This window comes from Saimiri boliviensis, chromosome 7, assembly GCF_048565385.1.
Source record: "Saimiri boliviensis isolate mSaiBol1 chromosome 7, mSaiBol1.pri, whole genome shotgun sequence".
Taxonomy (NCBI): domain Eukaryota; kingdom Metazoa; phylum Chordata; class Mammalia; order Primates; family Cebidae; genus Saimiri; species Saimiri boliviensis.
This window is the reverse complement of record NC_133455.1, coordinates 103,415,486-103,559,664: the sequence shown is the minus strand read 5'-3', so window position 1 is coordinate 103,559,664 and position 144,179 is coordinate 103,415,486.

Here is a 144,179-nt window from a genome sequence, read left to right as displayed (position 1 = left end):
CAATGTGTGTTTTCAACCTGCAGAGTTAAACTGATGGGTGTTTGCAGCAGTTCAGAAACCCTTTCTTTGGAGAATGTAGAAACAGTCATTTCCCAATCTAGAGACGCATATAAGAGTTAGCAGTAAGAATGCGTTTAAAACACAGAAGACCCGCTTCCTACAAACTGATCTTCTGTGTATTGGTTCCTTTTAGGAAGTTGCATCTATGTTTACATTCAGCGAGGTAGAAACACGTTTCTTCTAAAAGCTGCGTTTATACATTCCAGAGTGCATGGGAGAACAGGCTGTAAAGAGAAATACCTTGCTCTAAAACCAAAACGGAGCTCTCTAACAGAATTGTTATGAATGTGTGTATTCAACTTCCAGAGTTAAACTGATGTGTGTTTGCAGCAGTTCAGAAACCCTTTCTTTGGAGAATGTAGAAGCAGTAATTTCCAGATCTAGAGACGCATGTAAGAGTTAGCAGTAAGAATGCGTTTAAAACACAGAAGACCCGCTTCCTACAAACTGATCTTCTGTGTGTTGGTTCCCTTTAGGAAGTTGCATCTATGTTTAGATTCACCAAGGTAGAAACACGTTTCTTCTAAAAGCTGCGTTTGCACATTCCAGAGTGGAAAAGAGAACAGGCTGTAAAGAGAAATATCTTGCTCTAAAACCAAAAAGGAGCTATCTAGCAGAATGGTTATGAGTGTGTGTTTTCAACTTCCAGAGTTCGACAGATGTGTGTTTGCAGCTGTTTAGAAACCCTTTCTTTGGAGAATGTAGAAACAATCATTTCCAGACCTAGAGACTCATATAAGAGTTAGCAGTATGAATGCGTTTAAAACACAGAAAACCCGCTTCCTACAAACTGATCTTCTGTGTGTTGGTTCCCTTTAGGAAGTTGCATCTATGTTTAGATTCACCAAGGTAGAAACACGTTTCTTCTAAAAGCTGCGTTTGGACATTCCAGAGTGGAAAACAGAACAGGCTGTAAAGAGAAATATCTTGCTCTAAAACCAAAACGGAGCTATCTAGCAGAATGATTGTCAATGTGTGTTTTCAACTTCCAGAGTTAAACTGATGTGTGTTTGCAGCAGTTCAGAAACCCTTTCTTTGGAGAATGTAGAAACAGTCATTTCCAGATCTAGAGACGCATATAAGAGTTAGTAGTAAGAATGCGTTTAAAACACAAAAAACCCGCTTCCTACAAACTGATTTTCTGTGTGATGGTACCTTTTAGGAAGTTGCACCTAAGTTTAGATTCAGAGAGTTAGAAACACGTTTCTTCTAAAAGCTGCGTTTGGACATTCCAGACTGGATAGGAGAACACAATGTAAAGAGAAATACCTTGCTCTAAAACCAAAACGGAGCTATCTAGCAGAATGGTTGGCAATGTGCATATTCAACTTCCAGAGTTAAACTGATGTGTGTTTGCTGCAGTTCAGAAACCCTTTCTTTGGAGAATGTAGAAACAGTCATTTCCAGATCTAGAGATGCATATAAGAGTTAGCAGTAAGAATGCGTTTAAAACACAGAAGACCCGCTTCCTACAAACTGATATTATGTGTGTTGGTTCCCTTTAGGAAGTTGCATCTATGTTTAGATTCACCAAGGTAGAAACACGTTTCTTCTAAAAGCTGCGTTTGGACATTCCAGAGTGGAAAAGAGAACAAGCTGTAAAGAGAAATATCTTGCTCTAAAACCAAAACGGAGCTATCTAGCAGAATGGTTGGCAATGTGTGTTTTCAACTTCCAGAGTTAAACTGATGTGTGTTTGCAGCAGTTCAGAAACCCTTTCTTTGGAGAATGTAGAAACAGTCATTTCCAGATCCAGAGACGCATATAAGAGTTAGCAGTAAGAATGCGTTTAAAACACAGAAGACCCGCTTCCTACAAACTGATATTATGTGTGTTGGTTCCCTTTAGGAAGTTGCACCTATGTTTAGATTCACCAAGGTAGAAAAACGTTTCTTCTAAAAGCTGCGTTTGGACATTCCAGAATGGAAAAGAGAACAAGATGTAAAGAGAAATATCTTGCTCTAAAACCAAAACGGAGCTATCTAGCAGAATGGTTGGCAATGTGTCTTTTCAACTTCCAGACATAAACTGATGTGTGTTTGCAGCAGTTCAGAAACCCTTTCTTTGGAGAATGTAGAAACAGTCATTTCCAGATCTAGAGACGCATATAAGAGTTAGCAGTAAGAATGCGTTTAAAACACAGAAGACCCGCTTCCTACAAACTGATATTATGTGTGTTGGTTCCCTTTAGGAAGTTGCACCTATGTTTAGATTCACCAAGGTAGAAACACGTTTCTTCTAAAAGCTGCGTTTGGACATTCCAGAATGGAAAAGAGAACAAGATGTAAAGAGAAATATCTTGCTCTAAAACCAAAACGGAGCTATCTAGCAGAATGGTTGGCAATGTGTGTTTTCAACTTCCAGACATAAACTGATGTGTGTTTGCAGCAGTTCAGAAACCCTTTCTTTGGAGAATGTAGAAACAGTCATTTCCAGCCCTAGAGACGCATATAAGTGTTAGCAGTAAGAATGCGTTTAAAACACAAAAAACCCGCTTCCTACAAACTGATCCTCTGTGTATTGGTTCCTTTTAGGAAGTTGCATCTATGTTTACATTCAGCGAGTTAGAAACACGTTTCTTCTAAAAGCTGCGTTTGGACATTCCAGAGTGGATGGGAGAACATTATGTAAAGAGAAATACCTTGCTCTAAAACCAAAACGGAGCTATCTAGCAGAATGGTTGTCAATGTGCATATTCAACTTCCAGAGTTAAACTGATGTGTGTTTGCAGCAGTTCAGAAACCCTTTCTTTGGAGAATGTAGAAACAGTCATTTCCAGATCTAGAGATGCATATAAGAGTTAGCAGTAAGAATGCGTTTAAAACACAGAAGACCCGCTTCCTACAAACTGATATTATGTGTGTTGGTTCCCTTTAGGAAGTTGCATCTATGTTTAGATTCACCAAGGTAGAAACACGTTTCTTCTAAAAGCTGCGTTTGGACATTCCAGAGTGGAAGGGAGAACAGGGTGTAAAGAGAAATATCTTGCTCTAAAACCAAAACGGAGCTATCTAGCAGAATGATTGTCAATGTGTGTTTTCAACTTCCAGAGTTAAACTGATGTGTGTCTGCAGCAGTTCAGAAACCCTTTCTTTGGAGAATGTAGAACCTGTCATTTCCAGATCGAGAGACGCATAAAAGAGTTAGTAGTAAGAATGCGTTTAAAACACAAAAAACCCGCTTCCTACAAACTGATTTTCTGTGTGATGGTACCTTTTAGGAAGTTGCACCTAAGTTTAGATTCAGCGAGTTAGAAACACTTTTCTTCTAAAAGCTGCGTTTGGAAATTCCAGACTGGATGGGAGAACAGGCTGAAAAGAGAAATACCTTGCTCTAAAACCAAAACGGAGCTATCTAGCAGAATGGTTGTCAATGTGCACATTCAACTTCCAGAGTTAAACTGATGTGTGTTTGCAGCAGTTCAGAAACCCTTTCTTTGGAGAATGTAGAAACAGTCATTTCCAGATCTAGAGACGCATATAAGAGTTAGCAGTAAGAATGCATTTAAAACACAGAAGACCCGCTTCCTACAAACTGATATTATGTGTGTTGGTTCCCTTTAGGAAGTTGCATCTATGTTTAGATTCACCAAGGTAGAAACACGTTTCTTCTAAAAGCTGCGTTTGGACATTCCAGAGTGGAAAAGAGAACAAGCTGTAAAGAGAAATATCTTGCTCTAAAACCAAAACGGAGCTATCTAGCAGAATGGTTGGCAATGTGTGTTTTCAACTTCCAGAGTTAAACTGATGTGTGTTTGCAGCAGTTCAGAAACCCTTTCTTTGGAGAATGTAGAAACAGTGATTTCCAGCCCTAGAGACGCATATAAGTGTTAGCAGTAAGAATGCGTTTAAAACACAAAAAACCCGCTTTCTACAAACTGATCTTCTGTGTGTTGGTTCCTTTAGGTAGAGGCATCTATGTTTAGATTCACCAAGGTAGAAACACGTTTCTTCTAAAAGCTGCGTTTGGACATTCCAGAGTGGAAGGGAGAACAGGGTGTAAAGAGAAATATCTTGCTCTAAAACCAAAACGGAGCAATCTAGCAGAATGATTGTCAATGTGTGTTTTCAACTTCCAGAGTTAAACTGATGTGTGTTTGCAGCAGTTCAGAAACCCTTTCTTTGGAGAATGTAGAAACAGTCATTTCCAGCCCTAGAGACGCATATAAGAGTTAGCAGTAAGAATGCGTTTAAAACACAAAAAACCCGCTTCCTACAAACTGATCTTCTGTGTATTGGTTCCTTTTAGGAAGTTGCATCTATGTTTACATTCAGCGAGGTAGAAACACGTTTCTTCTAACAGCTGCGTTTTTACATTCCAGAGTGCATGGGAGAACAGGCTCTAAAGGGAAATATCTTGCTCTAAAACCAAAACGGAGCTATCTAGCAGAATGATTGTCAATGTGTGTTTTCAACTTCCAGAGTTAAACTGATGTGTGTTTGCAGCAGTTCAGAAACCCTTTCTTTGGAGAATGTGGAAACAGTCATTTCCAGATCTAGAGACGCATAAAAGAGTTAGTAGTAAGAATGCGTTTAAAACACAAAAAACCCACTTCCTACAAACTGATTTTCTGTGTGTTGGTACCTTTTAGGAAGTTTCAACTATGTTTAGATTCAGCGAGTTAGAAACACGTTTCTTCTAAAAGCTGCGTTTGGACATTCCAGACTGGATGGGAGAAGAGGCTGTAAAGAGAAATACCTTGCTCTAAAACCAAAACGGAGCTATCTAGCAGAATGGTTGTAAATGTGCGTATTCAACTTCCAGAGTTAAACTGATGTGTGTTTGCAGCAGTTCAGAAACCCTTTCTTTGGAGAATGTAGAAACAGTCATTTCCAGATCTAGAGACGCATATAAGAGTTAGCAGTAAGAATGCGTTTAAAACACAGAAGACCCGCTTCCTTCAAACTGATATTATCTGTGTTGGTTCCCTTTGGGAAGTTGCATCTATGTTTAGATTCACCAAGGTAGAAACACGTTTCTTCTAAAAGCTGCGTTTGGACATTCCAGAGTGGATGGGAAAACAGGCTGTAAAGAAAAATACCTTGCTCTAAAACCAAAACGGAGCTATCTGGGAGAATGATTGTCAATGTGTTTATTCAACTTCCAGAGTTAAACTAATTTTTGTTTGCAGCAGTTCAGAAACCCTTTCTTTGGAGAATGTAGAAACAGTCATTTCCAGATCTAGAGACGCATATAAGAGTTAGCAGTAAGAATGCGTTTAAAACACAGAAGACCTGCTTCCTACACACTGATCTTCTGTGTGTTGGTTCCTTTTAGGATGTTGCATCTATGTTTAGATTCAGCGAGTTAGAAACAGGTTTCTTCTAAAAGCTGCGTTTGGACATTCCAGAGTGTATGGGAGAACAGGCTGTAAAGAGAAATATCTAGCTCTAAAACCAAAATGGAGCTATCTAGCAGAATGGTTGTCAATGTGTGTTTTCAACTTCCAGAGTTAAACTGATGTGTGTTGGCAGCAGTTCAGAAACCCTTTCTTTGGAGAATGTAGAAGCAGTCATTTCGAGCCCTAGAGACGCATATAAGTGTTAGCAGTAAGAATGCGTTTAAAACACAAAAAACCCGCTTCCTACAAACTGATCTTCTGTGTGTTGTTTCCTTTTTGGAAGATGCATCTATGTTTACATTCAGCGAGGTAGAAACACGTTTCTTCTTAAAGCTGCGTTTGGACATTCCAGAGTTTATGGGAGAACAGGCTCTAAAGGGAAATATCTTGCTCTAAAACCAAAACGGAGCTATCTAGCAGATTGATTGTCAATGTGTGTTTTCAACCTGCAGAGTTAAACTGATGGGTGTTTGCAGCAGTTCAGAAACCCTTTCTTTGGAGAATGTAGAAACAGTCATTTCCCAATCTAGAGACGCATATAAGAGTTAGCAGTAAGAATGCGTTTAAAACACAGAAGACCCGCTTCCTACAAACTGATCTTCTGTGTATTGGTTCCTTTTAGGAAGTTGCATCTATGTTTACATTCAGCGAGGTAGAAACACGTTTCTTCTAAAAGCTGCGTTTATACATTCCAGAGTGCATGGGAGAACAGGCTGTAAAGAGAAATACCTTGCTCTAAAACCAAAACGGAGCTCTCTAACAGAATGGTTGTGAATGTGTGTATTCAACTTCCAGAGTTAAACTGATATGTGTTTGCAGCAGTTCAGAAACCCTTTCTTTGGAGAATGTAGAAGCAGTAATTTCCAGATCTAGAGACGCATGTAAGAGTTAGCAGTAAGAATGCGTTTAAAACACAGAAGACCCGCTTCCTACAAACTGATCTTCTGTGTGTTGGTTCCCTTTAGGAAGTTGCATCTATGTTTAGATTCACCAAGGTAGAAACACGTTTCTTCTAAAAGCTGCGTTTGCACATTCCAGAGTGGAAAAGAGAACAGGCTGTAAAGAGAAATATCTTGCTCTAAAACCAAAAAGGAGCTATCTAGCAGAATGGTTGTGAGTGTGTGTTTTCAACTTCCAGAGTTCAACAGATGTGTGTTTGCAGCAGTTTAGAAACCCTTTCTTTGGAGAATGTAGAAACAATCATTTCCAGACCTAGAGACTCATATAAGAGTTAGCAGTAGGAATGAGTTTAAAACACAGAAAACCCGCTTCCTACGAACTGATCTTCTGTGTGTTGGTTCCCTTTAGGAAGTTGCATCTATGTTTAGATTCACCAAGATAGAAACAGGTTTCTTCTAAAAGCTGCGTTTGGACATTCCAGAGTGGAAAACAGAACAGGCTGTAAAGAGAAATATCTTGCTCTAAAACCAAAACGGAGCTATCAAGCAGAATGGTTGTCAATGTGTGTTTTCAACTTCTAGAGTTAAACTGATGTGTGTTTGCAGCAGTTTAGAAACCCTCTCTTTGGGGAATGTAGAAACAGTCATTTCCAGATCTAGAGACGCATAGAAGAGTTAGCATTAAGAATGCGTTTAAAACACAGAAAACCCGCTTCCTACAAACAGATTTTCTGTGTGTTGGTACATTTTAGGAAGTTGCATCTATGTTTAGATTCAGCGAGGTAGAAACACGTTTCTTCTAAAAGCTCCGTTTGGACGTTCCAGACTGGATGGGAGAACAGGCTGTAAAGAGATATTACTTGCTCTAAAACCAAAACGGAGCTATCTAGCAGAATGGTTGTCAATGTGCATATTCAACTTCCAGAGGTAAACTGACGTGTGTTGCAGCAGTTCAGAAACCCTTTCTTTGGAGAATGTAGAAACAGTCATTTCCAGATCTAGAGACGCATAGAAGAGTTAGCATTAAGAATGCGTTTAAAACACAGAAAACCCGCTTCCTACAAACAGATTTTCTGTGTGTTGGTACCTTTTAGGAAGTTGCATCTATGTTTACATTCAGCGAGGTAGAAACACGTTTCTTCTAAAAGCTGCGTTTGGACATTCCAGACTGGATGGGAGAACAGGCTGTAAAGAGAAATACCTTGCTCTAAAACCAAAACGGAGCTATCTAGCAGAATGGTTGTCAATGTGCATATTCAACTTCCAGAGGTAAACTGACGTGTGTTTGCAGCAGTTCAGAAACCCTTTCTTTGGAGAATGTAGAAACAGTCATTTCCAGATCTAGAGACGCATATAAGAGTTAGCAGTAAGAATGCGTTTAAAACACAGAAGACCCGCTTCCTACAAACTGATCTTCTGTGTGTTGGTTCCCTTTAGGAACTTGCATCTATGTTTAGATTCACCAAGGTAGAAACACGTTTTTTCTAAAAGCTGCGTTTGGACATTCCAGAGTGGAAAAGAGAACAAGCTGTAAAGAGAAATATCTTTCTCTAAAACCAACACGGAGCTATCTAGCAGGATGATTGGCAATGTGTGTTTTCAACTTCCAGAGTTCAACAGATGTTTGTTTGCAGCAGTTCAGAAACCCTTTCTTTGGAAAATGTAGAAACAGTGATTTCCATCCCTAGAGACGCATATAAGTGTTAGCAGTAAGAATGCGTTTAAAACACAAAAAACCCGCTTCCTACAAACTGATCTTCTGTGAATTGGTTTTTTTTAGGATGTTGCATCTGTGTTTACATTCAGAGATTTAGAAATATTTTTCTTCTAAAAGTTGCGTTTGGACATTCCAGAGTGGATTGGAGAACAGGCTGTAAAGAGAAATACCTTGCTCTAAAACCAAAACGGTGCGATCTAGCAGAGTCGTTGTCAATGTTTGTATTCAACTTCCAGAGTTAAACTGATGTGTGTTTGCAGCAGTTCAGAAACCCTTTCTTTGGAGAATGTAGAAACAGTCATTTCCCGATCTAGAGATGCATATAAGAGTTAGCAGTAAGAATGCGTTTAAAACACAGAAGACCCGCTTCCTACAAACTGATTTTCTGTGTGTTGGTTCCCTTTAGGAAGTTGCATCTATGTTTAGATTCAGCGAGGTAGAAACACGTTTCTTCTAAAAGCTGCGTTTGGACATTCCAGAGTGGAAAACAGAATAAGCTGTAAAGAGAAATATCTTGCTCTAAAACCAAAACGGAGCTATCTAGCAGAATGGTTGGCAATGTGTGTTTTAAACTTCCAGAGTTAAACTGATGTGTGTTTGCAGCAGTTCAGAAACCCTTTCTTTGGAGAATGTAGAAACAGTGGTTTCCAGCCCTAGAGACGCATATAAGTGTTAGCAGTAAGAATGCGTTTAAAACACAAAAAACCCGCTTCCTACAAACTGATCTTCTGTGTGTTGGTTCCATTAGGTAGATGCATCTATGTTTAGATTCACCAAGGTAGAAACACGTTTCTCCTAAAAGCTGCGTTTGGACATTCCAGAGTGGAAGGGAGAACAGGGTGTAAAGAAAAATATCTTGCTCTAAAACCAAAACGGAGCTATCTAGCAGAATGATTGTCAATGTGTGTTTTCAACTTCCAGAGATAAACTGATGTGTGTTTGCAGCAGTTCAGAAACCCTTTCTTTGGAGAATGTAGAAACAGTCATTTCTAGCCCTAGAGACCCATATAAGTGTTAGCAGTAAGAATGCGTTTAAAACACAAAAAACCCGCTTCCTACAAACTGATCTTCTGTGTATTGGTTCCTTTTAGGAAGTTGCATCTATGTTTATATTCAGCGAGGTAGAAACACGTTTCTTCTAAAAGCTGCGTTTATACATTCCAGAGTGCATGGGAGAACAGGCTGTAAAGAGAAATACCTTGCTCTAAAACCAAAACGGAGCTCTCTAACAGAATTGTTATGAATGTGTGTATTCAACTTCCAGAGTTAAACTGATGTGTGTTTGCAGCAGTTCAGAAACCCTTTCTTTGGAGAATGTAGAAGCAGTAATTTCCAGATCTAGAGACGCATGTAAGAGTTAGCAGTAAGAATGCGTTTAAAACACAGAAGACACGCTTCCTACAAACTGATCTTCTGTGTGTTGGTTCCCTTTAGGAAGTTGCATCTATGTTTAGATTCACCAAGGTAGAAACACGTTTCTTCTAAAAGCTGCGTTTGGACATTCCAGAGTGGAAGGGAGAACAGGGTGTAAAGAGAAATATCTTGCTCTAAAACCAAAACGGAGCTATCTAGCAGAATGATTGTCAATGTGTGTTTTCAACTTCCAGAGTTAAACTGATGTGTGTCTGCAGCAGTTCAGAAACCCTTTCTTTGGAGAATGTAGAACCTGTCATTTCCAGATCGAGAGACGCATAAAAGAGTTAGTAGTAAGAATGCGTTTAAAACACAAAAAACCCGCTTCCTACAAACTGATTTTCTGTGTGATGGTACCTTTTAGGAAGTTGCACCTAAGTTTAGATTCAGCGAGTTAGAAACACTTTTCTTCTAAAAGCTGCGTTTGGAAATTCCAGACTGGATGGGAGAACAGGCTGAAAAGAGAAATACCTTGCTCTAAAACCAAAACGGAGCTATCTAGCAGAATGGTTGTCAATGTGCACATTCAACTTCCAGAGTTAAACTGATGTGTGTTTGCAGCAGTTCAGAAACCCTTTCTTTGGAGAATGTAGAAACAGTCATTTCCAGATCTAGAGACGCATATAAGAGTTAGCAGTAAGAATGCATTTAAAACACAGAAGACCCGCTTCCTACAAACTGATATTATGTGTGTTGGTTCCCTTTAGGAAGTTGCATCTATGTTTAGATTCACCAAGGTAGAAACACGTTTCTTCTAAAAGCTGCGTTTGGACATTCCAGAGTGGAAAAGAGAACAAGCTGTAAAGAGAAATATCTTGCTCTAAAACCAAAACGGAGCTATCTAGCAGAATGGTTGGCAATGTGTGTTTTCAACTTCCAGAGTTAAACTGATGTGTGTTTGCAGCAGTTCAGAAACCCTTTCTTTGGAGAATGTAGAAACAGTGATTTCCAGCCCTAGAGACGCATATAAGTGTTAGCAGTAAGAATGCGTTTAAAACACAAAAAACCCGCTTTCTACAAACTGATCTTCTGTGTGTTGGTTCCTTTAGGTAGAGGCATCTATGTTTAGATTCACCAAGGTAGAAACACGTTTCTTCTAAAAGCTGCGTTTGGACATTCCAGAGTGGAAGGGAGAACAGGGTGTAAAGAGAAATATCTTGCTCTAAAACCAAAACGGAGCAATCTAGCAGAATGATTGTCAATGTGTGTTTTCAACTTCCAGAGTTAAACTGATGTGTGTTTGCAGCAGTTCAGAAACCCTTTCTTTGGAGAATGTAGAAACAGTCATTTCCAGCCCTAGAGACGCATATAAGAGTTAGCAGTAAGAATGCGTTTAAAACACAAAAAACCCGCTTCCTACAAACTGATCTTCTGTGTATTGGTTCCTTTTAGGAAGTTGCATCTATGTTTACATTCAGCGAGGTAGAAACACGTTTCTTCTAACAGCTGCGTTTTTACATTCCAGAGTGCATGGGAGAACAGGCTCTAAAGGGAAATATCTTGCTCTAAAACCAAAACGGAGCTATCTAGCAGAATGATTGTCAATGTGTGTTTTCAACTTCCAGAGTTAAACTGATGTGTGTTTGCAGCAGTTCAGAAACCCTTTCTTTGGAGAATGTGGAAACAGTCATTTCCAGATCTAGAGACGCATAAAAGAGTTAGTAGTAAGAATGCGTTTAAAACACAAAAAACCCACTTCCTACAAACTGATTTTCTGTGTGTTGGTACCTTTTAGGAAGTTTCAACTATGTTTAGATTCAGCGAGTTAGAAACACGTTTCTTCTAAAAGCTGCGTTTGGACATTCCAGACTGGATGGGAGAAGAGGCTGTAAAGAGAAATACCTTGCTCTAAAACCAAAACGGAGCTATCTAGCAGAATGGTTGTAAATGTGCGTATTCAACTTCCAGAGTTAAACTGATGTGTGTTTGCAGCAGTTCAGAAACCCTTTCTTTGGAGAATGTAGAAACAGTCATTTCCAGATCTAGAGACGCATATAAGAGTTAGCAGTAAGAATGCGTTTAAAACACAGAAGACCCGCTTCCTTCAAACTGATATTATCTGTGTTGGTTCCCTTTGGGAAGTTGCATCTATGTTTAGATTCACCAAGGTAGAAACACGTTTCTTCTAAAAGCTGCGTTTGGACATTCCAGAGTGGATGGGAAAACAGGCTGTAAAGAAAAATACCTTGCTCTAAAACCAAAACGGAGCTATCTGGGAGAATGATTGTCAATGTGTTTATTCAACTTCCAGAGTTAAACTAATTTTTGTTTGCAGCAGTTCAGAAACCCTTTCTTTGGAGAATGTAGAAACAGTCATTTCCAGATCTAGAGACGCATATAAGAGTTAGCAGTAAGAATGCGTTTAAAACACAGAAGACCTGCTTCCTACACACTGATCTTCTGTGTGTTGGTTCCTTTTAGGATGTTGCATCTATGTTTAGATTCAGCGAGTTAGAAACAGGTTTCTTCTAAAAGCTGCGTTTGGACATTCCAGAGTGTATGGGAGAACAGGCTGTAAAGAGAAATATCTAGCTCTAAAACCAAAATGGAGCTATCTAGCAGAATGGTTGTCAATGTGTGTTTTCAACTTCCAGAGTTAAACTGATGTGTGTTGGCAGCAGTTCAGAAACCCTTTCTTTGGAGAATGTAGAAGCAGTCATTTCGAGCCCTAGAGACGCATATAAGTGTTAGCAGTAAGAATGCGTTTAAAACACAAAAAACCCGCTTCCTACAAACTGATCTTCTGTGTGTTGTTTCCTTTTTGGAAGATGCATCTATGTTTACATTCAGCGAGGTAGAAACACGTTTCTTCTTAAAGCTGCGTTTGGACATTCCAGAGTTTATGGGAGAACAGGCTCTAAAGGGAAATATCTTGCTCTAAAACCAAAACGGAGCTATCTAGCAGATTGATTGTCAATGTGTGTTTTCAACCTGCAGAGTTAAACTGATGGGTGTTTGCAGCAGTTCAGAAACCCTTTCTTTGGAGAATGTAGAAACAGTCATTTCCCAATCTAGAGACGCATATAAGAGTTAGCAGTAAGAATGCGTTTAAAACACAGAAGACCCGCTTCCTACAAACTGATCTTCTGTGTATTGGTTCCTTTTAGGAAGTTGCATCTATGTTTACATTCAGCGAGGTAGAAACACGTTTCTTCTAAAAGCTGCGTTTATACATTCCAGAGTGCATGGGAGAACAGGCTGTAAAGAGAAATACCTTGCTCTAAAACCAAAACGGAGCTCTCTAACAGAATGGTTGTGAATGTGTGTATTCAACTTCCAGAGTTAAACTGATATGTGTTTGCAGCAGTTCAGAAACCCTTTCTTTGGAGAATGTAGAAGCAGTAATTTCCAGATCTAGAGACGCATGTAAGAGTTAGCAGTAAGAATGCGTTTAAAACACAGAAGACCCGCTTCCTACAAACTGATCTTCTGTGTGTTGGTTCCCTTTAGGAAGTTGCATCTATGTTTAGATTCACCAAGGTAGAAACACGTTTCTTCTAAAAGCTGCGTTTGCACATTCCAGAGTGGAAAAGAGAACAGGCTGTAAAGAGAAATATCTTGCTCTAAAACCAAAAAGGAGCTATCTAGCAGAATGGTTGTGAGTGTGTGTTTTCAACTTCCAGAGTTCAACAGATGTGTGTTTGCAGCAGTTTAGAAACCCTTTCTTTGGAGAATGTAGAAACAATCATTTCCAGACCTAGAGACTCATATAAGAGTTAGCAGTAGGAATGAGTTTAAAACACAGAAAACCCGCTTCCTACGAACTGATCTTCTGTGTGTTGGTTCCCTTTAGGAAGTTGCATCTATGTTTAGATTCACCAAGATAGAAACAGGTTTCTTCTAAAAGCTGCGTTTGGACATTCCAGAGTGGAAAACAGAACAGGCTGTAAAGAGAAATATCTTGCTCTAAAACCAAAACGGAGCTATCAAGCAGAATGGTTGTCAATGTGTGTTTTCAACTTCTAGAGTTAAACTGATGTGTGTTTGCAGCAGTTTAGAAACCCTCTCTTTGGGGAATGTAGAAACAGTCATTTCCAGATCTAGAGACGCATAGAAGAGTTAGCATTAAGAATGCGTTTAAAACACAGAAAACCCGCTTCCTACAAACAGATTTTCTGTGTGTTGGTACATTTTAGGAAGTTGCATCTATGTTTAGATTCAGCGAGGTAGAAACACGTTTCTTCTAAAAGCTCCGTTTGGACGTTCCAGACTGGATGGGAGAACAGGCTGTAAAGAGATATTACTTGCTCTAAAACCAAAACGGAGCTATCTAGCAGAATGGTTGTCAATGTGCATATTCAACTTCCAGAGGTAAACTGACGTGTGTTGCAGCAGTTCAGAAACCCTTTCTTTGGAGAATGTAGAAACAGTCATTTCCAGATCTAGAGACGCATAGAAGAGTTAGCATTAAGAATGCGTTTAAAACACAGAAAACCCGCTTCCTACAAACAGATTTTCTGTGTGTTGGTACCTTTTAGGAAGTTGCATCTATGTTTACATTCAGCGAGGTAGAAACACGTTTCTTCTAAAAGCTGCGTTTGGACATTCCAGACTGGATGGGAGAACAGGCTGTAAAGAGAAATACCTTGCTCTAAAACCAAAACGGAGCTATCTAGCAGAATGGTTGTCAATGTGCATATTCAACTTCCAGAGGTAAACTGACGTGTGTTTGCAGCAGTTCAGAAACCCTTTCTTTGGAGAATGTAGAAACAGTCATTTCCAGATCTAGAGACGCATATAAGAGTTAGCAGTAAGAATGCGTTTAAAACACAGAAGACCCGCTTCCTACAAACTGATCTTCTGTGTGTTGGTTCCCTTTAGGAACTTGCATCTATGTTTAGATTCACCAAGGTAGAAACACGTTTTTTCTAAAAGCTGCGTTTGGACATTCCAGAGTGGAAAAGAGAACAAGCTGTAAAGAGAAATATCTTTCTCTAAAACCAACACGGAGCTATCTAGCAGGATGATTGGCAATGTGTGTTTTCAACTTCCAGAGTTCAACAGATGTTTGTTTGCAGCAGTTCAGAAACCCTTTCTTTGGAAAATGTAGAAACAGTGATTTCCATCCCTAGAGACGCATATAAGTGTTAGCAGTAAGAATGCGTTTAAAACACAAAAAACCCGCTTCCTACAAACTGATCTTCTGTGAATTGGTTTTTTTTAGGATGTTGCATCTGTGTTTACATTCAGAGATTTAGAAATATTTTTCTTCTAAAAGTTGCGTTTGGACATTCCAGAGTGGATTGGAGAACAGGCTGTAAAGAGAAATACCTTGCTCTAAAACCAAAACGGTGCGATCTAGCAGAGTCGTTGTCAATGTTTGTATTCAACTTCCAGAGTTAAACTGATGTGTGTTTGCAGCAGTTCAGAAACCCTTTCTTTGGAGAATGTAGAAACAGTCATTTCCCGATCTAGAGATGCATATAAGAGTTAGCAGTAAGAATGCGTTTAAAACACAGAAGACCCGCTTCCTACAAACTGATTTTCTGTGTGTTGGTTCCCTTTAGGAAGTTGCATCTATGTTTAGATTCAGCGAGGTAGAAACACGTTTCTTCTAAAAGCTGCGTTTGGACATTCCAGAGTGGAAAACAGAATAAGCTGTAAAGAGAAATATCTTGCTCTAAAACCAAAACGGAGCTATCTAGCAGAATGGTTGGCAATGTGTGTTTTAAACTTCCAGAGTTAAACTGATGTGTGTTTGCAGCAGTTCAGAAACCCTTTCTTTGGAGAATGTAGAAACAGTGGTTTCCAGCCCTAGAGACGCATATAAGTGTTAGCAGTAAGAATGCGTTTAAAACACAAAAAACCCGCTTCCTACAAACTGATCTTCTGTGTGTTGGTTCCATTAGGTAGATGCATCTATGTTTAGATTCACCAAGGTAGAAACACGTTTCTCCTAAAAGCTGCGTTTGGACATTCCAGAGTGGAAGGGAGAACAGGGTGTAAAGAAAAATATCTTGCTCTAAAACCAAAACGGAGCTATCTAGCAGAATGATTGTCAATGTGTGTTTTCAACTTCCAGAGATAAACTGATGTGTGTTTGCAGCAGTTCAGAAACCCTTTCTTTGGAGAATGTAGAAACAGTCATTTCTAGCCCTAGAGACCCATATAAGTGTTAGCAGTAAGAATGCGTTTAAAACACAAAAAACCCGCTTCCTACAAACTGATCTTCTGTGTATTGGTTCCTTTTAGGAAGTTGCATCTATGTTTATATTCAGCGAGGTAGAAACACGTTTCTTCTAAAAGCTGCGTTTATACATTCCAGAGTGCATGGGAGAACAGGCTGTAAAGAGAAATACCTTGCTCTAAAACCAAAAAGGAGCTCTCTAACAGAATTGTTATGAATGTGTGTATTCAACTTCCAGAGTTAAACTGATGTGTGTTTGCAGCAGTTCAGAAACCCTTTCTTTGGAGAATGTAGAAGCAGTAATTTCCAGATCTAGAGACGCATGTAAGAGTTAGCAGTAAGAATGCGTTTAAAACACAGAAGACACGCTTCCTACAAACTGATCTTCTGTGTGTTGGTTCCCTTTAGGAAGTTGCATCTATGTTTAGATTCACCAAGGTAGAAACACGTTTCTTCTAAAAGCTGCGTTTGCACATTCCAGAGTGGAAAAGAGAACAGGCTGTAAAGAGAAATATCTTGCTCTAAAACCAAAAAGGAGCTATCTAGCAGAATGGTTATGAGTGTGTGTTTTCAACTTCCAGAGTTCGACAGATGTGTGTTTGCAGCTGTTTAGAAACCCTTTCTTTGGAGAATGTAGAAACAATCATTTCCAGACCTAGAGACTCATATAAGAGTTAGCAGTATGAATGCGTTTAAAACACAGAAAACCCGCTTCCTACAAACTGATCTTCTGTGTGTTGGTTCCCTTTAGGAAGTTGCATCTATGTTTAGATTCACCAAGGTAGAAACACGTTTCTTCTAAAAGCTGCGTTTGGACATTCCAGAGTGGAAAACAGAACAGGCTGTAAAGAGAAATATCTTGCTCTAAAACCAAAACGGAGCTATCTAGCAGAATGATTGTCAATGTGTGTTTTCAACTTCCAGAGTTAAACTGATGTGTGTTTGCAGCAGTTCAGAAACCCTTTCTTTGGAGAATGTAGAAACAGTCATTTCCAGATCTAGAGACGCATATAAGAGTTAGTAGTAAGAATGCGTTTAAAACACAAAAAACCCGCTTCCTACAAACTGATTTTCTGTGTGATGGTACCTTTTAGGAAGTTGCACCTAAGTTTAGATTCAGCGAGTTAGAAACACGTTTCTTCTAAAAGCTGCGTTTGGACATTCCAGACTGGATAGGAGAACACGGTGTAAAGATAAATACCTTGCTCTAAAACCAAAACGGAGCTATCTAGCAGAATGGTTGGCAATGTGCGTATTCAACTTCCAGAGTTAAACTGATGTGTGTTTGCAGCAGTTCAGAAACCCTTTCTTTGGAGAATGTAGAAACAGTCATTTCCAGATCTAGAGATGCATATAAGAGTTAGCAGTAAGAATGCGTTTAAAACACAGAAGACCCGCTTCCTACAAACTGATATTATGTGTGTTGGTTCCCTTTAGGAAGTTGCATCTATGTTTAGATTCACCAAGGTAGAAACACGTTTCTTCTAAAAGTTGCGTTTGGACATTCCAGAGTGGAAAAGAGAACAAGCTGTAAAGAGAAATATCTTGCTCTAAAACCAAAACGGAGCTATCTAGCAGAATGGTTGGCAATGTGTGTTTTCAACTTCCAGAGTTAAACTGATGTGTGTTTGCAGCAGTTCAGAAACCCTTTCTTTGGAGAATGTAGAAACAGTCATTTCCAGATCTAGAGACGCATATAAGAGTTAGCAGTAAGAATGCGTTTAAAACACAGAAGACCCGCTTCCTACAAACTGATATTATGTGTGTTGGTTCCCTTTATGAAGTTGCACCTATGTTTAGATTCACCAAGGTAGAAACACGTTTCTTCTAAAAGCTGCGTTTGGACATTCCAGAATGGAAAAGAGAACAAGATGTAAAGAGAAATATCTTGCTCTAAAACCAAAACGGAGCTATCTAGCAGAATGGTTGGCAATGTGTGTTTTCAACTTCCAGACATAAACTGATGTGTGTTTGCAGCAGTTCAGAAACCCTTTCTTTGGAGAATGTAGAAACAGTCATTTCCAGATCTAGAGACGCATATAAGAGTTAGCAGTAAGAATGCGTTTAAAACACAGAAGACCCGCTTCCTACAAACTGATATTATGTGTGTTGGTTCCCTTTAGGAAGTTGCACCTATGTTTAGATTCACCAAGGTAGAAACACGTTTCTTCAAAAAGCTGCGTTTGGACATTCCAGAATGGAAAAGAGAACAAGATGTAAAGAGAAATATCTTGCTCTAAAACCAAAACGGAGCTATCTAGCAGAATGGTTGGCAATGTGTGTTTTCAACTTCCGGACATAAACTGATGTGTGTTTGCAGCAGTTCAGAAACCCTTTCTTTGGAGAATGTAGAAACAGTCATTTCCAGCCCTAGAGACGAATATAAGTGTTAGCAGTAAGAATGCGTTTAAAACACAAAAAACCCGCTTCCTACAAACTGATCCTCTGTGTATTGGTTCCTTTTAGGAAGTTGCATCTATGTTTACATTCAGCGAGTTAGAAACACGTTTCTTCTAAAAGCTGCGTTTGGACATTCCAGACTGGATGGGAGAACATTATGTAAAGAGAAATACCTTGCTCTAAAACCAAAACGGAGCTATCTAGCAGAATGGTTGTCAATGTGCATATTCAACTTCCAGAGATAAACTGATGTGTGTTTGCAGCAGTTCAGAAACCCTTTCTTTGGAGAATGTAGAAACAGTCATTTCCAGATCTAGAGACGCATATAAGAGTTAGCAGTAAGAATGCGTTTAAAACACAGAAGACCCGCTTCCTACAAACTGATCTTCTGTGTGTTGGTTCCCTTTAGGAAGTTGCATCTATGTTTAGATTCACCAAGGTAGAAACACGTTTCTTCTAAAAGCTGCGTTTGCACATTCCAGAGTGGAAAAGAGAACAGGCTGTAAAGAGAAATATCTTGCTCTAAAACCAAAAAGGAGCTATCTAGCAGAATGGTTGTGAGTGTGTGTTTTCAACTTCCAGAGTTCAACAGATGTGTGTTTGCAGCAGTTTAGAAACCCTTTCTTTGGAGAATGTAGAAACAATCATTTCCAGACCTAGAGACTCATATAAGAGTTAGCAGTAGGAATGCGTTTAAAACACAGAAAACCCGCTTCCTACAAACTGATCTTCTGTGTGTTGGTTCCCTTTATGAAGTTGCATCTATGTTTAGATTCACCAAGGTAGAAACACGTTTCATCTACAAGCTGCGTTTGGACATTCCAGAGTGGAAAAGAGAACAGGCTGTAAAGAGAAATATCTTGCTCTAAAACCAAAACGGAGCTATCTAGCAGAATGGTTGTCAATGTGTGCTTTCAACTTCTAGAGTTACACTGATGTGTGTTTGCAGCAGTTTAGAAACCCTCTCTTTGCGGAATGTAGAAACAGTCATTTCCATCTCTAGAGACGCATATAAGTGTTAGCAGTAAGAATGCGTTTAAAACACAAAAAACCCGCTTCCTACAAACTGATCTTCTGTGAATTGGTTCCTTTTAGGGTGTTGCATCTGTGTTTACATTCAGAGATTTAGAAACACTTTTCTTCTAAAAGTTGCGTTTGGACATTCCAGAGTGGATTGGAGAACAGGCTGTAAAGAGAAATACCTTGCTCTAAAACCAAAACGGTGCTATCTAGCAGAGTCGTTGTCAATGTTTGTATTCAACTTCCAGAGTTAAACTGATGTGTGTTTGCAGCAGTTCAGAAACCCTTTCTTTGGAGAATGTAGAAACAGTCATTTCCCGATCTAGAGACGCATATAAGAGTTAGCAGTAAGAATGCGTTTAAAACACAGAAGACCCGCTTCCTACAAACTTATTTTCTGTGTGTTGGTTCCCTTTAGGAAGTTGCATCTATGTTTAGATTCACCAAGGTAGAAACACGTTTCTTCTAAGAGCTGCGTTTGGACATTCCAGAGTGGAAGGGAGAACAGGGTGTAAAGAGAAATATCTTGCTCTAAAACCAAAACGGAGCTATCTAGCAGAATGATTGTCAATGTGTTTTTTCAACTTCCAGAGTTAAACTGATGAGTGTCTGCAGCAGTTCAGAAACCCTTTCTTTGGAGAATGTAGAAACAGTCATTTCCAGCCCTAGAGACGCAAATAAGTGTTAGCAGTAAGAATGCGTTTAAAACACAGAAAACCCGCTTCCTACAAACTGATCTTCTGTGTATTGGTTCCTTTTAGGAAGTTGCATCTATGTTTAGATTCAGCGAGGTAGAAACACGTTTCTTCTAAAAGCTGCGTTTGGACATTCCAGAGTGGAAAACAGAATAAGCTGTAAAGAGAAATATCTTGCTCTAAAACCAAAACGGAGCTATCTAGCAGAATGGTTGGCAATGTGTGTTTTCAACTTCCAGAGTTAAACTGATGTGTGTTTGCAGCAGTTCAGAAACCCTTTCTTTGGAGAATGTAGAAACAGTGGTTTCCAGCCCTAGAGACGCATATAAGTGTTAGCAGTAAGAATGCGTTTAAAACACAAAAAACCCGCTTCCTACAAACTGATCTTCTGTGTGTTGGTTCCATTAGGTAGATGCATCTATGTTTAGATTCACCAAGGTAGAAACACGTTTCTCCTAAAAGCTGCGTTTGGACATTCCAGAGTGGAAGGGAGAACAGGGTGTAAAGAAAAATATCTTGCTCTAAAACCAAAACGGAGCTATCTAGCAGAATGATTGTCAATGTGTGTTTTCAACTTCCAGAGATAAACTGATGTGTGTTTGCAGCAGTTCAGAAACCCTTTCTTTGGAGAATGTAGAAACAGTCATTTCTAGCCCTAGAGACCCATATAAGTGTTAGCAGTAAGAATGCGTTTAAAACACAAAAAACCCGCTTCCTACAAACTGATCTTCTGTGTATTGGTTCCTTTTAGGAAGTTGCATCTATGTTTATATTCAGCGAGGTAGAAACACGTTTCTTCTAAAAGCTGCGTTTATACATTCCAGAGTGCATGGGAGAACAGGCTGTAAAGAGAAATACCTTGCTCTAAAACCAAAACGGAGCTCTCTAACAGAATTGTTATGAATGTGTGTATTCAACTTCCAGAGTTAAACTGATGTGTGTTTGCAGCAGTTCAGAAACCCTTTCTTTGGAGAATGTAGAAGCAGTAATTTCCAGATCTAGAGACCCATATAAGAGTTAGCAGTAAGAATGAGTTTAAAACACAGAAGACACGCTTCCTACAAACTGATCTTCTGTGTGTTGGTTCCCTTTAGGAAGTTGCATCTTTGTTTAGATTCACCAAGGTAGAAACACGTTTCTTCTAAAAGCTGCGTTTGCACATTCCAGAGTGGAAAAGAGAACAGGCTGTAAAGAGAAATATCTTGCTCTAAAACCAAAAAGGAGCTATCTAGCAGAATGGTTGTGAGTGTGTGTTTTCAACTTCCAGAGTTCAACAGATGTGTGTTTGCAGCAGTTTAGAAACCCTTTCTTTGGAGAATGTAGAAACAATCATTTCCAGACCTAGAGACTCATATAAGAGTTAGCAGTAGGAATGAGTTTAAAACACAGAAAACCCGCTTCCTACAAACTGATCTTCTGTGTGTTGGTTCCCTTTAGGAAGTTGCATCTATGTTTAGATTCACCAAGGTAGAAACACGTTTCATCTAAAAGCTGCGTTTGGACATTCCAGAGTGGAAAAGAGAACAGGCTGTAAAGAGAAATATCTTGCTCTAAAACCAAAACGGAGCTATCTAGCAGAATGGTTGTCAATGTGTGATTTCAACTTCCAGAGTTAAACTGATGTGTGTTTGCAGCAGTTTAGAAACCCTCTCTTTGCGGAATGTAGAAACAGTCATTTCCAGCCCTAGAGACGCATATAAGTGTTAGCAGTAAGAATGCGTTTAAAACACAAAAAACCCGCTTCCTACAAACTGATCTTCTGTGAATTGGTTTTTTTTAGGATGTTGCATCTGTGTTTACATTCAGAGATTTAGAAACATTTTTCTTCTAAAAGTTGCGTTTGGACATTCCAGAGTGGATTAGAGAACAGGCTGTAAAGAGAAATACCTTGCTCTAAAACCAAAACGGAGCTATCTAGCAGAATGGTTGTCAATGTGTGTTTTCAAATTCCAGAGTTAAACTGATGTGTGTTTGCAGCAGTTCAGAAACCCTTTCTTTGGAGAATGTAGAAACAGTCATTTCCCGATCTAGAGACGCATATAAGAGTTAGCAGTAAGAATGCGTTTAAAACACAGAAGACCCGCTTCCCACAAACTGATTTTCTGTGTGTTGGTTCCCTTTAGGAAGTTGCATCTATGTTTAGATTCACCAAGGTAGAAACACGTTTCTTCTAAAAGCTGCGTTTGGACATTCCAGAGTGGAAAACAGAACAGGCTGCAAAGAGAAATATCTTGCTCTAAAACCAAAACGGAGCTATCTAGCAGAATGATTGTCAATGTGCGTTTTCAACTTCCAGAGTTAAACTGATGTGTGTTTGCAGCAGTTCAGAAACCCTTTCTTTGGAGAATGTAGAAACAGTCATTTCCAGATCTAGAGACGCATATAAGAGTTAGTAGTAAGAATGCGTTTAAAACACAAAAAACCCGCTTCCTACAAACTGATTTTCTGTGTGATGGTACCTTTTAGGAAGTTGCACCTAAGTTTAGATTCAGCGAGTTAGAAACACGTTTCTTCTAAAAGCTGCGTTTGGACATTCCAGACTGGATAGGAGAACACGGTGTAAAGAGAAATACCTTGCTCTAAAACCAAAACGGAGCTATCTAGCAGAATGGTTGGCAATGTGCATATTCAACTTCCAGAGTTAAACTGATGTGTGTTTGCAGCAGTTCAGAAACCCTTTCTTTGGAGAATGTAGAAACAGTCATTTCCAGATCTAGAGATGCATATAAGAGTTAGCAGTAAGAATGCGTTTAAAACACAGAAGACCCGCTTCCTACAAACTGATATTATGTGTGTTGGTTCCCTTTAGGAAGTTGCATCTATGTTTAGATTCACCAAGGTAGAAACACGTTTCTTCTAAAAGCTGCGTTCGGACATTCCAGAGTGGAAAAGAGAACAAGCTGTAAAGAGAAATATCTTGCTCTAAAACCAAAACGGAGCTATCTAGCAGAATGGTTGTCAATGTGTGTTTTCAACTTCCAGAGTTAAACTGATGTGTGTTTGCAGCAGTTCAGAAACCCTTTCTTTGGAGAATGTAGAAACAGTCATTTCCAGATCTAGAGACGCATATAAGAGTTAGCAGTAAGAATGCGTTTAAAACACAGAAGACCCGCTTCCTACAAACTGATATTATGTGTGTTGGTTCCCTTTAGGAAGTTGCACCTATGTTTAGATTCACCAAGGTAGAAACACGTTTCTTCTAAAAGCTGCGTTTGGACATTCCAGAATGGAAAAGAGAACAAGATGTAAAGAGAAATATCTTGCTCTAAAACCAAAACGGAGCTATCTAGCAGAATGGTTGGCAATGTGTGTTTTCAACTTCCAGACATAAACTGATGTGTGTTTGCAGCAGTTCAGAAACCCTTTCTTTGGAGAATGTAGAAACAGTCATTTCCAGATCTAGAGACGCATATAAGAGTTAGCAGTAAGAATGCGTTTAAAACACAGAAGACCCGCTTCCTACAAACTGATATTATGTGTGTTGGTTCCCTTTAGGAAGTTGCACCTATGTTTAGATTCACCAAGGTAGAAACACGTTTCTTCTAAAAGCTGCGTTTGGACATTCCAGAATGGAAAAGAGAACAAGATGTAAAGAGAAATATCTTGCTCTAAAACCAAAACGGAGCTATCTAGCAGAATGGTTGGCAATGTGTGTTTTCAACTTCCAGACATAAACTGATGTGTGTTTGCAGCAGTTCAGAAACCCTTTCTTTGGAGAATGTAGAAACAGTCATTTCCAGCCCTAGAGACGCATATAAGTGTTAGCAGTAAGAATGCGTTTAAAACACAAAAAACCCGCTTCCTACAAACTGATCCTCTGTGTATTGGTTCCTTTTAGGAAGTTGCATCTATGTTTACATTCAGCGAGTTAGAAACACGTTTCTTCTAAAAGCTGCGTTTGGACATTCCAGAGTGGATGGGAGAACATTATGTAAAGAGAAATACCTTGCTCTAAAACCAAAACGGAGCTATCTAGCAGAATGGTTGTCAATGTGCATATTCAACTTCCAGAGTTAAACTGATGTGTGTTTGCAGCAGTTCAGAAACCCTTTCTTTGGAGAATGTAGAAACAGTCATTTCCAGATCTAGAGATGCATATAAGAGTTAGCAGTAAGAATGCGTTTAAAACACAGAAGACCCGCTTCCTACAAACTGATATTATGTGTGTTGGTTCCCTTTAGGAAGTTGCATCTATGTTTAGATTCACCAAGGTAGAAACACGTTTCTTCTAAAAGCTGCGTTTGGACATTCCAGAGTGGAAGGGAGAACAGGGTGTAAAGAGAAATATCTTGCTCTAAAACCAAAACGGAGCTATCTAGCAGAATGATGGTCAATGTGTGTTTTCAACTTCCAGAGTTAAACTGATGTGTGTCTGCAGCAGTTCAGAAACCCTTTCTTTGGAGAATGTAGAACCTGTCATTTCCAGATCGAGAGACGCATAAAAGAGTTAGTAGTAAGAATGCGTTTAAAACACAAAAAACCCGCTTCCTACAAACTGATTTTCTGTGATGGTACCTTTTAGGAAGTTGCACCTAAGTTTAGATTCAGCGAGTTAGAAACACTTTTCTTCTAAAAGCTGCGTTTGGAAATTCCAGACTGGATGGGAGAACAGGCTGAAAAGAGAAATACCTTGCTCTAAAACCAAAACGGAGCTATCTAGCAGAATGGTTGTCAATGTGCGTATTCAACTTCCAGAGTTAAACTGATGTGTGTTTGCAGCAGTTCAGAAACCCTTTCTTTGGAGAATGTAGAAACAGTCATTTCCAGATCTAGAGACGCATATAAGAGTTAGCAGTAAGAATGCATTTAAAACACAGAAGACCCGCTTCCTACAAACTGATATTATGTGTGTTGGTTCCCTTTAGGAAGTTGCATCTATGTTTAGATTCACCAAGGTAGAAACACGTTTCTTCTAAAAGCTGCGTTTGGACATTCCAGAGTGGAAAAGAGAACAAGCTGTAAAGAGAAATATCTTGCTCTAAAACCAAAACGGAGCTATCTAGCAGAATGGTTGGCAATGTGTGTTTTCAACTTCCAGAGTTAAACTGATGTGTGTTTGCAGCAGTTCAGAAACCCTTTCTTTGGAGAATGTAGAAACAGTGATTTCCAGCCCTAGAGACGCATATAAGTGTTAGCAGTAAGAATGCGTTTAAAACACAAAAAACCCGCTTTCTACAAACTGATCTTCTGTGTGTTGGTTCCTTTAGGTAGAGGCATCTATGTTTAGATTCACCAAGGTAGAAACACGTTTCTTCTAAAAGCTGCGTTTGGACATTCCAGAGTGGATGGGAGAACAGGGTGTAAAGAGAAATATCTTGCTCTAAAACCAAAACGGAGCAATCTAGCAGAATGATTGTCAATGTGTGTTTTCAACTTCCAGAGTTAAACTGATGTGTGTTTGCAGCAGTTCAGAAACCCTTTCTTTGGAGAATGTAGAAACAGTCATTTCCAGCCCTAGAGACGCATATAAGAGTTAGCAGTAAGAATGCGTTTAAAACACAAAAAACCCGCTTCCTACAAACTGATCTTCTGTGTATTGGTTCCTTTTAGGAAGTTGCATCTATGTTTACATTCAGCGAGGTAGAAACACGTTTCTTCTAACAGCTGCGTTTATACATTCCAGAGTGCATGGGAGAACAGGCTCTAAAGGGAAATATCTTGCTCTAAAACCAAAACGGAGCTATCTAGCAGAATGATTGTCAATGTGTGTTTTCAACTTCCAGAGTTAAACTGATGTGTGTTTGCAGCAGTTCAGAAACCCTTTCTTTGGAGAATGTGGAAACAGTCATTTCCAGATCTAGAGACGCATAAAAGAGTTAGTAGTAAGAATGCGTTTAAAACACAAAAAACCCACTTCCTACAAACTGATTTTCTGTGTGTTGGTACCTTTTAGGAAGTTTCAACTATGTTTAGATTCAGCGAGTTAGAAACACGTTTCTTCTAAAAGCTGCGTTTGGACATTCCAGACTGGATGGGAGAAGAGGCTGTAAAGAGAAATACCTTGCTCTAAAACCAAAACGGAGCTATCTAGCAGAATGGTTGTAAATGTGCGTATTCAACTTCCAGAGTTAAACTGATGTGTGTTTGCAGCAGTTCAGAAACCCTTTCTTTGGAGAATGTAGAAACAGTCATTTCCAGATCTAGAGACGCATATAAGAGTTAGCAGTAAGAATGCGTTTAAAACACAGAAGACCCGCTTCCTTCAAACTGATATTATCTGTGTTGGTTCCCTTTGGGAAGTTGCATCTATGTTTAGATTCACCAAGGTAGAAACACGTTTCTTCTAAAAGCTGCGTTTGGACATTCCAGAGTGGATGGGAAAACAGGCTGTAAAGAAAAATACCTTGCTCTAAAACCAAAACGGAGCTATCTGGGAGAATGATTGTCAATGTGTTTATTCAACTTCCAGAGTTAAACTAATGTTTGTTTGCAGCAGTTCAGAAACCCTTTCTTTGGAGAATGTAGAAACAGTCATTTCCAGATCTAGAGACGCATATAAGAGTTAGCAGTAAGAATGCGTTTAAAACACAGAAGACCTGCTTCCTACACACTGATCTTCTGTGTGTTGGTTCCTTTTAGGATGTTGCATCTATGTTTAGATTCAGCGAGTTAGAAACAGGTTTCTTCTAAAAGCTGCGTTTGGACATTCCAGAGTGTATGGGAGAACAGGCTGTAAAGAGAAATATCTAGCTCTAAAACCAAAATGGAGCTATCTAGCAGAATGGTTGTCAATGTGTGTTTTCAACTTCCAGAGGTAAACTGATGTGTGTTGGCAGCAGTTCAGAAACCCTTTCTTTGGAGAATGTAGAAGCAGTCATTTCGAGCCCTAGAGACGCATATAAGTGTTAGCAGTAAGAATGCGTTTAAAACACAAAAAACCCGCTTCCTACAAACTGATCTTCTGTGTGTTGTTTCCTTTTTGGAAGATGCATCTATGTTTACATTCAGCGAGGTAGAAACACGTTTCTTCTTAAAGCTGCGTTTGGACATTCCAGAGTTTATGGGAGAACAGGCTCTAAAGGGAAATATCTTGCTCTAAAACCAAAACGGAGCTATCTAGCAGATTGATTGTCAATGTGTGTTTTCAACCTGCAGAGTTAAACTGATGGGTGTTTGCAGCAGTTCAGAAACCCTTTCTTTGGAGAATGTAGAAACAGTCATTTCCCAATCTAGAGACGCATATAAGAGTTAGCAGTAAGAATGCGTTTAAAACACAGAAGACCCGCTTCCTACAAACTGATCTTCTGTGTATTGGTTCCTTTTAGGAAGTTGCATCTATGTTTACATTCAGCGAGGTAGAAACACGTTTCTTCTAAAAGCTGCGTTTATACATTCCAGAGTGCATGGGAGAACAGGCTGTAAAGAGAAATACCTTGCTCTAAAACCAAAACGGAGCTCTCTAACAGAATTGTTATGAATGTGTGTATTCAACTTCCAGAGTTAAACTGATGTGTGTTTGCAGCAGTTCAGAAACCCTTTCTTTGGAGAATGTAGAAGCAGTAATTTCCAGATCTAGAGACGCATGTAAGAGTTAGCAGTAAGAATGCGTTTAAAACACAGAAGACACGCTTCCTACAAACTGATCTTCTGTGTGTTGGTTCCCTTTAGGAAGTTGCATCTATGTTTAGATTCACCAAGGTAGAAACACGTTTCTTCTAAAAGCTGCGTTTGCACATTCCAGAGTGGAAAAGAGAACAGGCTGTAAAGAGAAATATCTTGCTCTAAAACCAAAAAGGAGCTATCTAGCAGAATGGTTATGAGTGTGTGTTTTCAACTTCCAGAGTTCGACAGATGTGTGTTTGCAGCTGTTTAGAAACCCTTTCTTTGGAGAATGTAGAAACAATCATTTCCAGACCTAGAGACTCATATAAGAGTTAGCAGTATGAATGCGTTTAAAACACAGAAAACCCGCTTCCTACAAACTGATCTTCTGTGTGTTGGTTCCCTTTAGGAAGTTGTATCTATGTTTAGATTCACCAAGGTAGAAACACGTTTCTTCTAAAAGCTGCGTTTGGACATTCCAGAGTGGAAAACAGAACAGGCTGTAAAGAGAAATATCTTGCTCTAAAACCAAAACGGAGCTATCTAGCAGAATGATTGTCAATGTGTGTTTTCAACTTCCAGAGTTAAACTGATGTGTGTTTGCAGCAGTTCAGAAACCCTTTCTTTGGAGAATGTAGAAACAGTCATTTCCAGATCTAGAGACGCATATAAGAGTTAGTAGTAAGAATGCGTTTAAAACACAAAAAACCCGCTTCCTACAAACTGATTTTCTGTGTGATGGTACCTTTTAGGAAGTTGCACCTAAGTTTAGATTCAGAGAGTTAGAAACACGTTTCTTCTAAAAGCTGCGTTTGGACATTCCAGACTGGATAGGAGAACACAATGTAAAGAGAAATACCTTGCTCTAAAACCAAAACGGAGCTATCTAGCAGAATGGTTGGCAATGTGCATATTCAACTTCCAGAGTTAAACTGATGTGTGTTTGCAGCAGTTCAGAAACCCTTTCTTTGGAGAATGTAGAAACAGTCATTTCCAGATCTAGAGATGCATATAAGAGTTAGCAGTAAGAATGCGTTTAAAACACAGAAGACCCGCTTCCTACAAACTGATATTATGTGTGTTGGTTCCCTTTAGGAAGTTGCATCTATGTTTAGATTCACCAAGGTAGAAACACGTTTCTTCTAAAAGCTGCGTTCGGACATTCCAGAGTGGAAAAGAGAACAAGCTGTAAAGAGAAATATCTTGCTCTAAAACCAAAACGGAGCTATCTAGCAGAATGGTTGGCAATGTGTGTTTTCAACTTCCAGAGTTAAACTGATGTGTGTTTGCAGCAGTTCAGAAACCCTTTCTTTGGAGAATGTAGAAACAGTCATTTCCAGATCTAGAGACGCATATAAGAGTTAGCAGTAAGAATGCGTTTAAAACACAGAAGACCCGCTTCCTACAAACTGATATTATGTGTGTTGGTTCCCTTTAGGAAGTTGCACCTATGTTTAGATTCACCAAGGTAGAAAAACGTTTCTTCTAAAAGCTGCGTTTGGACATTCCAGAATGGAAAAGAGAACAAGATGTAAAGAGAAATATCTTGCTCTAAAACCAAAACGGAGCTATCTAGCAGAATGGTTGGCAATGTGTGTTTTCAACTTCCAGACATAAACTGATGTGTGTTTGCAGCAGTTCAGAAACCCTTTCTTTGGAGAATGTAGAAACAGTCATTTCCAGATCTAGAGACGCATATAAGAGTTAGCAGTAAGAATGCGTTTAAAACACAGAAGACCTGCTTCCTACAAACTGATATTATGTGTGTTGGTTCCCTTTAGGAAGTTGCACCTATGTTTAGATTCACCAAGGTAGAAACACGTTTCTTCTAAAAGCTGCGTTTGGACATTCCAGAATGGAAAAGAGAACAAGATGTAAAGAGAAATATCTTGCTCTAAAACCAAAACGGAGCTATCTAGCAGAATGGTTGGCAATGTGTGTTTTCAACTTCCAGACATAAACTGATGTGTGTTTGCAGCAGTTCAGAAACCCTTTCTTTGGAGAATGTAGAAACCGTCATTTCCAGCCCTAGAGACGCATATAAGTGTTAGCAGTAAGAATGCGTTTAAAACACAAAAAACCCGCTTCCTACAAACTGATCCTCTGTGTATTGGTTCCTTTTAGGAAGTTGCATCTATGTTTACATTCAGCGAGTTAGAAACACGTTTCTTCTAAAAGCTGCGTTTGGACATTCCAGACTGGATGGGAGAACATTATGTAAAGAGAAATACCTTGCTCTAAAACCAAAACGGAGCTATCTAGCAGAATGGTTGTCAATGTGCATATTCAACTTCCAGAGTTAAACTGATGTGTGTTTGCAGCAGTTCAGAAACCCTTTCTTTGGAGAATGTAGAAACAGTCATTTCCAGATCTAGAGATGCATATAAGAGTTAGCAGTAAGAATGCGTTTAAAACACAGAAGACCCGCTTCCTACAAACTGATCTTCTGTGTATTGGTTCCTTTTAGGAAGTTGCATCTATGTTTACATTCAGCGAGGTAGAAACACGTTTCTTCTAACAGCTGCGTTTATACATTCCAGAGTGCATGGGAGAACAGGCTCTAAAGGGAAATATCTTGCTCTAAAACCAAAACGGAGCTATCTAGCAGAATGATTGTCAATGTGTGTTTTCAACTTCCAGAGTTAAACTGATGTGTGTTTGCAGCAGTTCAGAAACCCTTTCTTTGGAGAATGTGGAAACAGTCATTTCCAGATCTAGAGACGCATAAAAGAGTTAGTAGTAAGAATGCGTTTAAAACACAAAAAACCCACTTCCTACAAACTGATTTTCTGTGTGTTGGTACCTTTTAGGAAGTTTCAACTATGTTTAGATTCAGCGAGTTAGAAACACGTTTCTTCTAAAAGCTGCGTTTGGACATTCCAGACTGGATGGGAGAAGAGGCTGTAAAGAGAAATACCTTGCTCTAAAACCAAAACGGAGCTATCTAGCAGAATGGTTGTAAATGTGCGTATTCAACTTCCAGAGTTAAACTGATGTGTGTTTGCAGCAGTTCAGAAACCCTTTCTTTGGAGAATGTAGAAACAGTCATTTCCAGATCTAGAGACGCATATAAGAGTTAGCAGTAAGAATGCGTTTAAAACACAGAAGACCCGCTTCCTTCAAACTGATATTATCTGTGTTGGTTCCCTTTGGGAAGTTGCATCTATGTTTAGATTCACCAAGGTAGAAACACGTTTCTTCTAAAAGCTGCGTTTGGACATTCCAGAGTGGATGGGAAAACAGGCTGTAAAGAAAAATACCTTGCTCTAAAACCAAAACGGAGCTATCTGGGAGAATGATTGTCAATGTGTTTATTCAACTTCCAGAGTTAAACTAATGTTTGTTTGCAGCAGTTCAGAAACCCTTTCTTTGGAGAATGTAGAAACAGTCATTTCCAGATCTAGAGACGCATATAAGAGTTAGCAGTAAGAATGCGTTTAAAACACAGAAGACCTGCTTCCTACACACTGATCTCCTGTGTGTTGGTTCCTTTTAGGATGTTGCATCTATGTTTAGATTCAGCGAGTTAGAAACAGGTTTCTTCTAAAAGCTGCGTTTGGACATTCCAGAGTGTATGGGAGAACAGGCTGTAAAGAGAAATATCTAGCTCTAAAACCAAAATGGAGCTATCTAGCAGAATGGTTGTCAATGTGTGTTTTCAACTTCCAGAGGTAAACTGATGTGTGTTGGCAGCAGTTCAGAAACCCTTTCTTTGGAGAATGTAGAAGCAGTCATTTCGAGCCCTAGAGACGCATATAAGTGTTAGCAGTAAGAATGCGTTTAAAACACAAAAAACCCGCTTCCTACAAACTGATCTTCTGTGTGTTGTTTCCTTTTTGGAAGATGCATCTATGTTTACATTCAGCGAGGTAGAAACACGTTTCTTCTTAAAGCTGCGTTTGGACATTCCAGAGTTTATGGGAGAACAGGCTCTAAAGGGAAATATCTTGCTCTAAAACCAAAACGGAGCTATCTAGCAGATTGATTGTCAATGTGTGTTTTCAACCTGCAGAGTTAAACTGATGGGTGTTTGCAGCAGTTCAGAAACCCTTTCTTTGGAGAATGTAGAAACAGTCATTTCCCAATCTAGAGACGCATATAAGAGTTAGCAGTAAGAATGCGTTTAAAACACAGAAGACCCGCTTCCTACAAACTGATCTTCTGTGTATTGGTTCCTTTTAGGAAGTTGCATCTATGTTTACATTCAGCGAGGTAGAAACACGTTTCTTCTAAAAGCTGCGTTTATACATTCCAGAGTGCATGGGAGAACAGGCTGTAAAGAGAAATACCTTGCTCTAAAACCAAAACGGAGCTCTCTAACAGAATTGTTATGAATGTGTGTATTCAACTTCCAGAGTTAAACTGATGTGTGTTTGCAGCAGTTCAGAAACCCTTTCTTTGGAGAATGTAGAAGCAGTAATTTCCAGATCTAGAGACGCATGTAAGAGTTAGCAGTAAGAATGCGTTTAAAACACAGAAGACCCGCTTCCTACAAACTGATCTTCTGTGTGTTGGTTCCCTTTAGGAAGTTGCATCTATGTTTAGATTCACCAAGGTAGAAACACGTTTCTTCTAAAAGCTGCGTTTGCACATTCCAGAGTGGAAAAGAGAACAGGCTGTAAAGAGAAATATCTTGCTCTAAAACCAAAAAGGAGCTATCTAGCAGAATGGTTATGAGTGTGTGTTTTCAACTTCCAGAGTTCGACAGATGTGTGTTTGCAGCTGTTTAGAAACCCTTTCTTTGGAGAATGTAGAAACAATCATTTCCAGACCTAGAGACTCATATAAGAGTTAGCAGTATGAATGCGTTTAAAACACAGAAAACCCGCTTCCTACAAACTGATCTTCTGTGTGTTGGTTCCCTTTAGGAAGTTGCATCTATGTTTAGATTCACCAAGGTAGAAACACGTTTCTTCTAAAAGCTGCGTTTGGACATTCCAGAGTGGAAAACAGAACAGGCTGTAAAGAGAAATATCTTGCTCTAAAACCAAAACGGAGCTATCTAGCAGAATGATTGTCAATGTGTGTTTTCAACTTCCAGAGTTAAACTGATGTGTGTTTGCAGCAGTTCAGAAACCCTTTCTTTGGAGAATGTAGAAACAGTCATTTCCAGATCTAGAGACGCATATAAGAGTTAGTAGTAAGAATGCGTTTAAAACACAAAAAACCCGCTTCCTACAAACTGATTTTCTGTGTGATGGTACCTTTTAGGAAGTTGCACCTAAGTTTAGATTCAGAGAGTTAGAAACACGTTTCTTCTAAAAGCTGCGTTTGGACATTCCAGACTGGATAGGAGAACACAATGTAAAGAGAAATACCTTGCTCTAAAACCAAAACGAAGCTATCTAGCAGAATGGTTGGCAATGTGCATATTCAACTTCCAGAGTTAAACTGATGTGTGTTTGCAGCAGTTCAGAAACCCTTTCTTTGGAGAATGTAGAAACAGTCATTTCCAGATCTAGAGATGCATATAAGAGTTAGCAGTAAGAATGCGTTTAAAACACAGAAGACCCGCTTCCTACAAACTGATATTATGTGTGTTGGTTCCCTTTAGGAAGTTGCATCTATGTTTAGATTCACCAAGGTAGAAACACGTTTCTTCTAAAAGCTGCGTTTGGACATTCCAGAGTGGAAAAGAGAACAAGCTGTAAAGAGAAATATCTTGCTCTAAAACCAAAACGGAGCTATCTAGCAGAATGGTTGGCAATGTGTGTTTTCAACTTCCAGAGTTAAACTGATGTGTGTTTGCAGCAGTTCAGAAACCCTTTCTTTGGAGAATGTAGAAACAGTCATTTCCAGATCCAGAGACGCATATAAGAGTTAGCAGTAAGAATGCGTTTAAAACACAGAAGACCCGCTTCCTACAAACTGATATTATGTGTGTTGGTTCCCTTTAGGAAGTTGCACCTATGTTTAGATTCACCAAGGTAGAAAAACGTTTCTTCTAAAAGCTGCGTTTGGACATTCCAGAATGGAAAAGAGAACAAGATGTAAAGAGAAATATCTTGCTCTAAAACCAAAACGGAGCTATCTAGCAGAATGGTTGGCAATGTGTGTTTTCAACTTCCAGACATAAACTGATGTGTGTTTGCAGCAGTTCAGAAACCCTTTCTTTGGAGAATGTAGAAACAGTCATTTCCAGATCTAGAGACGCATATAAGAGTTAGCAGTAAGAATGCGTTTAAAACACAGAAGACCCGCTTCCTACAAACTGATATTATGTGTGTTGGTTCCCTTTAGGAAGTTGCACCTATGTTTAGATTCACCAAGGTAGAAACACGTTTCTTCTAAAAGCTGCGTTTGGACATTCCAGAATGGAAAAGAGAACAAGATGTAAAGAGAAATATCTTGCTCTAAAACCAAAACGGAGCTATCTAGCAGAATGGTTGGCAATGTGTGTTTTCAACTTCCAGACATAAACTGATGTGTGTTTGCAGCAGTTCAGAAACCCTTTCTTTGGAGAATGTAGAAACAGTCATTTCCAGCCCTAGAGACGCATATAAGTGTTAGCAGTAAGAATGCGTTTAAAACACAAAAAACCCGCTTCCTACAAACTGATCCTCTGTGTATTGGTTCCTTTTAGGAAGTTGCATCTATGTTTACATTCAGCGAGTTAGAAACACGTTTCTTCTAAAAGCTGCGTTTGGACATTCCAGAGTGGAAGGGAGAACAGGGTGTAAAGAGAAATATCTTGCTCTAAAACCAAAACGGAGCTATCTAGCAGAATGATTGTCAATGTGTGTTTTCAACTTCCAGAGTTAAACTGATGTGTGTCTGCAGCAGTTCAGAAACCCTTTCTTTGGAGAATGTAGAACCTGTCATTTCCAGATCGAGAGACGCATAAAAGAGTTAGTAGTAAGAATGCGTTTAAAACACAAAAAACCCGCTTCCTACAAACTGATTTTCTGTGTGATGGTACCTTTTAGGAAGTTGCACCTAAGTTTAGATTCAGCGAGTTAGAAACACTTTTCTTCTAAAAGCTGCGTTTGGAAATTCCAGACTGGATGGGAGAACAGGCTGAAAAGAGAAATACCTTGCTCTAAAACCAAAACGGAGCTATCTAGCAGAATGGTTGTCAATGTGCACATTCAACTTCCAGAGTTAAACTGATGTGTGTTTGCAGCAGTTCAGAAACCCTTTCTTTGGAGAATGTAGAAACAGTCATTTCCAGATCTAGAGACGCATATAAGAGTTAGCAGTAAGAATGCATTTAAAACACAGAAGACCCGCTTCCTACAAACTGATATTATGTGTGTTGGTTCCCTTTAGGAAGTTGCATCTATGTTTAGATTCACCAAGGTAGAAACACGTTTCTTCTAAAAGCTGCGTTTGGACATTCCAGAGTGGAAAAGAGAACAAGCTGTAAAGAGAAATATCTTGCTCTAAAACCAAAACGGAGCTATCTAGCAGAATGGTTGGCAATGTGTGTTTTCAACTTCCAGAGTTAAACTGATGTGTGTTTGCAGCAGTTCAGAAACCCTTTCTTTGGAGAATGTAGAAACAGTGATTTCCAGCCCTAGAGACGCATATAAGTGTTAGCAGTAAGAATGCGTTTAAAACACAAAAAACCCGCTTTCTACAAACTGATCTTCTGTGTGTTGGTTCCTTTAGGTAGAGGCATCTATGTTTAGATTCACCAAGGTAGAAACACGTTTCTTCTAAAAGCTGCGTTTGGACATTCCAGAGTGGAAGGGAGAACAGGGTGTAAAGAGAAATATCTTGCTCTAAAACCAAAACGGAGCAATCTAGCAGAATGATTGTCAATGTGTGTTTTCAACTTCCAGAGTTAAACTGATGTGTGTTTGCAGCAGTTCAGAAACCCTTTCTTTGGAGAATGTAGAAACAGTCATTTCCAGATCTAGAGACGCATATAAGAGTTAGCAGTAAGAATGCGTTTAAAACACAAAAAACCCGCTTCCTACAAACTGATCTTCTGTGTATTGGTTCCTTTTAGGAAGTTGCATCTATGTTTACATTCAGCGAGGTAGAAACACGTTTCTTCTAACAGCTGCGTTTTTACATTCCAGAGTGCATGGGAGAACAGGCTCTAAAGGGAAATATCTTGCTCTAAAACCAAAACGGAGCTATCTAGCAGAATGATTGTCAATGTGTGTTTTCAACTTCCAGAGTTAAACTGATGTGTGTTTGCAGCAGTTCAGAAACCCTTTCTTTGGAGAATGTGGAAACAGTCATTTCCAGATCTAGAGACGCATAAAAGAGTTAGTAGTAAGAATGCGTTTAAAACACAAAAAACCCACTTCCTACAAACTGATTTTCTGTGTGTTGGTACCTTTTAGGAAGTTTCAACTATGTTTAGATTCAGCGAGTTAGAAACACGTTTCTTCTAAAAGCTGCGTTTGGACATTCCAGACTGGATGGGAGAAGAGGCTGTAAAGAGAAATACCTTGCTCTAAAACCAAAACGGAGCTATCTAGCAGAATGGTTGTAAATGTGCGTATTCAACTTCCAGAGTTAAACTGATGTGTGTTTGCAGCAGTTCAGAAACCCTTTCTTTGGAGAATGTAGAAACAGTCATTTCCAGATCTAGAGACGCATATAAGAGTTAGCAGTAAGAATGCGTTTAAAACACAGAAGACCCGCTTCCTTCAAACTGATATTATCTGTGTTGGTTCCCTTTGGGAAGTTGCATCTATGTTTAGATTCACCAAGGTAGAAACACGTTTCTTCTAAAAGCTGCGTTTGGACATTCCAGAGTGGATGGGAAAACAGGCTGTAAAGAAAAATACCTTGCTCTAAAACCAAAACGGAGCTATCTGGGAGAATGATTGTCAATGTGTTTATTCAACTTCCAGAGTTAAACTAATTTTTGTTTGCAGCAGTTCAGAAACCCTTTCTTTGGAGAATGTAGAAACAGTCATTTCCAGATCTAGAGACGCATATAAGAGTTAGCAGTAAGAATGCGTTTAAAACACAGAAGACCTGCTTCCTACACACTGATCTTCTGTGTGTTGGTTCCTTTTAGGATGTTGCATCTATGTTTAGATTCAGCGAGTTAGAAACAGGTTTCTTCTAAAAGCTGCGTTTGGACATTCCAGAGTGTATGGGAGAACAGGCTGTAAAGAGAAATATCTAGCTCTAAAACCAAAATGGAGCTATCTAGCAGAATGGTTGTCAATGTGTGTTTTCAACTTCCAGAGGTAAACTGATGTGTGTTGGCAGCAGTTCAGAAACCCTTTCTTTGGAGAATGTAGAAGCAGTCATTTCGAGCCCTAGAGACGCATATAAGTGTTAGCAGTAAGAATGCGTTTAAAACACAAAAAACCCGCTTCCTACAAACTGATCTTCTGTGTGTTGTTTCCTTTTTGGAAGATGCATCTATGTTTACATTCAGCGAGGTAGAAACACGTTTCTTCTTAAAGCTGCGTTTGGACATTCCAGAGTTTATGGGAGAACAGGCTCTAAAGGGAAATATCTTGCTCTAAAACCAAAACGGAGCTATCTAGCAGATTGATTGTCAATGTGTGTTTTCAACCTGCAGAGTTAAACTGATGGGTGTTTGCAGCAGTTCAGAAACCCTTTCTTTGGAGAATGTAGAAACAGTCATTTCCCAATCTAGAGACGCATATAAGAGTTAGCAGTAAGAATGCGTTTAAAACACAGAAGACCCGCTTCCTACAAACTGATCTTCTGTGTATTGGTTCCTTTTAGGAAGTTGCATCTATGTTTACATTCAGCGAGGTAGAAACACGTTTCTTCTAAAAGCTGCGTTTATACATTCCAGAGTGCATGGGAGAACAGGCTGTAAAGAGAAATACCTTGCTCTAAAACCAAAACGGAGCTCTCTAACAGAATGGTTGTGAATGTGTGTATTCAACTTCCAGAGTTAAACTGATATGTGTTTGCAGCAGTTCAGAAACCCTTTCTTTGGAGAATGTAGAAGCAGTAATTTCCAGATCTAGAGACGCATGTAAGAGTTAGCAGTAAGAATGCGTTTAAAACACAGAAGACCCGCTTCCTACAAACTGATCTTCTGTGTGTTGGTTCCCTTTAGGAAGTTGCATCTATGTTTAGATTCACCAAGGTAGAAACACGTTTCTTCTAAAAGCTGCGTTTGCACATTCCAGAGTGGAAAAGAGAACAGGCTGTAAAGAGAAATATCTTGCTCTAAAACCAAAAAGGAGCTATCTAGCAGAATGGTTGTGAGTGTGTGTTTTCAACTTCCAGAGTTCAACAGATGTGTGTTTGCAGCAGTTTAGAAACCCTTTCTTTGGAGAATGTAGAAACAATCATTTCCAGACCTAGAGACTCATATAAGAGTTAGCAGTAGGAATGAGTTTAAAACACAGAAAACCCGCTTCCTACGAACTGATCTTCTGTGTGTTGGTTCCCTTTAGGAAGTTGCATCTATGTTTAGATTCACCAAGATAGAAACAGTTTTCTTCTAAAAGCTGCGTTTGGACATTCCAGAGTGGAAAACAGAACAGGCTGTAAAGAGAAATATCTTGCTCTAAAACCAAAACGGAGCTATCAAGCAGAATGGTTGTCAATGTGTGTTTTCAACTTCTAGAGTTAAACTGATGTGTGTTTGCAGCAGTTTAGAAACCGTCTCTTTGGGGAATGTAGAAACAGTCATTTCCAGATCTAGAGACGCATAGAAGAGTTAGCATTAAGAATGCGTTTAAAACACAGAAAACCCGCTTCCTACAAACAGATTTTCTGTGTGTTGGTACATTTTAGGAAGTTGCATCTATGTTTAGATTCAGCGAGGTAGAAACACGTTTCTTCTAAAAGCTCCGTTTGGACGTTCCAGACTGGATGGGAGAACAGGCTGTAAAGAGATATTACTTGCTCTAAAACCAAAACGGAGCTATCTAGCAGAATGGTTGTCAATGTGCATATTCAACTTCCAGAGGTAAACTGACGTGTGTTGCAGCAGTTCAGAAACCCTTTCTTTGGAGAATGTAGAAACAGTCATTTCCAGATCTAGAGACGCATAGAAGAGTTAGCATTAAGAATGCGTTTAAAACACAGAAAACCCGCTTCCTACAAACAGATTTTCTGTGTGTTGGTACCTTTTAGGAAGTTGCATCTATGTTTACATTCAGCGAGGTAGAAACACGTTTCTTCTAAAAGCTGCGTTTGGACATTCCAGACTGGATGGGAGAACAGGCTGTAAAGAGAAATACCTTGCTCTAAAACCAAAACGGAGCTATCTAGCAGAATGGTTGTCAATGTGCATATTCAACTTCCAGAGGTAAACTGACGTGTGTTTGCAGCAGTTCAGAAACCCTTTCTTTGGAGAATGTAGAAACAGTCATTTCCAGATCTAGAGACGCATATAAGAGTTAGCAGTAAGAATGCGTTTAAAACACAGAAGACCCGCTTCCTACAAACTGATCTTCTGTGTGTTGGTTCCCTTTAGGAACTTGCATCTATGTTTAGATTCACCAAGGTAGAAACACGTTTTTTCTAAAAGCTGCGTTTGGACATTCCAGAGTGGAAAAGAGAACAAGCTGTAAAGAGAAATATCTTTCTCTAAAACCAACACGGAGCTATCTAGCAGGATGATTGGCAATGTGTGTTTTCAACTTCCAGAGTTCAACAGATGTTTGTTTGCAGCAGTTCAGAAACCCTTTCTTTGGAAAATGTAGAAACAGTGATTTCCATCCCTAGAGACGCATATAAGTGTTAGCAGTAAGAATGCGTTTAAAACACAAAAAACCCGCTTCCTACAAACTGATCTTCTGTGAATTGGTTTTTTTTAGGATGTTGCATCTGTGTTTACATTCAGAGATTTAGAAATATTTTTCTTCTAAAAGTTGCGTTTGGACATTCCAGAGTGGATTGGAGAACAGGCTGTAAAGAGAAATACCTTGCTCTAAAACCAAAACGGTGCGATCTAGCAGAGTCGTTGTCAATGTTTGTATTCAACTTCCAGAGTTAAACTGATGTGTGTTTGCAGCAGTTCAGAAACCCTTTCTTTGGAGAATGTAGAAACAGTCATTTCCCGATCTAGAGATGCATATAAGAGTTAGCAGTAAGAATGCGTTTAAAACACAGAAGACCCGCTTCCTACAAACTGATTTTCTGTGTGTTGGTTCCCTTTAGGAAGTTGCATCTATGTTTAGATTCACCAAGGTAGAAACACGTTTCTTCTAAAAGCTGCGTTTGGACATTCCAGAGTGGAAGGGAGAACAGGGTGTAAAGAGAAATATCTTGCTCTAAAACCAAAACGGAGCTATCTAGCAGAATGATTGTCAATGTGTGTTTTCAACTTCCAGAGTTAAACTGATGTGTGTTTGGAGCAGTTCAGAAACCCTTTCTTTGGAGAATGTAGAAACAGTCATTTCCAGCCCTAGAGACGCATATAAGTGTTAGCAGTAAGAATGCGTTTAAAACACAGAAAACCCGCTTCCTACAAACTGATTTTCTGTGTGATGGTACCTTTTAGGAAGTTGCACCTAAGTTTAGATTCAGAGAGTTAGAAACACGTTTCTTCTAAAAGCTGCGTTTGGACATTCCAGACTGGATAGGAGAACACAATGTAAAGAGAAATACCTTGCTCTAAAACCAAAACGGAGCTATCTAGCAGAATGGTTGGCAATGTGCATATTCAACTTCCAGAGTTAAACTGATGTGTGTTTGCAGCAGTTCAGAAACCCTTTCTTTGGAGAATGTAGAAACAGTCATTTCCAGATCTAGAGATGCATATAAGAGTTAGCAGTAAGAATGCGTTTAAAACACAGAAGACCCGCTTCCTACAAACTGATATTATGTGTGTTGGTTCCCTTTAGGAAGTTGCATCTATGTTTAGATTCACCAAGGTAGAAACACGTTTCTTCTAAAAGCTGCGTTTGGACATTCCAGAGTGGAAAAGAGAACAAGCTGTAAAGAGAAATATCTTGCTCTAAAACCAAAACGGAGCTATCTAGCAGAATGGTTGGCAATGTGTGTTTTCAACTTCCAGAGTTAAACTGATGTGTGTTTGCAGCAGTTCAGAAACCCTGTCTTTGGAGAATGTAGAAACAGTCATTTCCAGATCCAGAGACGCATATAAGAGTTAGCAGTAAGAATGCGTTTAAAACACAGAAGACCCGCTTCCTACAAACTGATATTATGTGTGTTGGTTCCCTTTAGGAAGTTGCACCTATGTTTAGATTCACCAAGGTAGAAAAACGTTTCTTCTAAAAGCTGCGTTTGGACATTCCAGAATGGAAAAGAGAACAAGATGTAAAGAGAAATATCTTGCTCTAAAACCAAAACGGAGCTATCTAGCAGAATGGTTGGCAATGTGTGTTTTCAACTTCCAGACATAAACTGATGTGTGTTTGCAGCAGTTCAGAAACCCTTTCTTTGGAGAATGTAGAAACAGTCATTTCCAGATCTAGAGACGCATATAAGAGTTAGCAGTAAGAATGCGTTTAAAACACAGAAGACCCGCTTCCTACAAACTGATATTATGTGTGTTGGTTCCCTTTAGGAAGTTGCACCTATGTTTAGATTCACCAAGGTAGAAACACGTTTCTTCTAAAAGCTGCGTTTGGACATTCCAGAATGGAAAAGAGAACAAGATGTAAAGAGAAATATCTTGCTCTAAAACCAAAACGGAGCTATGTAGCAGAATGGTTGGCAATGTGTGTTTTCAACTTCCAGACATAAACTGATGTGTGTTTGCAGCAGTTCAGAAACCCTTTCTTTGGAGAATGTAGAAACAGTCATTTCCAGCCCTAGAGACGCATATAAGTGTTAGCAGTAAGAATGCGTTTAAAACACAAAAAACCCGCTTCCTACAAACTGATCCTCTGTGTATTGGTTCCTTTTAGGAAGTTGCATCTATGTTTACATTCAGCGAGTTAGAAACACGTTTCTTCTAAAAGCTGCGTTTGGACATTCCAGAGTGGATGGGAGAACATTATGTAAAGAGAAATACCTTGCTCTAAAACCAAAACGGAGCTATCTAGCAGAATGGTTGTCAATGTGCATATTCAACTTCCAGAGTTAAACTGATGTGTGTTTGCAGCAGTTCAGAAACCCTTTCTTTGGAGAATGTAGAAACAGTCATTTCCAGATCTAGAGATGCATATAAGAGTTAGCAGTAAGAATGCGTTTAAAACACAGAAGACCCGCTTCCTACAAACTGATATTATGTGTGTTGGTTCCCTTTAGGAAGTTGCATCTATGTTTAGATTCACCAAGGTAGAAACACGTTTCTTCTAAAAGCTGCGTTTGGACATTCCAGAGTGGAAGGGAGAACAGGGTGTAAAGAGAAATATCTTGCTCTAAAACCAAAACGGAGCTATCTAGCAGAATGATTGTCAATGTGTGTTTTCAACTTCCAGAGTTAAACTGATGTGTGTCTCCAGCAGTTCAGAAACCCTTTCTTTGGAGAATGTAGAACCTGTCATTTCCAGATCGAGAGACGCATAAAAGAGTTAGTAGTAAGAATGCGTTTAAAACACAAAAAACCCGCTTCCTACAAACTGATCTTCTGTGTATTGGTTCCTTTTAGGAAGTTGCATCTATGTTTACATTCAGCGAGGTAGAAACACGTTTCTTCTAACAGCTGCGTTTTTACATTCCAGAGTGCATGGGAGAACAGGCTCTAAAGGGAAATATCTTGCTCTAAAACCAAAACGGAGCTATCTAGCAGAATGATTGTCAATGTGTGTTTTCAACTTCCAGAGTTAAACTGATGTGTGTTTGCAGCAGTTCAGAAACCCTTTCTTTGGAGAATGTGGAAACAGTCATTTCCAGATCTAGAGACGCATAAAAGAGTTAGTAGTAAGAATGCGTTTAAAACACAAAAAACCCACTTCCTACAAACTGATTTTCTGTGTGTTGGTACCTTTTAGGAAGTTTCAACTATGTTTAGATTCAGCGAGTTAGAAACACGTTTCTTCTAAAAGCTGCGTTTGGACATTCCAGACTGGATGGGAGAAGAGGCTGTAAAGAGAAATACCTTGCTCTAAAACCAAAACGGAGCTATCTAGCAGAATGGTTGTAAATGTGCGTATTCAACTTCCAGAGTTAAACTGATGTGTGTTTGCAGCAGTTCAGAAACCCTTTCTTTGGAGAATGTAGAAACAGTCATTTCCAGATCTAGAGACGCATATAAGAGTTAGCAGTAAGAATGCGTTTAAAACACAGAAGACCCGCTTCCTTCAAACTGATATTATCTGTGTTGGTTCCCTTTGGGAAGTTGCATCTATGTTTAGATTCACCAAGGTAGAAACACGTTTCTTCTAAAAGCTGCGTTTGGACATTCCAGAGTGGATGGGAAAACAGGCTGTAAAGAAAAATACCTTGCTCTAAAACCAAAACGGAGCTATCTGGGAGAATGATTGTCAATGTGTTTATTCAACTTCCAGAGTTAAACTAATTTTTGTTTGCAGCAGTTCAGAAACCCTTTCTTTGGAGAATGTAGAAACAGTCATTTCCAGATCTAGAGACGCATATAAGAGTTAGCAGTAAGAATGCGTTTAAAACACAGAAGACCTGCTTCCTACACACTGATCTTCTGTGTGTTGGTTCCTTTTAGGATGTTGCATCTATGTTTAGATTCAGCGAGTTAGAAACAGGTTTCTTCTAAAAGCTGCGTTTGGACATTCCAGAGTGTATGGGAGAACAGGCTGTAAAGAGAAATATCTAGCTCTAAAACCAAAATGGAGCTATCTAGCAGAATGGTTGTCAATGTGTGTTTTCAACTTCCAGAGGTAAACTGATGTGTGTTGGCAGCAGTTCAGAAACCCTTTCTTTGGAGAATGTAGAAGCAGTCATTTCGAGCCCTAGAGACGCATATAAGTGTTAGCAGTAAGAATGCGTTTAAAACACAAAAAACCCGCTTCCTACAAACTGATCTTCTGTGTGTTGTTTCCTTTTTGGAAGATGCATCTATGTTTACATTCAGCGAGGTAGAAACACGTTTCTTCTTAAAGCTGCGTTTGGACATTCCAGAGTTTATGGGAGAACAGGCTCTAAAGGGAAATATCTTGCTCTAAAACCAAAACGGAGCTATCTAGCAGATTGATTGTCAATGTGTGTTTTCAACCTGCAGAGTTAAACTGATGGGTGTTTGCAGCAGTTCAGAAACCCTTTCTTTGGAGAATGTAGAAACAGTCATTTCCCAATCTAGAGACGCATATAAGAGTTAGCAGTAAGAATGCGTTTAAAACACAGAAGACCCGCTTCCTACAAACTGATCTTCTGTGTATTGGTTCCTTTTAGGAAGTTGCATCTATGTTTACATTCAGCGAGGTAGAAACACGTTTCTTCTAAAAGCTGCGTTTATACATTCCAGAGTGCATGGGAGAACAGGCTGTAAAGAGAAATACCTTGCTCTAAAACCAAAACGGAGCTCTCTAACAGAATGGTTGTGAATGTGTGTATTCAACTTCCAGAGTTAAACTGATATGTGTTTGCAGCAGTTCAGAAACCCTTTCTTTGGAGAATGTAGAAGCAGTAATTTCCAGATCTAGAGACGCATGTAAGAGTTAGCAGTAAGAATGCGTTTAAAACACAGAAGACCCGCTTCCTACAAACTGATCTTCTGTGTGTTGGTTCCCTTTAGGAAGTTGCATCTATGTTTAGATTCACCAAGGTAGAAACACGTTTCTTCTAAAAGCTGCGTTTGGACATTCCAGACTGGATGGGAGAAGAGGCTGTAAAGAGAAATACCTTGCTCTAAAACCAAAACGGAGCTATCTAGCAGAATGGTTGTAAATGTGCGTATTCAACTTCCAGAGTTAAACTGATGTGTGTTTGCAGCAGTTCAGAAACCCTTTCTTTGGAGAATGTAGAAACAGTCATTTCCAGATCTAGAGACGCATATAAGAGTTAGCAGTAAGAATGCGTTTAAAACACAGAAGACCCGCTTCCTTCAAACTGATATTATCTGTGTTGGTTCCCTTTGGGAAGTTGCATCTATGTTTAGATTCACCAAGGTAGAAACACGTTTCTTCTAAAAGCTGCATTTGGACATTCCAGAGTGGATGGGAAAACAGGCTGTAAAGAAAAATACCTTGCTCTAAAACCAAAACGGAGCTATCTGGGAGAATGATTGTCAATGTGTTTATTCAACTTCCAGAGTTAAACTAATGTTTGTTTGCAGCAGTTCAGAAACCCTTTCTTTGGAGAATGTAGAAACAGTCATTTCCAGATCTAGAGACGCATATAAGAGTTAGCAGTAAGAATGCGTTTAAAACACAGAAGACCTGCTTCCTACACACTGATCTTCTGTGTGTTGGTTCCTTTTAGGATGTTGCATCTATGTTTAGATTCAGCGAGTTAGAAACAGGTTTCTTCTAAAAGCTGCGTTTGGACATTCCAGAGTGTATGGGAGAACAGGCTGTAAAGAGAAATATCTAGCTCTAAAACCAAAATGGAGCTATCTAGCAGAATGGTTGTCAATGTGTGTTTTCAACTTCCAGAGGTAAACTGATGTGTGTTGGCAGCAGTTCAGAAACCCTTTCTTTGGAGAATGTAGAAGCAGTCATTTCGAGCCCTAGAGACGCATATAAGTGTTAGCAGTAAGAATGCGTTTAAAACACAAAAAACCCGCTTCCTACAAACTGATCTTCTGTGTGTTGTTTCCTTTTTGGAAGATGCATCTATGTTTACATTCAGCGAGGTAGAAACACGTTTCTTCTTAAAGCTGCGTTTGGACATTCCAGAGTTTATGGGAGAACAGGCTCTAAAGGGAAATATCTTGCTCTAAAACCAAAACGGAGCTATCTAGCAGATTGATTGTCAATGTGTGTTTTCAACCTGCAGAGTTAAACTGATGGGTGTTTGCAGCAGTTCAGAAACCCTTTCTTTGGAGAATGTAGAAACAGTCATTTCCCAATCTAGAGACGCATATAAGAGTTAGCAGTAAGAATGCGTTTAAAACACAGAAGACCCGCTTCCTACAAACTGATCTTCTGTGTATTGGTTCCTTTTAGGAAGTTGCATCTATGTTTACATTCAGCGAGGTAGAAACACGTTTCTTCTAAAAGCTGCGTTTATACATTCCAGAGTGCATGGGAGAACAGGCTGTAAAGAGAAATACCTTGCTCTAAAACCAAAACGGAGCTCTCTAACAGAATTGTTATGAATGTGTGTATTCAACTTCCAGAGTTAAACTGATGTGTGTTTGCAGCAGTTCAGAAACCCTTTCTTTGGAGAATGTAGAAGCAGTAATTTCCAGATCTAGAGACGCATGTAAGAGTTAGCAGTAAGAATGCGTTTAAAACACAGAAGACCCGCTTCCTACAAACTGATCTTCTGTGTGTTGGTTCCCTTTAGGAAGTTGCATCTATGTTTAGATTCACCAAGGTAGAAACACGTTTCTTCTAAAAGCTGCGTTTGCACATTCCAGAGTGGAAAAGAGAACAGGCTGTAAAGAGAAATATCTTGCTCTAAAACCAAAAAGGAGCTATCTAGCAGAATGGTTATGAGTGTGTGTTTTCAACTTCCAGAGTTCGACAGATGTGTGTTTGCAGCTGTTTAGAAACCCTTTCTTTGGAGAATGTAGAAACAATCATTTCCAGACCTAGAGACTCATATAAGAGTTAGCAGTATGAATGCGTTTAAAACACAGAAAACCCGCTTCCTACAAACTGATCTTCTGTGTGTTGGTTCCCTTTAGGAAGTTGCATCTATGTTTAGATTCACCAAGGTAGAAACACGTTTCTTCTAAAAGCTGCGTTTGGACATTCCAGAGTGGAAAACAGAACAGGCTGTAAAGAGAAATATCTTGCTCTAAAACCAAAACGGAGCTATCTAGCAGAATGATTGTCAATGTGTGTTTTCAACTTCCAGAGTTAAACTGATGTGTGTTTGCAGCAGTTCAGAAACCCTTTCTTTGGAGAATGTAGAAACAGTCATTTCCAGATCTAGAGACGCATATAAGAGTTAGTAGTAAGAATGCGTTTAAAACACAAAAAACCCGCTTCCTACAAACTGATTTTCTGTGTGATGGTACCTTTTAGGAAGTTGCACCTAAGTTTAGATTCAGAGAGTTAGAAACACGTTTCTTCTAAAAGCTGCGTTTGGACATTCCAGACTGGATAGGAGAACACAATGTAAAGAGAAATACCTTGCTCTAAAACCAAAACGAAGCTATCTAGCAGAATGGTTGGCAATGTGCATATTCAACTTCCAGAGTTAAACTGATGTGTGTTTGCAGCAGTTCAGAAACCCTTTCTTTGGAGAATGTAGAAACAGTCATTTCCAGATCTAGAGATGCATATAAGAGTTAGCAGTAAGAATGCGTTTAAAACACAGAAGACCCGCTTCCTACAAACTGATATTATGTGTGTTGGTTCCCTTTAGGAAGTTGCATCTATGTTTAGATTCACCAAGGTAGAAACACGTTTCTTCTAAAAGCTGCGTTTGGACATTCCAGAGTGGAAAAGAGAACAAGCTGTAAAGAGAAATATCTTGCTCTAAAACCAAAACGGAGCTATCTAGCAGAATGGTTGGCAATGTGTGTTTTCAACTTCCAGAGTTAAACTGATGTGTGTTTGCAGCAGTTCAGAAACCCTTTCTTTGGAGAATGTAGAAACAGTCATTTCCAGATCCAGAGACGCATATAAGTGTTAGCAGTAAGAATGCGTTTAAAACACAGAAGACCCGCTTCCTACAAACTGATATTATGTGTGTTGGTTCCCTTTAGGAAGTTGCACCTATGTTTAGATTCACCAAGGTAGAAAAACGTTTCTTCTAAAAGCTGCGTTTGGACATTCCAGAATGGAAAAGAGAACAAGATGTAAAGAGAAATATCTTGCTCTAAAACCAAAACGGAGCTATCTAGCAGAATGGTTGGCAATGTGTGTTTTCAACTTCCAGACATAAACTGATGTGTGTTTGCAGCAGTTCAGAAACCCTTTCTTTGGAGAATGTAGAAACAGTCATTTCCAGATCTAGAGACGCATATAAGAGTTAGCAGTAAGAATGCGTTTAAAACACAGAAGACCCGCTTCCTACAAACTGATATTATGTGTGTTGGTTCCCTTTAGGAAGTTGCACCTATGTTTAGATTCACCAAGGTAGAAACACGTTTCTTCTAAAAGCTGCGTTTGGACATTCTAGAATGGAAAAGAGAACAAGATGTAAAGAGAAATATCTTGCTCTAAAACCAAAACGGAGCTATCTAGCAGAATGGTTGGCAATGTGTGTTTTCAACTTCCAGACATAAACTGATGTGTGTTTGCAGCAGTTCAGAAACCCTTTCTTTGGAGAATGTAGAAACAGTCATTTCCAGCCCTAGAGACGCATATAAGTGTTAGCAGTAAGAATGCGTTTAAAACACAAAAAACCCGCTTCCTACAAACTGATCCTCTGTGTATTGGTTCCTTTTAGGAAGTTGCATCTATGTTTACATTCAGCGAGTTAGAAACACGTTTCTTCTAAAAGCTGCGTTTGGACATTCCAGAGTGGAAGGGAGAACAGGGTGTAAAGAGAAATATCTTGCTCTAAAACCAAAACGGAGCTATCTAGCAGAATGATTGTCAATGTGTGTTTTCAACTTCCAGAGTTAAACTGATGTGTGTCTGCAGCAGTTCAGAAACCCTTTCTTTGGAGAATGTAGAACCTGTCATTTCCAGATCGAGAGACGCATAAAAGAGTTAGTAGTAAGAATGCGTTTAAAACACAAAAAACCCGCTTCCTACAAACTGATTTTCTGTGTGATGGTACCTTTTAGGAAGTTGCACCTAAGTTTAGATTCAGCGAGTTAGAAACACTTTTCTTCTAAAAGCTGCGTTTGGAAATTCCAGACTGGAAGGGAGAACAGGCTGAAAAGAGAAATACCTTGCTCTAAAACCAAAACGGAGCTATCTAGCAGAATGGTTGTCAATGTGCACATTCAACTTCCAGAGTTAAACTGATGTGTGTTTGCAGCAGTTCAGAAACCCTTTCTTTGGAGAATGTAGAAACAGTCATTTCCAGATCTAGAGACGCATATAAGAGTTAGCAGTAAGAATGCATTTAAAACACAGAAGACCCGCTTCCTACAAACTGATATTATGTGTGTTGGTTCCCTTTAGGAAGTTGCATCTATGTTTAGATTCACCAAGGTAGAAACACGTTTCTTCTAAAAGCTGCGTTTGGACATTCCAGAGTGGAAAAGAGAACAAGCTGTAAAGAGAAATATCTTGCTCTAAAACCAAAACGGAGCTATCTAGCAGAATGGTTGGCAATGTGTGTTTTCAACTTCCAGAGTTAAACTGATGTGTGTTTGCAGCAGTTCAGAAACCCTTTCTTTGGAGAATGTAGAAACAGTGATTTCCAGCCCTAGAGACGCATATAAGTGTTAGCAGTAAGAATGCGTTTAAAACACAAAACACCCGCTTTCTACAAACTGATCTTCTGTGTGTTGGTTCCTTTAGGTAGAGGCATCTATGTTTAGATTCACCAAGGTAGAAACACGTTTCTTCTAAAAGCTGCGTTTGGACATTCCAGAGTGGAAGGGAGAACAGGGTGTAAAGAGAAATATCTTGCTCTAAAACCAAAACGGAGCAATCTAGCAGAATGATTGTCAATGTGTGTTTTCAACTTCCAGAGTTAAACTGATGTGTGTTTGCAGCAGTTCAGAAACCCTTTCTTTGGAGAATGTAGAAACAGTCATTTCCAGCCCTAGAGACGCATATAAGAGTTAGCAGTAAGAATGCGTTTAAAACACAAAAAACCCGCTTCCTACAAACTGATCTTCTGTGTATTGGTTCCTTTTAGGAAGTTGCATCTATGTTTACATTCAGCGAGGTAGAAACACGTTTCTTCTAACAGCTGCGTTTTTACATTCCAGAGTGCATGGGAGAACAGGCTCTAAAGGGAAATATCTTGCTCTAAAACCAAAACGGAGCTATCTAGCAGAATGATTGTCAATGTGTGTTTTCAACTTCCAGAGTTAAACTGATGTGTGTTTGCAGCAGTTCAGAAACCCTTTCTTTGGAGAATGTGGAAACAGTCATTTCCAGATCTAGAGACGCATAAAAGAGTTAGTAGTAAGAATGCGTTTAAAACACAAAAAACCCACTTCCTACAAACTGATTTTCTGTGTGTTGGTACCTTTTAGGAAGTTTCAACTATGTTTAGATTCAGCGAGTTAGAAACACGTTTCTTCTAAAAGCTGCGTTTGGACATTCCAGACTGGATGGGAGAAGAGGCTGTAAAGAGAAATACCTTGCTCTAAAACCAAAACGGAGCTATCTAGCAGAATGGTTGTAAATGTGCGTATTCAACTTCCAGAGTTAAACTGATGTGTGTTTGCAGCAGTTCAGAAACCCTTTCTTTGGAGAATGTAGAAACAGTCATTTCCAGATCTAGAGACGCATATAAGAGTTAGCAGTAAGAATGCGTTTAAAACACAGAAGACCCGCTTCCTTCAAACTGATATTATCTGTGTTGGTTCCCTTTGGGAAGTTGCATCTATGTTTAGATTCACCAAGGTAGAAACACGTTTCTTCTAAAAGCTGCGTTTGGACATTCCAGAGTGGATGGGAAAACAGGCTGTAAAGAAAAATACCTTGCTCTAAAACCAAAACGGAGCTATCTGGGAGAATGATTGTCAATGTGTTTATTCAACTTCCAGAGTTAAACTAATTTTTGTTTGCAGCAGTTCAGAAACCCTTTCTTTGGAGAATGTAGAAACAGTCATTTCCAGATCTAGAGACGCATATAAGAGTTAGCAGTAAGAATGCGTTTAAAACACAGAAGACCTGCTTCCTACACACTGATCTTCTGTGTGTTGGTTCCTTTTAGGATGTTGCATCTATGTTTAGATTCAGCGAGTTAGAAACAGGTTTCTTCTAAAAGCTGCGTTTGGACATTCCAGAGTGTATGGGAGAACAGGCTGTAAAGAGAAATATCTAGCTCTAAAACCAAAATGGAGCTATCTAGCAGAATGGTTGTCAATGTGTGTTTTCAACTTCCAGAGGTAAACTGATGTGTGTTGGCAGCAGTTCAGAAACCCTTTCTTTGGAGAATGTAGAAGCAGTCATTTCGAGCCCTAGAGACGCATATAAGTGTTAGCAGTAAGAATGCGTTTAAAACACAAAAAACCCGCTTCCTACAAACTGATCTTCTGTGTGTTGTTTCCTTTTTGGAAGATGCATCTATGTTTACATTCAGCGAGGTAGAAACACGTTTCTTCTTAAAGCTGCGTTTGGACATTCCAGAGTTTATGGGAGAACAGGCTCTAAAGGGAAATATCTTGCTCTAAAACCAAAACGGAGCTATCTAGCAGATTGATTGTCAATGTGTGTTTTCAACCTGCAGAGTTAAACTGATGGGTGTTTGCAGCAGTTCAGAAACCCTTTCTTTGGAGAATGTAGAAACAGTCATTTCCCAATCTAGAGACGCATATAAGAGTTAGCAGTAAGAATGCGTTTAAAACACAGAAGACCCGCTTCCTACAAACTGATCTTCTGTGTATTGGTTCCTTTTAGGAAGTTGCATCTATGTTTACATTCAGCGAGGTAGAAACACGTTTCTTCTAAAAGCTGCGTTTATACATTCCAGAGTGCATGGGAGAACAGGCTGTAAAGAGAAATACCTTGCTCTAAAACCAAAACGGAGCTCTCTAACAGAATGGTTGTGAATGTGTGTATTCAACTTCCAGAGTTAAACTGATATGTGTTTGCAGCAGTTCAGAAACCCTTTCTTTGGAGAATGTAGAAGCAGTAATTTCCAGATCTAGAGACGCATGTAAGAGTTAGCAGTAAGAATGCGTTTAAAACACAGAAGACCCGCTTCCTACAAACTGATCTTCTGTGTGTTGGTTCCCTTTAGGAAGTTGCATCTATGTTTAGATTCACCAAGGTAGAAACACGTTTCTTCTAAAAGCTGCGTTTGCACATTCCAGAGTGGAAAAGAGAACAGGCTGTAAAGAGAAATATCTTGCTCTAAAACCAAAAAGGAGCTATCTAGCAGAATGGTTGTGAGTGTGTGTTTTCAACTTCCAGAGTTCAACAGATGTGTGTTTGCAGCAGTTTAGAAACCCTTTCTTTGGAGAATGTAGAAACAATCATTTCCAGACCTAGAGACTCATATAAGAGTTAGCAGTAGGAATGAGTTTAAAACACAGAAAACCCGCTTCCTACGAACTGATCTTCTGTGTGTTGGTTCCCTTTAGGAAGTTGCATCTATGTTTAGATTCACCAAGATAGAAACAGGTTTCTTCTAAAAGCTGCGTTTGGACATTCCAGAGTGGAAAACAGAACAGGCTGTAAAGAGAAATATCTTGCTCTAAAACCAAAACGGAGCTATCAAGCAGAATGGTTGTCAATGTGTGTTTTCAACTTCTAGAGTTAAACTGATGTGTGTTTGCAGCAGTTTAGAAACCCTCTCTTTGGGGAATGTAGAAACAGTCATTTCCAGATCTAGAGACGCATAGAAGAGTTAGCATTAAGAATGCGTTTAAAACACAGAAAACCCGCTTCCTACAAACAGATTTTCTGTGTGTTGGTACATTTTAGGAAGTTGCATCTATGTTTAGATTCAGCGAGGTAGAAACACGTTTCTTCTAAAAGCTCCGTTTGGACGTTCCAGACTGGATGGGAGAACAGGCTGTAAAGAGATATTACTTGCTCTAAAACCAAAACGGAGCTATCTAGCAGAATGGTTGTCAATGTGCATATTCAACTTCCAGAGGTAAACTGACGTGTGTTGCAGCAGTTCAGAAACCCTTTCTTTGGAGAATGTAGAAACAGTCATTTCCAGATCTAGAGACGCATAGAAGAGTTAGCATTAAGAATGCGTTTAAAACACAGAAAACCCGCTTCCTACAAACAGATTTTCTGTGTGTTGGTACCTTTTAGGAAGTTGCATCTATGTTTACATTCAGCGAGGTAGAAACACGTTTCTTCTAAAAGCTGCGTTTGGACATTCCAGACTGGATGGGAGAACAGGCTGTAAAGAGAAATACCTTGCTCTAAAACCAAAACGGAGCTATCTAGCAGAATGGTTGTCAATGTGCATATTCAACTTCCAGAGGTAAACTGACGTGTGTTTGCAGCAGTTCAGAAACCCTTTCTTTGGAGAATGTAGAAACAGTCATTTCCAGATCTAGAGACGCATATAAGAGTTAGCAGTAAGAATGCGTTTAAAACACAGAAGACCCGCTTCCTACAAACTGATCTTCTGTGTGTTGGTTCCCTTTAGGAACTTGCATCTATGTTTAGATTCACCAAGGTAGAAACACGTTTTTTCTAAAAGCTGCGTTTGGACATTCCAGAGTGGAAAAGAGAACAAGCTGTAAAGAGAAATATCTTTCTCTAAAACCAACACGGAGCTATCTAGCAGGATGATTGGCAATGTGTGTTTTCAACTTCCAGAGTTCAACAGATGTTTGTTTGCAGCAGTTCAGAAACCCTTTCTTTGGAAAATGTAGAAACAGTGATTTCCATCCCTAGAGACGCATATAAGTGTTAGCAGTAAGAATGCGTTTAAAACACAAAAAACCCGCTTCCTACAAACTGATCTTCTGTGAATTGGTTTTTTTTAGGATGTTGCATCTGTGTTTACATTCAGAGATTTAGAAATATTTTTCTTCTAAAAGTTGCGTTTGGACATTCCAGAGTGGATTGGAGAACAGGCTGTAAAGAGAAATACCTTGCTCTAAAACCAAAACGGTGCGATCTAGCAGAGTCGTTGTCAATGTTTGTATTCAACTTCCAGAGTTAAACTGATGTGTGTTTGCAGCAGTTCAGAAACCCTTTCTTTGGAGAATGTAGAAACAGTCATTTCCCGATCTAGAGATGCATATAAGAGTTAGCAGTAAGAATGCGTTTAAAACACAGAAGACCCGCTTCCTACAAACTGATTTTCTGTGTGTTGGTTCCCTTTAGGAAGTTGCATCTATGTTTAGATTCACCAAGGTAGAAACACGTTTCTTCTAAAAGCTGCGTTTGGACATTCCAGAGTGGAAGGGAGAACAGGGTGTAAAGAGAAATATCTTGCTCTAAAACCAAAACGGAGCTATCTAGCAGAATGATTGTCAATGTGTGTTTTCAACTTCCAGAGTTAAACTGATGTGTGTTTGCAGCAGTTCAGAAACCCTTTCTTTGGAGAATGTAGAAACAGTCATTTCCAGCCCTAGAGACGCATATAAGTGTTAGCAGTAAGAATGCGTTTAAAACACAGAAAACCCGCTTCCTACAAACTGATTTTCTGTGTGATGGTACCTTTTAGGAAGTTGCACCTAAGTTTAGATTCAGAGAGTTAGAAACACGTTTCTTCTAAAAGCTGCGTTTGGACATTCCAGACTGGATAGGAGAACACAATGTAAAGAGAAATACCTTGCTCTAAAACCAAAACGGAGCTATCTAGCAGAATGGTTGGCAATGTGCATATTCAACTTCCAGAGTTAAACTGATGTGTGTTTGCAGCAGTTCAGAAACCCTTTCTTTGGAGAATGTAGAAACAGTCATTTCCAGATCTAGAGATGCATATAAGAGTTAGCAGTAAGAATGCGTTTAAAACACAGAAGACCCGCTTCCTACAAACTGATATTATGTGTGTTGGTTCCCTTTAGGAAGTTGCATCTATGTTTAGATTCACCAAGGTAGAAACACGTTTCTTCTAAAAGCTGCGTTTGGACATTCCAGAGTGGAAAAGAGAACAAGCTGTAAAGAGAAATATCTTGCTCTAAAACCAAAACGGAGCTATCTAGCAGAATGGTTGGCAATGTGTGTTTTCAACTTCCAGAGTTAAACTGATGTGTGTTTGCAGCAGTTCAGAAACCCTGTCTTTGGAGAATGTAGAAACAGTCATTTCCAGATCCAGAGACGCATATAAGAGTTAGCAGTAAGAATGCGTTTAAAACACAGAAGACCCGCTTCCTACAAACTGATATTATGTGTGTTGGTTCCCTTTAGGAAGTTGCACCTATGTTTAGATTCACCAAGGTAGAAAAACGTTTCTTCTAAAAGCTGCGTTTGGACATTCCAGAATGGAAAAGAGAACAAGATGTAAAGAGAAATATCTTGCTCTAAAACCAAAACGGAGCTATCTAGCAGAATGGTTGGCAATGTGTGTTTTCAACTTCCAGACATAAACTGATGTGTGTTTGCAGCAGTTCAGAAACCCTTTCTTTGGAGAATGTAGAAACAGTCATTTCCAGATCTAGAGACGCATATAAGAGTTAGCAGTAAGAATGCGTTTAAAACACAGAAGACCCGCTTCCTACAAACTGATATTATGTGTGTTGGTTCCCTTTAGGAAGTTGCACCTATGTTTAGATTCACCAAGGTAGAAACACGTTTCTTCTAAAAGCTGCGTTTGGACATTCCAGAATGGAAAAGAGAACAAGATGTAAAGAGAAATATCTTGCTCTAAAACCAAAACGGAGCTATGTAGCAGAATGGTTGGCAATGTGTGTTTTCAACTTCCAGACATAAACTGATGTGTGTTTGCAGCAGTTCAGAAACCCTTTCTTTGGAGAATGTAGAAACAGTCATTTCCAGCCCTAGAGACGCATATAAGTGTTAGCAGTAAGAATGCGTTTAAAACACAAAAAACCCGCTTCCTACAAACTGATCCTCTGTGTATTGGTTCCTTTTAGGAAGTTGCATCTATGTTTACATTCAGCGAGTTAGAAACACGTTTCTTCTAAAAGCTGCGTTTGGACATTCCAGAGTGGATGGGAGAACATTATGTAAAGAGAAATACCTTGCTCTAAAACCAAAACGGAGCTATCTAGCAGAATGGTTGTCAATGTGCATATTCAACTTCCAGAGTTAAACTGATGTGTGTTTGCAGCAGTTCAGAAACCCTTTCTTTGGAGAATGTAGAAACAGTCATTTCCAGATCTAGAGATGCATATAAGAGTTAGCAGTAAGAATGCGTTTAAAACACAGAAGACCCGCTTCCTACAAACTGATATTATGTGTGTTGGTTCCCTTTAGGAAGTTGCATCTATGTTTAGATTCACCAAGGTAGAAACACGTTTCTTCTAAAAGCTGCGTTTGGACATTCCAGAGTGGAAGGGAGAACAGGGTGTAAAGAGAAATATCTTGCTCTAAAACCAAAACGGAGCTATCTAGCAGAATGATTGTCAATGTGTGTTTTCAACTTCCAGAGTTAAACTGATGTGTGTCTCCAGCAGTTCAGAAACCCTTTCTTTGGAGAATGTAGAACCTGTCATTTCCAGATCGAGAGACGCATAAAAGAGTTAGTAGTAAGAATGCGTTTAAAACACAAAAAACCCGCTTCCTACAAACTGATCTTCTGTGTATTGGTTCCTTTTAGGAAGTTGCATCTATGTTTACATTCAGCGAGGTAGAAACACGTTTCTTCTAACAGCTGCGTTTTTACATTCCAGAGTGCATGGGAGAACAGGCTCTAAAGGGAAATATCTTGCTCTAAAACCAAAACGGAGCTATCTAGCAGAATGATTGTCAATGTGTGTTTTCAACTTCCAGAGTTAAACTGATGTGTGTTTGCAGCAGTTCAGAAACCCTTTCTTTGGAGAATGTGGAAACAGTCATTTCCAGATCTAGAGACGCATAAAAGAGTTAGTAGTAAGAATGCGTTTAAAACACAAAAAACCCACTTCCTACAAACTGATTTTCTGTGTGTTGGTACCTTTTAGGAAGTTTCAACTATGTTTAGATTCAGCGAGTTAGAAACACGTTTCTTCTAAAAGCTGCGTTTGGACATTCCAGACTGGATGGGAGAAGAGGCTGTAAAGAGAAATACCTTGCTCTAAAACCAAAACGGAGCTATCTAGCAGAATGGTTGTAAATGTGCGTATTCAACTTCCAGAGTTAAACTGATGTGTGTTTGCAGCAGTTCAGAAACCCTTTCTTTGGAGAATGTAGAAACAGTCATTTCCAGATCTAGAGACGCATATAAGAGTTAGCAGTAAGAATGCGTTTAAAACACAGAAGACCCGCTTCCTTCAAACTGATATTATCTGTGTTGGTTCCCTTTGGGAAGTTGCATCTATGTTTAGATTCACCAAGGTAGAAACACGTTTCTTCTAAAAGCTGCGTTTGGACATTCCAGAGTGGATGGGAAAACAGGCTGTAAAGAAAAATACCTTGCTCTAAAACCAAAACGGAGCTATCTGGGAGAATGATTGTCAATGTGTTTATTCAACTTCCAGAGTTAAACTAATTTTTGTTTGCAGCAGTTCAGAAACCCTTTCTTTGGAGAATGTAGAAACAGTCATTTCCAGATCTAGAGACGCATATAAGAGTTAGCAGTAAGAATGCGTTTAAAACACAGAAGACCTGCTTCCTACACACTGATCTTCTGTGTGTTGGTTCCTTTTAGGATGTTGCATCTATGTTTAGATTCAGCGAGTTAGAAACAGGTTTCTTCTAAAAGCTGCGTTTGGACATTCCAGAGTGTATGGGAGAACAGGCTGTAAAGAGAAATATCTAGCTCTAAAACCAAAATGGAGCTATCTAGCAGAATGGTTGTCAATGTGTGTTTTCAACTTCCAGAGGTAAACTGATGTGTGTTGGCAGCAGTTCAGAAACCCTTTCTTTGGAGAATGTAGAAGCAGTCATTTCGAGCCCTAGAGACGCATATAAGTGTTAGCAGTAAGAATGCGTTTAAAACACAAAAAACCCGCTTCCTACAAACTGATCTTCTGTGTGTTGTTTCCTTTTTGGAAGATGCATCTATGTTTACATTCAGCGAGGTAGAAACACGTTTCTTCTTAAAGCTGCGTTTGGACATTCCAGAGTTTATGGGAGAACAGGCTCTAAAGGGAAATATCTTGCTCTAAAACCAAAACGGAGCTATCTAGCAGATTGATTGTCAATGTGTGTTTTCAACCTGCAGAGTTAAACTGATGGGTGTTTGCAGCAGTTCAGAAACCCTTTCTTTGGAGAATGTAGAAACAGTCATTTCCCAATCTAGAGACGCATATAAGAGTTAGCAGTAAGAATGCGTTTAAAACACAGAAGACCCGCTTCCTACAAACTGATCTTCTGTGTATTGGTTCCTTTTAGGAAGTTGCATCTATGTTTACATTCAGCGAGGTAGAAACACGTTTCTTCTAAAAGCTGCGTTTATACATTCCAGAGTGCATGGGAGAACAGGCTGTAAAGAGAAATACCTTGCTCTAAAACCAAAACGGAGCTCTCTAACAGAATGGTTGTGAATGTGTGTATTCAACTTCCAGAGTTAAACTGATATGTGTTTGCAGCAGTTCAGAAACCCTTTCTTTGGAGAATGTAGAAGCAGTAATTTCCAGATCTAGAGACGCATGTAAGAGTTAGCAGTAAGAATGCGTTTAAAACACAGAAGACCCGCTTCCTACAAACTGATCTTCTGTGTGTTGGTTCCCTTTAGGAAGTTGCATCTATGTTTAGATTCACCAAGGTAGAAACACGTTTCTTCTAAAAGCTGCGTTTGCACATTCCAGAGTGGAAAAGAGAACAGGCTGTAAAGAGAAATATCTTGCTCTAAAACCAAAAAGGAGCTATCTAGCAGAATGGTTGTGAGTGTGTGTTTTCAACTTCCAGAGTTCAACAGATGTGTGTTTGCAGCAGTTTAGAAACCCTTTCTTTGGAGAATGTAGAAACAATCATTTCCAGACCTAGAGACTCATATAAGAGTTAGCAGTAGGAATGAGTTTAAAACACAGAAAACCCGCTTCCTACGAACTGATCTTCTGTGTGTTGGTTCCCTTTAGGAAGTTGCATCTATGTTTAGATTCACCAAGATAGAAACAGGTTTCTTCTAAAAGCTGCGTTTGGACATTCCAGAGTGGAAAACAGAACAGGCTGTAAAGAGAAATATCTTGCTCTAAAACCAAAACGGAGCTATCAAGCAGAATGGTTGTCAATGTGTGTTTTCAACTTCTAGAGTTAAACTGATGTGTGTTTGCAGCAGTTTAGAAACCCTCTCTTTGGGGAATGTAGAAACAGTCATTTCCAGATCTAGAGACGCATAGAAGAGTTAGCATTAAGAATGCGTTTAAAACACAGAAAACCCGCTTCCTACAAACAGATTTTCTGTGTGTTGGTACATTTTAGGAAGTTGCATCTATGTTTAGATTCAGCGAGGTAGAAACACGTTTCTTCTAAAAGCTCCGTTTGGACGTTCCAGACTGGATGGGAGAACAGGCTGTAAAGAGATATTACTTGCTCTAAAACCAAAACGGAGCTATCTAGCAGAATGGTTGTCAATGTGCATATTCAACTTCCAGAGGTAAACTGACGTGTGTTGCAGCAGTTCAGAAACCCTTTCTTTGGAGAATGTAGAAACAGTCATTTCCAGATCTAGAGACGCATAGAAGAGTTAGCATTAAGAATGCGTTTAAAACACAGAAAACCCGCTTCCTACAAACAGATTTTCTGTGTGTTGGTACCTTTTAGGAAGTTGCATCTATGTTTACATTCAGCGAGGTAGAAACACGTTTCTTCTAAAAGCTGCGTTTGGACATTCCAGACTGGATGGGAGAACAGGCTGTAAAGAGAAATACCTTGCTCTAAAACCAAAACGGAGCTATCTAGCAGAATGGTTGTCAATGTGCATATTCAACTTCCAGAGGTAAACTGACGTGTGTTTGCAGCAGTTCAGAAACCCTTTCTTTGGAGAATGTAGAAACAGTCATTTCCAGATCTAGAGACGCATATAAGAGTTAGCAGTAAGAATGCGTTTAAAACACAGAAGACCCGCTTCCTACAAACTGATCTTCTGTGTGTTGGTTCCCTTTAGGAACTTGCATCTATGTTTAGATTCACCAAGGTAGAAACACGTTTTTTCTAAAAGCTGCGTTTGGACATTCCAGAGTGGAAAAGAGAACAAGCTGTAAAGAGAAATATCTTTCTCTAAAACCAACACGGAGCTATCTAGCAGGATGATTGGCAATGTGTGTTTTCAACTTCCAGAGTTCAACAGATGTTTGTTTGCAGCAGTTCAGAAACCCTTTCTTTGGAAAATGTAGAAACAGTGATTTCCATCCCTAGAGACGCATATAAGTGTTAGCAGTAAGAATGCGTTTAAAACACAAAAAACCCGCTTCCTACAAACTGATCTTCTGTGAATTGGTTTTTTTTAGGATGTTGCATCTGTGTTTACATTCAGAGATTTAGAAATATTTTTCTTCTAAAAGTTGCGTTTGGACATTCCAGAGTGGATTGGAGAACAGGCTGTAAAGAGAAATACCTTGCTCTAAAACCAAAACGGTGCGATCTAGCAGAGTCGTTGTCAATGTTTGTATTCAACTTCCAGAGTTAAACTGATGTGTGTTTGCAGCAGTTCAGAAACCCTTTCTTTGGAGAATGTAGAAACAGTCATTTCCCGATCTAGAGATGCATATAAGAGTTAGCAGTAAGAATGCGTTTAAAACACAGAAGACCCGCTTCCTACAAACTGATTTTCTGTGTGTTGGTTCTCTTTAGGAAGTTGCATCTATGTTTAGATTCACCAAGGTAGAAACACGTTTCTTCTAAAAGCTGCGTTTGGACATTCCAGAGTGGAAGGGAGAACAGGGTGTAAAGAGAAATATCTTGCTCTAAAACCAAAACGGAGCTATCTAGCAGAATGATTGTCAATGTGTGTTTTCAACTTCCAGAGTTAAACTGATGTGTGTTTGCAGCAGTTCAGAAACCCTTTCTTTGGAGAATGTAGAAACAGTCATTTCCAGCCCTAGAGACGCATATAAGTGTTAGCAGTAAGAATGCGTTTAAAACACAGAAAACCCGCTTCCTACAAACTGATTTTCTGTGTCATGTTACCTTTTAGGAAGTTGCACCTAAGTTTAGATTCAGCGAGTTAGAAACACGTTTCTTCTAAAAGCTGCGTTTGGACATTCCAGACTGGATGGGAGAACATTATGTAAAGAGAAATACCTTGCTCTAAAACCAAAACGGAGCTATCTAGCAGAATGGTTGTCAATGTGCATATTCAACTTCCAGAGTTAAACTGATGTGTGTTTGCAGCAGTTCAGAAACCCTTTCTTTGGAGAATGTAGAAACAGTCATTTCCATATCTAGAGATGCATATAAGAGTTAGCAGTAAGAATGCGTTTAAAACACAGAAGACCCGCTTCCTACAAACTGATATTATGTGTGTTGGTTCCCTTTAGGAAGTTGCATCTATGTTTAGATTCACCAAGGTAGAAACACGTTTCTTCTAAAAGCTGCGTTTGGACATTCCAGAGTGGAAGGGAGAACAGGGTGTAAAGAGAAATATCTTGCTCTAAAACCAAAACGGAGCTATCTAGCAGAATGATTGTCAATGTGTGTTTTCAACTTCCAGAGTTAAACTGATGTGTGTCTGCAGCAGTTCAGAAACCCTTTCTTTGGAGAATGTAGAACCTGTCATTTCCAGATCGAGAGACGCATAAAAGAGTTAGTAGTAAGAATGCGTTTAAAACACAAAAAACCCGCTTCCTACAAACTGATTTTCTGTGTGATGGTACCTTTTAGGAAGTTGCACCTAAGTTTAGATGCAGCGAGTTAGAAACACTTTTCTTCTAAAAGCTGCGTTTGGAAATTCCAGACTGGGTGGTAGAACAGGCTGAAAAGAGAAATACCTTGCTCTAAAACCAAAACGGAGCTATCTAGCAGAATGGTTGTCAATGTGCATATTCAACTTCCAGAGTTAAACTGATGTGTGTTTGCAGCAGTTCAGAAACCCTTTCTTTGGAGAATGTAGAAACAGTCATTTCCAGATCTAGAGACGCATATAAGAGTTAGCAGTAAGAATGCATTTAAAACACAGAAGACCCGCTTCCTACAAACTGATATTATGTGTGTTGGTCCCCTTTAGGAAGTTGCATCTATGTTTAGATTCACCAAGGTAGAAACACGTTTCTTCTAAAAGCTGCGTTTGGACATTCCAGAGTGGAAAAGAGAACAAGCTGTAAAGAGAAATATCTTGCTCTAAAACCAAAACGGAGCTATCTAGCAGAATGGTTGGCAATGTGTGTTTTCAACTTCCAGAGTTAAACTGATGTGTGTTTGCAGCAGTTCAGAAACCCTTTCTTTGGAGAATGTAGAAACAGTGATTTCCAGCCCTAGAGACGCATATAAGTGTTAGCAGTAAGAATGCGTTTAAAACACAAAAAACCCGCTTTCTACAAACTGATCTTCTGTGTGTTGGTTCCTTTAGGTAGAGGCATCTATGTTTAGATTCACCAAGGTAGAAACACGTTTCTTCTAAAAGCTGCGTTTGGACATTCCAGAGTGGAAGGGAGAACAGGGTGTAAAGAGAAATATCTTGCTCTAAAACCAAAACGGAGCTATCTAGCAGAATGATTGTCAATGTGTGTTTTCAACTTCCAGAGTTAAACTGATGTGTGTTTGCAGCAGTTCAGAAACCCTTTCTTTGGAGAATGTAGAAACAGTCATTTCCAGCCCTAGAGACGCATATAAGAGTTAGCAGTAAGAATGCGTTTAAAACACAAAAAACCCGCTTCCTACAAACTGATCTTCTGTGTATTGGTTCCTTTTAGGAAGTTGCATCTATGTTTACATTCAGCGAGGTAGAAACACGTTTCTTCTAACAGCTGCGTTTATACATTCCAGAGTGCATGGGAGAACAGGCTCTAAAGGGAAATATCTTGCTCTAAAACCAAAACGGAGCTATCTAGCAGAATGATTGTCAATGTGTGTTTTCAACTTCCAGAGTTAAACTGATGTGTGTTTGCAGCAGTTCAGAAACCCTTTCTTTGGAGAATGTGGAAACAGTCATTTCCAGATCTAGAGACGCATAAAAGAGTTAGTAGTAAGAATGCGTTTAATACACAAAAAACCCACTTCCTACAAACTGATTTTCTGTGTGTTGGTACCTTTTAGGAAGTTTCAACTATGTTTAGATTCAGCGAGTTAGAAACACGTTTCTTCTAAAAGCTGCATTTGGACATTCCAGACTGGATGGGAGAAGAGGCTGTAAAGAGAAATACCTTGCTCTAAAACCAAAACGGAGCTATCTAGCAGAATGGTTGTAAATGTGCGTATTCAACTTCCAGAGTTAAACTGATGTGTGTTTGCAGCAGTTCAGAAACCCTTTCTTTGGAGAATGTAGAAACAGTCATTTCCAGATCTAGAGACGCATATAAGAGTTAGCAGTAAGAATGCGTTTAAAACACAGAAGACCCGCTTCCTTCAAACTGATATTATCTGTGTTGGTTCCCTTTGGGAAGTTGCATCTATGTTTAGATTCACCAAGGTAGAAACACGTTTCTTCTAAAAGCTGCGTTTGGACATTCCAGAGTGGATGGGAAAACAGGCTGTAAAGAAAAATACCTTGCTCTAAAACCAAAACGGAGCTATCTGGGAGAATGATTGTCAATGTGTTTATTCAACTTCCAGAGTTAAACTAATGTTTGTTTGCAGCAGTTCAGAAACCCTTTCTTTGGAGAATGTAGAAACAGTCATTTCCAGATCTAGAGACGCATATAAGAGTTAGCAGTAAGAATGCGTTTAAAACACAGAAGACCTGCTTCCTACACACTGATCTTCTGTGTGTTGGTTCCTTTTAGGATGTTGCATCTATGTTTAGATTCAGCGAGTTAGAAACAGGTTTCTTCTAAAAGCTGCGTTTGGACATTCCAGAGTGTATGGGAGAACAGGCTGTAAAGAGAAATATCTAGCTCTAAAACCAAAATGGAGCTATCTAGCAGAATGGTTGTCAATGTGTGTTTTCAACTTCCAGAGGTAAACTGATGTGTGTTGGCAGCAGTTCAGAAACCCTTTCTTTGGAGAATGTAGAAGCAGTCATTTCGAGCCCTAGAGACGCATATAAGTGTTAGCAGTAAGAATGCGTTTAAAACACAAAAAACCCGCTTCCTACAAACTGATCTTCTGTGTGTTGTTTTTTTTTTGGAAGTTGCATCTATGTTTACATTCAGCGAGGTAGAAACACGTTTCTTCTTAAAGCTGCGTTTGGACATTCCAGAGTTTATGGGAGAACAGGCTCTAAAGGGAAATATCTTGCTCTAAAACCAAAACGGAGCTATCTAGCAGATTGATTGTCAATGTGTGTTTTCAACCTGCAGAGTTAAACTGATGGGTGTTTGCAGCAGTTCAGAAACCCTTTCTTTGGAGAATGTAGAAACAGTCATTTCCCAATCTAGAGACGCATATAAGAGTTAGCAGTAAGAATGCGTTTAAAACACAGAAGACCCGCTTCCTACAAACTGATCTTCTGTGTATTGGTTCCTTTTAGGAAGTTGCATCTATGTCTACATTCAGCGAGGTAGAAACACGTTTCTTCTAAAAGCTGCGTTTATACATTCCAGAGTGCATGGGAGAACAGGCTGTAAAGAGAAATACCTTGCTCTAAAACAAAAACGGAGCTCTCTAACAGAATGGTTGTGAATGTGTGTATTCAACTTCCAGAGTTAAACTGATATGTGTTTGCAGCAGTTCAGAAACCCTTTCTTTGGAGAATGTAGAAGCAGTAATTTCCAGATCTAGAGACGCATGTAAGAGTTAGCAGTAAGAATGCGTTTAAAACATAGAAGACCCGCTTCCTACAAACTGATCTTCTGTGTGTTGGTTCCCTTTAGGAAGTTGCATCTATGTTTAGATTCACCAAGGTAGAAACACGTTTCTTCTAAAAGCTGCGTTTGCACATTCCAGAGTGGAAAAGAGAACAGGCTGTAAAGAGAAATATCTTGCTCTAAAACCAAAAAGGAGCTATCTAGCAGAATGGTTGTGAGTGTGTGTTTTCAACTTCCAGAGTTCAACAGATGTGTGTTTGCAGCAGTTCAGAAACCCTTTCTTTGGAGAATGTAGAAACAATCATTTCCAGACCTAGAGACTCATATAAGAGTTAGCAGTAGGAATGAGTTTAAAACACAGAAAACCCGCTTCCTACAAACTGATCTTCTGTGTGTTGGTTCCCTTTAGGAAGTTGCATCTATGTTTAGATTCACCAAGATAGAAACAGGTTTCTTCTAAAAGCTGCGTTTGGACATTCCAGAGTGGAAAACAGAACAGGCTGTAAAGAGAAATATCTTGCTCTAAAACCAAAACGGAGCTATCTAGCAGAATGGTTGTCAATGTGTGTTTTCAACTTCTAGAGTTAAACTGATGTATGTTTGCAGCAGTTTAGAAACCCTCTCTTTGGGGAATGTAGAAACAGTCATTTCCAGATCTAGAGACGCATAGAAGAGTTAGCATTAAGAATGCGTTTAAAACACAGAAAACCCGCTTCCTACAAACAGATTTTCTGTCTGTTGGTACATTTTAGGAAGTTGCATCTATGTTTAGATTCAGCGAGGTAGAAACACGTTTCTTCTAAAAGCTCCGTTTGGACGTTCCAGACTGGATGGGAGAACAGGCTGTAAAGAGAAATTACTTGCTCTAAAACCAAAACGGAGCTATCTAGCAGAATGGTTGTCAATGTGCGTATTCAACTTCCAGAGGTAAACTGACGTGTGTTTGCAGCAGTTCAGAAACCCTTTCTTTGGAGAATGTAGAAACAGTCATTTCCAGATCTAGAGACGCATAGAAGAGTTAGCATTAAGAATGCGTTTAAAACACAGAAAACCCGCTTCCTACAAACAGATTTTCTGTGTGTTGGTACCTTTTAGGAAGTTGCATCTATGTTTACATTCAGCGAGGTAGAAACACGTTTCTTCTAAAAGCTGCGTTTGGACATTCCAGACTGGATGGGAGAACAGGCTGTAAAGAGAAATACCTTGCTCTAAAACCAAAACGGAGCTATCTAGCAGAATGGTTGTCAATGTTCATATTCAACTTCCAGAGGTAAACTGACGTGTGTTTGCAGCAGTTCAGAAACCCTTTCTTTGGAGAATGTAGAAACAGTCATTTCCAGATCTAGAGACGCATATAAGAGTTAGCAGTAAGAATGCGTTTAAAACACAGAAGACCCGCTTCCTACAAACTGATCTTCTGTGTGTTGGTTCCCTTTAGGAACTTGCATCTATGTTTAGATTCACCAAGGTAGAAACACGTTTTTTCTAAAAGCTGCGTTTGGACATTCCAGAGTGGAAAAGAAAACAAGCTGTAAAGAGAAATATCTTGCTCTAAAACCAACACGGAGCTATCTAGCAGGATGATTGGCAATGTGTGTTTTCAACTTCCAGAGTTCAACAGATGTTTGTTTGCAGCAGTTCAGAAACCCTTTCTTTGGAAAATGTAGAAACAGTGATTTCCAGCCCTAGAGACGCATATAAGTGTTAGCAGTAAGAATGCGTTTAAAACACAAAAAACCCGCTTCCTACAAACTGATCTTCTGTGTGTTTGTTCCTTTAGGTAGATGCATCTATGTTTAGATTCACCAAGGTAGAAACACGTTTCTTCTAAAAGCTGCGTTTGGACATTCCAGAGTGGAAGGGAGAACAGGGTGTAAAGAGAAATATCTTGCTCTAAAACCAAAACGGTGCTATCTAGCAGAATGATTGTCAATGTGTGTTTTCAACTTCCAGATATAAACTGATGTGTGTTTGCAGCAGTTCAGAAACCCTTTCTTTGGAGAATGTAGAAACAGTCATTTCCAGCCCTAGAGACGCATATAAGTGTTAGAAATAAGAATGCGTTTAAAACACAAAAAACCCGCTTCCTACAAACTGATCTTCTGTGTATTGGTTCCTTTTAGGAAGTTGCATCTATGTTTACATTCAGCGAGGTAGAAACACGTTTCTTCTAAAAGCTGCGTTTATACATTCCAGAGTGCATGGGAGAACAGGCTGTAAAGAGAAATACCTTGCTCTAAAACCAAAACGGAGCTCTCTAACAGAATGGTTGTGAATGTGTGTATTCAACTTCCAGAGTTAAACTGATGTGTGTTTGCAGCAGTTCAGAAACCCTTTCTTTGGAGAATGTAGAAGCAGTCAATTCCAGATCTAGAAATGCATATAAGAGTTAGCAGTAAGAATGCGTTTAAAACACAGAAGACCCGCTTCCTACAAACTGATCTTCTGTGTGTTGGTTCCCTTTAGGAAGTTGCATCTATGTTTAGATTCACCAAGGTAGAAACACGTTTCTTCTAAAAGCTGCGTTTGCACATTCCAGAGTGGAAAAGAGAACAGGCTGTAAAGAGAAATATCTTGCTCTAAAACCAAAAAGGAGCTATCTAGCAGAATGGTTGTGAGTGTGTGTTTTCAACTTCCAGAGTTCAACAGATGTGTGTTTGCAGCAGTTTAGAAACCCTTTCTTTGGAGAATGTAGAAACAATCATTTCCTACCTAGAGACTCATATAAGAGTTAGCAGTAGGAATGCGTTTAAAACACAGAAAACCCGCTTCCTACAAACTGATCTTCTGTGTGTTGGTTCCCTTTAGGAAGTTGCATCTCTGTTTAGATTCACCAAGTTAGAAACACGTTTCATCTAAAAGCTGCGTTTGGACATTCCAGAGTGGAAAAGAGAACAGGCTGTAAAGAGAAATATCTTGCTCTAAAACCAAAACGGAGCTATCTAGCAGAATGGTTGTCAATGTGTGTTTTCAACTTCTAGAGTTAAACTGACGTGTGTTTGCAGCAGTTTGCAAACCCTCTCTTTGGGGAATGTAGAAACAGTCATTCCCAGCCCTACAGACGCATATGTGTTACCAGTAAGAATGCGTTTAAAACACAGAAAACCCGCTTCCTACAAACTGATTTTCTCTGTGTTGTTTCCCTTTAGGAAGTTGCATCTATGTTTAGTTTCAGCGAGGTAGAAACACGTTTCTTCTAAAAGCTGCGTTTGGACATTCCAGAGTGGATGGGAAAACAGGCTGTAAAGAAAAATACCTTGCTCTAAAACCAAAACGGAGCTATCTGGGAGAATGTTTGTCAATGTGTTTATTCAACTTCCAGAGTTAAACAGATGTGTGTTTGCAGCAGTTCAGAAACCCTTTCTTTGGAGAATGTAGAAACAGTCATTTCCAGATCTAGAGACGTATATAAGAATTAGCAGTAAGAATGCGTTGAAAACACAGAAGACCCGCTTCCTACACACTGATCTTCTGTGTGTTGGTTCCTTTTAGGAAGTTGCATCTATGTTTAGATTCAGCGAGTTAGAAGCAGGTTTCTTCTAAAAGCTGCGTTTGGACATTCCAGAGTGGATGGGAAAACAGGCTGTAAAGAGAAATATCTAGCTCTAAAACCAAAATGGAGCTATCTAGCAGAATGGTTGTGAATGTGTGTATTCAACTTCCAGAGTTAAACTGATGTGTGTTTGCAGCAGTTCAGAAACCCTTTCTTTGGAGAATGTAGAAGCAGTCATTTCGAGCCCTAGAGACGCATATAAGTGTTAGCAGTAAGAATGCTTTTAAAACACAAAAAACCGGCTTCCTACAAACTGATCTTCTGTGTGTTGGTTCCTTTTTGGAAGTTGCATCTATGTTTACATTCAGCGAGATAGAAACACGTTTCTTCTTAAAGCTGCGTTTGGACATTCCAGAGTTTATGGAAGAACAGGCTCTAGAGGGAAATATCTTGCTCTAAAACCAAAACGGAGCTATCTAGCAGAATGATTGTCAATGTGTGTTTTCAACTTCCAGAGTTAAACTGATGTGTGTTTGCAGCAGTTCAGAAACCCTTTCTTTGGAGAATGTAGAACCTGTCATTTCCAGATCTAGAGACGCATAAAAGAGTTAGTAGTAAGAATGCGTTTAAAACACAAAAAACCCGCTTCCTACAAACTGATTTTCTGTGTCATGGTACCTTTTAGGAAGTTGCACCTAAGTTTAGATTCAGCGAGTTAGAAACACGTTTCATCTAAAAGCTGCGTTTGGACATTCCAGAGTGGAAAAGAGAACAGGTTGTAAAGAGAAATATCTTGCTCTAAAACCAAAACGGAGCTATCTAGCAGAATGGTTGTCAATGTGTGTTTTCAACTTCTAGAATTAAACTGATGTGTGTTTGCAGCAGTTCAGAAACCCTTTCTTTAGAGAATGTAGAAACAGTCATTTCCAGATCTAGAGACGCATATAAGAGTTAGCAGTAAGAATGCGTTTAAAACACAGAAAACCCGCTTCCTACAAACTGATTTTCTGTGTGTTGGTACCTTTTAGGAAGTTGCAACTATGTTTAGATTCAGCGAGTTAGAAACACGTTTCTTCTAAAAGCTGCGTTTGGACATTCCAGACTGGATGGGAGAACAGGCTGTAAAGAGAAATACCTTGGTCTAAAACCAAAACGGAGCTATCTAGGAGAATGGTTGTCAATGTGTGTTTTCAACTTCCAGAGTTAAACTGATGTGTGTTTGCAGCAGTTCAGAAACCCTTTCTTTGGAGAATGTAGAAACAGTCATTTCCAGATCTAGAGACGCATATAAGAGTTAGCAGTAAGAATGCGTTTAAAACACAGAAGACCCGCTTCCTACAAACTGATATTATGTGTGTTGGTTCCCTTTAGGAAGTTGCATCTATGTTTAGATTCACCAAGGTAGAAACACGTTTCTTCTAAAAGCTGCGTTTGGACATTCCAGAGTGGAAAAGAGAACAAGCTGTAAAGAGAAATATCTTGCTCTAAAACCAAAACGGAGCTATCTAGCAGAATGGTTGTGAGTGTGTGTTTTCAACTTCCAGAGTTCAACAGATGTGTGTTTGCAGCAGTTTAGAAACCCTTTCTTTGGAGAATGTAGAAACAACAATTTCCAGACCTAGAGACTCATATAAGAGTTAGCAGTAGGAATGCGTTTAAAACACAGAAAACCCGCTTCCTACAAACTGATCTTCTGTGTGTTGGTTCCCTTTAGGAAGTTGCATCTATGTTTAGATTCACCAAGGTAGAAACACGTTTCTTCTAAAAGCTGCGTTTGGACATTCCAGAGTGGAAAACAGAACAGGCTGTAAAGAGAAATATCTTGCTCTAAAACCAAAACGGAGCTATCTAGCAGAATGGTTGTCAATGTGTGTTTTCAACTTCTAGAGTTAAACTGATGTGTGTTTGCAGCAGCTTAGAAACCCTCTCTTTGGGGAATGTAGAAACAGTCATTTCCAGCCCTAGAGACGCTTATAAGTGTTAGCAGTAAGAATGCGTTTAAAACACAAAAAACAAGCTTCCTACAAACTGATCTTCTGTGTATTGGTTCCTTTTAGAGAGTTGCATCTATGTTTACATTCAGCGAGGTAGAAACACGTTTCTTCTAAAAGCTGCGTTTATACATTCCAGAGTGCATGGGAGAACAGGCTGTAAAGAGAAATACCTTGCTCAAAACCAAAACGGAGCTATCTAGCAGAATGGTTGCCAATGTGTGTATTCAACTTACAGAGTTAATCTGATGTGTGTTTGCAGCAGTTCAGAAACCCTTTCTTTGGAGAATGTAGAAGCAGTAATTTCCAGATCTAGAGACGCATATAAGAGTTAGCAGTAAGAATGCGTTTAACACAGAAGACCCGCTTCCTACAAACTGATCTTCTGTGTGTTGGTTCCCTTTTGGAAGTTGCATCTATGTTTAGATTCACCAAGGTAGAAACACGTTTCTTCTAAAAGCTGCGTTTGCACATTCCAGAGTGGAAAAGAGAACAGGCTGTAAAGAGAAATATCTTGCTCTAAAACCAAAAAGGATCTATCTAGCAGAATGGTTGTGAGTGTGTGTTTTTAACTTCCAGAGTTCAACAGATGTGTGTTTGCAGCAGTTTAGAAACCCTTTCTTTGGAGAATGTAGAAACAATCATTTCCAGATCTAGAGACTCATATAAGAGTTAGCAGTAGGAATGCGTTTAAAACACAGAAAACCCGCTTCCGACAAACGGATCTTCTTTGTGTTGATTCCCTTTAGGAAGTTGCATCTATGTTTAGATTCACCAAGGTAGAAACACGTTTCTTCTAAAAGCTGCGTTTGGACATTCCAGAGTGGAAAACAGAACAGGCTGTAAAGAGAAATATCTTGCTCTAAAACCAAAACGGAGCTATCTAGCAGAATGGTTGTCAATGTGTGTTTTCAACTTCTAGAGTTAAACTGATGTGTGTTTGCAGCAGTTTAGAAACCCTCTCTTTGGGGAATGTAGAAACAGTCATTTCCTGATCTAGAGACGCATATAAGAGTTAGCATTAAGAATGCGTTTAAAACACAGAAAACCCGCCTCCTACAGACAGATTTCCTGTGTGTTGGTACCTTTTAGGAAGTTGCATCTATGTTTAGATTCAGCGAGGTAGAAACACGTTTCTTCTAAAAGCTGCGTTTGGAGGTTCCAGAGTTTAAAGGAGAACAGGCTGTAAAGAGAAATATCTAGCTCTAAAACCAAAACGGAGCTATCTAGCAGAATGGTTGTCAATGTGTGTTTTCACCTTCCAGAGTTAAACTGATGTGTGTTTGCAGCAGTTCAGAAACCCTTTCTTTGGAGAATGTAGAAACAGTCATTTCCCGATCTAGAGACGCATATAAGAGTTAGCAGTAAGAATGCGTTTAAAACACAGAAGACCCGCTTCCTACAAACTGATTTTCTGTGTGTTGTTTCCCTTTAGGAAGTTGCATCTATGTTTAGTTTCAGCGAGGTAGAAACACGTTTCTTCTAAAAGCTGCGTTTGGACATTCCAGAGTGGATGGGAAAACAGGCTGTAAAGAAAAATACCTTGCTCTAAAACCAAAACGGAGCTATCTGGGAGAATGTTTGTCAATGTGTTTAGTCAACTTCCAGAGTTAAACTGATGTGTGTTTGCAGCAGTGCAGAAACCCTTTCTTTGGAGAAAGTAGAAACAGTCATTTCCAGATCTAGAGACGTATATAAGAATTAGCAGTAAGAATGCGTTTAAAACACAGAAGACCCACTTCCTACACACTGATCTTCTGTGTGTTGGTTCCTTTTAGGAAGTTGCATCTATGTTTAGATTCAGCGAGTTAGAAGCAGGTTTCTTCTAAAAGCTGCGTTTGGACATTCCAGAGTGGATGGGAAAACAGGCTGTAAAGAGAAATATCTTGCTCTAAAACCAAAACGGAGCTATCTAGCAGAATGGTTGGCAATGTGTGTTTTCAACTTCCAGACATAAACTGATGTGTGTTTGCAGCAGTTCAGAAACCCTTTCTTTGGAGAATGTAGAAACAGTCATTTCCAGATCTAGAGACGCATAAAAGAGTTAGTAGTAAGAATGCGTTTAAAACACAAAAAACCCGCTTCCTACAAACTGATTTTCTGTGTGATGGTACCTTTTAGGAAGTTGCACCTAAGTTTAGATTCAGCGAGTTAGAAACACTTTTCTTCTAAAAGCTGCGTTTGGAAATTCCAGACTGGATGGGAGAACAGGCTGAAAAGAGAAATACCTTGCTCTAAAACCAAAACGGAGCTATCTAGCAGAATGGTTGTCAATGTGCACATTCAACTTCCAGAGTTAAACTGATGTGTGTTTGCAGCAGTTCAGAAACCCTTTCTTTGGAGAATGTAGAAACAGTCATTTCCAGATCTAGAGACGCATATAAGAGTTAGCAGTAAGAATGCATTTAAAACACAGAAGACCCGCTTCCTACAAACTGATATTATGTGTGTTGGTTCCCTTTAGGAAGTTGCATCTATGTTTAGATTCACCAAGGTAGAAACACGTTTCTTCTAAAAGCTGCGTTTGGACATTCCAGAGTGGAAAAGAGAACAAGCTGTAAAGAGAAATATCTTGCTCTAAAACCAAAACGGAGCTATCTAGCAGAATGGTTGGCAATGTGTGTTTTCAACTTCCAGAGTTAAACTGATGTGTGTTTGCAGCAGTTCAGAAACCCTTTCTTTGGAGAATGTAGAAACAGTGATTTCCAGCCCTAGAGACGCATATAAGTGTTAGCAGTAAGAATGCGTTTAAAACACAAAAAACCCGCTTTCTACAAACTGATCTTCTGTGTGTTGGTTCCTTTAGGTAGAGGCATCTATGTTTAGATTCACCAAGGTAGAAACACGTTTCTTCTAAAAGCTGCGTTTGGACATTCCAGAGTGGAAGGGAGAACAGGGTGTAAAGAGAAATATCTTGCTCTAAAACCAAAACGGAGCAATCTAGCAGAATGATTGTCAATGTGTGTTTTCAACTTCCAGAGTTAAACTGATGTGTGTTTGCAGCAGTTCAGAAACCCTTTCTTTGGAGAATGTAGAAACAGTCATTTCCAGCCCTAGAGACGCATATAAGAGTTAGCAGTAAGAATGCGTTTAAAACACAAAAAACCCGCTTCCTACAAACTGATCTTCTGTGTATTGGTTCCTTTTAGGAAGTTGCATCTATGTTTACATTCAGCGAGGTAGAAACACGTTTCTTCTAACAGCTGCGTTTTTACATTCCAGAGTGCATGGGAGAACAGGCTCTAAAGGGAAATATCTTGCTCTAAAACCAAAACGGAGCTATCTAGCAGAATGATTGTCAATGTGTGTTTTCAACTTCCAGAGTTAAACTGATGTGTGTTTGCAGCAGTTCAGAAACCCTTTCTTTGGAGAATGTGGAAACAGTCATTTCCAGATCTAGAGACGCATAAAAGAGTTAGTAGTAAGAATGCGTTTAAAACACAAAAAACCCACTTCCTACAAACTGATTTTCTGTGTGTTGGTACCTTTTAGGAAGTTTCAACTATGTTTAGATTCAGCGAGTTAGAAACACGTTTCTTCTAAAAGCTGCGTTTGGACATTCCAGACTGGATGGGAGAAGAGGCTGTAAAGAGAAATACCTTGCTCTAAAACCAAAACGGAGCTATCTAGCAGAATGGTTGTAAATGTGCGTATTCAACTTCCAGAGTTAAACTGATGTGTGTTTGCAGCAGTTCAGAAACCCTTTCTTTGGAGAATGTAGAAACAGTCATTTCCAGATCTAGAGACGCATATAAGAGTTAGCAGTAAGAATGCGTTTAAAACACAGAAGACCCGCTTCCTTCAAACTGATATTATCTGTGTTGGTTCCCTTTGGGAAGTTGCATCTATGTTTAGATTCACCAAGGTAGAAACACGTTTCTTCTAAAAGCTGCGTTTGGACATTCCAGAGTGGATGGGAAAACAGGCTGTAAAGAAAAATACCTTGCTCTAAAACCAAAACGGAGCTATCTGGGAGAATGATTGTCAATGTGTTTATTCAACTTCCAGAGTTAAACTAATTTTTGTTTGCAGCAGTTCAGAAACCCTTTCTTTGGAGAATGTAGAAACAGTCATTTCCAGATCTAGAGACGCATATAAGAGTTAGCAGTAAGAATGCGTTTAAAACACAGAAGACCTGCTTCCTACACACTGATCTTCTGTGTGTTGGTTCCTTTTAGGATGTTGCATCTATGTTTAGATTCAGCGAGTTAGAAACAGGTTTCTTCTAAAAGCTGCGTTTGGACATTCCAGAGTGTATGGGAGAACAGGCTGTAAAGAGAAATATCTAGCTCTAAAACCAAAATGGAGCTATCTAGCAGAATGGTTGTCAATGTGTGTTTTCAACTTCCAGAGGTAAACTGATGTGTGTTGGCAGCAGTTCAGAAACCCTTTCTTTGGAGAATGTAGAAGCAGTCATTTCGAGCCCTAGAGACGCATATAAGTGTTAGCAGTAAGAATGCGTTTAAAACACAAAAAACCCGCTTCCTACAAACTGATCTTCTGTGTGTTGTTTCCTTTTTGGAAGATGCATCTATGTTTACATTCAGCGAGGTAGAAACACGTTTCTTCTTAAAGCTGCGTTTGGACATTCCAGAGTTTATGGGAGAACAGGCTCTAAAGGGAAATATCTTGCTCTAAAACCAAAACGGAGCTATCTAGCAGATTGATTGTCAATGTGTGTTTTCAACCTGCAGAGTTAAACTGATGGGTGTTTGCAGCAGTTCAGAAACCCTTTCTTTGGAGAATGTAGAAACAGTCATTTCCCAATCTAGAGACGCATATAAGAGTTAGCAGTAAGAATGCGTTTAAAACACAGAAGACCCGCTTCCTACAAACTGATCTTCTGTGTATTGGTTCCTTTTAGGAAGTTGCATCTATGTTTACATTCAGCGAGGTAGAAACACGTTTCTTCTAAAAGCTGCGTTTATACATTCCAGAGTGCATGGGAGAACAGGCTGTAAAGAGAAATACCTTGCTCTAAAACCAAAACGGAGCTCTCTAACAGAATGGTTGTGAATGTGTGTATTCAACTTCCAGAGTTAAACTGATATGTGTTTGCAGCAGTTCAGAAACCCTTTCTTTGGAGAATGTAGAAGCAGTAATTTCCAGATCTAGAGACGCATGTAAGAGTTAGCAGTAAGAATGCGTTTAAAACACAGAAGACCCGCTTCCTACAAACTGATCTTCTGTGTGTTGGTTCCCTTTAGGAAGTTGCATCTATGTTTAGATTCACCAAGGTAGAAACACGTTTCTTCTAAAAGCTGCGTTTGCACATTCCAGAGTGGAAAAGAGAACAGGCTGTAAAGAGAAATATCTTGCTCTAAAACCAAAAAGGAGCTATCTAGCAGAATGGTTGTGAGTGTGTGTTTTCAACTTCCAGAGTTCAACAGATGTGTGTTTGCAGCAGTTTAGAAACCCTTTCTTTGGAGAATGTAGAAACAATCATTTCCAGACCTAGAGACTCATATAAGAGTTAGCAGTAGGAATGAGTTTAAAACACAGAAAACCCGCTTCCTACGAACTGATCTTCTGTGTGTTGGTTCCCTTTAGGAAGTTGCATCTATGTTTAGATTCACCAAGATAGAAACAGGTTTCTTCTAAAAGCTGCGTTTGGACATTCCAGAGTGGAAAACAGAACAGGCTGTAAAGAGAAATATCTTGCTCTAAAACCAAAACGGAGCTATCAAGCAGAATGGTTGTCAATGTGTGTTTTCAACTTCTAGAGTTAAACTGATGTGTGTTTGCAGCAGTTTAGAAACCCTCTCTTTGGGGAATGTAGAAACAGTCATTTCCAGATCTAGAGACGCATAGAAGAGTTAGCATTAAGAATGCGTTTAAAACACAGAAAACCCGCTTCCTACAAACAGATTTTCTGTGTGTTGGTACCTTTTAGGAAGTTGCATCTATGTTTACATTCAGCGAGGTAGAAACACGTTTCTTCTAAAAGCTGCGTTTGGACATTCCAGACTGGAAGGGAGAACAGGCTGTAAAGAGAAATACCTTGCTCTAAAACCAAAACGGAGCTATCTAGCAGAATGGTTGTCAATGTGCATATTCAACTTCCAGAGGTAAACTGACGTGTGTTTGCAGCAGTTCAGAAACCCTTTCTTTGGAGAATGTAGAAACAGTCATTTCCAGATCTAGAGACGCATATAAGAGTTAGCAGTAAGAATGCGTTTAAAACACAGAAGACCCGCTTCCTACAAACTGATCTTCTGTGTGTTGGTTCCCTTTAGGAACTTGCATCTATGTTTAGATTCACCAAGGTAGAAACACGTTTTTTCTAAAAGCTGCGTTTGGACATTCCAGAGTGGAAAAGAGAACAAGCTGTAAAGAGAAATATCTTTCTCTAAAACCAACACGGAGCTATCTAGCAGGATGATTGGCAATGTGTGTTTTCAACTTCCAGAGTTCAACAGATGTTTGTTTGCAGCAGTTCAGAAACCCTTTCTTTGGAAAATGTAGAAACAGTGATTTCCATCCCTAGAGACGCATATAAGTGTTAGCAGTAAGAATGCGTTTAAAACACAAAAAACCCGCTTCCTACAAACTGATCTTCTGTGAATTGGTTTTTTTTAGGATGTTGCATCTGTGTTTACATTCAGAGATTTAGAAATATTTTTCTTCTAAAAGTTGCGTTTGGACATTCCAGAGTGGATTGGAGAACAGGCTGTAAAGAGAAATACCTTGCTCTAAAACCAAAACGGTGCGATCTAGCAGAGTCGTTGTCAATGTTTGTATTCAACTTCCAGAGTTAAACTGATGTGTGTTTGCAGCAGTTCAGAAACCCTTTCTTTGGAGAATGTAGAAACAGTCATTTCCAGATCTAGAGATGCATATAAGAGTTAGCAGTAAGAATGCGTTTAAAACACAGAAGACCCGCTTCCTACAAACTGATTTTCTGTGTGTTGGTTCCCTTTAGGAAGTTGCATCTATGTTTTGATTCAGCGAGGTAGAAACACGTTTCTTCTAAAAGCTGCGTTTGGAGGTTCCAGAGTGTAAAGGAGAACAGGCTGTAAAGAGAAATATCTAGCTCTAAAACCAAAACGGAGCTATCTAGCAGAATGGTTGTCAATGTGTGTTTTCACCTTCCAGAGTTAAACTGATGTGTGTTTGCAGCAGTTCAGAAACCCTTTCTTTGGAGAATGTAGAAACAGTCATTTCCCGATCTAGAGACGCATATAAGAGTTAGCAGTAAGAATGCGTTTAAAACACAGAAGACCCGCTTCCTACAAACTGATTTTCTGTGTGTTGTTTCCCTTTAGGAAGTTGCATCTATGTTTAGTTTCAGCGAGGTAGAAACACGTTTCTTCTAAAAGCTGCGTTTGGACATTCCAGAGTGGATGGGAAAACAGGCTGTAAAGAAAAATACCTTGCTCTAAAACCAAAACGGAGCTATCTGGGAGAATGTTTGTCAATGTGTTTAGTCAACTTCCAGAGTTAAACTGATGTGTGTTTGCAGCAGTGCAGAAACCCTTTCTTTGGAGAAAGTAGAAACAGTCATTTCCAGATCTAGAGACGTATATAAGAATTAGCAGTAAGAATGCGTTTAAAACACAGAAGACCCACTTCCTACACACTGATCTTCTGTGTGTTGGTTCCTTTTAGGAAGTTGCATCTATGTTTAGATTCAGCGAGTTAGAAGCAGGTTTCTTCTAAAAGCTGCGTTTGGACATTCCAGAGTGGATGGGAAAACAGGCTGTAAAGAGAAATATCTTGCTCTAAAACCAAAACGGAGCTATCTAGCAGAATGGTTGGCAATGTGTGTTTTCAACTTCCAGACATAAACTGATGTGTGTTTGCAGCAGTTCAGAAACCCTTTCTTTGGAGAATGTAGAAACAGTCATTTCCAGATCTAGAGACGCATATAAGAGTTAGCAGTAAGAATGCGTTTAAAACACAGAAGACCCGCTTCCTACAAACTGATATTATGTGTGTTGGTTCCCTTTAGGAAGTTGCACCTATGTTTAGATTCACCAAGGTAGAAACACGTTTCTTCTAAAAGCTGCGTTTGGACATTCCAGAATGGAAAAGAGAACAAGATGTAAAGAGAAATATCTTGCTCTAAAACCAAAACGGAGCTATCTAGCAGAATGGTTGGCAATGTGTGTTTTCAACTTCCAGACATAAACTGATGTGTGTTTGCAGCAGTTCAGAAACCCTTTCTTTGGAGAATGTAGAAACAGTCATTTCCAGCCCTAGAGACGCATATAAGTGTTAGCAGTAAGAATGCGTTTAAAACACAAAAAACCCGCTTCCTACAAACTGATCCTCTGTGTATTGGTTCCTTTTAGGAAGTTGCATCTATGTTTACATTCAGCGAGTTAGAAACACGTTTCTTCTAAAAGCTGCGTTTGGACATTCCAGAGTGGATGGGAGAACATTATGTAAAGAGAAATACCTTGCTCTAAAACCAAAACGGAGCTATCTAGCAGAATGGTTGTCAATGTGCATATTCAACTTCCAGAGTTAAACTGATGTGTGTTTGCAGCAGTTCAGAAACCCTTTCTTTGGAGAATGTAGAAACAGTCATTTCCAGATCTAGAGATGCATATAAGAGTTAGCAGTAAGAATGCGTTTAAAACACAGAAGACCCGCTTCCTACAAACTGATATTATGTGTGTTGGTTCCCTTTAGGAAGTTGCATCTATGTTTAGATTCACCAAGGTAGAAACACGTTTCTTCTAAAAGCTGCGTTTGGACATTCCAGAGTGGAAGGGAGAACAGGGTGTAAAGAGAAATATCTTGCTCTAAAACCAAAACGGAGCTATCTAGCAGAATGATTGTCAATGTGTGTTTTCAACTTCCAGAGTTAAACTGATGTGTGTCTGCAGCAGTTCAGAAACCCTTTCTTTGGAGAATGTAGAACCTGTCATTTCCAGATCGAGAGACGCATAAAAGAGTTAGTAGTAAGAATGCGTTTAAAACACAAAAAACCCGCTTCCTACAAACTGATTTTCTGTGTGATGGTACCTTTTAGGAAGTTGCACCTAAGTTTAGATTCAGCGAGTTAGAAACACTTTTCTTCTAAAAGCTGCGTTTGGAAATTCCAGACTGGATGGGAGAACAGGCTGAAAAGAGAAATACCTTGCTCTAAAACCAAAACGGAGCTATCTAGCAGAATGGTTGTCAATGTGCACATTCAACTTCCAGAGTTAAACTGATGTGTGTTTGCAGCAGTTCAGAAACCCTTTCTTTGGAGAATGTAGAAACAGTCATTTCCAGATCTAGAGACGCATATAAGAGTTAGCAGTAAGAATGCATTTAAAACACAGAAGACCCGCTTCCTACAAACTGATATTATGTGTGTTGGTTCCCTTTAGGAAGTTGCATCTATGTTTAGATTCACCAAGGTAGAAACACGTTTCTTCTAAAAGCTGCGTTTGGACATTCCAGAGTGGAAAAGAGAACAAGCTGTAAAGAGAAATATCTTGCTCTAAAACCAAAACGGAGCTATCTAGCAGAATGGTTGGCAATGTGTGTTTTCAACTTCCAGAGTTAAACTGATGTGTGTTTGCAGCAGTTCAGAAACCCTTTCTTTGGAGAATGTAGAAACAGTGATTTCCAGCCCTAGAGACGCATATAAGTGTTAGCAGTAAGAATGCGTTTAAAACACAAAAAACCCGCTTTCTACAAACTGATCTTCTGTGTGTTGGTTCCTTTAGGTAGAGGCATCTATGTTTAGATTCACCAAGGTAGAAACACGTTTCTTCTAAAAGCTGCGTTTGGACATTCCAGAGTGGAAGGGAGAACAGGGTGTAAAGAGAAATATCTTGCTCTAAAACCAAAACGGAGCAATCTAGCAGAATGATTGTCAATGTGTGTTTTCAACTTCCAGAGTTAAACTGATGTGTGTTTGCAGCAGTTCAGAAACCCTTTCTTTGGAGAATGTAGAAACAGTCATTTCCAGCCCTAGAGACGCATATAAGAGTTAGCAGTAAGAATGCGTTTAAAACACAAAAAACCCGCTTCCTACAAACTGATCTTCTGTGTATTGGTTCCTTTTAGGAAGTTGCATCTATGTTTACATTCAGCGAGGTAGAAACACGTTTCTTCTAACAGCTGCGTTTTTACATTCCAGAGTGCATGGGAGAACAGGCTCTAAAGGGAAATATCTTGCTCTAAAACCAAAACGGAGCTATCTAGCAGAATGATTGTCAATGTGTGTTTTCAACTTCCAGAGTTAAACTGATGTGTGTTTGCAGCAGTTCAGAAACCCTTTCTTTGGAGAATGTGGAAACAGTCATTTCCAGATCTAGAGACGCATAAAAGAGTTAGTAGTAAGAATGCGTTTAAAACACAAAAAACCCACTTCCTACAAACTGATTTTCTGTGTGTTGGTACCTTTTAGGAAGTTTCAACTATGTTTAGATTCAGCGAGTTAGAAACACGTTTCTTCTAAAAGCTGCGTTTGGACATTCCAGACTGGATGGGAGAAGAGGCTGTAAAGAGAAATACCTTGCTCTAAAACCAAAACGGAGCTATCTAGCAGAATGGTTGTAAATGTGCGTATTCAACTTCCAGAGTTAAACTGATGTGTGTTTGCAGCAGTTCAGAAACCCTTTCTTTGGAGAATGTAGAAACAGTCATTTCCAGATCTAGAGACGCATATAAGAGTTAGCAGTAAGAATGCGTTTAAAACACAGAAGACCCGCTTCCTTCAAACTGATATTATCTGTGTTGGTTCCCTTTGGGAAGTTGCATCTATGTTTAGATTCACCAAGGTAGAAACACGTTTCTTCTAAAAGCTGCGTTTGGACATTCCAGAGTGGATGGGAAAACAGGCTGTAAAGAAAAATACCTTGCTCTAAAACCAAAACGGAGCTATCTGGGAGAATGATTGTCAATGTGTTTATTCAACTTCCAGAGTTAAACTAATTTTTGTTTGCAGCAGTTCAGAAACCCTTTCTTTGGAGAATGTAGAAACAGTCATTTCCAGATCTAGAGACGCATATAAGAGTTAGCAGTAAGAATGCGTTTAAAACACAGAAGACCTGCTTCCTACACACTGATCTTCTGTGTGTTGGTTCCTTTTAGGATGTTGCATCTATGTTTAGATTCAGCGAGTTAGAAACAGGTTTCTTCTAAAAGCTGCGTTTGGACATTCCAGAGTGTATGGGAGAACAGGCTGTAAAGAGAAATATCTAGCTCTAAAACCAAAATGGAGCTATCTAGCAGAATGGTTGTCAATGTGTGTTTTCAACTTCCAGAGGTAAACTGATGTGTGTTGGCAGCAGTTCAGAAACCCTTTCTTTGGAGAATGTAGAAGCAGTCATTTCGAGCCCTAGAGACGCATATAAGTGTTAGCAGTAAGAATGCGTTTAAAACACAAAAAACCCGCTTCCTACAAACTGATCTTCTGTGTGTTGTTTCCTTTTTGGAAGATGCATCTATGTTTACATTCAGCGAGGTAGAAACACGTTTCTTCTTAAAGCTGCGTTTGGACATTCCAGAGTTTATGGGAGAACAGGCTCTAAAGGGAAATATCTTGCTCTAAAACCAAAACGGAGCTATCTAGCAGATTGATTGTCAATGTGTGTTTTCAACCTGCAGAGTTAAACTGATGGGTGTTTGCAGCAGTTCAGAAACCCTTTCTTTGGAGAATGTAGAAACAGTCATTTCCCAATCTAGAGACGCATATAAGAGTTAGCAGTAAGAATGCGTTTAAAACACAGAAGACCCGCTTCCTACAAACTGATCTTCTGTGTATTGGTTCCTTTTAGGAAGTTGCATCTATGTTTACATTCAGCGAGGTAGAAACACGTTTCTTCTAAAAGCTGCGTTTATACATTCCAGAGTGCATGGGAGAACAGGCTGTAAAGAGAAATACCTTGCTCTAAAACCAAAACGGAGCTCTCTAACAGAATGGTTGTGAATGTGTGTATTCAACTTCCAGAGTTAAACTGATATGTGTTTGCAGCAGTTCAGAAACCCTTTCTTTGGAGAATGTAGAAGCAGTAATTTCCAGATCTAGAGACGCATGTAAGAGTTAGCAGTAAGAATGCGTTTAAAACACAGAAGACCCGCTTCCTACAAACTGATCTTCTGTGTGTTGGTTCCCTTTAGGAAGTTGCATCTATGTTTAGATTCACCAAGGTAGAAACACGTTTCTTCTAAAAGCTGCGTTTGCACATTCCAGAGTGGAAAAGAGAACAGGCTGTAAAGAGAAATATCTTGCTCTAAAACCAAAAAGGAGCTATCTAGCAGAATGGTTGTGAGTGTGTGTTTTCAACTTCCAGAGTTCAACAGATGTGTGTTTGCAGCAGTTTAGAAACCCTTTCTTTGGAGAATGTAGAAACAATCATTTCCAGACCTAGAGACTCATATAAGAGTTAGCAGTAGGAATGAGTTTAAAACACAGAAAACCCGCTTCCTACGAACTGATCTTCTGTGTGTTGGTTCCCTTTAGGAAGTTGCATCTATGTTTAGATTCACCAAGATAGAAACAGGTTTCTTCTAAAAGCTGCGTTTGGACATTCCAGAGTGGAAAACAGAACAGGCTGTAAAGAGAAATATCTTGCTCTAAAACCAAAACGGAGCTATCAAGCAGAATGGTTGTCAATGTGTGTTTTCAACTTCTAGAGTTAAACTGATGTGTGTTTGCAGCAGTTTAGAAACCCTCTCTTTGGGGAATGTAGAAACAGTCATTTCCAGATCTAGAGACGCATAGAAGAGTTAGCATTAAGAATGCGTTTAAAACACAGAAAACCCGCTTCCTACAAACAGATTTTCTGTGTGTTGGTACCTTTTAGGAAGTTGCATCTATGTTTACATTCAGCGAGGTAGAAACACGTTTCTTCTAAAAGCTGCGTTTGGACATTCCAGACTGGATGGGAGAACAGGCTGTAAAGAGAAATACCTTGCTCTAAAACCAAAACGGAGCTATCTAGCAGAATGGTTGTCAATGTGCATATTCAACTTCCAGAGGTAAACTGACGTGTGTTTGCAGCAGTTCAGAAACCCTTTCTTTGGAGAATGTAGAAACAGTCATTTCCAGATCTAGAGACGCATATAAGAGTTAGCAGTAAGAATGCGTTTAAAACACAGAAGACCCGCTTCCTACAAACTGATCTTCTGTGTGTTGGTTCCCTTTAGGAACTTGCATCTATGTTTAGATTCACCAAGGTAGAAACACGTTTTTTCTAAAAGCTGCGTTTGGACATTCCAGAGTGGAAAAGAGAACAAGCTGTAAAGAGAAATATCTTTCTCTAAAACCAACACGGAGCTATCTAGCAGGATGATTGGCAATGTGTGTTTTCAACTTCCAGAGTTCAACAGATGTTTGTTTGCAGCAGTTCAGAAACCCTTTCTTTGGAAAATGTAGAAACAGTGATTTCCATCCCTAGAGACGCATATAAGTGTTAGCAGTAAGAATGCGTTTAAAACACAAAAAACCCGCTTCCTACAAACTGATCTTCTGTGAATTGGTTTTTTTTAGGATGTTGCATCTGTGTTTACATTCAGAGATTTAGAAATATTTTTCTTCTAAAAGTTGCGTTTGGACATTCCAGAGTGGATTGGAGAACAGGCTGTAAAGAGAAATACCTTGCTCTAAAACCAAAACGGTGCGATCTAGCAGAGTCGTTGTCAATGTTTGTATTCAACTTCCAGAGTTAAACTGATGTGTGTTTGCAGCAGTTCAGAAACCCTTTCTTTGGAGAATGTAGAAACAGTCATTTCCCGATCTAGAGATGCATATAAGAGTTAGCAGTAAGAATGCGTTTAAAACACAGAAGACCCGCTTCCTACAAACTGATTTTCTGTGTGTTGGTTCCCTTTAGGAAGTTGCATCTATGTTTAGATTCACCAAGGTAGAAACACGTTTCTTCTAAAAGCTGCGTTTGGACATTCCAGAGTGGAAGGGAGAACAGGGTGTAAAGAGAAATATCTTGCTCTAAAACCAAAACGGAGCTATCTAGCAGAATGATTGTCAATGTGTATTTTCAACTTCCAGAGTTAAACTGATGTGTGTTTGCAGCAGTTCAGAAACCCTTTCTTTGGAGAATGTAGAAACAGTCATTTCCAGCCCTAGAGACGCATATAAGTGTTAGCAGTAAGAATGCGTTTAAAACACAGAAAACCCGCTTCCTACAAACTGATTTTCTGTGTCATGTTACCTTTTAGGAAGTTGCACCTAAGTTTAGATTCAGCGAGTTAGAAACACGTTTCTTCTAAAAGCTGCGTTTGGACATTCCAGACTGGATGGGAGAACATTATGTAAAGAGAAATACCTTGCTCTAAAACCAAAACGGAGCTATCTAGCAGAATGGTTGTCAATGTGCATATTCAACTTCCAGAGTTAAACTGATGTGTGTTTGCAGCAGTTCAGAAACCCTTTCTTTGGAGAATGTAGAAACAGTCATTTCCATATCTAGAGATGCATATAAGAGTTAGCAGTAAGAATGCGTTTAAAACACAGAAGACCCGCTTCCTACAAACTGATATTATGTGTGTTGGTTCCCTTTAGGAAGTTGCATCTATGTTTAGATTCACCAAGGTAGAAACACGTTTCTTCTAAAAGCTGCGTTTGGACATTCCAGAGTGGAAGGGAGAACAGGGTGTAAAGAGAAATATCTTGCTCTAAAACCAAAACGGAGCTATCTAGCAGAATGATTGTCAATGTGTGTTTTCAACTTCCAGAGTTAAACTGATGTGTGTCTGCAGCAGTTCAGAAACCCTTTCTTTGGAGAATGTAGAACCTGTCATTTCCAGATCGAGAGACGCATAAAAGAGTTAGTAGTAAGAATGCGTTTAAAACACAAAAAACCCGCTTCCTACAAACTGATTTTCTGTGTGATGGTACCTTTTAGGAAGTTGCACCTAAGTTTAGATGCAGCGAGTTAGAAACACTTTTCTTCTAAAAGCTGCGTTTGGAAATTCCAGACTGGGTGGTAGAACAGGCTGAAAAGAGAAATACCTTGCTCTAAAACCAAAACGGAGCTATCTAGCAGAATGGTTGTCAATGTGCATATTCAACTTCCAGAGTTAAACTGATGTGTGTTTGCAGCAGTTCAGAAACCCTTTCTTTGGAGAATGTAGAAACAGTCATTTCCAGATCTAGAGACGCATATAAGAGTTAGCAGTAAGAATGCATTTAAAACACAGAAGACCCGCTTCCTACAAACTGATATTATGTGTGTTGGTCCCCTTTAGGAAGTTGCATCTATGTTTAGATTCACCAAGGTAGAAACACGTTTCTTCTAAAAGCTGCGTTTGGACATTCCAGAGTGGAAAAGAGAACAAGCTGTAAAGAGAAATATCTTGCTCTAAAACCAAAACGGAGCTATCTAGCAGAATGGTTGGCAATGTGTGTTTTCAACTTCCAGAGTTAAACTGATGTGTGTTTGCAGCAGTTCAGAAACCCTTTCTTTGGAGAATGTAGAAACAGTGATTTCCAGCCCTAGAGACGCATATAAGTGTTAGCAGTAAGAATGCGTTTAAAACACAAAAAACCCGCTTTCTACAAACTGATCTTCTGTGTGTTGGTTCCTTTAGGTAGAGGCATCTATGTTTAGATTCACCAAGGTAGAAACACGTTTCTTCTAAAAGCTGCGTTTGGACATTCCAGAGTGGAAGGGAGAACAGGGTGTAAAGAGAAATATCTTGCTCTAAAACCAAAACGGAGCTATCTAGCAGAATGATTGTCAATGTGTGTTTTCAACTTCCAGAGTTAAACTGATGTGTGTTTGCAGCAGTTCAGAAACCCTTTCTTTGGAGAATGTAGAAACAGTCATTTCCAGCCCTAGAGACGCATATAAGAGTTAGCAGTAAGAATGCGTTTAAAACACAAAAAACCCGCTTCCTACAAACTGATCTTCTGTGTATTGGTTCCTTTTAGGAAGTTGCATCTATGTTTACATTCAGCGAGGTAGAAACACGTTTCTTCTAACAGCTGCGTTTATACATTCCAGAGTGCATGGGAGAACAGGCTCTAAAGGGAAATATCTTGCTCTAAAACCAAAACGGAGCTATCTAGCAGAATGATTGTCAATGTGTGTTTTCAACTTCCAGAGTTAAACTGATGTGTGTTTGCAGCAGTTCAGAAACCCTTTCTTTGGAGAATGTGGAAACAGTCATTTCCAGATCTAGAGACGCATAAAAGAGTTAGTAGTAAGAATGCGTTTAAAACACAAAAAACCCACTTCCTACAAACTGATTTTCTGTGTGTTGGTACCTTTTAGGAAGTTTCAACTATGTTTAGATTCAGCGAGTTAGAAACACGTTTCTTCTAAAAGCTGCATTTGGACATTCCAGACTGGATGGGAGAAGAGGCTGTAAAGAGAAATACCTTGCTCTAAAACCAAAACGGAGCTATCTAGCAGAATGGTTGTAAATGTGCGTATTCAACTTCCAGAGTTAAACTGATGTGTGTTTGCAGCAGTTCAGAAACCCTTTCTTTGGAGAATGTAGAAACAGTCATTTCCAGATCTAGAGACGCATATAAGAGTTAGCAGTAAGAATGCGTTTAAAACACAGAAGACCCGCTTCCTTCAAACTGATATTATCTGTGTTGGTTCCCTTTGGGAAGTTGCATCTATGTTTAGATTCACCAAGGTAGAAACACGTTTCTTCTAAAAGCTGCGTTTGGACATTCCAGAGTGGATGGGAAAACAGGCTGTAAAGAAAAATACCTTGCTCTAAAACCAAAACGGAGCTATCTGGGAGAATGATTGTCAATGTGTTTATTCAACTTCCAGAGTTAAACTAATGTTTGTTTGCAGCAGTTCAGAAACCCTTTCTTTGGAGAATGTAGAAACAGTCATTTCCAGATCTAGAGACGCATATAAGAGTTAGCAGTAAGAATGCGTTTAAAACACAGAAGACCTGCTTCCTACACACTGATCTTCTGTGTGTTGGTTCCTTTTAGGATGTTGCATCTATGTTTAGATTCAGCGAGTTAGAAACAGGTTTCTTCTAAAAGCTGCGTTTGGACATTCCACAGTGTATGGGAGAACAGGCTGTAAAGAGAAATATCTAGCTCTAAAACCAAAATGGAGCTATCTAGCAGAATGGTTGTCAATGTGTGTTTTCAACTTCCAGAGGTAATCTGATGTGTGTTGGCAGCAGTTCAGAAACCCTTTCTTTGGAGAATGTAGAAGCAGTCATTTCGAGCCCTAGAGACGCATATAAGTGTTAGCAGTAAGAATGCGTTTAAAACACAAAAAACCCGCTTCCTACAAACTGATCTTCTGTGTGTTGTTTTTTTTTTGGAAGTTGCATCTATGTTTACATTCAGCGAGGTAGAAACACGTTTCTTCTTAAAGCTGCGTTTGGACATTCCAGAGTTTATGGGAGAACAGGCTCTAAAGGGAAATATCTTGCTCTAAAACCAAAACGGAGCTATCTAGCAGATTGATTGTCAATGTGTGTTTTCAACCTGCAGAGTTAAACTGATGGGTGTTTGCAGCAGTTCAGAAACCCTTTCTTTGGAGAATGTAGAAACAGTCATTTCCCAATCTAGAGACGCATATAAGAGTTAGCAGTAAGAATGCGTTTAAAACACAGAAGACCCGCTTCCTACAAACTGATCTTCTGTGTATTGGTTCCTTTTAGGAAGTTGCATCTATGTCTACATTCAGCGAGGTAGAAATACGTTTCTTCTAAAAGCTGCGTTTATACATTCCAGAGTGCATGGGAGAACAGGCTGTAAAGAGAAATACCTTGCTCTAAAACAAAAACGGAGCTCTCTAACAGAATGGTTGTGAATGTGTGTATTCAACTTCCAGAGTTAAACTGATATGTGTTTGCAGCAGTTCAGAAACCCTTTCTTTGGAGAATGTAGAAGCAGTAATTTCCAGATCTAGAGACGCATGTAAGAGTTAGCAGTAAGAATGCGTTTAAAACATAGAAGACCCGCTTCCTACAAACTGATCTTCTGTGTGTTGGTTCCCTTTAGGAAGTTGCATCTATGTTTAGATTCACCAAGGTAGAAACACGTTTCTTCTAAAAGCTGCGTTTGCACATTCCAGAGTGGAAAAGAGAACAGGCTGTAAAGAGAAATATCTTGCTCTAAAACCAAAAAGGAGCTATCTAGCAGAATGGTTGTGAGTGTGTGTTTTCAACTTCCAGAGTTCAACAGATGTGTGTTTGCAGCAGTTCAGAAACCCTTTCTTTGGAGAATGTAGAAACAATCATTTCCAGACCTAGAGACTCATATAAGAGTTAGCAGTAGGAATGAGTTTAAAACACAGAAAACCCGCTTCCTACAAACTGATCTTCTGTGTGTTGGTTCCCTTTAGGAAGTTGCATCTATGTTTAGATTCACCAAGATAGAAACAGGTTTCTTCTAAAAGGTGCGTTTGGACATTCCAGAGTGGAAAACAGAACAGGCTGTAAAGAGAAATATCTTGCTCTAAAACCAAAACGGAGCTATCTAGCAGAATGGTTGTCAATGTGTGTTTTCAACTTCTAGAGTTAAACTGATGTATGTTTGCAGCAGTTTAGAAACCCTCTCTTTGGGGAATGTAGAAACAGTCATTTCCAGATCTAGAGACGCATAGAAGAGTTAGCATTAAGAATGCGTTTAAAACACAGAAAACCCGCTTCCTACAAACAGATTTTCTGTCTGTTGGTACATTTTAGGAAGTTGCATCTATGTTTAGATTCAGCGAGGTAGAAACACGTTTCTTCTAAAAGCTCCGTTTGGACGTTCCAGACTGGATGGGAGAACAGGCTGTAAAGAGAAATTACTTGCTCTAAAACCAAAACGGAGCTATCTAGCAGAATGGTTGTCAATGTGCGTATTCAACTTCCAGAGGTAAACTGACGTGTGTTTGCAGCAGTTCAGAAACCCTTTCTTTGGAGAATGTAGAAACAGTCATTTCCAGATCTAGAGACGCATAGAAGAGTTAGCATTAAGAATGCGTTTAAAACACAGAAAACCCGCTTCCTACAAACAGATTTTCTGTGTGTTGGTACCTTTTAGGAAGTTGCATCTATGTTTACATTCAGCGAGGTAGAAACACGTTTCTTCTAAAAGCTGCGTTTGGACATTCCAGACTGGATGGGAGAACAGGCTGTAAAGAGAAATACCTTGCTCTAAAACCAAAACGGAGCTATCTAGCAGAATGGTTGTCAATGTTCATATTCAACTTCCAGAGGTAAACTGACGTGTGTTTGCAGCAGTTCAGAAACCCTTTCTTTGGAGAATGTAGAAACAGTCATTTCCAGATCTAGAGACGCATATAAGAGTTAGCAGTAAGAATGCGTTTAAAACACAGAAGACCCGCTTCCTACAAACTGATCTTCTGTGTGTTGGTTCCCTTTAGGAACTTGCATCTATGTTTAGATTCACCAAGGTAGAAACACGTTTTTTCTAAAAGCTGCGTTTGGACATTCCAGAGTGGAAAAGAAAACAAGCTGTAAAGAGAAATATCTTGCTCTAAAACCAACACGGAGCTATCTAGCAGGATGATTGGCAATGTGTGTTTTCAACTTCCAGAGTTCAACAGATGTTTGTTTGCAGCAGTTCAGAAACCCTTTCTTTGGAAAATGTAGAAACAGTGATTTCCAGCCCTAGAGACGCATATAAGTGTTAGCAGTAAGAATGCGTTTAAAACACAAAAAACCCGCTTCCTACAAACTGATCTTCTGTGTGTTTGTTCCTTTAGGTAGATGCATCTATGTTTAGATTCACCAAGGTAGAAACACGTTTCTTCTAAAAGCTGCGTTTGGACATTCCAGAGTGGAAGGGAGAACAGGGTGTAAAGAGAAATATCTTGCTCTAAAACCAAAACGGTGCTATCTAGCAGAATGATTGTCAATGTGTGTTTTCAACTTCCAGATATAAACTGATGTGTGTTTGCAGCAGTTCAGAAACCCTTTCTTTGGAGAATGTAGAAACAGTCATTTCCAGCCCTAGAGACGCATATAAGTGTTAGAAGTAAGAATGCGTTTAAAACACAAAAAACCCGCTTCCTACAAACTGATCTTCTGTGTATTGGTTCCTTTTAGGAAGTTGCATCTATGTTTACATTCAGCGAGGTAGAAACACGTTTCTTCTAAAAGCTGCGTTTATACATTCCAGAGTGCATGGGAGAACAGGCTGTAAAGAGAAATACCTTGCTCTAAAACCAAAACGGAGCTCTCTAACAGAATGGTTGTGAATGTGTGTATTCAACTTCCAGAGTTAAACTGATGTGTGTTTGCAGCAGTTCAGAAACCCTTTCTTTGGAGAATGTAGAAGCAGTCAATTCCAGATCTAGAAATGCATATAAGAGTTAGCAGTAAGAATGCGTTTAAAACACAGAAGACCCGCTTCCTACAAACTGATCTTCTGTGTGTTGGTTCCCTTTAGGAAGTTGCATCTATGTTTAGATTCACCAAGGTAGAAACACGTTTCTTCTAAAAGCTGCGTTTGCACATTCCAGAGTGGAAAACAGAACAGGCTGTAAAGAGAAATATCTTGCTCTAAAACCAAAAAGGAGCTATCTAGCAGAATGGTTGTGAGTGTGTGTTTTCAACTTCCAGAGTTCAACAGATGTGTGTTTGCAGCAGTTTAGAAACCCTTTCTTTGGAGAATGTAGAAACAATCATTTCCGACCTAGAGACTCATATAAGAGTTAGCAGTAGGAATGCGTTTAAAACACAGAAAACCCGCTTCCTACAAACTGATCTTCTGTGTGTTGGTTCCCTTTAGGAAGTTGCATCTCTGTTTAGATTCACCAAGTTAGAAACACGTTTCATCTAAAAGCTGCGTTTGGACATTCCAGAGTGGAAAAGAGAACAGGCTGTAAAGAGAAATATCTTGCTCTAAAACCAAAACGGAGCTATCTAGCAGAATGGTTGTCAATGTGTGTTTTCAACTTCTAGAGTTAAACTGACGTGTGTTTGCAGCAGTTTGCAAACCCTCTCTTTGGGGAATGTAGAAACAGTCATTCCCAGCCCTACAGACGCATATGTGTTACCAGTAAGAATGCGTTTAAAACACAGAAAACCCGCTTCCTACAAACTGATTTTCTCTGTGTTGTTTCCCTTTAGGAAGTTGCATCTATGTTTAGTTTCAGCGAGGTAGAAACACGTTTCTTCTAAAAGCTGCGTTTGGACATTCCAGAGTGGATGGGAAAACAGGCTGTAAAGAAAAATACCTTGCTCTAAAACCAAAACGGAGCTATCTGGGAGAATGTTTGTCAATGTGTTTATTCAACTTCCAGAGTTAAACAGATGTGTGTTTGCAGCAGTTCAGAAACCCTTTCTTTGGAGAATGTAGAAACAGTCATTTCCAGATCTAGAGACGTATATAAGAATTAGCAGTAAGAATGCGTTGAAAACACAGAAGACCCGCTTCCTACACACTGATCTTCTGTGTGTTGGTTCCTTTTAGGAAGTTGCATCTATGTTTAGATTCAGCGAGTTAGAAGCAGGTTTCTTCTAAAAGCTGCGTTTGGACATTCCAGAGTGGATGGGAAAACAGGCTGTAAAGAGAAATATCTAGCTCTAAAACCAAAATGGAGCTATCTAGCAGAATGGTTGTGAATGTGTGTATTCAACTTCCAGAGTTAAACTGATGTGTGTTTGCAGCAGTTCAGAAACCCTTTCTTTGGAGAATGTAGAAGCAGTCATTTCGAGCCCTAGAGACGCATATAAGTGTTAGCAGTAAGAATGCTTTTAAAACACAAAAAACCCGCTTCCTACAAACTGATCTTCTGTGTGTTGGTTCCTTTTTGGAAGTTGCATCTATGTTTACATTCAGCGAGATAGAAACACGTTTCTTCTTAAAGCTGCGTTTGGACATTCCAGAGTTTATGGAAGAACAGGCTCTAGAGGGAAATATCTTGCTCTAAAACCAAAACGGAGCTATCTAGCAGAATGATTGTCAATGTGTGTTTTCAACTTCCAGAGTTAAACTGATGTGTGTTTGCAGCAGTTCAGAAACCCTTTCTTTGGAGAATGTAGAACCTGTCATTTCCAGATCTAGAGACGCATAAAAGAGTTAGTAGTAAGAATGCGTTTAAAACACAAAAAACCCGCTTCCTACAAACTGATTTTCTGTGTCATGGTACCTTTTAGGAAGTTGCACCTAAGTTTAGATTCAGCGAGTTAGAAACACGTTTCATCTAAAAGCTGCGTTTGGACATTCCAGAGTGGAAAAGAGAACAGGTTGTAAAGAGAAATATCTTGCTCTAAAACCAAAACGGAGCTATCTAGCAGAATGGTTGTCAATGTGTGTTTTCAACTTCTAGAATTAAACTGATGTGTGTTTGCAGCAGTTCAGAAACCCTTTCTTTAGAGAATGTAGAAACAGTCATTTCCAGATCTAGAGACGCATATAAGAGTTAGCAGTAAGAATGCGTTTAAAACACAGAAAACCCGCTTCCTACAAACTGATTTTCTGTGTGTTGGTACCTTTTAGGAAGTTGCAACTATGTTTAGATTCAGCGAGTTAGAAACACGTTTCTTCTAAAAGCTGCGTTTGGACATTCCAGACTGGATGGGAGAACAGGCTGTAAAGAGAAATACCTTGGTCTAAAACCAAAACGGAGCTATCTAGGAGAATGGTTGTCAATGTGTGTTTTCAACTTCCAGAGTTAAACTGATGTGTGTTTGCAGCAGTTCAGAAACCCTTTCTTTGGAGAATGTAGAAACAGTCATTTCCAGATCTAGAGACGCATATAAGAGTTAGCAGTAAGAATGCGTTTAAAACACAGAAGACCCGCTTCCTACAAACTGATATTATGTGTGTTGGTTCCCTTTAGGAAGTTGCATCTATGTTTAGATTCACCAAGGTAGAAACACGTTTCTTCTAAAAGCTGCGTTTGGACATTCCAGAGTGGAAAAGAGAACAAGCTGTAAAGAGAAATATCTTGCTCTAAAACCAAAACGGAGCTATCTAGCAGAATGGTTGTGAGTGTGTGTTTTCAACTTCCAGAGTTCAACAGATGTGTGTTTGCAGCAGTTTAGAAACCCTTTCTTTGGAGAATGTAGAAACAACAATTTCCAGACCTAGAGACTCATATAAGAGTTAGCAGTAGGAATGCGTTTAAAACACAGAAAACCCGCTTCCTACAAACTGATCTTCTGTGTGTTGGTTCCCTTTAGGAAGTTGCATCTATGTTTAGATTCACCAAGGTAGAAACACGTTTCTTCTAAAAGCTGCGTTTGGACATTCCAGAGTGGAAAACAGAACAGGCTGTAAAGAGAAATATCTTGCTCTAAAACCAAAACGGAGCTATCTAGCAGAATGGTTGTCAATGTGTGTTTTCAACTTCTAGAGTTAAACTGATGTGTGTTTGCAGCAGCTTAGAAACCCTCTCTTTGGGGAATGTAGAAACAGTCATTTCCAGCCCTAGAGACGCTTATAAGTGTTAGCAGTAAGAATGCGTTTAAAACACAAAAAACAAGCTTCCTACAAACTGATCTTCTGTGTATTGGTTCCTTTTAGGAAGTTGCATCTATGTTCACATTCAGCGAGGTAGAAACACGTTTCTTCTAAAAGCTGCGTTTATACATTCCAGAGTGCATGGGAGAACAGGCTGTAAAGAGAAATACCTTGCTCAAAACCAAAACGGAGCTATCTAGCAGAATGGTTGCCAATGTGTGTATTCAACTTACAGAGTTAATCTGATGTGTGTTTGCAGCAGTTCAGAAACCCTTTCTTTGGAGAATGTAGAAGCAGTAATTTCCAGATCTAGAGACGCATATAAGAGTTAGCAGTAAGAATGCGTTTAACACAGAAGACCCGCTTCCTACAAACTGATCTTCTGTGTGTTGGTTCCCTTTTGGAAGTTGCATCTATGTTTAGATTCACCAAGGTAGAAACACGTTTCTTCTAAAAGCTGCGTTTGCACATTCCAGAGTGGAAAAGAGAACAGGCTGTAAAGAGAAATATCTTGCTCTAAAACCAAAAAGGATCTATCTAGCAGAATGGTTGTGAGTGTGTGTTTTTAACTTCCAGAGTTCAACAGATGTGTGTTTGCAGCAGTTTAGAAACCCTTTCTTTGGAGAATGTAGAAACAATCATTTCCAGATCTAGAGACTCATATAAGAGTTAGCAGTAGGAATGCGTTTAAAACACAGAAAACCCGCTTCCGACAAACGGATCTTCTTTGTGTTGATTCCCTTTAGGAAGTTGCATCTATGTTTAGATTCACCAAGGTAGAAACACGTTTCTTCTAAAAGCTGCGTTTGGACATTCCAGAGTGGAAAACAGAACAGGCTGTAAAGAGAAATATCTTGCTCTAAAACCAAAACGGAGCTATCTAGCAGAATGGTTGTCAATGTGTGTTTTCAACTTCTAGAGTTAAACTGATGTGTGTTTGCAGCAGTTTAGAAACCCTCTCTTTGGGGAATGTAGAAACAGTCATTTCCTGATCTAGAGACGCATATAAGAGTTAGCATTAAGAATGCGTTTAAAACACAGAAAACCCGCCTCCTACAGACAGATTTCCTGTGTGTTGGTACCTTTTAGGAAGTTGCATCTATGTTTAGATTCAGCGAGGTAGAAACACGTTTCTTCTAAAAGCTGCGTTTGGAGGTTCCAGAGTTTAAAGGAGAACAGGCTGTAAAGAGAAATATCTAGCTCTAAAACCAAAACGGAGCTATCTAGCAGAATGGTTGTCAATGTGTGTTTTCACCTTCCAGAGTTAAACTGATGTGTGTTTGCAGCAGTTCAGAAACCCTTTCTTTGGAGAATGTAGAAACAGTCATTTCCCGATCTAGAGACGCATATAAGAGTTAACAGTAAGAATGCGTTTAAAACACAGAAGACCCGCTTCCTACAAACTGATTTTCTGTGTGTTGTTTCCCTTTAGGAAGTTGCATCTATGTTTAGTTTCAGCGAGGTAGAAACACGTTTCTTCTAAAAGCTGCGTTTGGACATTCCAGAGTGGATGGGAAAACAGGCTGTAAAGAAAAATACCTTGCTCTAAAACCAAAACGGAGCTATCTGGGAGAATGTTTGTCAATGTGTTTAGTCAACTTCCAGAGTTAAACTGATGTGTGTTTGCAGCAGTGCAGAAACCCTTTCTTTGGAGAAAGTAGAAACAGTCATTTCCAGATCTAGAGACGTATATAAGAATTAGCAGTAAGAATGCGTTTAAAACACAGAAGACCCACTTCCTACACACTGATCTTCTGTGTGTTGGTTCCTTTTAGGAAGTTGCATCTATGTTTAGATTCAGCGAGTTAGAAGCAGGTTTCTTCTAAAAGCTGCGTTTGGACATTCCAGAGTGGATGGGAAAACAGGCTGTAAAGAGAAATATCTAGCTCTAAAACCAAAATGGAGCTATCTAGCAGAATGGTTGTCAATGTGTGTTTTCAACTTCCAGAGTTAAACTGATGTGTGTTTGCAGCAGTTCAGAAACCCTTTCTTTGGAGAATGTAGAAGCAGTCATTTCGAGCCCTAGAGACGCATATAAGTGTTAGCAGTAAGAATGCTTTTAAAACACAAAAAACCCGCTTCCTACAAACAGATCTTCTGTGTGTTGGTTCCTTTTTGGAAGTTGCATCTATGTTTACATTCAGCGAGGTAGAAACACGTTTCTTCTTAAAGCTGCGTTTGGACATTCCAGAGTTTATGGGAGAACAGGCTCTAAAGGGAAATATCTTGCTCTAAAACCAAAACGGAGCTATCTAGCAGAATGATTGTCAATGTGTGTTTTCAACTTCCAGAGTTAAACTGATGTGTGTTTGCAGCAGTTCAGAAACCCTTTCTTTGGAGAATGTAGAACCTGTCATTTCCAGATCTAGAGACGCATAAAAGAGTTAGTAGTAAGAATTCGTTTAAAACACAAAAAACCCGCTTCCTACAAACTGATTTTCTGTGTCATGGTACCTTTTAGGAAGTTGCACCTAAGTTTAGATTCAGCGAGTTAGAAACACGTTTCTTCTAAAAGCTGCGTTTGGACATTCCAGACTGGATGGGAGAACAGGCTGTAAAGAGAAATACCTTGCTCTAAAACCAAAACGGAGCTATCTAGCAGAATGGTTGTCAATGTGCGTATTCAACTTCCAGAGTTAAACTGATGTGTGTCTGCAGCAGTTCAGAAACCCTTTCTTTGGAGAATGTAGAAACAGTCATTTCCAGCCCTAGAGACGCATATAAGTGTTAGCAGTAAGAATGCGTTTAAAACACAAAAAACCCGCTTCCTACAAACTGATCTTCTGTGTATTGGTTCCTTTTAGGAAGTTGCATCTATGTTTACATTCAGCGAGGTAGAAACACGTTTCTTTTAAAAGCTGCGTTTATACATTCCAGAGTGCATGGGAGAACAGGCTGTAAAGAGAAATACCTTGCTCTAAAACCAAAACGGAGCTCTCTAACAGAATGGTTGTGAATGTGTGTATTCAACTTCCAGAGTTAAACTGATGTGTGTTTGCAGCAGTTCAGAAACCCTTTCTTTCGAGAATGTAGAAGCAGTAATTTCCAGATCTAGAGACGCATGTAAGAGTTAGCAGTAAGAATGTGTTTAAAACACAGAAGACCCGCTTCCTACAAACTGATCTTCTGTGTGTTGGTTCCCTTTAGGAAGTTGCATCTATGTTTAGATTCACCAAGGTAGAAACACGTTTCTTCTAAAAGCTGCGTTTGCACATTCCAGAGTGGAAAAGAGAACAGGCTGTAAAGAGAAATATCTTGCTCTAAAACCAAAAAGGAGCTATCTAGCAGAATGGTTGTGAGTGTGTGTTTTCAACTTCCAGAGTTCAACAGATGTGTGTTTGCAGCAGTTTAGAAACCCTTTCTTTGGAGAATGTAGAAACAACAATTTCCAGACCTAGAGACTCATATAAGAGTTAGCAGTAGGAATGCGTTTAAAACACAGAAAACCCGCTTCCTACAAACGGATCTTCTGTGTGTTGGTTCCCTTTAGGAAGTTGCATCTATGTTTAGATTCACCAAGGTAGAAACACGTTTCTTCTAAAAGCTGCGTTTGTACATTCCAGAGTGGAAAACAGAACAGGCTGTAAAGAGAAATATCTTGCTCTAAAACCAAAACGGAGCTATCTAGCAGAATGGTTGTCAAGGTGTGTTTTCAACTTCTAGAGTTAAACTGATGTGTGTTTGCAGCAGTTTAGAAACCCTCTCTTTGGGGAATGTAGAAACAGTCATTATCAGATCTAGAGACGCATAGAAGAGTTAGCATTAAGAATGCGTTTAAAACACAGAAAACCCGCTTCCTACAAACAGATTTTCTGTGTGTTGGTACCTTTTAGGAAGTTGCATCTATGTTTAGATTCAGCGAGGTAGAAACACGTTTCTTCTAAAAGCTGCGTTTGGAGATTCCAGAGTTTAAGGGAGAACAGGCTGTAAAGAGAAATATCTAGCTCTAAAACCAAAACGGAGCTATCGAGCAGAATGATTGTCAATGTGTGTTTTCAACTTCTAGAGTTAAACTGATGTGTGTTTGCAGCAGTTCAGAAACCCTTTCTTTGGAGAATGTAGAAACAGTCATTTCCAGATCTAGAGACGCATATAAGAGTTAGTAGTAAGAATGCGTTTAAAACACAAAAAACCCGCTGCCTACAAACTGATTTTCTGTGTGATGGTACCTTTTAGGAAGTTGCACCTAAGTTTAGATTCAGCGAGTTAGAAACACGTTTCTTCTAAAAGCTGCGTTTGGACATTCCAGAGTGGAAAAGAGAACAGGTTGTAAAGAGAAATATCTTGCTCTAAAACCAAAACGGAGCTATCTAGCAGAATGGTTGTCAATGTGTGTTTTCAAGTTCTAGAATTAAACTGATGTGTGTTTGCAGCAGTTCAGAAACCCTTTCTTTAGAGAATGTAGAAACAGTCATTTCCAGATCTAGAGACGCATATAAGAGTTAGCAGTAAGAATGCGTTTAAAACACAGAAAACCCGCTTCCTACAAACTGATTTTCTGTGTGTTGGTACCTTTTAGGAAGTTGCAACTATGTTTAGATTCAGCGAGTTAGAAACACGTTTCTTCTAAAAGCTGCGTTTGGACATTCCAGACTGGATGGGAGAACAGGCTGTAAAGAGAAATACCTTGGTCTAAAACCAAAACGGAGCTATCTAGGAGAATGGTTGTCAATGTGTGTTTTCAACTTCCAGAGTTAAACTGATGTGTGTTTGCAGCAGATCAGAAACCCTTTCTTTGGAGAATGTAGAAACAGTCATTTCCAGATCTAGAGACGCATATAAGAGTTAGCAGTAAGAATGCGTTTAAAACACAGAAGACCCGCTTCCTACAAACTGATATTATGTGTGTTGGTTCCCTTTAGGAAGTTGCATCTATGTTTAGATTCACCAAGGTAGAAACACGTTTCTTCTAAAAGCTGCGTTTGGACATTCCAGAGTGGAAAAGAGAACAAGCTATAAAGAGAAATATCTTGCTCTAAAACCAAAACGGAGCTATCTAGCAGAATGGTTGTGAGTGTGTGTTTTCAACTTCCAGAGTTCAACAGATGTGTGTTTGCAGCAGTTTAGAAACCCTTTCTTTGGAGAATGTAGAAACAACAATTTCCAGACCTAGAGACTCATATAAGAGTTAGCAGTAGGAATGCGTTTAAAACACAGAAAACCCGCTTCCTACAAACTGATCTTCTGTGTGTTGGTTCCCTTTAGGAAGTTGCATCTATGTTTAGATTCACCAAGGTAGAAACACGTTTCTTCTAAAAGCTGCGTTTGGACATTCCAGAGTGGAAAACCGAACAGGCTGTAAAGAGAAATATCTTGCTCTAAAACCAAAACGGAGCTATCTAGCAGAATGGTTGTCAATGTGTGTTTTCAACTTCTAGAGTTAAACTGATGTGTGTTTGCAGCAGCTTAGAAACCCTCTCTTTGGGGAATGTAGAAACAGTCATTTCCAGCCCTAGAGACGCATATAAGTGTTAGCAGTAAGAATGCGTTTAAAACACAAAAAACAAGCTTCCTACAAACTGATCTTCTGTGTATTGGTTCCTTTTAGGAAGTTGCATCTATGTTTACATTCAGCGAGGTAGAAACACGTTTCTTCTAAAAGCTGCGTTTATACATTCCAGAGTGCATGGGAGAACAGGCTGTAAAGAGAAATACCTTGCTCAAAACCAAAACGGAGCTATCTAGCAGAATGGTTGCCAATGTGTGTATTCAACTTACAGAGTTAATCTGATGTGTGTTTGCAGCAGTTCAGAAACTCTTTCTTTGGAGAATGTAGAAGCAGTAATTTCCAGATCTAGAGACGCATATAAGAGTTAGCAGTAAGAATGCGTTTAACACAGAAGACCCGCTTCCTACAAACTGATCTTCTGTGTGTTGGTTCCCTTTAGGAAGTTGCATCTATGTTTAGATTCACCAAGGTAGAAACACGTTTCTTCTAAAAGCTGCGTTTGCACATTCCAGAGTGGAAAAGAGAACAGGCTGTAAAGAGAAATATCTTGCTCTAAAACCAAAAAGGAGCTATCTAGCAGAATGGTTGTGAGTGTGTGTTTTCAACTTCCAGAGTTCAACAGGTGTGTGTTTGCAGCAGTTTAGAAACCCTTTCTTTGGAGAATGTAGAAACAATCACTTCCAGATCTAGAGACTCATATAAGAGTTAGCAGTAGGAATGCGTTTAAAACACAGAAAACCCGCTTCCTACAAACTGGTCTTCTTTGTGTTGGTTCCCTTTAGGAAGTTGCATCTATGTTTAGATTCACCAAGGTAGAAACACGTTTCTTCTAAAAGCTGCGTTTAGACATTCCAGAGTGGAAAACAGAACAGGCTGTAAAGAGAAATATCTTGCTCTAAAACCAAAACGGAGCTATCTAGCAGAATGGTTGTGAGTGTGTGTTTTCAACTTCCAGAGTTCAACAGATGTGTGTTTGAAGCAGTTTAGAAACCCTTTCTTTGGAGAATGTAGAAACAGTCATTTCCAGATCTAGAGACGCATATAAGAGTTAGCAGTAGGAATGCGTTTAAAACACAGAAAACCCGCTTCCTACAAACGGATCTTCTTTGTGTTGATTCCCTTTAGGAAGTTGCATCTATGTTTAGATTCACCAAGGTAGAAACACGTTTCTTCTAAAAGCTGCGTTTGGACATTCCAGACTGGATGGGAGAACAGGCTGTAAAGAGAAATACCTTGCTCTAAAACCAAAACGGAGCTATCTAGCAGAATGGTTGTCAATGTGCATATTCAACTTCCAGAGTTAAACTGATGTGTGTTTGCAGCAGTTCATAAACCCTTTCTTTGGAGAATGTAGAAACAGTCATTTCCAGATCTAGAGACGCATATAAGAGTTAGCAGTAAGAATGCGTTTAAAACACAGAAGACCCGCTTCCAACAAACTGATATTATGTGTGTTGGTTCCCTTTAGGAAGTTGCATCTATGTTTAGATTCACCAAGGTAGAAACACGTTTCTTCTAAAAGCTGCGTTTGGACATTCCAGAGTGGAAGGGAGAACAGGGTGTAAAGAGAAATATCTTGCTCTAAAACCAAAACGGAGCTATCTAGCAGAATGATTGTCAATGTGTGTTTTCAACTTCCAGAGTTAAACTGATGTGTGTCTGCAGCAGTTCAGAAACCCTTTCTTTGGAAAATGTAGAAACAGTCATTTCCAGCCCTAGAGACGCATATAAGTGTTAGCAGTAAGAATGCGTTTAAAACACAAAAAACCCGCTTCCTACAAACTGATCTTCTGTGTATTGGTTCCTTTTAGGAAGTTGCATCTATGTTTACATTCAGCGAGGTAGAAACACGTTTCTTCTAAAAGCTGCGTTTATACATTCCAGAGTGCATGGGAGAACAGGCTGTAAAGAGAAATACCTTGCTCTAAAACCAAAACGGAGCTATCTAGCAGAATGGTTGTCAATGTGCGTATTCAACTTCCAGACATAATCTGATGTGAGTTTGCAGCAGTTCAGAAACCCTTTCTTTGGAGAATGTAGAAACAGTCATTTCCAGATCTAGAGACGCATATAAGAGTTAGCAGTAAGAATGCGTTTAAAACACAGAAGACCCGCTTCCTACAAACTGATATTATGTGTGTTGGTTCCCTTTAGGAAGTTGCACCTATGTTTAGATTCACCAAGGTAGAAAGACGTTTCTTCTAAAAGCTGCGTTTGGACATTCCAGAGTGGAAAAGAGAACAAGCTGTAAAGAGAAATATCTTGCTCTAAAACCAAAACGGAGCTATCTAGCAGAATGGTTGGCAATGTGTGTTTTCAACTTCCAGAGTTAAACTGATCTGTGTTTGCAGCAGTTCAGAAACCCTTTCTTTGGAGAATGTAGAAACAGTGGTTTCCAGCCGTAGAGACGCATATAAGTGTTAGCTGTAAGAATGCGTTTAAAACACAAAAAACCCGCTTCCTACAAACTGATCTTCTGTGTGTTGGTTCCTTTAGGTAGATGCATCTATGTTTAGATTCACCAAGGTAGAAACACGTTTCTTCTAAAAGCTGCGTTTGGACATTCCAGAGTGGAAGGGAGAACATGGTGTAAAGAGAAATATCTTGCTCTAAAACCAAAACGGAGCTATCTAACAGAATGATTGACAATGTGCGTTTTCAACTTCCAGAGATAAACTGATGTGTGTTTGCAGCAGTTCAGAAACCCTTTCTTTGGAGAATGTAGAAACAGTCATTTCCAGCCCCAGAGACGTATATAAGTGTTAGCAGTAAGAATGCGTTTAAAACACAAAAAACCCGCTTCCTACAAACTGATCTTCTGTGTATTGGTTCCTTTTAGGAAGTTGCATCTATGTTTACATTCAGCGAGGTAGAGACACGTTTCTTCTAAAAGCTGCGTTTATACATTCCAGAGTGCATGGGAGAACAGGCTGTAAAGAGAAATACCTTGCTCTAAAACCAAAACGGAGCTCTCTAACAGAATGTTTGTGAATGTGTGTATTCAACTTCCAGAGTTAAACTGATGTGTGTTTGCAGCAGTTCAGAAACCCTTTCTTTGGAGAATGTAAAAACAGTCATTTCCCGATCTAGAGACGCATAAAAGAGTTAGCAGTAAGAATGCGTTTAAAACACAGAAGACCCGCTTCCTACAAACTGATTTTCTGTGTGTTGGTTCCCTTTAGGAAGTTGCATCTATGTTTAGATTCACCAAGGAAGAAACACGTTTCTTCTAAAAGCTGCGTTTGGACATTCCAGACTGGATGGGAGAACAGGGTGTAAAGAGAAATACCTTGCTCTAAAACCAAAACGGAGCTATCTAGCAGAATGGTTGTCAATGTGCGTATTCAACTTCCAGAGTTAAACTGATGTGTGTTTGCAGCAGTTCAGAAACCCTTTCTTTGGAGAATGTAGAAACAGTCATTTCCAGATCTAGAGACGCATATAAGAGTTAGCAGTAAGAATGCGTTTAAAACACAGAAGACCCGCTTCCTACAAACTGATATTATGTGTGTTGGTTCCCTTTAGGAAGTTGCATCTATGTTTAGATTCACCAAGGTAGAAACACGTTTCTTCTAAAAGCTGCGTTTGGACATTCCAGAGTTGAAAAGAGAACAAGCTGTAAAGAGAAATATCTTGCTCTAAAACCAAAACGGAGCTATCTAGCAGAATGGTTGGCAATGTGTGTTTTCAACTTCCAGAGTTAAACTGATGTGTGTTTGCCGCAGTTCAGAAACCCTTTCTTTGGAGAATGTAGAAACAGTCATTTCCAGCCCTAGAGACGCATATAAGTGTTAGCAGTAAGAATGCGTTTAAAACACAAAAAACCCGCTTCCTACAAACTGATCTTCTGTGTATTGGTTCCTTTTAGGAAGTTGCATCTATGTTTACATTCAGCGAGGTAGAAACACGTTTCTTCTAAAAGCTGCGTTTATACATTCCAGAGTGCATGGGAGAACAGGCTGTAAAGAGAAATACCTTGCTCTAAAACCAAAACGGAGCTCTCTAACAGAATGGTTGTGAATGTGTGTATTCAACTTCCAGAGTTAAACTGATGTGTGTTTGCAGCAGTTCAGAAACCCTTTCTTTGGAGAATGTAGAAGCAGTAATTTCCAGATCTATAGACGCATGTAAGAGTTAGCAGTAAGAATGCGTTTAAAACACAGAAGACACGCTTCCTACAAACTGATCTTCTGTGTGTTGGTTCCCTTTAGGAAGTTGCATCTGTGTTTAGATTCACCAAGGTAGAAACACATTTCTTCTAAAAGCTGCTTTTGCACATAACAGAGTGGAAAAGAGAACAGGCTGTAAAGAGAAATATCTTGCTCTAAAACCAAAAAGGAGCTATCTAGCAGAATGGTTGTGAGTGTCTGTTTTCAACTTCCAGAGTTCAACAGATGTGTGTTTGCAGCAGTTTAGAAACCTTTTCTTTAGAGAATGTAGAAACAATCATTTCCAGACCTAGAGACTCATATAAGAGTTAGCATTAAGAATGCGTTTAAAACACAGAAAACCCGCTTCCTACAAACTGATCTTCTGTGTGTTGGTTCCCTTTAGGAAGTTGCATCTATGTTTAGATTCACCAAGGTAGAAACACGTTTCTTCTAAAAGCTGCGTTTGGACATTCCAGAGTGGAAAACAGAACAGGCTGTAAAGAGAAATATCTTGCTCTAAAACCAAAACGGAGCTATCTAGCAGAATGATTGTCAATGTGTGTTTTCAACTTCCAGAGTTAAACTGATGTGTGTTTGCAGCAGTTCAGAAACCCTTTCTTTGGAGAATGTAGAAACAGTCATTTCCAGATCTAGAGACGCATATAAGAGTTAGTAGTAAGAATGCGTTTAAAACACAAAAAACCCGCTTCCTACAAACTGATTTTCTGTGTGATGGTACCTTTTAGGAAGTTGCACCTAAGTTTATATTCAGCGAGTTAGAAACACGTTTCTTCTAAAAGCTGCGTTTGGACATTCCAGACTGGATAGGAGAACAGGGTGTAAAGAGAAATACCTTGCTCTAAAACCAAAACGGAGCTATCTAGCAGAATGGTTGTCAATGTGCATATTCAACTTCCAGAGTTAAACTGATGTGTGTTTGCAGCAGTTCAGAAACCCTTTCTTTGGAGAATGTAGAAACAGTCATTTCCAGATCCAGAGACGCATATAAGAGTTAGCAGTAAGAATGCGTTTAAAACACAGAAGACCCGCTTCCTACAAACTGATATTATGTGTGTTGGTTCCCTTTAGGAAGTTGCATCTATGTTTAGATTCACCAAGGTAGAAACACGTTTCTTCTAAAAGCTGCGTTTGGACATTCCAGAGTGGAAAAGAGAACAAGCTGTAAAGAGAAATATCTTGCTCTAAAACCAAAACGGAGCTATCTAGCAGAATGGTTGGCAATGTGTGTTTTCAACTTCCAGAGTTAAACTGATGTGTGTTTGCAGCAGTTCAGAAACCCTTTCTTTGGAGAATGTAGAAACAGTGATTTCCAGCCCTAGAGACGCATATAAGTGTTAGCAGTAAGAATGCGTTTAAAACACAAAAAACCCGCTTCCTACAAACTGATCTTCTGTGTGTTGGTTCCTTTAGGTAGATGCATCTATGTTTAGATTCACCAAGGTAGAAACACGTTTCTTCTAAAAGCTGCGTTTGGACATTCCAGAGTGGATTGGAGAACAGGCTGTAAAGAGAAATACCTTGCTCTAAAACCAAAATGGTGCTATCTAGCAGAATCGTTGTCAATGTTTGTACTCATCTTCCAGACTTAAACTGATGTGTGTTTGCAGCAGTTCAGAAACCCTTTCTTTGGAGAATGTAGAAACAGTCATTTCCCGATCTAGAGACGCATATAAGAGTTAGCAGTAAGAATGCGTTTAAAACACAGAAGACCCGCTTCCTACAAACTGATTTTCTGTGTGTTGTTTCCCTTTAGGAAGTTGCATCTATGTTTAGTTTCAGCCAGGTAGAAACACGTTTCTTCTAAAAGCTTCGTTTGGACATTCCAGAGTGGATGGGAAAACAGGCTGTAAAGAAAAATACCTTGCTCTAAAACCAAAACGGAGCTATCTGGGAGAATGTTTGTCAATGTGTTTATTCAACTTCCAGAGTTAAACTGATGTGTGTTTTCAGCAGTTCAGAAACCCTTTCTTTGGAGAATGTAGAAACAGTCATTTCCAGATCTAGAGACGCATATAAGAGTTAGCAGTAAGAGAGCGTTTAAAACACAAAAGACCCGCTTCCTACACACTGATCTTCTGTGTGTTGGTTCCTTTTAGGAAGTTGCATCTATGTTTAGATTCAGCGAGTTAGAAACAGGTTTCTTCTAAAAGCTGCGTTTGGACATTCCAGAGTGTATGGGAAAACAGGCTGTAAAGAGAAATATCTAGCTCTAAAACCAAAATGGAGCTATCTAGCAGAATGGTTGTCAATGTGTGTTTTCAACTTCCAGAGTTAAACTGATGTGTGTTTGCAGCAGTTCAGAAACCCTTTCTTTGGAGAATGTAGAAGCAGTCATTTCGAGCCCTAGAGACGCATATAAGTGTTAGCAGTAAGAATGTGTTTAAAACACAAAAAACCCGCTTCCTATAAACTGATTTTCTGGGTGATGGTACCTTTTAGGAAGTTGCACTTAAGTTTAGATTCAGCGAGTTAGAAACACGTTTCTTCTAAAAGCTGCGTTTGGACATTCCAGACTGGATGGGAGAACAGGCTGTAAAGAGAAACACCTTGCTCTAAAACCAAAACGGAGCTATCTAGCAGAATGGTTGTCAATGTGCATATTCAACTTCCAGAGTTAAACTGATGTGTGTTTGCAGCAGTTCAGAAACCCTTTCTTTGGAGAATGTAGAAACAGTCATTTCCAGATCTAGAGACGCATATAAGAGTTAGTAGTAAGAATGCGTTTAAAACACAAAAAACCCGCTTCCTACAAACTGATTTTCTGTGTGATGGTACCTTTTAGGAAGTTGCACCTAAGTTTAGATTCAGCGAGTTAGAAACACGTTTCTTCTAAAAGCTGCGTTTGGACATTCCAGACTGGATGGGAGAACAGGCTGTAAAGAGAAATACCTTGCTCTAAAACCAAAACGGAGCTATCTAGCAGAATGGTTGTCAATGTGCCTATTCAACTTCCAGAGTTAAACTGATGTGTGTTTGCAGCAGTTCGGAAACCCTTTCTTTGGAGAATGTAGAAACAGTCATTTCGAGATCTAGAGATGCATATAAGAGTTAGCAGTAAGAATGCGTTTAAAACACAGAAGACCCACTTCCTACAAACTGATATTATGTGTGTTGGTTCCCTTTGGGAAGTTGCATCTATGTTTAGATTCACCAAGGTAGAAACACGTTTCTTCTAAAAGCTGCGTTTGGACATTCCGGAGTGGAAGGGAGAACAGGGTGTAAAGAGAAATATCTTGCTCTAAAACCAAAAAGGAGCTATCTAGCAGAATGGTTGTGAGTGTGTGTTTTCAACTTCCAGAGTTCAACAGATGTGTGTTTGCAGCAGTTCAGAAACCCTTTCTTTGGAGAATGTAGAAACAATCATTTCCAGACCTAGAGACTCATATAAGAGTTAGCAGTAGGAATGCGTTTAAAACACAGAAAACCCGCTTCCTACAAACTGATCTTCTGTGTGTTGGTTCCCTTTAGGAAGTTGCATCTATGTTTAGATTCACCAAGGTAGAAACACGTTTCTTCTAAAAGGTGCGTTTGGACATTCCAGAGTGGAAAACAGAACAGGCTGTAAAGAGAAATATCTTGCTCTAAAACCAAAACGGAGCTATCTAGCAGAATGGTTGGCAATGTGTGTTTTCAACTTCTAGAGTTAAACTGATGTGTGTTTGCAGCAGTTTAGAAACCCTCTCTTTGGGGAATGTAGAAACAGTCATTTCCAGATCTAGAGACGCATATAAGAGTTAGCATTAAGAATGGGTTTAAAACACAGAAAACCCGCTTCCTACAAACAGATTTTCTGTGTGTTGGTACCTTTTAGGAAGTTGCATCTATGTTTAGTTTCAGCGAGGTAGAAACACGTTTCTTCTAAAAGCTGCGTTTGGACATTCCAGAGTGGAAAACAGAACAAGCTGTAAAGAGAAATATCTTGCTCTAAAACCAAAACGGAGCTATCTAGCAGAATGGTTGGCAATGTGTGTTTTCAACTTCCAGAGTAAAACTGATGTGTGTTTGCAGCAGTTCAGAAACCCTTTCTTTGGAGAATGTAGAAACAGTGGTTTCCAGCCCTAGAGACGCATATAAGTGTTAGCAGTCAGAATGCGTTTAAAACACAAAAAACCCGCTTCCTACAAACTGATCTTCTGTGTGTTGGTTCCTTTAGGTAGATGCATCTATGTTTAGATTCACCAAGGTAGAAACACGTTTCTTCTAAAAGCTGCGTTTGGACATTCCAGAGTGGAAGGGAGAACAGGCTGTAAAGAGAAATACCTTGCTCTAAAACCAAAACGGAGCTATCTAGCAGAATGGTTGTCAATGTGCGTATTCAACTTCCAGACATAAACTGATGTGAGTTTGCAGCAGTTCAGAAACCCTTTCTTTGGGGAATGTAGAAACAGTCATTTCCAGATCTAGAGACGCATATAAGAGTTAGCAGTAAGAATGCGTTTAAAACACAGAAGACCCGCTTCCTACAAACTGATATTATGTGTGTTGGTTCCCTTTAGGAAGTTGCACCTATGTTTAGATTCACCAAGGTAGAAACACGTTTCTTCTAAAAGCTGCGTTTGGACATTCCAGAGTGGAAAAGAGAACAAGCTGTAAAGAGAAATATCTTGCTCTAAAACCAAAACGGAGCTATCTAGCAGAATGGTTGGCAATGTGTGTTTTCAACTTCCAAAGTTAAACTGATGTGTGTTTGCAGCAGTTCAGAAACCCTTTCTTTGGAGAATGTAGAAACAGTGGTTTCCAGCCCTAGAGACGCATATAAGTGTTAGCAGTTAGAATGCGTTTAAAACACAAAAAACCCGCTTCCTACAAACTGATCTTCTGTGTGTTGGTTCCTTTAGGTAGATGCATCTATGTTTAGATTCACCAAGGTAGAAACACGTTTCTTCTAAAAGCTGCGTTTGGACATTCCAGAGTGGAAAAGAGAACAGGGTGTAAAGAGAAATATCTTGCTCTAAAACCAAAACGGAGCTATCTAGCAGAATGGTTGTCAATGTGTGTTTTCAACATCTAGAGTTACACTGATGTGTGTTTGGAGCAGTTTAGAAACCCTCTCTTTGCGGAATGTAGAAACAGTCATTTCCAGCCCTAGAGACGAATATAAGTGTTAGCAGTAAAAATGCGTTTAAAACACAAAAAACCCGCTTCCTACAAACTGATCTTCTGTGAATTGGTTTTTTTTAGGATGTTGCATCTGTGTTTACATTCAGAGATTTAGAAACATTTTTCTTCTAAAAGTTGCGTTTGGACATTCCAGAGTGGATTGGAGAACAGGCTGTAAAGAGAAATACCTTGCTCTAAAACCAAAACGGTGCTATCTAGCAGAGTCGTTGTCAATGTTTGTATTCAACTTCCAGAGTTAAACTGATGTGTGTCTGCAGCAGTTCAGAAACCCTTTCTTTGGAGAATGTAGAAACAGTCATTTCCAGCCGTAGAGACGCATATAAGTGTTAGCCGTAAGAATGCGTTTAAAACACAGAAAACCCGCTTCCTACAAACTGATCTTCTGTGTATTGGTTCCTTTTAGGAAGTTGCATCTATGTTTACATTCAGCGAGGTAGAAACACGTTTCTTCTAAAAGCTGCGTTTATACATTCCAGAGTGCATGGGAGAACAGGCTGTAAAGAGAAATACCTTGCTCTAAAACCAAAACGGAGCTCTCTAACATAATTGTTATGAATGTGTGTATTCAACTTCCAGAGTTAAACTGATGTGTGTTTGCAGCAGTTCAGAAACCCTTTCTTTGGAGAATGTAGAAGCAGTAATTTCCATATCTAGAGACGCATGTAAGAGTTAGCAGTAAGAATGCGTTTAAAACACAGAAGACACGCTTCCTACAAACTGATCTTCTGTGTGTTGGTTCCCTTTAGGAAGTTGCATCTATGTTTAGATTCACCAAGGTAGAAACACGTTTCTTCTAAAAGCTGCGTTTGCACATTCCAGAGTGGAAAAGAGAACAGGCTGTAAAGAGAAATATCTTGCTCTAAAACCAAAAAGGAGCTATCTAGCAGAATGGTTGTCAATGTGTGTTTTCAACTTCCAGAGTTAAACTGATGTGTGTTTGCAGCAGTTCAGAAACCCTTTCTTTGGAGAATGTAGAAACAGTCATTTCCAGATCTAGAGACGCATATAAGAGTTAGTAGTAAGAATGCGTTTAAAACACAAAAAACCCGCTTCCTACAAACTGATTTTCTGTGTGATGGTACCTTTTAGGAAGTTGCACCTAAGTTTAGATTCAGCGAGTTAGAAACACGTTTCTTCTAAAAGCTGCGTTTGGACATTCCAGACTGGATAGGAGAACAGGGTGTAAAGAGAAATACCTTGCTCTAAAACCAAAACGGAGCTATCTAGCACAATGGTTGTCAATGTGTGTATTCAACTTCCAGAGTTAAACTGATGTGTGTTTGCAGCAGTTCAGAAACCCTTTCTTTGGAGAATGTAGAAGCAGTAATTTCCAGATCTAGAGACGCATATAAGAGTTAGCAGTAAGAATGCGTTTAAAACACAGAAGACCCGCTTCCTACAAACTGATCTTCTGTGTGTTGGTTCCCTTTAGGAAGTTGCATCTATGTTTAGATTCACCAAGGTAGAAACACGTTTCTTCTAAAAGCTGCGTTTGCACATTCCGGAGTGGAAAAGAGAACAGGCTGTAAAGAGAAATATCTTGCTCTAAAACCAAAAAGGAGCTATCTAGCAGAATGGTTGTGTGTGTTTTCAACTTCCAGAGTTCAACAGATGTGTGTTTGCAGCAGTTCAGAAACCCTTTCTTTGGAGAATGTAGAAACAATCATTTCCAGACCTAGAGACTCATATAAGAGTTAGCAGTAGGAATGCGTTTAAAACACAGAAAACCCGCTTCCTACAAACTGATCTTCTGTGTGTTGGTTCCCTTTAGGAAGTTGCATCTATGTTTAGATTCACCAAGGTAGAAACACGTTTCATCTAAAAGCTGCGTTTGGACATTCCAGAGTGGAAAAGAGAACAGGCTGTAAAGAGAAATATCTTGCTCTAAAACCAAAACGGAGCTATCTAGCAGAATGGTTGTCAATGTGTCTTTTCAACTTCTAGAGTTAAACTGATGTGTGTTTGCAGCAGTTTAGAAACCCTCTCTTTGGGGAATGTAGAAACAGTCATTTCCAGCCCTAGAGACGCATGTAAGTGTTAGCAGTAAGAATGCGTTTAAAACACAAAAAACCCGCTTTCTACAAACTGATCTTCTGTGAATTGGTTCCTTTTAGGATGTTGCATCTGTGTTTACATTCAGAGATTTAGAAACACTTTTCTTCTAAAAGTTGCGTTTGGACATTCCAGAGTGGATTGGAGAACAGGCTGTAAAGAGAAATACCTTGCTCTAAAACCAAAACGGTGCTATCTAGCAGAATCGTTGTCAATGTTTGTATTCAACTTCCAGAGTTAAACTGATGTGTGTTTGCAGCAGTTCAGAAACCCTTTCTTTGGAGAATGTAGAAACAGTCATTTCCCGATCTGGAGACGCATATAAGAGTTAGCAGTAAGAATGCGTTTAAAACACAGAAGACCCGCTTCCTACAAACTGATTTTCTGTGTGTTGTTTCCCTTTAGGAAGTTGCATCTATGTTTAGTTTCAGCCAGGTAGAAACACGTTTCTTCTAAAAGCTTCGTTTGGACATTCCAGAGTGGATGGGAAAACAGGCTGTAAAGAAAAATACCTTGCTCTAAAACCAAAACGGAGCTATCTGGGAGAATGTTTGTCAATGTATTTATTCAACTTCCAGAGTTAAACTGATGTGTGTTTGCAGCAGTTCAGAAACCCTTTCTTTGGAGAATGTAGAAGCAGTCCTTTCGAGCCCTAGAGACGCATATAAGTGTTAGCAGTAAAAATGCTTTTAAAACACAAAAAACCCGCTTCCTACAAACTGATCTTCTGTGTGTTGGTTCCTTTTTGGAAGTTGGATCTATGTTTACATTCAGCGAGGTAGAAACACGTTTCTTCTTAATGCTGCGTTTGGACATTCCAGAGTTTATGGGAGAACAGGCTCTAAAGGGAAATATCTTGCTCTAAAACCAAAACGGAGCTATCTAGCAGAATGGTTGTCAATGTGTGTTTTCAACTTCCAGAGTTAAACTGATGTGTGTTTGCAGCAGTTCAGAAACCCTTTCTTTGGAGAATGTAGAAACTGTCATTTCCAGATCTAGAGACGCATATAAGAGTTAGTAGTAAGAATGCGTTTAAAACACAAAAAACCCGCTTCCTATAAACTGATTTTCTGGGTGATGGTACCTTTTAGGAAGTTGCACTTAAGTTTAGATTCAGCGAGTTAGAAACACGTTTCTTCTAAAAGCTGCGTTTGGACATTCCAGACTGGATGGGAGAACAGGCTGTAAAGAGAAACACCTTGCTCTAAAACCAAAACGGAGCTATCTAGCAGAATGGTTGTCAATGTGCATATTCAACTTCCAGAGTTAAACTGATGTGTGTTTGCAGCAGTTCAGAAACCCTTTCTTTGGAGAATGTAGAAACAGTCATTTCCAGATCTAGAGACGCATATAAGAGTTAGTAGTAAGAATGCGTTTAAAACACAAAAAACCCGCTTCCTACAAACTGATTTTCTGTGTGATGGTACCTTTTAGGAAGTTGCACCTAAGTTTAGATTCAGCGAGTTAGAAACACGTTTCTTCTAAAAGCTGCGTTTGGACATTCCAGACTGGATGGGAGAACAGGCTGTAAAGAGAAATACCTTGCTCTAAAACCAAAACGGAGCTATCTAGCAGAATGGTTGTCAATGTGCCTATTCAACTTCCAGAGTTAAACTGATGTGTGTTTGCAGCAGTTCGGAAACCCTTTCTTTGGAGAATGTAGAAACAGTCATTTCGAGATCTAGAGACGCATATAAGAGTTAGCAGTAAGAATGCGTTTAAAACACAGAAGACCCACTTCCTACAAACTGATATTATGTGTGTTGGTTCCCTTTGGGAAGTTGCATCTATGTTTAGATTCACCAAGGTAGAAACACGTTTCTTCTAAAAGCTGCGTTTGGACATTCCGGAGTGGAAGGGAGAACAGGGTGTAAAGAGAAATATCTTGCTCTAAAACCAAAAAGGAGCTATCTAGCAGAATGGTTGTGAGTGTGTGTTTTCAACTTCCAGAGTTCAACAGATGTGTGTTTGCAGCAGTTCAGAAACCCTTTCTTTGGAGAATGTAGAAACAATCATTTCCAGACCTAGAGACTCATATAAGAGTTAGCAGTAGGAATGCGTTTAAAACACAGAAAACCCGCTTCCTACAAACTGATCTTCTGTGTGTTGGTTCCCTTTAGGAAGTTGCATCTATGTTTAGATTCACCAAGGTAGAAACACGTTTCTTCTAAAAGGTGCGTTTGGACATTCCAGAGTGGAAAACAGAACAGGCTGTAAAGAGAAATATCTTGCTCTAAAACCAAAACGGAGCTATCTAGCAGAATGGTTGGCAATGTGTGTTTTCAACTTCTAGAGTTAAACTGATGTGTGTTTGCAGCAGTTTAGAAACCCTCTCTTTGGGGAATGTAGAAACAGTCATTTCCAGATCTAGAGACGCATATAAGAGTTAGCATTAAGAATGGGTTTAAAACACAGAAAACCCGCTTCCTACAAACAGATTTTCTGTGTGTTGGTACCTTTTAGGAAGTTGCATCTATGTTTAGTTTCAGCGAGGTAGAAACACGTTTCTTCTAAAAGCTGCGTTTGGACATTCCAGAGTGGAAAACAGAACAAGCTGTAAAGAGAAATATCTTGCTCTAAAACCAAAACGGAGCTATCTAGCAGAATGGTTGGCAATGTGTGTTTTCAACTTCCAGAGTAAAACTGATGTGTGTTTGCAGCAGTTCAGAAACCCTTTCTTTGGAGAATGTAGAAACAGTGGTTTCCAGCCCTAGAGACGCATATAAGTGTTAGCAGTCAGAATGCGTTTAAAACACAAAAAACCCGCTTCCTACAAACTGATCTTCTGTGTGTTGGTTCCTTTAGGTAGATGCATCTATGTTTAGATTCACCAAGGTAGAAACACGTTTCTTCTAAAAGCTGCGTTTGGACATTCCAGAGTGGAAGGGAGAACAGGCTGTAAAGAGAAATACCTTGCTCTAAAACCAAAACGGAGCTATCTAGCAGAATGGTTGTCAATGTGCGTATTCAACTTCCAGACATAAACTGATGTGAGTTTGCAGCAGTTCAGAAACCCTTTCTTTGGGGAATGTAGAAACAGTCATTTCCAGATCTAGAGACGCATATAAGAGTTAGCAGTAAGAATGCGTTTAAAACACAGAAGACCCGCTTCCTACAAACTGATATTATGTGTGTTGGTTCCCTTTAGGAAGTTGCACCTATGTTTAGATTCACCAAGGTAGAAACACGTTTCTTCTAAAAGCTGCGTTTGGACATTCCAGAGTGGAAAAGAGAACAAGCTGTAAAGAGAAATATCTTGCTCTAAAACCAAAACGGAGCTATCTAGCAGAATGGTTGGCAATGTGTGTTTTCAACTTCCAAAGTTAAACTGATGTGTGTTTGCAGCAGTTCAGAAACCCTTTCTTTGGAGAATGTAGAAACAGTGGTTTCCAGCCCTAGAGACGCATATAAGTGTTAGCAGTTAGAATGCGTTTAAAACACAAAAAACCCGCTTCCTACAAACTGATCTTCTGTGTGTTGGTTCCTTTAGGTAGATGCATCTATGTTTAGATTCACCAAGGTAGAAACACGTTTCTTCTAAAAGCTGCGTTTGGACATTCCAGAGTGGAAAAGAGAACAGGGTGTAAAGAGAAATATCTTGCTCTAAAACCAAAACGGAGCTATCTAGCAGAATGGTTGTCAATGTGTGTTTTCAACATCTAGAGTTACACTGATGTGTGTTTGGAGCAGTTTAGAAACCCTCTCTTTGCGGAATGTAGAAACAGTCATTTCCAGCCCTAGAGACGAATATAAGTGTTAGCAGTAAAAATGCGTTTAAAACACAAAAAACCCGCTTCCTACAAACTGATCTTCTGTGAATTGGTTTTTTTTAGGATGTTGCATCTGTGTTTACATTCAGAGATTTAGAAACATTTTTCTTCTAAAAGTTGCGTTTGGACATTCCAGAGTGGATTGGAGAACAGGCTGTAAAGAGAAATACCTTGCTCTAAAACCAAAACGGTGCTATCTAGCAGAGTCGTTGTCAATGTTTGTATTCAACTTCCAGAGTTAAACTGATGTGTGTCTGCAGCAGTTCAGAAACCCTTTCTTTGGAGAATGTAGAAACAGTCATTTCCAGCCGTAGAGACGCATATAAGTGTTAGCCGTAAGAATGCGTTTAAAACACAGAAAACCCGCTTCCTACAAACTGATCTTCTGTGTATTGGTTCCTTTTAGGAAGTTGCATCTATGTTTACATTCAGCGAGGTAGAAACACGTTTCTTCTAAAAGCTGCGTTTATACATTCCAGAGTGCATGGGAGAACAGGCTGTAAAGAGAAATACCTTGCTCTAAAACCAAAACGGAGCTCTCTAACATAATTGTTATGAATGTGTGTATTCAACTTCCAGAGTTAAACTGATGTGTGTTTGCAGCAGTTCAGAAACCCTTTCTTTGGAGAATGTAGAAGCAGTAATTTCCATATCTAGAGACGCATGTAAGAATTAGCAGTAAGAATGCGTTTAAAACACAGAAGACACGCTTCCTACAAACTGATCGTCTGTGTGTTGGTTCCCTTTAGGAAGTTGCATCTATGTTTAGATTCACCAAGGTAGAAACACGTTTCTTCTAAAAGCTGCGTTTGCACATTCCAGAGTGGAAAAGAGAACAGGCTGTAAAGAGAAATATCTTGCTCTAAAACCAAAAAGGAGCTATCTAGCAGAATGGTTGTCAATGTGTGTTTTCAACTTCCAGAGTTAAACTGATGTGTGTTTGCAGCAGTTCAGAAACCCTTTCTTTGGAGAATGTAGAAGCAATCATTTCCAGATCTAGAGACGCATATAAGAGTTAGTAGTAAGAATGCGTTTAAAACACAAAAAACCCGCTTCCTACAAACTGATTTTCTGTGTGATGGTACCTTTTAGGAAGTTGCACCTAAGTTTAGATTCAGCGAGTTAGAAACACGTTTCTTCTAAAAGCTGCGTTTGGACATTCCAGACTGGATAGGAGAACAGGGTGTAAAGAGAAATACCTTGCTCTAAAACCAAAACGGAGCTATCTAGCACAATGGTTGTCAATGTGTGTATTCAACTTCCAGAGTTAAACTGATGTGTGTTTGCAGCAGTTCAGAAACCCTTTCTTTGGAGAATGTAGAAGCAGTAATTTCCAGATCTAGAGACGCATATAAGAGTTAGCAGTAAGAATGCGTTTAAAACACAGAAGACCCGCTTCCTACAAACTGATCTTCTGTGTGTTGGTTCCCTTTAGGAAGTTGCATCTATGTTTAGATTCACCAAGGTAGAAACACGTTTCTTCTAAAAGCTGCGTTTGCACATTCCGGAGTGGAAAAGAGAACAGGCTGTAAAGAGAAATATCTTGCTCTAAAACCAAAAAGGAGCTATCTAGCAGAATGGTTGTGTGTGTTTTCAACTTCCAGAGTTCAACAGATGTGTGTTTGCAGCAGTTTAGAAACCCTTTCTTTGGAGAATGTAGAAACAATCATTTCCAGACCTAGAGACTCATATAAGAGTTAGCAGTAGGAATGCGTTTAAAACACAGAAAACCCGCTTCCTACAAACTGATCTTCTGTGTGTTGGTTCCCTTTAGGAAGTTGCATCTATGTTTAGATTCACCAAGGTAGAAACACGTTTCATCTAAAAGCTGCGTTTGGACATTCCAGAGTGGAAAAGAGAACAGGCTGTAAAGAGAAATATCTTGCTCTAAAACCAAAACGGAGCTATCTAGCAGAATGGTTGTCAATGTGTCTTTTCAACTTCTAGAGTTAAACTGATGTGTGTTTGCAGCAGTTTAGAAACCCTCTCTTTGGGGAATGTAGAAACAGTCATTTCCAGCCCTAGAGACGCATGTAAGTGTTAGCAGTAAGAATGCGTTTAAAACACAAAAAACCCGCTTCCTACAAACTGATCTTCTGTGAATTGGTTCCTTTTAGGATGTTGCATCTGTGTTTACATTCAGAGATTTAGAAACACTTTTCTTCTAAAAGTTGCGTTTGGACATTCCAGAGTGGATTGGAGAACAGGCTGTAAAGAGAAATACCTTGCTCTAAAACCAAAACGGTGCTATCTAGCAGAATCGTTGTCAATGTTTGTATTCAACTTCCAGAGTTAAACTGATGTGTGTTTGCAGCAGTTCAGAAACCCTTTCTTTGGAGAATGTAGAAACAGTCATTTCCCGATCTGGAGACGCATATAAGAGTTAGCAGTAAGAATGCGTTTAAAACACAGAAGACCCGCTTCCTACAAACTGATTTTCTGTGTGTTGTTTCCCTTTAGGAAGTTGCATCTATGTTTAGTTTCAGCCAGGTAGAAACACGTTTCTTCTAAAAGCTTCGTTTGGACATTCCAGAGTGGATGGGAAAACAGGCTGTAAAGAGAAATACCTTGCTCTAAAACCAAAACGGAGCTATCTGGGAGAATGTTTGTCAATGTATTTATTCAACTTCCAGAGTTAAACTGATGTGTGTTTGCAGCAGTTCAGAAACCCTTTCTTTGGAGAATGTAGAAGCAGTCATTTCGAGCCCTAGAGACGCATATAAGTGTTAGCAGTAAAAATGCTTTTAAAACACAAAAAACCCGCTTCCTACAAACTGATCTTCTGTGTGTTGGTTCCTTTTTGGAAGTTGGATCTATGTTTACATTCAGCGAGGTAGAAACACGTTTCTTCTTAATGCTGCGTTTGGACATTCCAGAGTTTATGGGAGAACAGGCTCTAAAGGGAAATATCTTGCTCTAAAACCAAAACGGAGCTATCTAGCAGAATGGTTGTCAATGTGTGTTTTCAACTTCCAGAGTTAAACTGATGTGTGTTTGCAGCAGTTCAGAAACCCTTTCTTTGGAGAATGTAGAAACTGTCATTTCCAGATCTAGAGACGCATATAAGAGTTAGTAGTAAGAATGCGTTTAAAACACAAAAAACCCGCTTCCTATAAACTGATTTTCTGGGTGATGGTACCTTTTAGGAAGTTGCACTTAAGTTTAGATTCAGCGAGTTAGAAACACGTTTCTTCTAAAAGCTGCGTTTGGACATTCCAGACTGGATGGGAGAACAGGCTGTAAAGAGAAATACCTTGGTCTAAAACCAAAACGGAGCTATCTAGGAGAATGGTTGTCAATGTGTGTTTTCAACTTCCAGAGTTAAACTGATGTGTGTTTGCAGCAGTCCAGAAACCCTTTCTTTGGAGAATGTAGAAACAGTCATTTCCAGATCTAGAGACGCATATAAGAGTTAGCAGTAAGAATGCGTTTAAAACACAGAAGACACGCTTCCTAAAAACTGATCTTCTGTGTGTTGGTTCCCTTTAGGAAGTTGCATCTATGTTTAGATTAACCAAGGTAGAAACACGTTTCTTCTAAAAGCTGCGTTTGCACATTCCAGAGTGGAAAAGAGAACAGGCTGTAAAGAGAAATATCTTGCTCTAAAACCAAAAAGGAGCTATCTAGCAGAATGGTTGTGAGTGTGTGTTTTCAACTTCCAGAGTTCAACAGATGTGTGTTTGCAGCAGTTTAGAAACCCTTTCTTTGGAGAATGTAGAAACAATCATTTCCAGACCTAGAGACTCATATAAGAGTTAGCAGTAGGAATGCGTTTAAAACACAGAAGACCCGCTTCCTAAAAACTGATCTTCTGTGTGTTGGTTCCCTTTAGGAAGTTGCATCTATGTTTAGATTCACCAAGGTAGAAACACGTTTCATCTAAAAGCTGCGTTTGGACATTCCAGAGTGGAAGGGAGAACAGGGTGTAAAGAGAAATATCTTGCTCTAAAACCAAAACGGAGCTATCTAGCAGAATGATTGTCAATGTGTGTTTTCAACTTCCAGAGCTAAACTGATGTGTGTCTGCAGCAGTTCAGAAACCCTTTCTTTGGAGAATGTAGAAACAGTCATTTCCAGCCCTAGAGACGCATATAAGTGTTAGCAGTAAGAATGCGTTTAAAACACAAAAATCCCGCTTCCTACAAACTGATCTTCTGTGTATTGGTTCCTTTTAGGAAGTTGCATCTATGTTTACATTCAGCGAGGTAGAAACACGTTTCATCTAAAAGCTGCGTTTGGACATTCCAGAGTGCATGGGAGAACAGGCTGTAAAGAGAAATACCTTGCTCTAAAACCAAAACGGAGCTATCTAGCAGAATGGTTGTCAATGTGCGTATTCAACTTCCAGACATAAACTGATGTGAGTTTGCAGCAGTTCAGAAACCCTTTCTTTGGAGAATGTAGAAACAGTCATTTCCAGCCCTAGAGACGCATATAAGTGTTAGAAGTAAGAAGGCGTTTAAAACACAAAAAACCCGCTTCCTACAAACTGATCTTCTGTGAATTGGTTCCTTTTAGGATGTTGCATCTGTGTTTACATTCAGAGATTTAGAAACACTTTTCTTCTAAAAGTTGCGTTTGGACATTCCAGAGTGGATTGGAGAACAGGCTGTAAAGAGAAATACCTTGCTCTAAAACCAAAACGGTGCTATTTAGCAGAATCGTTGTCAATGTTTGTATTCAACTTCCAGAGTTAAACTGATGTGTGTTTGCAGCAGTTCAGAAACCCTTTCTTTGGAGAATGTAGAAACAGTCATTTCCAGATCTAGAGACGCATATAAGAGTTAGCAGTAAGAATGCGTTTAAAACACAGAAGACCCGCTTCCTACAAACTGATCTTCTGTGTGTTGGTTCCCTTTAGGAAGTTGCATCTATGTTTAGATTCACCAAGGTAGAAACACGTTTCTTCTAAAAGCTGCGTTTGGACATTCCAGAGTGGAAGGGAGAACAGAGTGTAAAGAGAAATATCTTGCTCTAAAACCAAAACGGAGCTATCTAGCAGAATGATTGTCAATGTGTGTTTTCAACTTCCAGAGTTAAACTGATGTGTGTCTGCAGCAGTTCAGAAACCCTTTTTTTGGAGAATGCAGAAACAGTCATTTCCAGCCCTAGAGACGCATATAAGTGTTAGCAGTAAGAATGCGTTTAAAACACAGAAGACCCGCTTCCAACAAACTGATCTTCTGTGTGTTGGTTCCCTTTAGGAAGTTGCATCTATGTTTAGATTCAACAAGGTAGAAACACGTTTCTTCTAAAAGCTGCGTTTGCACATTCCAGAGTGGAAAAGAGAACAGGCTGTAAAGAGAAATATCTTGCTCTAAAACCAAAAAGGAGCTATCTAGCAGAATGGTTGTGTGTGTTTTCAACTTCCAGAGTTCAACAGATGTGTGTTTGCAGCAGTTTAGAAACCCTTTCTTTGGAGAATGTAGAAACAATCATTTCCAGACCTAGAGACTCATATAAGAGTTAGCAGTAGGAATGCGTTTAAAACACAGAAAACCCGCTTCCTACAAACTGATCTTCTGTGTGTTGGTTCCCTTTTGGAAGTTGCATCTATGTTTACATTCAGCGAGGTAGAAACACGTTTCTTCTTAAAGCTGCGTTTGGACATTCCAGAGTTTATGGGAGAATAGGCTCTAAAGGGAAATATCTTGCTCTAAAACCAAAACGGAGCTATCTAGCAGAATGATTGTCAATGTGTGTTTTCAACTTCCAGAGTTAAACTGATGTGTGTTTGCAGCAGTTCAGAAACCCTTTCTTTGGAGAATGTAGAAACTGTCATTTCCAGATCTAGAGACGCATATAAGAGTTAGTAGTAGGAATGCGTTTAAAACACAAAAAACCCGCTTCCTACAAACTGATTTTCTGTGTGATGGTACCTTTTACGAAGTTGCACCTAAGTTTAGATTCAGCGAGTTAGAAACACGTTTCTTCTAAAAGCTGCGTTTGGACATTCCAGACTGGATGGGAGAACAGGCTGTAAAGAGAAACACCTTGCTCTAAAACCAAAACGGAGCTATCTAGCAGAATGGTTGTCAATGTGCATATTCAACTTCCAGAGTTAAACTGATGTGTGTTTGCAGCAGTTCAGAAACCCTTTCTTTGGAGAATGTAGAAACAGTCATTTCCAAATCTAAAGACGCATATAAGAGTTAGTAGTAAGAATGCGTTTAAAACACAAAAAACGCGCTTCCTACAAACTGATTTTCTGTGTTATGGTACATTTTAGGAAGTTGCACCTAAGTTTAGATTCAGCGAGTTAGAAACACGTTTCTTCTAAAAGCTGCGTTTGGACATTCCAGACTGGATGGGAGAACAGGCTGTAAAGAGAAATACCTTGCTCTAAAACCAAAACGGAGCTATCTAGCAGAATGGTTGTCAATGTGCCTATTCAACTTCCAGAGGTAAACTGAAGTGTGTTTGCAGCAGTTCAGAAACCCTTTCTTTGGAGAATGTACAAACAGTCATTTCCAGGTCTAGAGACGCATATGAGAGTTAGCAGTAAGAATGCGTTTAAAACACAGAAGACCCGCTTCCTACAAACTGATCTTCTGTGTGTTGGTTCCCTTTAGGAAGTTGCATCTATGTTTAGATTCACCAAGGTAGAAACACGTTTCTTCTAAATGCTGCGTTTGCACATTCCAGAGTGGAAAAGAGAACAGGCTGTAAAGAGAAATATCTTGCTCTAAAACCAAAACGGAGCTATCTAGCAGAATGGTTGTGAGTGTGTGTTTTCAACTTCCAGAGTTCAACAGATGTGTGTTTGCAGCAGTTTAGAAACCCTTTCTTTGGAGAATGTAGAAACAATCATTTCCAGACCTAGAGACTCATATAAGAGTTAGCAGTAGGAATGCGTTTAAAACACAGAAAACCAGCTTCCTACAAACTGATCTTCTGTGTGTTGGTTCCCTTTAGGAAGTTGCATCTATGTTTAGATTCACCAAGGTAGAAACACGTTTCATCTAAAAGCTGCGTTTGGACATTCCAGAGTGGAAAAGAGAACAGGCTGTAAAGAGAAATATCTTGCTCTAAAACCAAAACGGAGCTATCTAGCAGAATGGTTGTCAATGTGTGTTTTCAACTTCTAGAGTTACACTGATGTGTGTTTGCAACAGTTTAGAAACCCTCTCTTTGCGGAATGTAGAAACAGTCATTTCCAGCCCTAGAGACGCATATAAGTGTTAGCAGTAAGAATGCGTTTAAAACACAAAAAACCCGCTTCCTACAAACTGATCTTCTGTGAATTGGTTCCTTTTAGGATGTTGCATCTGTGTTTACATTCAGAGATTTAGAAACACTTTTCTTCTAAAAGTTGCGTTTGGACATTCCAGAGTGGATTGGAGAACAGGCTGTAAAGAGAAATACCTTGCTCTAAAACCAAAACGGTGCTATCTAGCAGAATCGTTGTCAATGTTTGTATTCAACTTCCAGAGTTAAACTGATGTGTGTTTGCAGCAGTTCAGAAACCCTTTCTTTGGAGAATGTAGAAACAGTCATTTCCCGATCTAGAGACGCATATAAGAGTTAGCAGTAAGAATGCGTTTAAAACACAGAAGACCCGCTTCCTACAAACTGATTTTCTGTGTGTTGGTTCCCTTTAGGAAGTTGCATCTATGTTTAGATTCACCAAGGTAGAAACACGTTTCTTCTAAATGCTGCGTTTGGACATTCCAGAGTGGAAGGGAGAACAGGGTGTAAAGAGAAATATCTTGCTCTAAAACCAAAACGGAGCTATCTAGCAGAATGATTGTCAATGTGTATTTTCAACTTCCAGAGTTAAACTGATGTGTGTCTGCAGCAGTTCAGAAACTCTTTCTTTGGAGAATGTAGAAACAGTCATTTCCAGCCCTAGAGATGCATATAAGTGTTAGCAGTAAGAATGCGTTTAAAACACAAAAAACCCGCTTCCAACAAACTGATCTTCTGTGTATTGGTTCCTTTTAGGAAGTTGCATCTATGTTTACATTCAGCGAGGTAGAAACACGTTTCTTCTAAAAGCTGCGTTTATACATTCCAGAGTGCATGGGAGAACAGGCTGTAAAGAGAAATACCTTGCTCTAAAACCAAAACGGAGCTCTCTAACAGAATGGTTGTGAATGTGTGTATTCAACTTCCAGAGATAAACTGATGTGTGTTTGCAGCAGTTCAGAAACCCTTTCTTTGGAGAATGTAGAAGCAGTAATATCCAGATCTATAGACGCATGTAAGAGTTAGCAGTAAGAATGCGTTTAAAACACAGAAGACACGCTTCCTACAAACTGATCTTCTGTGTGTTGGTTAACTTTAGGAAGTTGCATCTATGTTTAGATTCACCAAGGTAGAAACACGTTTCTTCTAAAAGCTGCGTTTGCACATTCCAGAGTGGAAAAGAGAACAGGCTGTAAAGAGAAATATCTTGCTCTAAAACCAAAAAGGAGCTATCTAGCAGAATGGTTGTGAGTGTGTGTTTTCAACTTCCAGAGTTCAACAGATGTGTGTTTGCAGCAGTTTAGAAACCCTTTCTTTGGAGAATGTAGAAACAATCATTTCCAGACCTAGAGACTCATATAAGAGTTAGCAGTAGGAATGCCTTTAAAACACAGAAAACCCGCTTCCTACAAACTGATCTTCTGTGTGTTGGTTCCCTTTAGGAAGTTGCATCTATGTTTAGATTCACCAAGGTAGAAAAGCGTTTCTTCTAAAAGCTGCGTTTGGACATTCCAGAGTGGAAAACAGAACAGGCTGTAAAGAGAAATGACTTGCTCTATAACCAAAACGGAGCTATCTAGCAGAATGATTGTCAATGTGTCTTTTCAACTTCTAGAGGTAAACTGATGTGTGTTTGCAGCAGTTCAGAAACCCTTTCTTTGGAGAATGTAGAAACAGTCATTTCCAGATCTAGAGACGCATATAAGAGTTAGTAGTAAGAATGCGTTTAAAACACAAAAAACCCGCTTCCTACAAACTGATTTTCTGTGTGATGGTACCTTTTAGGAAGTTGCACCTAAGTTTAGATTCAGCGAGTTAGAAACACGTTTCTTCTAAAAGCTGCGTTTGAACATTCCAGTGTGGAAAAGAGAACAGGTTGTAAAGAGAAATATCTTGCTCTAAAACCAAAACGGAGCTATCTAGCAGAATGGTTGTCAATGTGTGTTTTCAACTTCTAGAATTAAACTGACGTGTGTTTGCAGCAGTTCAGAAACCCTTTCTTTGGAGAATGTAGAAACAGTCATTTCCAGATCTAGAGACGCATATAAGAGTTAGCAGTAAGAATGCGTTTAAAACACAGAAAACCCGCTTCCTACAAACTGATTTTCTGTCTGTTGGTACCTTTTAGGAAGTTGCAACTATGTTTAGATTCAGCGAGTTAGAAACACGTTTCTTCTAAAAGCTTCGTTTGGACATTCCAGACTGGATGGGAGAACAGGCTGTAAAGAGAAATACCTTGCTCTAAAACCAAAACGGAGCTATCTAGCAAAATGGTTGTCAATGTGCATATTCAACTTCCAGAGTTAAACTGATGTGTGTTTGTAGGAGTTCAGAAACCCTTTCTTTGGAGAATGTAGAAACAGTCATTTCCAGATCTAGAGACGCATATAAGAGTTAGCAATAAGAATGCGTTTAAAACACAGAAGACCCGCTTCCTACAAACTGATATTATGTGTGTTGGTTCCCTTTAGGAAGTTGCATCTATGTTTAGATTCACCAAGGTAGAAACACGTTTCTTCTAAAAGCTGCGTTTGGACATTCCAGAGTGGAAAAGAGAACAAGCTGTAAAGAGAAATATCTTGCTCTAAAACCAAAACGGAGCTATCTAGCAGAATGGTTGTGAGTGTGTGTTTTCAACTTCCAGAGTTCAACAGATGTGTGTTTGCAGCAGTTTAGAAACCCTTTCTTTGGAGAATGTAGAAACAACAATTTCCAGACCTAGAGACTCATATAAGAGTTAGCAGTAGGAATGCGTTTAAAACACAGAAGACCCGCTTCCTACAAACTGATATTATGTGTGTTGGTTCCCTTTAGGAAGTTGCATCTATGTTTAGATTCACCAAGGTAGAAACACGTTTCTTCTAAAAGCTGCGTTTGGACATTCCAGAGTGGAAAAGAGAACAAGCTGTAAAGAGAAATATCTTGCTCTAAAACCAAAACGGAGCTATCTAACAGAATGGTTGGCAATGTGTGTTTTCAACTTCCAGAGTTAAACTGATGTGTGTTTGCAGCAGTTCAGAAACCCTTTCTTTGGAGAATGTAGAAACAGTGATTTCCAGCCCTAGAGACGCATATAAGTGTTAGCAGTAAGAATGCGTTTAAAACACAAAAAACCCGCTTCCTACAAACTGATCTTCTGTGTGTTGGTTCCTTTAGGTAGATGCATCTATGTTTAGATTCACCAAGGTAGAAACACGTTTCTTCTAAAAGCTTCGTTTGGACATTCCAGAGTGGAAGGGAGAACAGGGTGTAAAGAGAAATATCTTGCTCTAAAACCAAAACGCAGCTATCTAGCAGAATGATTGTCAATGTGTGTTTTCAACTTCCAGAGTTAAACTGATGTGTGTTTGCAGCAGTTCAGAAACCCTTTCTTTGGAGAATGTAGAAACAGTCATTTCCAGATCTAGAGACGCATATAAGTGTTAGCAGTAAGAATGCGTTTAAAACACAAAAAACCCGCTTCCTACAAACTGATCTTCTGTGTATTGGTTCCTTTTAGGAAGTTGCATCTATGTTTACATTCAGCGAGGTAGAAACACGTTTCTTCTAAAAGCTGCGTTTATACATTTCAGAGTGCATGGGAGAACAGGCTGTAAAGAGAAATACCTTGCTCTAAAACCAAAACGGAGCTATCTAGGAGAATGGTTGTCAATGTGTGTATTCAACTTCCAGAGTTAAACTGATGTGTGTTTGCAGCAGTTCAGAAACCCTTTCTTTGGAGAATGTAGAAGCAGTAATTTCCAGATCTAGAGACGCATATAAGAGTTAGCAGTAAGAATGCGTTTAAAACACAGAAGACCCGCTTCCTACAAACTGATCTTCTGTGTGTTGGTTCCCTTTAGGAAGTTGCATCTATGTTTCGATTCACCAAGGTAGAAACACGTTTCTTCTAAAAGCTGCGTTTGCACATTCCAGAGTGGAAAAGGGAACAGGCTGTAAAGAGAAATATCTTGCTCTAAAACCAAAAAGGAGCTATCTAGCAGAATGGTTGTGAGTGTGTGTTTTCAACTTCCAGAGTTCAACAGATGTGTGTTTGCAGCAGTTTAGAAACCTTTTCTTTGGAGAATGTAGAAACAATCATTTCCAGACCTAGAGACTCATATAAGAGTTAGCAGTAGGAATGCGTTTAAAACACAGAAGACCCGCTTCCTACAAACTGATTTTCTGTGTGTTGTTTCCCTTTAGGAAGTTGCATCTATGTTTAGTTTCAGCGAGGTAGAAACACGTTTCTTCTAAAAGCTTCGTTTGGACATTCCAGAGTGGATAGGAAAACAGGCTGTAAAGAAAAATACCTTGCTCTAAAACCAAAACGGAGCTATCTGGGAGAATGTTTGTCAATGTGTTTATTCAACTTCCAGAGTTAAACTGATGTGTGTTTGCAGCAGTTCAGAAACCCTTTCTTTGGAGAATGTAGAAACAGTCATTTCCAGATCTAGAGACACATATAAGAGTTAGCAGTAAGAATGCGTTTAAAACCCAGAAGACCCGATTCCTACACACTGATCTTCTGTGTGTTGGTTCCTTTTAGGAAGTTGCATCTATGTTTAGATTCAGCGAGTTAGAAACACGTTTCTTCTAAAAGCTGTGTTTGGACATTCCAGAGTGTACGGGAAAACAGGCTGTAAAGAGAAATATCTAGCTCTAAAACCAAAATGGAGCTATCTAGCAGAATGGTTGTCAATGTGTGTTTTCAACTTCCAGAGTTAAACTGATGTGTGTTTGCAGCAGTTCAGAAACACTTTCTTTGGAGAATGTAGAAGCAGTCATTTCGAGCCCTAGAGACGCATATAAGTGTTAGCAGTAAGAATGCTTTTAAAACACAAAAAACCCGCTTCCTACAAACTGATCTTCTGTGTGTTGGTTCCTTTTTGGAAGTTGGATCTATGTTTACATTCAGCGAGGTAGAAACACGTTTCTTCTTAAAGCTGCGTTTGGACATTCCAGAGTTTATGGGAGAAAAGGCTCTAAAGGGAAATATCTTGCTCTAAAACCAAAACGGAGCTATCTAGCAGAATGATTGTCAATGTGTGTTTTCAACTTCCAGAGTTAAACTGATGTGTGTTTGCAGCAGTTCAGAAACCCTTTCTTTGGAGAATGTAGAAACTGTCATTTCCAGATCTAGAGACGCATATAAGAGTTAGTAGTAAGAATGCGTTTAAAACACAAAAAACCCGCTTCCTACAAACTGATTTTCTGTGTGATGGTACCTTTTAGGAAGTTGCACTTAAGTTTAGATTCAGCGAGTTAGAAACACGTTTCTTCTAAAAGCTGCGTTTGGACATTCCAGACTGGATGGTAGAACAGGCTGTAAAGAGAAACACCTTGCTCTAAAACCAAAACGGAGCTATCTAGCAGAATGGTTGTCAATGTGCATATTCAACTTCCAGAGTTAAACTGATGTGTGTTTGCAGCAGTTCAGAAACCCTTTCTTTGGAGAATGTAGAAACAGTCATTTCCAGATCTAGAGACGCATATAAGAGTTAGCAGTAAGAATGCGTTTAAAACACAAAAAACCCGCTTCCTACAAACTGATTTTCTGTGTGATGTTACCTTTTAGGAAGTTGCACCTAAGTTTAGATTCAGCGAGTTAGAAACACGTTTCTTCTAAAAGCTGCGTTTGGACATTCCAGACTGGATGGGAGAACAGGCTGTAAAGAGAAATACCTTGCTCTAAAACCAAAACGGAGGTATCTAGCAGAATGGTTGTCAATGTGCCTATTCAACTTCCAGAGTTAAACTGATGTGTGTTTGCAGCAGTTCAGAAACCCTTTCTTTGGAGAATGTAGAAACAGTCATTTCCAGATCTAGAGACGCATATAAGAGTTAGCAGTAAGAATGCGTTTAACACACAGAAGACCCGCTTCCTACAAACTGACGTTATGTGTGTTGGTTCCCTTTAGGAAGTTGCATCTATGTTTAGATTCACCAAGGTAGAATCACGTTTCTTCTAAAAGCTGCGTTTGGACATTCCAGAGTGGAAAAGAGAACAAGCTGTAAAGAGAAATATCTTGCTCTAAAACCAAAACGGAGCTATCTAGCAGAATGGTTGTCAATGTGTGTTTTCAACTTCCAGAGATAAACTGATGTGTGTTTGCAGCAGTTCAGAAACCCTTTCTTTGGAGAATGTAGAAACAGTCATTTCCAGCCCTAGAGATGCATATAAGTGTTAGCAGTAAGAATGCGTTTAAAACACAAAAAACCCGCTTCCTACAAACTGATCTTCTGTGTATTGGTTCCTTTTAGGAAGTTGCATCTATGTTTACATTCAGCGAGGTAGAAACACGTTTCTTCTAAAAGCTGCGTTTATACATTCCAGAGTGCATGGGAGAACAGGCTGTAAAGAGAAATACCTTGCTCTAAAACCAAAACGGAGCTCTCTAACAGAATGGTTGTGAAGGTGTGTATTCAACTTCCAGAGTTAAACTGATGTGTGTTTGCAGCAGTTCAGAAACCCTTTCTTTGGAGAATGTAGAAGCAGTAATTTCCAGATCTAGAGACTCATATAAGAGTTAGCAGTAAGAATGCGTTTAAAACACAGAAGACCCGCTTCCTACAAACTGATCTTCCGTGTGTTGGTTCCCTTTAGGAACTTACATCTATGTTTAGATTCACCAAGGTAGAAACACGTTTCTTCTAAAACCTGCGTTTGCACATTCCAGAGTGGAAAAGAGAACAGGCTGTAAAGAGAAATATCTTGCTCTAAAACCAAAAAGGAGCTATCTAGCAGAATGGTTGTGAGTGTGTGTTTTCAACTTCCAGAGTTCAACAGATGTGTGTTTGCAGCAGTTTAGAAACCCTTTCTTTGGCGAATGTAGAAACAATCATTTCCAGACCTAAAGACTCATATAAGAGTTAGCAGTAGGAATGCGTTTAAAACACAGAAAACCCGCTTCCTACAAACTGATCTTCTGTGTGTTCGTTCCCTTTAGGAAGTTGCATCTATGTTTAGATTAACCAAGGTAGAAACACGTTTCATCTAAAAGCTGCGTTTGGACATTCCAGAGTGGAAAAGAGAACACGCTGTAAAGAGAAATATCTTGCTCTAAAACCAAAACGGAGCTATCTAGCAGAATGGTTGTCAATGTGTGTTTTCAACTTCTAGAGTTACACTGATGTGTCTTTGCAGCAGTTTAGAAACCCTCTCTTTGCGGAATGAAGAAACAGTCATTTCCAGCCCTAGAGACGCATATAAGTGTTAGCAGTAAGAATGCGTTTAAAACACAAAAAAACCGCTTCCTACAAACTGATCTTCTGTGAATTGGTTCCTTTTAGGATGTTGCATCTGTGTTTACATTCAGAGATTTAGAAACACTTTTCTTCTAAAAGTTGCGTTTGGACATTCCAGAGTGGATTGGAGAACAGGCTGTAAAGAGTAATACCTTGCTCTAAAACCAAAACGGTGCTATCTAGCAGAATCGTTGTCAATGTTTGTATTCAACTTCCAGAGTTAAACTGATGTGTGTTTGCAGCAGTTCAGAAACCCTTTCTTTGGAGAATGTAGAAACAGTCATTTCCCGATCTAGAGACGCATATAAGAGTTAGCAGTAAGAATGCGTTTAAAACACAGAAGACCCGCTTCCTACAAACTGATTTTCTGTGTGTTGGTTCCCTTTAGGAAGTTGCATCTATGTTTAGATTCACCAAGGTAGAAACACGTTTCTTCTAAAAGCTGCGTTTGGACATTCCAGAGTGGAAGGGAGAACAGGGTGTAAAGAGAAATATCTTGCTCTAAACCAAAACGGAGCTATCTAGCAGAATGATTGTCAATGTGTGTTTTCAACTTCCAGAGTTAAACTGATGTGTGTCTGCAGCAGTTCAGAAACCCTTTCTTTGCAGAATGTAGAAACAGTCATTTCCAGCCCTAGAGACGCATATAAGTGTTAGCAGTAAGAATGCGTTTAAAACACAAAAAACCCGCTTCCTACAAACTGATCTTCTGTGTATTGGTTCCTTTTAGGAAGTTGCATCTATGTTTACATTCAGCGAGGTAGAAACACGTTTCTTCTAAAAGCTGCGTTTATACATTCCAGAGTTCGTGGGAGAACAGGCTGTAAAGAGAAATACCTTGCTCTAAAACCAAAACGGAGCTCTCTAACAGAATGTTTGTGAATGTGTGTATTCAACTTCCAGAGTTAAACTGATGTGTGTTTGCAGCAGTTCAGAAACCCTTTCTTTGGAGAATGTAGAAGCAGTAATTTCCAGATCTAGAGACGCATATAAGAGTTAGCAGTAAGAATGCGTTTAAAACACAGAAGACCCGCTTCCTACAAACTGATCTTCTGTGTGTGTGTGTTGGTTCCTTTTAGGAAGTTGCATCTATGTTTCGATTCACCAAGGTAGAACCACGTTTCATCTAAAAGCTGCGTTTGGACATTCAAGAGTGGAAAAGAGAACAGGTTGTAAAGAGAAATATCTTGCTCTAAAACCAAAAAGGAGCTATCTAGCAGAATGTTTGTCAATGGGTCTTTTCAACTTCCAGATTTAAACTGATGTGTGTTTGCAACAGTTCAGAAACCCTTTCTTTGGAGAATGTAGAAACAGTCATTTCCAGCCCTAGAGACGCATATAACAGTTAGTAGTAAGAATGCGTTTAAAACACAAAAAACCAGCTTCCTACAAACTGATATTCTTTGTGTTGGTACCTTTTAGGAAGTTGCATCTCTGTTTAGATTCAGCGAGTTAGAAACACGTTTCTTCTAAAAGCTGCATTTGGACATTCCAGAGTGGATGGAGAACAGGCTGTAAAGAGAAATATCTAGCTCAAAAACCAAAACGGAGCTATCTAGCAGAATGGTTGTCAATGTGTGTTTTCAACTTCCAGAGTTAAACTGATAAGTGTTTGCAGCAGTTCAGAAACCCTTTCTTTGGATGATGTAGAAACAGTCATTTCCGGCCCTAGAGAAGCATATGAGAGTTAGCAGGAAGAATGCGTTTAAAACACAGAAGACCCGCTTCCTACAAACTGATTTTCCGTGTGTTGGTACCTTTTAGGAAGTTGCAACTATGTTTAGATTAAGCGAGGTAGAAACACATTTCTTCGGAAAGCTGCGTTTGGACATTCCAGAGAGGAAGGGAGAACAGGGTGTAACGAGAAATATCTTGCTCTAAAACTAAAACGGAGCTATCTAGCAGAATGGATGTCAATGTGTGTTTTCAACTTCCAGAATTAAACTGATGTGCGTTTGCAGCACTTCAGAAACCCTTTCTTTGGAGAATGTAGAAACAGTCATTTCCAGATCTAGAGACGCATATAAGAGTTAGTAGTAAGAATGAGGTTAAAACAACAAAAACTTGCTTCCTACAAACTGATTTTCTGTGTGTTGGTACCTTTTAAGAAGTTGCATCTATGTTTAGATTCATCGAGTTAGAAACAGGTGTCTTCTAAAAGCTTCGTTTGGACATTCCAGAGTTTAAGGGAGAACAGGCTGTAAAGAGAAATATCTAGCTCTAAAACCAAAACGGAGCTATCTAGCAGAATGGATGTCAATGTGTGTTTTCAACTTCCAGAGATAAAATGATCTGTGTTTGCAGCAGTTCAGAAACCCTTTCTTTGGAGAATGTAGAAACAGTCATTTCCAGATCTAGAGACGCATATGAGAGTTATTAGTAAGAATGCGTTTAAAACACAGAAGACCCGCTTCTTACAAACTGATCTTCTGTGTGTTGGTTCCCTTTAGGAAGTTGCATCTATGATTAGGTTCACCGAGGTAGAAACACGTTTCTTCTAAAAGCTGCGTTTGGACATTCCAGAGTGGCAGGGAGAACAGGTTGTAAAGAGAAATATCTTGCTATAAAACCAAAACGGAGCTATCTAGCAGAAAGGTTGTCAATGTGTGTTTTCAACTTCTAGAATTAAACTGATGTGTGTTTGCAGCAGTTCAGAAACCCTTTCTTTGGAGAATGTAGAAACAGTCATTTCCAGATCTAGAGACGCATATAAGAGTTAGCAGTAAGAATGCGTTTAAAACACAGAAAACCCACTTCCTACAAACTGATTTTCTGTGTGTTGGTACCTTTTAGGAAGTTGCATCTATGTTTACATTCAGCGACGTAGAAACACGTTTCTTCTAAAAGCTGCGTTTGGACATTCCAGAGTTTATGGGAGAACAGGCTCTAAAGGGAAATATCTTGCTCTAAAACCAAAACGGAGCTATCTAGCAGAATGATTGTCAATGTGTTTTTTCAACTTCCAGAGTTAAACTGATGTGTGTTTTCAGCAGTTCAGAAACCCTTTCTTTGGAGAATGTAGAAACAGTCATTTCCAGATCTAGAGACGCATATAAGAGTTAGTAGTAAAAATGCGTTTAAAACACAAAAAACTCGCTTCCTACAAACTGATTTTCTGTGTGATGGTACCTTTTAGGAAGTTGCACCTAAGTTTAGATTCATCGAGTTAGAAACACGTTTCTTCTAAAAGCTGCGTTTGGACATTCCAGAGTGGATGGGAGAAAAGCCTGTAAAGAGAAACATCTAGCAGTAAAACCAAAACGGAGCTATCTATCAGAATGGTTGGCAATGCGTGTTTTCAACTTCCAGAGTTAAACTGATGTGTTTGCAGCAGTTCAGAAACCCATTCTTTTGAGAATGTAGAAACAGACGTTTCCAGCCCTAGTGACCCATATAAGTGTTAGCAGTAAGAATGCGATTAAAACACAAAAAACCCGCTTCCTACAAACTGATCTTCTGTGTATTGGTTCCTTTTAAGAAGTTCCATCTATTTTTACATTCAGCGAGGTAGAAACTCTTTTCTTCTAAAAGCTGCGTTTGGACATTCCAGACTGGATGGGAGAACAGGCTGTAAAGAGAAATACCTTGCTCTAAAACCAAAACGGAGCTATCTAGCAGAATGGTTGTCAATGTGCATATTCAACTTCCACAGTTAAACTGATGTGTGTTTGCAGCAGTTCAGAAACCCTTTCTTTGGAGAATATAGAAAAAGTCATTTCCAGATCTAGAGACGCATATAAGAGTTAGCAGTAAGAATGCGTTTAAAACACAGAAGACCCGCTTCCTACAAACTGATCTTCTGTGTGTTGGTTCCCTTTAGGAAGTTGCATCTATGTTTCGATTCACCAAGGTAGAAACACGTTTCATCTAAAATCTGCGTTTGGACATTCAAGAGTGGAAAAGAGAACAGGTTGTAAAGAGAAATATCTTGCTCTAAAACCAAAACGGAGCTATCTAGCAGAATGGTTGTCAATGGGTCTTTTCAACTTCCAGATTTAAACTGATGTGTGTTTGCAACAGTTCAGAAACCCTTTCTTTGGAGAATGTAGAAACAGTCATTTCCAACCCTAGAGACGCATATAACAGTTAGTAGTACGAATGCGTTTAAAACACAAAAAACCAGCTTCCTACAAACTGATATTCTTTGTGTTGGTACCTTTTAGGAAGTTGCATCTATGTTTAGATTCAGGGAGTTAGAAACACGTTTCTTCTAAAAGCTGCGTTTGGACATTCCAGAGTGGATGGAGATCACGCTGTAAAGGGAAATATCTAGCTCAAAAACCAAAACGGAGCTATCTAGCAGAATGGTTGTCAACGTGTGTTTTCAACTTCCAGAGTTAAACTGATAAGTGTTTGCAGCAGTTCAGAAACCCTTTCTTTGGAGAATGTAGAAACAGTCATTTCCAGATCTAGAGACGCATATAAGAGTTAGCAGTAAGAATGCGTTTAAAACACAGAAAGCCCGCTTCCTACAAACTGATTTTCTGTGTGTTGGTACCTTTTAGGAAGTTGCATCTATGTTTAGATTCAGCGAGTTAGAAACACGTTTCTTCTAAAAGCTGCGTTTGGACATTCCAGAGTTTAAGGGAGAACAGGCTGTAAAGAGAAATATCCAGCTCTAAAACCAAAACGGAGCTATCTAGCAGAATGGTTGCCAATGTGTGTTTTCAACTTCCAGAGTTTAACTGAAGTGTTTGCAGCAGTTCAGAAACCCTTTCTTTGGAGAATGTAGAAAGAGTCACTTCCAGATCTAGAGACGCATATAAGAGTTAGCAGTAAGAATGCGTTTAAAACACAAAAGACCCGCTCCCTACAAACTGATCTTCTGTGTGTTGGTTCCCTTTAGGAAGTTGCATCTCTGTATAGATTCACCAAGGTAGAAACACGTTTCCTCTAAAAGCTGCGTTTGGACATTCCAGAGTGGAAGGGAGAACAGGGTGTAAAGAGAAATATCTTGCTCTAAAACCAAAACGGAGCTATCTAGCAGAATGGTTGTCAATGTGTGTTTTCAACTTCCAGAGTTAAACTGATGTGAGTTTGCAGCAGTTTAGAAAACCTTTCTTTGGAGAATGTAGGAACAGTCATTTCCAGATCTAGAGACGCATATAAGATTTAGCAGTAGGAATGCATTTAAAACACAGTAAAACCGCTTCCTACAAATTGATTTTCTGTGTGTTGGTACCTTTTAGGAAGTTGCATGTATGTTTAGATTCAGCGAGGTAGAAACACGTTTCTTCTAAAAGCTGCGTTTGGACATTCCAGAGTGGACGGGACAGCAGGGTGTAAAGAGAAATATCTTGCTCTAAAACCAAAACGGAGCTATCTAGCAGAATGGTTGTCAATGTGTGTTTTCAGCTTCCAGAGTTAAACTGATGTGTGTTTGCAGCAGTTCAGAAACCCTTTCTCTGGAGAATGTAGAAACAGACATTTCCAACCCTAGAGACACATATAAGAGTTAGCAGTAAGAATGCGTTTAAAACCCAGAAGACCTGCTTCCTACAAACTGATCTTCTGTGTGTTGCTTCCCCTTAGGAAATTGCATCTATGTTTAGATTCACCAAGGTAGAAACACGTTTCATCTAAAAGCTGCGTTTGGACATTCCAGAGTGGAAAAGAGAACAGGTTGTAAAGAGAAATATCTTGCTCTAAAATCAAAACGGAAATAACTAGCAGAATGGTTGTCAATGTGTTTTCAACTTCTAGAATTAAACTGATGTTTTTTTGCAGCAGTTCATAAACCCTTTTTTTGGAGAATGTAGAAACAGTCATTTCCAGGCCTAGAGATGCATATAAGAGTTAGTAGTAAGAATGTGTTTAAAACACAAAAAACTCGCTTCCAACAAACTGATCTTCTGTGTGTTGGTACCTTTTAGGAAGTTGCATCTAAGTTTAGATTCAGCGAGTTAGAAACACGTTTCCTCTAAAAGCTGCGTTTGGACATTCCAGAGTTGATGGGAGAACAGGCTGTAAAAAGAAATATCTAGCTCTAAAACCAATACGGAGCTATCTAGCAGAATGGTTGACAATGTGTGTTTTCAACTTCCAGAGTTAAACTGATGTGTTTGCAGCAGTTCAGAAACCCTTTCTTTGGAGAATGTAGAAACAGTCATTTCCAGCCCTATAGACGCATATAAGTGTTAGCAGTAAGAATGCGTTTAAAACACAAAAAACCCGCTTCCTACAAACTGATCTTCTGTGTATTAGTTCCTTTTAGGAAGTTGCATCTATTTTTACATTCAGCGAGGTAGAAACACGTTTCTTCTAAAAGCTGCGTTTATACATTCCAGAGTGCATGGGAGAACAGGCTGTAAAGAGAAATAACATGCTCTAAAACCAAAACGGATCTATCTAGCAGAATGGTTGTCAATGTGTGTATTCAACTTCTAGAGTTAACCTGATGTGTGTTTGCAGCAGTTCAGAAACCCTTTCTTTGGAGAATGTAGAAGCAGTAATTTGCAGTTCTAGAGACGCATATAAGAGTTAGCAGTAAGAATGCGTTTAAAACACAGAAGACCCGCTTCCTACAAACTGATTTCTGTGTGTTGGTTACCTTTAGGAAGTTGCATCTATCTTTAGATTCACCAAGTTAGAAACACGTTTCTTCTAATAGCTGCGTTTGCACATTCCAGAGTGGAAAAGAGAACAGGCTGTAAAGAGAAATATCTTGCTCTAAAACCAAAAAGGAGCTATCTAGCAGAATGGTTGTGAGTGTGTGTTTTCAACTTCCAGAGTTCAACAGATGTGTGTTTGCAGCAGTTTAGAAACCCTTTCTTTGGAGAATGTAGAAACAATTATTTCCAGATCTAGAGACTCATATAAGAGTTAGCAGTAGGAATGCGTTTAAAACACAGAAAACCCGCTTCCTACAAACTGATCTTCTGTGTGTTGGATCCCTTTAGGAAGTTGCATCTATGTTTAGATTCACCAAGGTAGAAACACGTTTCTTCTAAAAGCTGCGTTTGGACATTCCAGAGTGGAAAAGAGAACAGGCTGTAAAGAGAAATATCTTGCTCTAAAACCAAAACGGAGCTATCTAGCAGAATGGTTGTCAATGTATATTTTCAACTTCTAGAGTTAAACTGATGTGTGTTTGCAGCAGTTCAGAAACCCTCTCTTTGGGGAATGTAGAAACAGTCATTTCCAGATCTAGAGACGCATATAAGAGTTAGCATTAAGAATGTGTTTAAAACACAGAAAACCCGCTTCCTACAAACAGATTTTCTGTGTGTTGGTACCTTTTAGGAAGTTTCAACTATGTTTAGATTCAGCGAGTTAGAAACACGTTTCTTCTAAAAGCTGCATTTGGACATTCCAGACTGGATGGGAGAAGAGGCTGTAAAGAGAAATACCTTGCTCTAAAACCAAAACGGAGCTATCTAGCAGAATGGTTGTAAATGTGCGTATTCAACTTCCAGAGTTAAACTGATGTGTGTTTGCAGCAGTTCAGAAACCCTTTCTTTGGAGAATGTAGAAACAGTCATTTCCAGATCTAGAGACGCATATAAGAGTTAGCAGTAAGAATGCGTTTAAAACACAGAAGACCCGCTTCCTTCAAACTGATATTATCTGTGTTGGTTCCCTTTGGGAAGTTGCATCTATGTTTAGATTCACCAAGGTAGAAACACGTTTCTTCTAAAAGCTGCGTTTGGACATTCCAGAGTGGATGGGAAAACAGGCTGTAAAGAAAAATACCTTGCTCTAAAACCAAAACGGAGCTATCTGGGAGAATGATTGTCAATGTGTTTATTCAACTTCCAGAGTTAAACTAATGTTTGTTTGCAGCAGTTCAGAAACCCTTTCTTTGGAGAATGTAGAAACAGTCATTTCCAGATCTAGAGACGCATATAAGAGTTAGCAGTAAGAATGCGTTTAAAACACAGAAGACCTGCTTCCTACACACTGATCTTCTGTGTGTTGGTTCCTTTTAGGATGTTGCATCTATGTTTAGATTCAGCGAGTTAGAAACAGGTTTCTTCTAAAAGCTGCGTTTGGACATTCCAGAGTGTATGGGAGAACAGGCTGTAAAGAGAAATATCTAGCTCTAAAACCAAAATGGAGCTATCTAGCAGAATGGTTGTCAATGTGTGTTTTCAACTTCCAGAGGTAAACTGATGTGTGTTGGCAGCAGTTCAGAAACCCTTTCTTTGGAGAATGTAGAAGCAGTCATTTCGAGCCCTAGAGACGCATATAAGTGTTAGCAGTAAGAATGCGTTTAAAACACAAAAAACCCGCTTCCTACAAACTGATCTTCTGTGTGTTGTTTTTTTTTTGGAAGTTGCATCTATGTTTACATTCAGCGAGGTAGAAACACGTTTCTTCTTAAAGCTGCGTTTGGACATTCCAGAGTTTATGGGAGAACAGGCTCTAAAGGGAAATATCTTGCTCTAAAACCAAAACGGAGCTATCTAGCAGATTGATTGTCAATGTGTGTTTTCAACCTGCAGAGTTAAACTGATGGGTGTTTGCAGCAGTTCAGAAACCCTTTCTTTGGAGAATGTAGAAACAGTCATTTCCCAATCTAGAGACGCATATAAGAGTTAGCAGTAAGAATGCGTTTAAAACACAGAAGACCCGCTTCCTACAAACTGATCTTCTGTGTATTGGTTCATTTTAGGAAGTTGCATCTATGTCTACATTCAGCGAGGTAGAAACACGTTTCTTCTAAAAGCTGCGTTTATACATTCCAGAGTGCATGGGAGAACAGGCTGTAAAGAGAAATACCTTGCTCTAAAACAAAAACGGAGCTCTCTAACAGAATGGTTGTGAATGTGTGTATTCAACTTCCAGAGTTAAACTGATATGTGTTTGCAGCAGTTCAGAAACCCTTTCTTTGGAGAATGTAGAAGCAGTAATTTCCAGATCTAGAGACGCATGTAAGAGTTAGCAGTAAGAATGCGTTTAAAACATAGAAGACCCGCTTCCTACAAACTGATCTTCTGTGTGTTGGTTCCCTTTAGGAAGTTGCATCTATGTTTAGATTCACCAAGGTAGAAACACGTTTCTTCTAAAAGCTGCGTTTGCACATTCCAGAGTGGAAAAGAGAACAGGCTGTAAAGAGAAATATCTTGCTCTAAAACCAAAAAGGAGCTATCTAGCAGAATGGTTGTGAGTGTGTGTTTTCAACTTCCAGAGTTCAACAGATGTGTGTTTGCAGCAGTTCAGAAACCCTTTCTTTGGAGAATGTAGAAACAATCATTTCCAGACCTAGAGACTCATATAAGAGTTAGCAGTAGGAATGAGTTTAAAACACAGAAAACCCGCTTCCTACAAACTGATCTTCTGTGTGTTGGTTCCCTTTAGGAAGTTGCATCTATGTTTAGATTCACCAAGATAGAAACAGGTTTCTTCTAAAAGCTGCGTTTGGACATTCCAGAGTGGAAAACAGAACAGGCTGTAAAGAGAAATATCTTGCTCTAAAACCAAAACGGAGCTATCTAGCAGAATGGTTGTCAATGTGTGTTTTCAACTTCTAGAGTTAAACTGATGTATGTTTGCAGCAGTTTAGAAACCCTCTCTTTGGGGAATGTAGAAACAATCATTTCCAGATCTAGAGACGCATAGAAGAGTTAGCATTAAGAATGCGTTTAAAACACAGAAAACCCGCTTCCTACAAACAGATTTTCTGTCTGTTGGTACATTTTAGGAAGTTGCATCTATGTTTAGATTCAGCGAGGTAGAAACACGTTTCTTCTAAAAGCTCCGTTTGGACGTTCCAGACTGGATGGGAGAACAGGCTGTAAAGAGAAATTACTTGCTCTAAAACCAAAACGGAGCTATCTAGCAGAATGGTTGTCAATGTGCGTATTCAACTTCCAGAGGTAAACTGACGTGTGTTTGCAGCAGTTCAGAAACCCTTTCTTTGGAGAATGTAGAAACAGTCATTTCCAGATCTAGAGACGCATAGAAGAGTTAGCATTAAGAATGCGTTTAAAACACAGAAAACCCGCTTCCTACAAACAGATTTTCTGTGTGTTGGTACCTTTTAGGAAGTTGCATCTATGTTTACATTCAGCGAGGTAGAAACACGTTTCTTCTAAAAGCTGCGTTTGGACATTCCAGACTGGATGGGAGAACAGGCTGTAAAGAGAAATACCTTGCTCTAAAACCAAAACGGAGCTATCTAGCAGAATGGTTGTCAATGTTCATATTCAACTTCCAGAGGTAAACTGACGTGTGTTTGCAGCAGTTCAGAAACCCTTTCTTTGGAGAATGTAGAAACAGTCATTTCCAGATCTAGAGACGCATATAAGAGTTAGCAGTAAGAATGCGTTTAAAACACAGAAGACCCGCTTCCTACAAACTGATCTTCTGTGTGTTGGTTCCCTTTAGGAACTTGCATCTATGTTTAGATTCACCAAGGTAGAAACACGTTTTTTCTAAAAGCTGCGTTTGGACATTCCAGAGTGGAAAAGAAAACAAGCTGTAAAGAGAAATATCTTGCTCTAAAACCAACACGGAGCTATCTAGCAGGATGATTGGCAATGTGTGTTTTCAACTTCCAGAGTTCAACAGATGTTTGTTTGCAGCAGTTCAGAAACCCTTTCTTTGGAAAATGTAGAAACAGTGATTTCCAGCCCTAGAGACGCATATAAGTGTTAGCAGTAAGAATGCGTTTAAAACACAAAAAACCCGCTTCCTACAAACTGATCTTCTGTGTGTTTGTTCCTTTAGGTAGATGCATCTATGTTTAGATTCACTAAGGTAGAAACACGTTTCTTCTAAAAGCTGCGTTTGGACATTCCAGAGTGGAAGGGAGAACAGGGTGTAAAGAGAAATATCTTGCTCTAAAACCAAAACGGTGCTATCTAGCAGAATGATTGTCAATGTGTGTTTTCAACTTCCAGATATAAACTGATGTGTGTTTGCAGCAGTTCAGAAACCCTTTCTTTGGAGAATGTAGAAACAGTCATTTCCAGCCCTAGAGACGCATATAAGTGTTAGAAGTAAGAATGCGTTTAAAACACAAAAAACCCGCTTCCTACAAACTGATCTTCTGTGTATTGGTTCCTTTTAGGAAGTTGCATCTATGTTTACATTCAGCGAGGTAGAAACTCGTTTCTTCTAAAAGCTGCGTTTATACATTCCAGAGTGCATGGGAGAACAGGCTGTAAAGAGAAATACCTTGCTCTAAAACCAAAACGGAGCTCTCTAACAGAATGGTTGTGAATGTGTGTATTCAACTTCCAGAGTTAAACTGATGTGTGTTTGCAGCAGTTCAGAAACCCTTTCTTTGGAGAATGTAGAAGCAGTCAATTCCAGATCTAGAAATGCATATAAGAGTTAGCAGTAAGAATGCGTTTAAAACACAGAAGACCCGCTTCCTACAAACTGATCTTCTGTGTGTTGGTTCCCTTTAGGAAATTGCATCTATGTTTAGATTCACCAAGGTAGAAACACGTTTCTTCTAAAAGCTGCGTTTGCACATTCCAGAGTGGAAAAGAGAACAGGCTGTAAAGAGAAATATCTTGCTCTAAAACCAAAAAGGAGCTATCTAGCAGAATGGTTGTGAGTGTGTGTTTTCAACTTCCAGAGTTCAACAGATGTGTGTTTGCAGCAGTTTAGAAACCCTTTCTTTGGAGAATGTAGAAACAATCATTTCCGACCTAGAGACTCATATAAGAGTTAGCAGTAGGAATGCGTTTAAAACACAGAAAACCCGCTTCCTACAAACTGATCTTCTGTGTGTTGGTTCCCTTTAGGAAGTTGCATCTCTGTTTAGATTCACCAAGTTAGAAACACGTTTCATCTAAAAGCTGCGTTTGGACATTCCAGAGTGGAAAAGAGAACAGGCTGTAAAGAGAAATATCTTGCTCTAAAACCAAAACGGAGCTATCTAGCAGAATGGTTGTCAATGTGTGTTTTCAACTTCTAGAGTTAAACTGACGTGTGTTTGCAGCAGTTTGCAAACCCTCTCTTTGGGGAATGTAGAAACAGTCATTCCCAGCCCTACAGACGCATATGTGTTACCAGTAAGAATGCGTTTAAAACACAGAAAACCCGCTTCCTACAAACTGATTTTCTCTGTGTTGTTTCCCTTTAGGAAGTTGCATCTATGTTTAGTTTCAGCGAGGTAGAAACACGTTTCTTCTAAAAGCTGCGTTTGGACATTCCAGAGTGGATGGGAAAACAGGCTGTAAAGAAAAATACCTTGCTCTAAAACCAAAACGGAGCTATCTGGGAGAATGTTTGTCAATGTGTTTATTCAACTTCCAGAGTTAAACAGATGTGTGTTTGCAGCAGTTCAGAAACCCTTTCTTTGGAGAATGTAGAAACAGTCATTTCCAGATCTAGAGACGTATATAAGAATTAGCAGTAAGAATGCGTTGAAAACACAGAAGACCCGCTTCCTACACACTGATCTTCTGTGTGTTGGTTCCTTTTAGGAAGTTGCATCTATGTTTAGATTCAGCGAGTTAGAAGCAGGTTTCTTCTAAAAGCTGCGTTTGGACATTCCAGAGTGGATGGGAAAACAGGCTGTAAAGAGAAATATCTAGCTCTAAAACCAAAATGGAGCTATCTAGCAGAATGGTTGTGAATGTGTGTATTCAACTTCCAGAGTTAAACTGATGTGTGTTTGCAGCAGTTCAGAAACCCTTTCTTTGGAGAATGTAGAAGCAGTCATTTCGAGCCCTAGAGACGCATATAAGTGTTAGCAGTAAGAATGCTTTTAAAACACAAAAAACCGGCTTCCTACAAACTGATCTTCTGTGTGTTGGTTCCTTTTTGGAAGTTGCATCTATGTTTACATTCAGCGAGATAGAAACACGTTTCTTCTTAAAGCTGCGTTTGGACATTCCAGAGTTTATGGAAGAACAGGCTCTAGAGGGAAATATCTTGCTCTAAAACCAAAACGGAGCTATCTAGCAGAATGATTGTCAATGTGTGTTTTCAACTTCCAGAGTTAAACTGATGTGTGTTTGCAGCAGTTCAGAAACCCTTTCTTTGGAGAATGTAGAACCTGTCATTTCCAGATCTAGAGACGCATAAAAGAGTTAGTAGTAAGAATGCGTTTAAAACACAAAAAACCCGCTTCCTACAAACTGATTTTCTGTGTCATGGTACCTTTTAGGAAGTTGCACCTAAGTTTAGATTCAGCGAGTTAGAAACACGTTTCATCTAAAAGCTGCGTTTGGACATTCCAGAGTGGAAAAGAGAACAGGTTGTAAAGAGAAATATCTTGCTCTAAAACCAAAACGGAGCTATCTAGCAGAATGGTTGTCAATGTGTGTTTTCAACTTCTAGAATTAAACTGATGTGTGTTTGCAGCAGTTCAGAAACCCTTTCTTTAGAGAATGTAGAAACAGTCATTTCCAGATCTAGAGACGCATATAAGAGTTAGCAGTAAGAATGCGTTTAAAACACAGAAAACCCGCTTCCTACAAACTGATTTTCTGTGTGTTGGTACCTTTTAGGAAGTTGCAACTATGTTTAGATTCAGCGAGTTAGAAACACCTTTCTTCTAAAAGCTGCGTTTGGACATTCCAGACTGGATGGGAGAACAGGCTGTAAAGAGAAATACCTTGGTCTAAAACCAAAATGGAGCTATCTAGGAGAATGGTTGTCAATGTGTGTTTTCAACTTCCAGAGTTAAACTGATGTGTGTTTGCAGCAGTTCAGAAACCCTTTCTTTGGAGAATGTAGAAACAGTCATTTCCAGATCTAGAGACGCATATAAGAGTTAGCAGTAAGAATGCGTTTAAAACACAGAAGACCCGCTTCCTACAAACTGATATTATGTGTGTTGGTTCCCTTTAGGAAGTTGCATCTATGTTTAGATTCACCAAGGTAGAAACACGTTTCTTCTAAAAGCTGCGTTTGGACATTCCAGAGTGGAAAAGAGAACAAGCTGTAAAGAGAAATATCTTGCTCTAAAACCAAAACGGAGCTATCTAGCAGAATGGTTGTGAGTGTGTGTTTTCAACTTCCAGAGTTCAACAGATGTGTGTTTGCAGCAGTTTAGAAACCCTTTCTTTGGAGAATGTAGAAACAACAATTTCCAGACCTAGAGACTCATATAAGAGTTAGCAGTAGGAATGCGTTTAAAACACAGAAAACCCGCTTCCTACAAACTGATCTTCTGTGTGTTGGTTCCCTTTAGGAAGTTGCATCTATGTTTAGATTCACCAAGGTAGAAACACGTTTCTTCTAAAAGCTGCGTTTGGACATTCCAGAGTGGAAAACAGAACAGGCTGTAAAGAGAAATATCTTGCTCTAAAACCAAAACGGAGCTATCTAGCAGAATGGTTGTCAATGTGTGTTTTCAACTTCTAGAGTTAAACTGATGTGTGTTTGCAGCAGCTTAGAAACCCTCTCTTTGGGGAATGTAGAAACAGTCATTTCCAGCCCTAGAGACGCTTATAAGTGTTAGCAGTAAGAATGCGTTTAAAACACAAAAAACAAGCTTCCTACAAACTGATCTTCTGTGTATTGGTTCCTTTTAGGAAGTTGCATCTATGTTTACATTCAGCGAGGTAGAAACACGTTTCTTCTAAAAGCTGCGTTTATACATTCCAGAGTGCATGGGAGAACAGGCTGTAAAGAGAAATACCTTGCTCAAAACCAAAACGGAGCTATCTAGCAGAATGGTTGCCAATGTGTGTATTCAACTTACAGAGTTAATCTGATGTGTGTTTGCAGCAGTTCAGAAACCCTTTCTTTGGAGAATGTAGAAGCAGTAATTTCCAGATCTAGAGACGCATATAAGAGTTAGCAGTAAGAATGCGTTTAACACAGAAGACCCGCTTCCTACAAACTGATCTTCTGTGTGTTGGTTCCCTTTTGGAAGTTGCATCTATGTTTAGATTCACCAAGGTAGAAACACGTTTCTTCTAAAAGCTGCGTTTGCACATTCCAGAGTGGAAAAGAGAACAGGCTGTAAAGAGAAATATCTTGCTCTAAAACCAAAAAGGATCTATCTAGCAGAATGGTTGTGAGTGTGTGTTTTTAACTTCCAGAGTTCAACAGATGTGTGTTTGCAGCAGTTTAGAAACCCTTTCTTTGGAGAATGTAGAAACAATCATTTCCAGATCTAGAGACTCATATAAGAGTTAGCAGTAGGAATGCGTTTAAAACACAGAAAACCCGCTTCCGACAAACGGATCTTCTTTGTGTTGATTCCCTTTAGGAAGTTGCATCTATGTTTAGATTCACCAAGGTAGAAACACGTTTCTTCTAAAAGCTGCGTTTGGACATTCCAGAGTGGAAAACAGAACAGGCTGTAAAGAGAAATATCTTGCTCTAAAACCAAAACGGAGCTATCTAGCAGAATGGTTGTCAATGTGTGTTTTCAACTTCTAGAGTTAAACTGATGTGTGTTTGCAGCAGTTTAGAAACCCTCTCTTTGGGGAATGTAGAAACAGTCATTTCCTGATCTAGAGACGCATATAAGAGTTAGCATTAAGAATGCGTTTAAAACACAGAAAACCCGCCTCCTACAGACAGATTTCCTGTGTGTTGGTACCTTTTAGGAAGTTGCATCTATGTTTAGATTCAGCGAGGTAGAAACACGTTTCTTCTAAAAGCTGCGTTTGGAGGTTCCAGAGTTTAAAGGAGAACAGGCTGTAAAGAGAAATATCTAGCTCTAAAACCAAAACGGAGCTATCTAGCAGAATGGTTGTCAATGTGTGTTTTCACCTTCCAGAGTTAAACTGATGTGTGTTTGCAGCAGTTCAGAAACCCTTTCTTTGGAGAATGTAGAAACAGTCATTTCCCGATCTAGAGACGCATATAAGAGTTAGCAGTAAGAATGCGTTTAAAACACAGAAGACCCGCTTCCTACAAACTGATTTTCTGTGTGTTGTTTCCCTTTAGGAAGTTGCATCTATGTTTAGTTTCAGCGAGGTAGAAACACGTTTCTTCTAAAAGCTGCGTTTGGACATTCCAGAGTGGATGGGAAAACAGGCTGTAAAGAAAAATACCTTGCTCTAAAACCAAAACGGAGCTATCTGGGAGAATGTTTGTCAATGTGTTTAGTCAACTTCCAGAGTTAAACTGATGTGTGTTTGCAGCAGTGCAGAAACCCTTTCTTTGGAGAAAGTAGAAACAGTCATTTCCAGATCTAGAGACGTATATAAGAATTAGCAGTAAGAATGCGTTTAAAACACAGAAGACCCACTTCCTACACACTGATCTTCTGTGTGTTGGTTCCTTTTAGGAAGTTGCATCTATGTTTAGATTCAGCGAGTTAGAAGCAGGTTTCTTCTAAAAGCTGCGTTTGGACATTCTAGAGTGGATGGGAAAACAGGCTGTAAAGAGAAATATCTTGCTCTAAAACCAAAACGGAGCTATCTAGCAGAATGGTTGGCAATGTGTGTTTTCAACTTCCAGACATAAACTGATGTGTGTTTGCAGCAGTTCAGAAACCCTTTCTTTGGAGAATGTAGAAACAGTCATTTCCAGATCTAGAGACGCATATAAGAGTTAGCAGTAAGAATGCGTTTAAAACACAGAAGACCCGCTTCCTACAAACTGATATTATGTGTGTTGGTTCCCTTTAGGAAGTTGCACCTATGTTTAGATTCACCAAGGTAGAAACACGTTTCTTCTAAAAGCTGCGTTTGGACATTCCAGAATGGAAAAGAGAACAAGATGTAAAGAGAAATATCTTGCTCTAAAACCAAAACGGAGCTATCTAGCAGAATGGTTGGCAATGTGTGTTTTCAACTTCCAGACATAAACTGATGTGTGTTTGCAGCAGTTCAGAAACCCTTTCTTTGGAGAATGTAGAAACAGTCATTTCCAGCCCTAGAGACGCATATAAGTGTTAGCAGTAAGAATGCGTTTAAAACACAAAAAACCCGCTTCCTACAAACTGATCCTCTGTGTATTGGTTCC